The sequence below is a fragment of the Odocoileus virginianus genome, chromosome 10 (genome assembly GCF_023699985.2).
Source record: "Odocoileus virginianus isolate 20LAN1187 ecotype Illinois chromosome 10, Ovbor_1.2, whole genome shotgun sequence".
NCBI classification, from domain to species: domain Eukaryota; kingdom Metazoa; phylum Chordata; class Mammalia; order Artiodactyla; family Cervidae; genus Odocoileus; species Odocoileus virginianus.
In genome coordinates this window covers 45,780,401-45,922,123 of record NC_069683.1, presented here as the reverse complement: position 1 = coordinate 45,922,123, position 141,723 = coordinate 45,780,401, and the positions used below count along the sequence as shown (strand labels likewise).

General features: G+C 53.7%; 1 protein-coding gene across 1 annotated transcript; it reads right to left on the bottom strand.

The window, feature by feature from the left end:
* Positions 1–42,205: 42,205 nt before the first annotated feature.
* Positions 42,206–115,214, bottom strand: NECTIN1 (nectin cell adhesion molecule 1). Its single transcript, XM_020872006.2, has 6 exons — positions 114,162–115,214; positions 59,553–59,903; positions 58,734–59,036; positions 58,215–58,332; positions 56,486–56,637; positions 42,206–46,499 (listed from the first exon to the last, which is right to left on the bottom strand). Exons 1-6 carry the CDS (start codon positions 114,238–114,240, stop codon positions 45,955–45,957), a joined length of 1,548 nt encoding a protein of 515 aa, XP_020727665.1. The 5' UTR covers positions 114,241–115,214; the 3' UTR covers positions 42,206–45,954.
* Positions 115,215–141,723: the final 26,509 nt, after the last annotated feature.

Here is a 141,723-nt window from a genome sequence, read left to right as displayed (position 1 = left end):
TCTCTGTTAAATTTTTTTAATTTCTGTTAAATTTTATTTTTTTGGCTTTGATTTAATTGATCTAACCTTTTATCTTTTACAAACCTTTTTGATTACCAATTTAACAATACAGACTATTCCTAACTCTTTTCAACTCTATCTCTTTTACTCATAAAGTTTCAATAAGCACATTTTCTTCATTCAGAGAAACGATGCGAGCTGAAATAAAACCAAAGAGAGAGTCTATAAAACTATACTTGAACCTCAGGGCACCAATGTGCAGACATTCTGAGCCCACCAGTCAGCCCATATTTCTCTGTCTTGTCCACACTTGGAAAAAATTGCCTTGGTGAAATCAGGATGTAGTAACTATGATATACCGATACACTGACATCCTGGCCCAGTGACCTGGGGACTGGGACTGCCAGGCCCTGCTGCCCCCTCCCAGCTCTCCAGGGCCTGCTAGCCTGTGGGCAGATGTCAGGAGGGAGGGCAAATGGCAGCTCTATAGGGCCCAGCCCAGATGTCTTCAGGGCCCTCTCAGTCAACATACTTCACACTCGAGGTGCATTCCTGCTCTAGGCCTGAGGACTTGAGATTGCTGGAAGGTGGGAACCTCTCAGTGGCTTCCTGGGTTGGCTCTTTCCCAACTGGAGAAGAGCCAGGTTGGAACAGAAACTGCGTAGCTCCTGCAGGAGCAGGATCTTATAATTTGGGAAAGCCCAGACTTCCTGGATCTCTTTCCCTGGAGGTGGGGGAGGGGACCTGGCCAGACAGACATCCTAAACTCTGTGTGGCCAGCAGAACCTGTGGTCTGATCTGGATGAAACTGGGAATTCTGGGAGACATTGATCCTATCCAGGAGAGGGGAGCTTTCCTGAGCTGCCCTGGGGGTGATCCACTCCTGTTCTCTGGCTTGGCATTCTTAGGTGTTGTTGTTCAGTTGCTGCCATGTCTGACTCTTTGCGACCCCATGGATAGCAGTACGCTAGGCTTTCCTGCCCTTCACGGTCTCCTGGAGCTTGCTTAAACTCATGTCCATTGAGTCAATGATGCCATCCAACCATCTCATCCTCTGTTGTCTCCTTCTCTTCCTGCCCTCAATCTTTCCCAGCATCAGGGTTTTTCTAATGAGTCAGCTCTTCATATCAGGTGGCCAAAGTATTAGCATTTCAGCGTCAGCATCAATCCTTCTAATGAATATTCAGGACTGATTTCCTTTAGGATTGACTGGTTTGATCTTGCAGTCCAAGGGACTCTCAAGAGTTTTCTCCAACACCACAGTTCAAAAGCATCAATTCTTTGGCGCTCAGCCTTCTTTATGGTCCAACTCTCACATCCATACATGACTACTGGAAAAACCATAGCTTTGACTAGACGGACCTTTGTTGGCAAAGTAATGTCTCTGTTTTTTAATACTCCGTCTAGGTTGGTCACAGCTTTTTCCAAGGAAAAAGCCTCTTTTAATTTCACTTCTAGGTGACTTGCCTACAATGCCTGAACTGGTGAGGAGTGGGAAGAAGGAACTTGGTATTTGAGTTTGGGGGTAATTTAGTGGGTGCTGGGGAGCTGGGGGAGCCACCTCATGGGGTCAGCTCTGCTGTCCTTTTCCTGTGACCCTAATAGTCAGTTCCCCAGCAGCTGAGGAAGGGTGGCTGCCTTGGGCCTGGCTTCAGGGATGCTGAAGTGGAAGTCAGGGTTCAGGCTCTGTCTGGAAGCATCAGAGAGAAGGTGCAGAGTGTGTAGTGGAGGGGGAGGTACACACTCAGGCATGCCCACTCACCCAGACACCACAGTGCTCACCAACTGTGTGCTGGAGGGAAGAAGAATCTGAGGGCTCTGTAGGTCTGGGTGGTAGGGCCTCGGATGCAGAATGAGGCTCCTCTTCTGGGCTGGCCTAGAGCAGCATCTGGGGGTTGGGGTGAGTACGGGGTGGGGGGTGGCAGTGTCCTCTACATGGATGGTCATTAGAGGTAACAGACTCTGGGGAGGTCAGTGCAAAGAGGCTGGGGGAAGTGGCCTGGGGGTGACAGATTGGCAGTCAGCTCCAGGTAGTGGTCCTCCCAGAGGTAAGGGTAGCTCTGGAGGGCCAGGGGCCTGGCAGGTCTTATCCTGGAGCTCCAGGGAAAGAGAGGAGGGGAAGAGGGAGGGCTGGGAAGAGAACAGGTGGTAATGGGGCCCGCGGCCCACCGGGCACCTCCCAGCCCATCCGCTCCCCCCCTGCAACGGGGGAGGGGGTTGTTATTCTCCCCACAACAGCACTGGAGTGAGTGGAGCTAACCCACTCACCCATGGCCACTGGCAAGTATTGGGTTGGCGAAAAAGTTCATTTGGGATTGTCCATAATATTTTGTGGAAAAATCTGAACAAACTTTTCAGCACGTGGCAGAGCAGGGTTTGAACTCAGGTCTGTCTGTGGCTGACCTCCCCTTGCTGCTGAGAAGAGTCTAGAGGAATGGTGGAGAGGAAGGAGAAGTGGAGGGGTCTCTCTGGGTAGGCAAGTAGCAGTGGGGTGACAGGATCCTGAACTGACCTTCACTCGGCTCCCCATGACCCTGAGCCCTGGCCTGGATGTCTGGGGGTCCCCAGTCACTCCAACCTGTTCCCAGGCGAGCGGAAGCCCTCCCAGGGGCTTCCCTGGGAGGGGCTCACCTTGGGGCAGAGGGCTCCCTGGCTGCAGGGTCTGAAGGCACGGGCGCGTTTCCAGGACTTCCCAGCAGGGGGCGCTCCTCCCCACGTGCCCACGTCCCTGGGTTTTCCTGGGCTGGAGGGGCCAAGGCAGCAGCCTCCACACTGCCCTCTGAAGACCACTGAGGCCAGTGAATGCAGGAGCCCGACCGGCCCTGGCAAGGGCTCCCTGGCCCTCTCCTCCCTGGCCTGCCTGGCTTCCACGACTCCTGACCGCCCGCAAGGTTGGACACAAGACTTGGGCCATTTGCCTCCCAAGCCCCTTCCAGGGGTCCTGCCACCTCCTCCAGGCCTGGAAGGGAGGAAGAACATGTGAGATGGTGAGGGGTCCCAGGAGCAAAAGCCGTCCTCAGGAAGGGAAGGAAAAACTAATTAGGGCTTGGGAGGGTGCTCAGGCTGCACACCCCCTGCAGGGATTTGTGGGGGTGGGGGGTGGTGGGCATCACCCCACTCTCCACCTCCCACCCTGCCCATTCTGGGCGATGGCCACTTGGAGCTCAGCTGAGGAGGCTGGCCTAGCATGGGGAGCCCAGGTGCGGGAACTTCTCTTGGCCAGCTTGCCACCCCAAACATCCCATGAACCCACCTTCACAGTCCCCGCTGCTGAATGTGCCTGCGGAGAAGAGGGGCAGAGGCCAGGCATTTGGGTGGCGCCTCTGCCTGCGCCCTCCAGGATGGCAGCCCCTAGCCATGTGTGTCTGTTTAAATTAAAATGAAAAATAAGAACACACTGCCATCCCAGCGTGTGGCTGGTGGCTGTGCTGGAGAGTGCAAAAGCAGAGCTCTTCCTTCCATGCAACAGTCCCTAAAGGGGCGGGGGGTGGGGGGTGGGGGCGGTGCTGGGGTGTGTGTATGTGGGGGGTACTGAGCCAGGGAGCAGGGAGCAGCAGGTTGCTTTGCTCACAGTGTATTGGGGGCAGTGGGGGATCTGCAGGGTGGGTGGGGTGCTGTTACCCAGAGCCCTGGGGCTAGGGCACCATCCAGGGGCTTTGGAGGAAGGGGGGCAGACATCCGAGGGAGGGTTCATTGGGCCCCTGCGGGGAGGGCGGGGAGGGCAGGCCAGCAGTGTTGAGCCTGGCCTGTATACCTTGGCTCTGAGCTTGTCAACGTGCCCGCTGACAACCTTGGACGGATAAGCCCCATCAGATGGTGTAGAGAGAGGGGCCTGAGAGAGGCTGGGGCTGGCTGTGTGGCCTGGGGGCAGGTCCGGCCACTTCCGGAGCCTCAATCACTCCCGATAAAGCAGGAGCAGCCGAGGCTCCAGTGAGTGGGCGCTCGGGCTGCTGGCTGCTGGAAGCATACAGACTGGAGATCTGGGCCTGGTCTCCCCGTCCGGAGGGGCCTCAGAGGGCCTTGAGTTCTGCCTCCTAGGTTCTTTAAAATTATAATGTATGCGGAGTCTGCTGCCAAAGGAGGATTGGAAGCAGCTAACCCCTTATTTTACAAATGAGAAAACAAGCTTTGGGAGGTTTAGGGACTTACTCAAGTCACGTCTTCCTGAAGTTCCCTGATGTTCGGAGCCAAGAAAAGTTTCATAAATGCAGCCTGGACCTTCCAGCTCCACCTCCCACCCCATCGAGACGCCATCGTCCCCCTGAGGGATGGGGCGCTGGGCTGAGGCTGAGGGTGAGGACTTGGGGGTCAGAGGCACGGTAAGAAAAGGCCGCAGGGGCAGGGGAGCCCAGGCTGGAGAGAGAGCTGAGTGTCTGGTGGGGGCTTTACATCCTGGTGAGGGTCAGGTGCAGAGATCTTGGTTCAGGTGGAGCCTGTGTGCCGAGTGACCCCTTGGGGTGTTAAGACTTCTGTCCTACAGGCAGTTAGGCCATACTCCCTGGACACCTCTGCTCTCGTCTCTACACACTTCCAGCCCTGGGAGTAATATTACAGTAGCAGTAATATTAAGAGCAACTACTTATTGCTCACCAACTATAAGACAGGCATAGTACTAGATATTTCACCCCCACTTTCTCCTTTAATACATCAACAATCCTATAAAGTAGATTATAGTCCCATTTAACACACAATGTGGCTATGGGTCAGAGAGGTTCAGTGACTTGCCCAAGGTCACACAGCCAGTGAAAAGCTGGCTGTATCAGTTTTCCGGCTTGTTCTTTGAATCCCAAGTTCTGGGAGCTTTCCATCAAACAGCGTGGCCCTTCCAGCACCAGGCTCTGGCAGAGAATGTACTTCCCGGGGTGCTGGGATGCGGGACTTTGGCCTGTCAGTGAGAGTTACAGTCTACACGGTGGGGGTGGGAGGGGGTTGTGGGGGGATGCTCCTGGCAGAGTCTGGTCTTTGATGGGGGAGCACAGCTTTGATCTCCTTTTGAAGTTATGGCCTCTGGAACCGGCAACTTCAGTGGGGGAGGGCTCGGGGAAGGGGGGAGATGAAAGGGTAGAGGCAGCCAGGGTGGGAGAGAGAAGGGAGGGCGTGGGGACCCGTGAAGACACAGGAGAGAGAAACAGATGTGAACCGCGAACAGGGGGTGAGGCAGCTGGTGAAAGGGAGAGTGAGAGGCGGGTGGGGAAGACAGACTGGGGGACAGGAAATGCTGCGGGCAGACAGAGGGGCTGGCTGGGGCAGAGAAAGGGGACAGGGCTGCGAGGGGCAGGGAGGGAAGCGTGGGAGAGCGTGGCCTGGGGGCCCAGGCAGTTTCTGGGGCCCCAGCTTCCAGCCTCCTCTGCCGGGGAGTCTGGGCTGTGTGCCATGGGGCCCACGGGTCCCCCCTTACTGCCATCCTCCCCCGTCCTCCCAGGGGAGGCATCTCTCTGGTTAGTTCTGCTGATGGTTGGTGTCTAATGGTCTGGAGGTTCCAACAAGTTTCTGGCCAAGGCTTCACTGAAGGCATCAAATGGCCCAGGGGATGGGGTCAGGGGGAGGCGAGCAGCTCCCATCCTGAAGTTTCTTGGGGTTTATGGCTCAGGCTTGTGCCCAGGCAAGGGGGCGGGGAGTGATGAGGGGAGGGTCTGCCTGCACCCACCCCATGCACCTGCTCCTGTCAGACATCCTCCTTCCTCCTGTGAGGCTGCTGAGAGCCGGGAAGTGAGAGCACGTGGTGGGAAGGGGCCAGTGGCGGGAAGCCAGTTAATTCCCCACTCGGCAGGCAGCCTCCTTCCGCTCCACCAGCTCGGAGCCTCCAGCCCCCAGCCCACCTCCACCCCATCCCCTAGCTATGCTCCCATCCCCCACACTGCCCAGCTTCCCTAGAAGCTGTCAATTCCTTGCAGCCTCTCCTATGTCCTGGGCACCCTAGTCCAGCACCTTTCAGACACTGGACCCAAACAGAGGGCCTCCCTGGGGCCTGGATGGCACCCTTAGCTCTCCTGATGGTGGGAGTGTTGGACCAGGTTGGGGAGGGTGGGAAGGCGCACAGTGAAAGCCTGCAGGAGGAGGTGGCTGAACTCCTCCCTTTCCTGGGTTTCTGCCAGCAGCGCCCAGGATTATACCCACCCCAACTCCTTGCACTTCAGAGAGGCCGGGAGGGCTTCCAAATTAGGATTTATGGGATTAATGGCTTTTTTTCTGCCTTCCCCCAGCCTGTCTCCCTCACTGCAAGCCTCAGGCCATCCTCCCAGGGGGCCCCTCCCCGGGGCCCAGACCTCACAAGAAGGCTCTGCAATATCTGAATTGCTTCCCTTGGTTGGGAGGGTAGGGAGGCCAGAGACCCCACCTGGCGCCCAGCCCCTTCTTCAGGCCCGCAGCACCCCTTCCTTGGTGAGGGAGGAGGGCCCGTCAGAGTAGGAAGACAGCTGATTCCAGTGGCAGGCTCTCCAAGGGTGGCTGTGCAGGGCCTGGGGTCCTTGCATCCCTTTGGGTCTCCACTCCTCCGTATTTGCGGCAGGGGTAGGGGTTGAGGCTCAGCTAAATTCTATCTGCAGAGGCGGCAGGGGGATGGCGGGTTGCAGGAGCACAGGGGTGGAGACCAGTGGGATGTGGGGGAGCAGAGTCCCGGCACTTCTTGGGGCCCAGGATCCGACTGTCTCCTGGTTGGGGGCACAGTCTGCAAAGCCACCCACTCCCTCCTGGGTCCTCCCGCCGCGCCAGCCATCCCGGGTCTTGTCTCACGCTCGGCACTCCCCTGTCTCTCCTGGCTCATTCTTCCCTTCTCCATCCTGCTCCTTTCTCTATTCTCTCCCACCCTGCTCACCCCCAAATCAGCTCAAGTACATGCCCCGAGGTCCAGTTTCCTCATCTGTACCTCGTAGGGGTCGGGGGGAGGGGGGGACCCTTAACCAGAGTCTACAGCCCTATGAGTGTACCTTCTCAGATTGAGGGGGCTTCTGCTTCCCCTAACCCCTCAAGGAGGCTCACACATTTGTCGAAACCCCTCCGACCTCGCCATCTCCCGAGTCAATATCTGAGTTCTCAGCCCTGTGGCTTCCACGTGACTCAGGACCCATCCTGCGGAGAGATCCCTGCTCCCCACCCCCTGCAGCGCCTAGCTGTCCATTTTCAGCCCAGGGACCCTGGGTTGTCACTCTGCTGGGAACCTCTCAAGGGGCAGGAACTTTACCTTGTCCCTCTCTGAACCCTGAGCTTCAGCACAGTGCCTGGCACAGACTAGCTGCTCAGCGAAGTTGGTGGAATCAAACTTTAGCTGAGCCAAGGAAGGTCAAGGTCAGGAGGAAATGTGGGTGTACAGCCTTGACCTACGGTGGGAAAATAAAGTGTGGCGCCCAGGTGCCTGTGAGGGCTCAGGGGCATCAGTGTTGCAGGGAGTGAGGCCCCTCCTGGGGGACACATGTGCCCATCGGAGCCATACAACAATAAGCGGGGGTGGCAGGAGGAGGAAAGAGCCCTAGAGATGATTTCTGACCTCCTTGTTTCACAGGAGGAGAGACTGTGGTTCTGAGAGGTGAAATGAAGGTAACACAGCACGCTGGTGGCCCAGACCTCTGGGCTCCTGTTTCCTTCGGGGTGTACCTGTGGTCCACAGGCAGGCTGGGCCACTAGGGGTCATGCTCTAGGGTGGACTCAGCTGGATGGTGGCATATTCCACAACCTCTTCAGACCCCAACATGGTGCTCCGTGGCCCGGACGTGAGTTCCAGGGCTGATGTGTCCAGCTCTGCGTAATAGATATCGATGTCCTTAGGACCAGAGCTCTAGGAATGAGGCAGAAGAGAGACATGGTAGGAGGTGGTGAGGGAGGGGGAGTAAGGACCAGAGGAAGCATCCCAGGGCCAGGAATTGGGATGAGATGGGGAGGTGTGGGAGTGAGGTGCGTGAGTGAAGGAGAAAAGGGAACCAGGAAGGATTGTGTGGTATGGAGGGAGGGAGAGAGAGAACCAGAAGAAAAAAATCAATCAGTGACAAAAGAGAAGACATGGTTCGGAAAGGTGTTTACCAAATCGGCCACACACATTTGTGTGCTCTGCTAAGCTGTATCCCCTTGGACTGCTGTGGGGACGGGCAGAGGAGTGTGGACCCTGCTCCAGGCCCATTGCACTTGGCTGTCAGAGACCATTTGGGCCAACCCTCTCCTTTTGCAGAGAGAAGAGACTGAGTCCAAGGAAAGAAACGTGATGTGGCCTTCCCAGGTCACATGGAATAGCTGGCAGGGCATAAAGTTGAACTTGGAGTCAGAAGACCTGACTTTGAATTTCAGCCAGGCCACGTGCTGCAATTGGTCAGATTATTCAACCCACCCGAGCCTAGTTTTTCATCTATAAGATGGGGGAATAAAACAATCTGTTACATGAATGATCCCTGTTAGAATGCAGGCTCCAACTCCCGCCCTGAGCTCTTTGGTGGCTCTGTATGACTTGTCTTGACTTGGAAATTACTAGATAAGAGTGCTCCGAGGGCAGGGGCTGCTGTGAAGCTGAAAAGGCAGAGACACTCCCTGGCACATATGGGCATTAGCTCTGCTAATGACCCCTTCTGTGGCTGTGCCCAGCTCCCTCCCCTCAAGCGGCCTCAGTTTCCCTTTCGGCAGAGTGGTCCCTGATCTCTGAGGTGCTGCCAGCTCTTATCCCTGGACCATTCTTCATACGCTTCTCCTCTTCAGCTCGCTGCCCATGATGGACCTGTCCGCAGAGCGGGGGCCGCTCCTTGCCATGGGAGGCATTCCCCTGTCTGCCCCTTGGTGGGGCTGCCCACGCAGTGGGAAGGTCGAATGTTCTGATTTCAGCAGCGTCTATCTGGTGTCCATCAGTGACACTGAAGTCAGTATGAAAATCGAGTCAGACTCTTTGTGACACCATGGACTGTAGCTGGCCAGGCTCCTCTGTCCATGGGATTCTCCAGGCAAGAATACTGGAGTGGGTTGCCATTCCCTTCACCAGGGGATCTTCTCAACCCAGGGAAGAAACCCAGGTCTCCTGCATTGCAGGGAGATTCTTTGCCATCTGAGCCACCAGGGACACGTGGTCCTGGTAAGTTTAGCGCAGTTAGCTCCCGATTTCTCAGACGTAAAAGTCACACCCCGAGGCCTTTCCTTTGTCAGCCCCCTGTGCTTTCTGAGCCTGCCAGGAGAGCGTGGAGGAAGCACTTCCTCTCCAGGTGGAAGGGGCCCAGGGGGGGAGGTTGGAGGTACAGGAGGCCAGTGACAGAAGGAAGGGGAAGGGGGCTGAACAGACAGGTGGGGAGCAGTTCCTGGCTCCCCGGCCATGAACTGGAGGGCCTGTGAAGGTGGCCAAGGGTCAGGTAGGTGGGCACAAGGCCAGCAGGGCAGTGTGCAAGCAGGAGCTGCTGAGGGCAGAGGCCCAGACTCTCTTCATCCCTGTGGGGCCCTGGAGACAGGCAGAGTGTGGATTCCACAAGTCAGGACTCCCATAAGGTGGGAGGGTGGCTGGCACTCTGGGATGGGGTAAAGACCATCCTGTGGAGGCCAGCAAAGAATGTACTGACCATGTCCCCATTCCACACACCCAAGGTGTGGCAGGATGAATGGATTCCACCTCTTGACCTTCCCATCATCACAAGGATGTCTAGAGATAGGTGCGTCAAGTGGATGTGAGGCTGGGGGTGTCCTGGAGCTGCCAGACTCAGGCAGGGACCCCAGTGGAATTCCCACTGAGGCTCTCTGCTAAGAGACCACCAGGGTCCAGTAGGGGCTCTTCCCAACTGAGTGCCCTCTGGATGGAGCAGGCTGGGCTCTGACCCCCACAGAAGGCTGGGAGATTGTGGGCTGATGACAAACTTGGTTTGGAACCATCTCATGCAGTTGGGTGGAGGGGAGTTCTCCAAAACAGGTGGGGCTGCCCTGGAAGCCCTGGCACTTTGCCTTCTGTCTTGATGGAATCCATCACAGAGACAAAGAAGCAATGCTCTGAGACTCCTTGGACTGGGGGAATCCTTGGCTAGAGATCAGGGAGCCAGCACCCCATAGGCCAGATGTGTCCCTGGCTCTGGGCACCAGCCTTACCAGCTGCTCCCCATCTCATCCCAGGAGGCTCACACCTCTTGGCCCAAGTTTGGTGAACAGGTAGAAGTCTCATCCCAGGCAAACCATTAGTTCCATCCCAAGCTCAATTTTGCCCTGGACTTCCCATACTCCTTGCTTTGTCTTTCGCTGGAGCAGCCATGGAAACGCACCACTCAGACCTGCTGTGGGGAGCGTGCCTGAACAACTCAGCTCTTGCCTGCCTGGATCCTCCAGGGCGTTTGCAGAAGCAGCATGTCCCCGGGCTGCTCCTGCCAGGGACTGCGCACCACCAGTGCTAGTAGAGCTCCCTTCCTGGGCGCAGGACTTCTCTAAGGCTGGCCTGAGGACTCCCCGTTGGCCGAGCACAGACTTCCCCAGAGCCACATTGCCATCTGCGGCTCCCGCTTCCTTCCTTCCCCCCTCCTTTCTCAGGCCAGACCTGTGTCTGCCCCGCCTTCTCCTGTCCCCTCCCCTTTATCTGTCAGCGCTGGTTTTCCCCAGTGAAGCTCTTGGACATCAAATCTTGTCTTCCTGTCTCTTCTCGGAGGCCTTGAATGCACACAAGTGGTGCCGGGCAGGTCTGAGAAAACAGGTGTAAAAGGGAAAGTGGACATTTGGGCCTGGCTTACTTACTGCCTGGGGGCGAGGAGGCCCCACCCTGAGCGGAAAGCAGGGCCCAGAGGGTCTCTGGCACAACTTGGCAGCCCAGTGGTGAAGCTTCCACCATCAGGGGCCTGGGAGGGCGTGCTGGTGGACAGGATGCTCTTTCAGGAACAGTGACTCGGGCTTTGAGATGCCCAGGAACTGAGGCGGGAGGGACAGCAGAGTTGGCTAGTTATTATTTTAGTGATGTTGTCACTTATGGAGGGTTCATGAGGAACTGAGGGCCTCCAACAGGTAAAAGCTCAATATAAGAGCCAGAGACCCCTCAGGGAGCTTACACAGGGCTCCATCTCCTCCTGCTGTGGAGCAGTGGACACAGGATTTGAGTGAGAATCATAGGCTTTGGAGAGGCTCAGCCATGCCAGCTTTGTTCTCCTAAGTGTGGGCTCAAGCTGAAAAAATCTGCAACTCTGAAACTGAGTTGGGGATAAATGGATAGAGGTCTGTTAGGGAAATTACAAGGGAGGAAATCTTGTTCAGGCTTCAGAAGCAGGAGGGCAGGCCTCTGACTGACTTCTGACCCTACGTGGGCCACATGACTGCTTGCAAACACACCAATTGTTTCCAGCAAGTGAAGCAGCACCTTAGACAAGAGAGGGAGTGGGTCTTGGAATTTGCTGAGCCCCCGTAGGCCTGGCCAGTTCCCTGGGGTCTGGAAAATCCTGTGACTCACAAGGTGAAAACCAATAGTATTCTAAAAATTAATGGAAAACCAGAACTGTATTTTTTTTTTTGGTCAGAACTGTATTTTTGTGTGCAAACTGATGATGATGTCTGTTTGTGGTCTGAGATTATAAGTGGTAGCCCCCAAAGCTGCAATTTGAAGTCTCACCCATGGGGTGAACACACTGCCTGGGACCTTTTGCCAATCAGGACTGCAGATTGCTGTTACATGGGATTTCCCAGCGATGTTCAAGTCTGGATGTGGGTTTTCAGCCCAATTTGGTGATGTATGTGCTGTTCCTTCTCTCTGTTGTCGCTATGTCTTTGCTTTAATGACTGTATATTGAAATAAAGCTTAAAAATCCCCTATTAAAAATTGAAGTTGTTTATTGTGTGTGTAATAAGAGGTGTCTGTTGTTAATGAATCCTTCGAACCTAAAACGAAAGTAAAACTTTCGGCAAAACAAGGTCTCTGGACTTCCCTGGTGGCTCAGCAGTAAAGAATCTGCCTGCTAGGGCAGGAGACACGGGTTCCAGCCCTGGTCTGGGAGAATCCCATGTGCTGTGGAGCAACTGAGGCTGTGTGCTGCAACTAGGGAGCCTGGCAACTGCAACTACTGAGCCCACACCTGAAGAGCCTTTTGCCCCACGACAAGGGAAGCCCCCCAAAAGCCTCCACCTCGCCACAACTAGAGAACGGCCCACAGGCGGCAATGGAGACCTAGCAGAGCCAAAAGAAATATATCAATAAAAGTATTTTTTAAAACACCCCCAACACAATACAAACAAACAAGGCTCTGAGGACATGTCCCTCAGGGCACACGGAGATGCCCAGCCTAAACCGGTAAGAGCTACCATCATCCCAGGCTCACCCCACAAGCGAGAGGCACACTCTTCGAGAGCTGCCTCCACCCGCGTTCCTGGCTACCAGGCTGATAGCTAGGTTTAAAGCCCAGCATGACCCAGCTGGGGCCAGCTGGACCTGCTGAGGGAGGAGAGATGACGTCCAAGGAGCAAGGAGTGGCAGGAATTCTCTAGGAATTCTTGCAGAAGCTGGGCGCGCATTTGTGGGTGGGATTTGGGGGAATAAGCAAGACCATACTGACCTGGGGGCACTTTCTCAGGATGTGGGATTCAACAGCTTGGCAAGGACCCCAGAGAACAGGGCGAATTCACTGCTGGGGAACATGGGATTTCCCAGTGCGGGACTGGGATGTACATGCTGACGCCACAGTGAGCCCCTGGTCTGCGGGACACGGCTGAGTGGAGCCCTCCGAGACTGCCCCCACCCGCTAAAACAGTAAATCAAAACTGATACCGCACCTGAGGTCAGAGTCATCACAAAGCCCTAAAGGTCACTCGGTGCGGGTTCCCATCTTATCTGCGTTTAATTCCTCAATCTGGCCCCACAGGATGCTAGAGGAGGACTTCCAGCCACCGCAGGCTCCATCAAGCAGCAGGCGACTGCAGCCCCCGATGCCCTCCGTGCCAGCTCCGTGGCAATACTCCTGAAGGCCTCTGTGTGGCGCTGTGCCCCCAACAGGAAGACGACAAGGGATGAAAAGAGGAGTGGCCCCAGTGACCCGTGGGGGGATTTTGTGCTTGCCGTCCAGCCACTCAGGGCTCTGCAGGGCGCATTTGGACTCCTGTGTTCTGGGCCCGCAGGCAAGGAGTGGCATCTTGGAGGGTGTGACTGGCCCTGGCCCGCGGAAGGAGATCAGGCTGCTGCCACACATGTGGCAGGGAGGACGCTCTGGAGGACATGGGTGACTACCTGGGTCTCCTCTGCTCTAGATGCGGCAGCCCTGGCTTGCCAAGGGTGTGATTGTCAAGGGCTCAGAGGCCTCAGGAATGAAGGCGGGGGACAGCTGAGAGAGAGGATTTAGAAGGGTTATGGGAAGGAGAGGATGAGCACGGTTGTGGGTCTAAAATTTACTGGAACGAGGGCTACGCTCTCAGGAAGAGACCCCCGAATCACAGAGGTGCAGTCCTGTGGTGCCAGGGTCACCCGTGGTGGCCTGTGGACACGCGTGGCTTAGATCTCCGCCCTGGGCAGCCCCTCTGGATCTACCGCAGCTTTTGTGCTGTGCCCACCCTTCCCCAGGCTGCTCCCACTCATGGACGGGATGGGGTCCTAGTGCAGTTGGTCCCTGCGGAATGGGAGGCTCCTCTCACGGCAGCTGTGGCTCGAGGTCTGTGGCCCGCTCAGAGCTTCTGCAGAGTGTGTGGTCATTCAAGGCTCTCCCCAGGCCGCCTTCCTTCCTTCCCCATCTGCCCATCCACTCCTCCATTTTTGGTCCTTCACCAGTACCCCTCCTGCCATGACTGTGTCTGATCCCATCTTGGTGTCTCCTTCCAGGGGGGACCCGAACCAACACCAAAGCTTTGGAACTGCATCCCTCCCTGGGTCGTTGCATCCAGTCTTCTGCTTTTAGTCTGGGCTGTCCATCCTCCCAAGACTGAGGAGATGGGAGCCCCTCTCCCTAAAGGCGAGGCAGTGCTTCCTCCTTCCACTTCTTCTAGGCATCTACCTTGGAGCCTCTGGAAGTCCTCCCCAAGATCTGGCCCCAAGCTAGCCAGCCTTTCAAATGATACCCGAGTGGACTCTTAGTCCAGAAACCTCGACGGAAATTGAGAAAAGTGTCACACCTTTGCTTAATGCCCTTGAGTGTGTGGGCAGCATGGGACCTGGCCCACGCAGACTGGGGCCAGTAGGCTTGGAAGGGGGAATCTCTATTTGTTGGTCCCTGGGGCCCCCTGCAGCTTTCCCTCCAGAGCCCCACCTCGGTGAACGGTGCATGCTCTCTTCTTGGCTCCCTCTCACTACTTGTTGGGAAAGAGAATTGATGACAACGTCAATAATGTGACTTGTATACAAGCTGCACCGCCAACAAACCCGAGTGCTGGGAATAAATCCTCTCCTGGCCCCGTAATTGCTCTGTAAGCCGAAAGGAATTACACCGCTCTTGGCAACACCGGCGCCTCCCTGGGATGCTGGAGGTGATCTCCGTGTACCAGCCCACAGGCCCTTCTCACAAGTGTCCAGCCACCCAGGAGCCCTCATCTCACGGCCTCTGGGTTCAAGACTTAGAATGCGCCCATCACCTAACTCCTCCTGCCCATGGCTGGGTGGGAGAAAAGCGGCTCCCTCTGCTCTCCCTCTGCTCTCCCTCTGCTCTCCCTCTCGAGTGGTCTTGAGTCTTGAAGGCTTCAACTCATTTGAGGTTTCTGCCAATCCACCATGAGCAAAGCCTGGGGAGGGAAGGCTGTCGGGGAGGGTACAGTGTCGGAGCCACGTGCTTAGTCTGGGGTTTGTATGAGAGGAGAGACAGAGAGGTGGGGGCCAGGAGGAGGGGGCTGTCCTCAAGCTGGAGCTGTCAGGTCTGGCCCCCCGGGAGGGCTGCGCCTGCCAGGCTGAGGGGGCAGCAGTCAGAGAGCAGGGCCCAGACATTAGCGGGGATTAGGGCCAGATGCAGCTGTCCCATTACATCACGGCCATTTTTACGCGGAGCCTGGGCCCACTCTTCAGGACAGCCCACAGGAGTCTTCCATGACTTTACAAATCGCTCCCTTCCATCATCTTCCCTCGCCCCCAGGCCTCGGGCCCCACTGCTCGCTCCACCCCTGCTTTTTTCTCCTCTCCGCCCCCGTTCTCCTTCCCCTCGGGGCTCAGACAAGGTTACTGACTCCTGACTCGGGGCTATGCTGAGGGAGGAGAAGGCTGATTTGGAGGATCCTGAGCTTTCTCTCTTCTAGAAACATTGGCGTCTCCGCACACCCTCCTTCCTTACCCACGGGCCTGGAGATACTGCGCTTCCTCATTGTCCTGAGGAGAGATGATGTGCTCCAGGTGGGGGATTCCACCCTGCTGGGTGCTGGTTACATGGCTCAAAGTGACATCTGACTCAGGACTCTAAAGCCAAGCTCTTGGGGCTGGCTGCCTTGCAGCTCTTAAGGCCTCTGGAGCCGATGGGCAGCCAGGCGACAGAGCTGGGCATTCCGCTGCATGCTGGAAGCCCAAGGCTGCAGATGCTCTGTATGAGCTGGTGGCCACCCTTCAAACCTCTTCAGGTAAACCCCCACAGGTGTGGTTGTCACCATGACTGCTGTGTGGTAGGACCTGGATTTGGGAGCCAGAGGACCAGGGGCTTGAATAATGCTCTCCCCTGTTACCTGTTGAATGGTCTTGGGCAAGCCCCTTTATTTCACTGAGCCTCAGTTTCTTCATCTATGAAATGGGGGCAAGAATAAGACTTACCACGCTGATTGCTGTAAGGGTGAAACAGAGCTGTGTTTGAAAAGTCTCAGCAAAGTGCCGGGCACACAGTCATGTTCAGCACTGTCCCTAGGCCCCCTTGGAACCGGCAGGGCCAGGCAGTGCAGCCTGGACCCGGGGGTGTGAGCACTCTCATATGGGAAGAGGTTGTCCAGCCACTGTTTAAGGAACGGACTTTGTGTCCACTGTGAGTTTTAGCTCACTTTGAAGCCTCTGGGTTGACTCAGACATGACAGATGGCTGGTGGTCTTCTTACCCCCTGCGTGGAATTGGAAGGTGGGGGCTGGGTTGGTCCTCTGGGCTGAACACCCGGGATAGGAACGCTGCCTCCCAGGGGCAAGATTTGGCATCTTGAGATGGATTCTCTTTGGCCCTTTCAGCCGAGCGGGAGGATGCCAAGGCTGTGGAGACAAAGGCCTGGCTCTCCCCGCAGTGCCAGGAGAGGGTGTGTTATCTTTGGGCCCAGGCGGTCTGGCCTGGGTCTCTGGGCTGGCACTGTGATGGGTACCGCCCCAGCCCCAAGTCTGCTGAAAGGTGTGGGCTCTGGGCAGAGGTGGCAAGCATTCAAGTGGACGCTGGCCCTCGGAGCGGCTGGGAGTGGGGCCAGGAGGAGGGGCTGTGGCTGGCTTTCTGGTGGTCACTGGCAGGTCCAGGGACTGGGGTGAGGGGTACAGAGCTGGGGGGTTGGGCAGGGCTGCAGGAGGGAGAGCTGGGCACCAGGCTTGGGCTCTGTCCTCACTGGAAGTGCCACCATCTCGCCCTGGTCCGCAGTGTCCAGCACCCGCTTTGCCCTGAGGTGCCTGCGGGGGTGTAACTGTGAGGCACCTCCTCTGTTCCCCTTCTGTCTCAGGCAGCTGGGCTCATGGCCAGGCTGAGTGGAGCTGGGCTGGGATCAGGATCCTCAAGGCTCAGGGGTCCTTACCAAGGGGTGGTAGGAGGGGGAGGCCCCCAGATCGTAGTAGGGGCGCTGTGGGGGCAGCTTCTGCAGTTCATCCTCTTCCTGCTGTAGCTGCTGCTTCTCCAGCTCCAGGCAAAGAATCTGGAAGAGAAGCTGGCTGAGTGGCTGCATAGACTCCAGCACAGCCCTGCTCCAGGCGGCCCTCTTGGCCCTTAGTGGGTTGTAGATTCTTCTCCTAGATTCCCACGCACCCCCTGTCCTGCATTCAGCGCTTTGGTAGCATCCAGGAGGCATGTGGGCAGCCTGAGTCTTTTGCTTTGTGGGCTCCCTGTGGCCAGCCATGGGCCAGGCATCAGTTTTTTAAAAAAAAAACTTTAAATTTTATATTGGAGTGTAGCCGATTAACAATGTTGTGATGGTTTCAGGTGGACAGCAAAGGGACTCAGCCATAGCATCAATGGATTTTTATTTAATGAATGATCTGAGAAGTAAAGAAAGAGGTTCCCCTGGAAAGCAGGGGTGTTGGGTAGGAAAAGCCCTAGCTTATGATTTCTCAAGGTGGGAGAGGGAAAGACCCCGACCATGGTCTCTAGCTTGAACCTGGCCTTGTGGGAACTGGCCAGGACTAGTGGCACTCTGGGGACCGTTCAGGGGTTTGGGGAGTTGGGAGAGCTCTGCCTTCAGGTTGGGCCCCCTCCCTGAGGTTAGTCTCCCATTTTTTCTCCCTGTCCCCTCACTCTAGGGACCCAGGCCCACCTGGATGTCCTCAAATGCAAGGTGGCTCTGCCTGCTGGGAGAAGGCTCTGGCTCCTGGGAGAGAGGCAGGGCAGTCCTGGGGGGAACAGAATTAGGCTCACGTGAGGTCTCTGTCCCAGTCAGGCCACTTGACCATTACTGGTCCCTGAGCCCCACTCACAAGGGTGGCCTGGGCTCTGCTCCCAGGTAGCCTCCTGAGTAGCCAGCGCATGGTGGAGTGGAGGCTGAGAGGGACCCTCCCATCCTCCCAGGTGTCTCTGCCTCCAGTCCAGCCCAGTCCAGCCCAGTCCAGCCCAGTCCAGCCCAGGCTAGCCCTCCCTCCAGCCTGGCTCTAGGAACCAAGTAAGTCTCAAGTGCTCTGGCTTGAAGGACAGTGGGAAATTCACATTGGCCCTCAACTGGGAGCCAGGATGCAAGGGGTCTGAAAGCTCGGGTGCAAAGCCTCTGGGGGCATCATAAGTCTTACTCATCACAATAAAGAACATTTCAATGTAACATTTAAAAATCAAAAAGAATGCAAAAATCCATAATGAACAAAAATATCAACATTTTAAGTAAAGACAAGATCAGTAAGAGGGCTATGCCAAACTATATCAGAGCCTGAGGCAAAAAGAAAAATCAGTAATACTGAGCTTGTCTTTAAAGTGTTGATATTTTGTTCACTGTGGATTTTGGGCATTCATTTTGATTTTTTAAGAATGTTGCATTAAAAATTATTTCTCATGATGATGCAGGTTTTTGGCGCCTCATTGAACTTGGTATCAGAGGCAAGGACCCCACTCTGGTCCAGGTCATGAGGTGAATTTGTATGTGGTATTTCGCCTCTATGCCTCAGTTCCCTCACTGTAAATGGTGGATTATAATCATATACGAACTTCTCGGAGTTGCTGAGAGGATAAAGTGCATCTTTGTAACCCAGCGTGAATGTTGGGTGGTGCCTGCCCACAGCCAGCCCTCTAAAGGCTTAGCTCCAGTGCAGGAGGGTTAGGGCCCCCTCCCACCTCACAGGTGACTGTGTGTGCTGACTCTTTGCGTGTCTGACTCTTTGCGACCCCATGGACTGTAGCCCGCCAAGCTCCTCTGTCCATGGGGATTCTCCAGGCAAGAATTCTGGAGTGGGTTGCCATGCCCTCTTCCAGGGGATCTTCCCAACCCAGGTCTCCCAAACTGCAGGCAGATTCTTTACCGTTTGAACCACCAGGGAAGTCAGGAGGAGGGAATGGGGCCTTGTGGGGGGTGGCAGTGAGGTAGCCCTGAGCCCCTTACAAATGCAGGGGCTTCAGCATCAGCCCGTGGGGGTGGGGAGCAGGAGGGGGCAGTGTTGGGTGGGCAGAGGATGGGCTTGTTCACACTCACCCGCCCCCATCCATCTCTAGCTGGTTCGTCTGCTGCCGGTGATACAGAAAGAAGACAGTGACAGCCACACTGAGGATGAGAACCACGGCCACAGCACACCCCAGGAGCCTTGCCATAATTCCTGGGCCCCCCTGGGGGAGGGGCTTTTCTGGAACCAAGAGACCAAAGAGGAGAATGAGAGAGTGGGGCACAGAGAGACAGAGAGAGAAGAGAGGGGGAGACAGAAAACTTCTACAGGCAGAGAGGTAGGCAAGAAGTAACAGCATCAGAGCCGGAGGCAGTGTCCTGCCCTGACCCCTCTCCCCCGCATCTCCTCTCCACCGCCATGCTTGAGTTCCAGGAGGGGCTGTCCCAGTTAGGGTAGGACAGACCTCATGTCTGGCTCTCCAGGGCCCTAGAATCCCAGCCTCTGCTCTGATCTTGGGATTTGAGGCGTGGAGGTGGGGATGGGGGTGGGGAACATAGGGAAGGCCAAGGGGGTGCTCAAAGGTGGGGGTCCTCACCGCTCCTTCCACCTCTGGCCCTGCCGGGAAGACCCCTGTTGAGAAGTTTAATTTCCTTCCCCTTCCTACCCAATTAAACAAGCAAATGAACTAATTGGTGTTCTGCCTTCCCAGCTCTGGAGAAAGCACGAAGATTCGGAGAGGGAAGATGGGAGCTTGAGGTTGATGGGGATCCTTGGGGGAAATCTAGCCTGTCCAGTACTGAGAAGGTGAAAAACCCACAGGGCCGGGGTCAAAGGTGAGGGGGATCAAGCCGCCCACTGTCTGGACCCACCTGGCCATTGCCCAGGGAGCGCTGGTCCCATGGATGGGAAGTAGGGTTGGGGTAGGCTGCAGTCCCTCTCAGCTCACTCAGTGATGACCTGGGCAAGTGACCCAGCCTCTCTGAGTCTCCGAAAGAAAAGGGCCTGGGAGGTGGTGATGGTCTGTTGAAGGATTTCTCAGCCTGAGCAGGGGCCACTGTGGTCCCTAAAGGCAAGGACACCATGAAGCTGTTGGGACTAAGCCCGGGGCCAGGGGCACGTGCTGCTTTCTGGCTGGCCCTGCTGGCCCAGGCTTGGCATGGGAAGCCAAGCACAGCGCCAGGCCTTTCTCTTCCCTCCCTCTGTGGGGCTCCATTTCTCACCTCTGACCCTCCCAATGCCCAGGGAGGAGGGGACTGAGGAGAAAATCACACACACTTCTTTCCTTCCTTCCTCCCCGCACCGTCCTATATGTAATTAAACAGGAGAGCACCTGAATAGAGATGCTAAATTGCAGTTTGCAATAAACATCATGGAGCCAATTTCCTGAAGCGGGATTGACAAGCACCTGCCTCTCTGTCTCTCTGCTCCATCCCAATGCCCTGAAGGAGGAGGTGTCTGGCAGAGCCCTCAGTACCAGATTGGCTCCCAGTGAATCTGTAGCCCCTCTGGCCAGGCTCCTGAAAGTAATTGGAAGGCAGACACTTTGTAAAAGCTCTGGCGCAGCATCCGTCCATCCACAGCTGGTGTGCTGTGGTCCTGTTGGGAGGGCAGTGTCTTCTGTGTGTGTATTACAGGGACTCGGGAGCCCCAGACTCCTCCACGGACCCTTACGCTCCCCCAGCACTGTCTTCCGTCTGCTTTCTCAGACTCTTGGGCTGGGGCATTGCAATCCATTAAACAAACCTTGTCTCTTTTTCTCTTAGCCTTAGCTTCTTAGCACTCACATCATCTCCTCCCTGGCCCCTCTTCTTTATCCTCAAGCCTTCCTGCCTTCACTCTTGCACCTTCTGACTATGCTTCTCTTTTGGTTCAGCAAGCATTTATTGAGCATCTACTGTGTTCCAAAGCACTATTCTGACTCTGGGCAACAGAGATGCCTAAGTGCAGATACCCTGCCTGGCTCACCAAGTTCAGGTTTTTTTCTCCTGCCTCAGTCAGCACAGCTGGGTGGGCCAGGCCTGTGCGGGATCCAGGCTGGAGGGAGAGACAGTTTCATGTCAGCCCTGGCCTTGCTCCCTGCTTCCCAGGGCCTCTCACCCATCATCTTCTCAGTGACTCTGGGGCCACTTCAGCAAGGGAGGCAGCTGTCCTTCTAAGGGGCCTTATAACATGCTGACAGAGCAAACAGTAATATAGGCAAATGAGTTTGTAAAGGCATGAAACCTGGTCATTGCAGAAATTAAGGGCCTAAAAGGGTGGGATGCTGTAGAGAGGGGCCTCAAGGGTAGCAAGGCCAGAGTGGAAAACTGACTTTGTCTCTTCAAATTGCCCTTTGTCCATGTCCCACTCTCTCAAAATATAAGTGCAAGTTCTCTTGGAGCCCCTGGGCCCTGCCTGCTCTACCTGGAGGGCATCACCCTGGAAGGAGAAATAATAGTGGAGGGAAAATGAGATATGGGGATGGGAAAAGGAGTAGGCCAAGAGGAGAATCGACCTGAAGTCTCCAGCATGCCAGGCGCTGCCCGGTGCCTTGGCTGACTTGGGGTTCATTTTTCCTCACATCAGGCCTGCAAAATTAGATCATGCTGTTCCCGGTGAGCAAAATGAGGCTCAGAGAGGTTAAGTGCTTCTCCAAAGGTCACCCAGCCAGTCAGTGGCAGAGTGGGCACCGGAACCCGCATCCGTGTAAAGTTCTCCGATCAGTCCACGGGGTCTTATCAGCCATCCTAGTCCCTCACACACAAGGAGCCGCCATCCCCTCTCCCTCACCAGACGCCCTGTACCCCCTCGTCCCTAGTAGCTTTGCCTCTGGGTCTCCTCCCCTTGACAGCTGGGAGGTGGGGGCCTGGTGCTGGCCCCGGCTGGAGTCTTGGCACTGTGCCCCCAGACACTCTCTGGTTACACTGGGACAAATCCATCCTCCTAGCCCCAGCCCCCAGCTCCACAGGCTTTAGGGCAGGACTGTCACCTGAAAACAACCGGGCTGGCCAGGGCTGGAGCTTTAGGGGTTGGGAGAGTTGGGAATGAGGGTGTGAGAGAGGGAGACGAGAGGCCTCCAGAGAGCATCTCCTGTGAGCCAGGCTGGGTGCTGGGCCAGGGCTGGTTGTATAGGCTTTGTTCTACTGAGAAGGCTCAGAGAGGTTAAGTCAGTTGTCCAGAGTCCCACAGCTAGGAACTGAAGGGCTGAAATTGGATCCAAGTCGACTTCTGAAGTCTTTTTCCTCCTGTGTCAGCACCGCCATTTGAGCCACCATTTTCTTGGGCTCCAAAATCACTGCAGATGGTGATTGCAGCCATGAAATTAAAAGACACTGGCTCCTTGGAAGAAAAACTATGACAAACCCAGACAGCGTATTAAAAACCAGTGATATCATTTTGGTGACTAAGGTCCGAATAATCAAAGCTATGTTTTTTCCAGTAGTCATGTATGGATGTGAGAGTTGGACCATAAAGAAGACTGAGTGCTGAAGAATTGATGCTTTTGAACTGTGGTACTGGAGAAGACTCTTGAGAGTCCCTTGGATAGCAAGGAGATCAAATCAGTCAATCCTAAAGGAAATCAGTCCTGAATATCCATTGGAAGGACTGATATTGAAGTTGAAGCTCTAATACTTGGGCCACCTGATGAGAAGAGCCTGTTCATTGGAAAAGACCCTAATGTTGGGAAAGACTGAGGGTAGGACAAGAAGGAGGCAACAGAAGATGAGATGGTTGGATGACATCACCAACTCAATGGATATGGATTCGCGGACCCTGGAAGATAGTGGAAAACAGGGGAGCCTGGTATGCTGCAGTCCATGGCGTCACAAAGTTGGAACAAATTAGCAACTAAACAACAACAACAACTGTGTCAGAAAGGCCTAGCCACTGTATCCCAGAATCTCCCCTCCCTAGGCAGAGTCAGCATCTATCCCGGCTCATGCCCCAAGAATGACCCCCAACCAGCTCCTCCTTACCTGTCTCTGGGGTTACCCCAGTGACATCCTCCTAAGCCTTAATGTTCTCACCTGTCATTCCTGGTTTTTGGGTCTCAGACTGGGAAACTGAAATCCCCAGCCAGGAGATAAACTCAGACCTAGGTTTAGTCAAGGGGCCTGCAGGCCAAAGACTGTCCGGGACTCGGTTCTTCTTGGAACCAGATCTGCCTGCTGCACTGAGGCCCCACTGTGGGGGGTGGGAGGAGCTTTGCATCCCACCCAAGTGTCCAACAATCTCAGTCTGCTTCTCCCTGCCAACCCCTTCTCAGTCAGGCCTCAGTGGTCCTGAGCCCCAGCCTTTGCTTGGTGGTGGAAAGTGGACCCAGACATCTACTTCACAGGACGCATTTGTTTGCCCATTGCCCTCTGCTCAGTTCCACAAACACATCCTGACACCTTCTCTGTGCCATGGACTGTGTCAGCTGCCAGGGGGCAGGCCCCCTGGCTAATGGGAGAATCAGAACTGTACATAAAAAAACACTCTATTTTATAATTCATTCCTCAAGAGAAGTCTGTCCAAGGTCCAGGACAGGTGTAGGGAAGAGAATGATTAGCTCTGGGAATTCATGGCTTCATAGTTGAGGGGCCTTCTGAATAGGGTTTTGAAAGCACAATAGGAAATCTCCATGAGAATAAAGGTAGAAGAACAAGGTAGGTAGAATACGGAGTGTTGCAGGGACATGTGTATCAGATGTGGGGCATATAAAGGAAATTCCAAACATTGGCTATGGCTTGGAAATGGGGTGCAAGAGGGGATAGACAGGGCAGGAGTCTGGGGAGAGGTACATAGCAGGTGGACCTGGCTCAGACAGAGGTCCACCCTCTCCTGCTGCCCCTGCCTCTGGACAGAGACACTGCTTTCTCAGGAGCTGGACTGACCTGGGCCCTCCTGTGGGCTGCCCTTCCAGGACTCCTTGGAGAGCACTTGGCCACCCTGCCCACGAAGCTGTCCTGGGTCCGGCTGCCTTCTGCTTGCCTCTGTGGCACAGGCAGAACAGGTGTTTCTGGGGGACCAGGAGCTCAGAGGCAGTGGGTGTCTGGAATTGGTGTAGACGCTAGCAGGTAGGAATGCCTGGGGGCAGGGCTGATTACACCACCGAGGGCCCGCCAGAGCTCCGCTGGCCCTTTCTCCAGCCCAGGGCTGCTGGAGTGGCTCCCAGAACTCTGTGTTCAGCTTGCTCTAGCTCTGTCTCCCTGTCTCTCTCTCTCATTTCAATGCTTTTTTCCCAGGACCCCAAGCTGAGGCTGCTCTACCATCACCCTGGGGGGTTGTGGGAATATCCTCTCTCCTTGCAAGGAGGGGGTCACATCTACCCCCTCCCACTCAGTCCACACAGAAGGGAACCCTTTCAGGTGCTTGCCTCTGACCCAGGTGGTGAGTTAGTCCACTCCGAGACCTGGAACTGAGGGAATTACAGAGCTGTCTACTCTTACAGAGCCCCATGCAGCCAGCATGACCACCTGGTCAGCATGACTCGAACTCAGCCAGGCCTCTGCCTTCTCCTTGCCTTGGGCTACAGATCTAGGAGGCTGACCTTAGGAGCCGGAGCTCCTGGGAGACCTGCCTGCCTCTCCCCTGGGGTGGGCTCCTGATCTCTCCCTCTGCCCTGGGCTTGGTTGTACTTCATCTTTGCCTCTGCCCTGGTGTGTTGGTTTTAGAGAAAAAGTCTTTTGTAATTGCCCACAGAATTTGCTGTGGTTCTGCACTCATGTGAAGATCAGTTTTCAGTCACCTTTAGCGCCTCTGGGTGAAGGCTGGGGGCTCTGAGCTCTGCAACCTCATCCTCTTTTATCCCTTGCGTCTGACTTCCATGCTCTTTGTCTGGAGCACACATGAATTATGAAAAGTGTTTAGCACAGTGTCTGGCACATAGTCAATATGTAATAAATGGCTGCTATTTTGTTATTAGCTACTCAATAAATGCATATTGATCATAATGATGTTGGTGACGTTGGTGCTAATGAGGCTGGTGGTGATGATGTTGGTGATGATGACGATGGTGGTGATGATGTTGGTAATTATGATGACGTTGCTTCTCCCCTCCCTGGAGTCCTGGTTTCTTTTTTAAACTAGCATGCTGGGCCAGATTACACTTGTGGCCGCCGCAGTATGTTATCATATGTAATATGAAAGTGAAAGTGTTAGTCACTCAGTTGTATCCAACTCTTTGTGATTCCATGGACTGTAGCCGGCCAGGTTTCTCTGTCCATGGGATTCTCCAGGCAAGAATACTGGAGTGGGTTGCCATTTCCTACTCCAGGGGATCTTCCCGACTCAGGGATTGAACCTGGGTCTCCCACATTGAAGGCAGATTCTTTATCATCTGAGCCACCAGGAAAGCATATATACATACGCTTTTACTTAAATTACCTCACTTGATGCCTTTGCCTCTGTTGACAGATGGCTAACTGGAGGCTCAGAGAAGTTTAATAAAATGCCCAAGTTCACACATCTCACTGACAATGGAAGTGAGATAGGCACCCAGAGGTCCAGGTCCTCAACACAGAGCTCTGAGTGGCCTTGATGAGGGTCTTCTGCAGGGGAAGACAGGCCAGCTCTCTCTTGAGTTTGTCATTTACACAGCTGTAGAATCTTGGGCAAGTCATTCAAATTCTCTGAGCCTCAGTGTTCTCATTTGTAAAATGGGAGTCACATCAGGGTTGTTAGGCAGAGATGAGCTAATTCACGTCAGAGTCCTCAGCAGAGGGCCTGTGCCCACTCAGTACTTAATAAGCATTGGTTCCAGGAAGGCAGGGGATGTGTCTGCTCCTTGGGCAGCTCCCAGGCAGCTGGGCTGGGAACCCTGCTTTAATCCTGCCTGTGGCCTCTCTCTTCCTTACCTTTAACTTTCCTTAGTTGCTTATTGGTCACGATCTGCAAATCCAACTTGTCTAGGTCTGTGAGGACCTTAGGACATTGTGTGTGTGTGTGTGTGTGTGTGTGTGTGTGTGTGTGTGTGTGTGTGTGTATATGTTAGAAACGTGCATGTGTGCATATGTGTATATGTGTGCATATGTGTATATGTGTGCATATGTATGGGTATATGTGTGTATATATATCAACATATGTGTATGTGTGTGAGAGAGACACTGACACTCCTTGGGGAAGGTTGAGGACAGTCACTTCCCACATTGCACACAGGCTTCCAGCCATCTGGAACGATATCGTCAGTGTCTGCAGGCCCCCAACTCCTCCCACCCAGCCCTGCACACCTTGAGTTTTCACTAGGAGGGGAAATGAGCTGGGTGGGGGGGGGGGGGGGGTGCAGCTAACTTTCCCAGGAGCCCACCCCTTGCCACAGGGTTTGCTCTTGAAGCCCCCCTCCAAAGTCAGGCCCAGCTGGAGAGAGTTACTGGGATTTCACACACATTCCTGTGGGGAGAGGGACCATCTCCCTGTTGGGGACCCTGCCAGGCAGGGCGCTGACCCCCAGCCCCCGAAGGGGGAGGAAGATGAGCACGGCTATTGCCCAGCCAGGTGGGGAGGGCTGAGGGGCACAGGGAAGCAGTTTGTCTGTCACACATGCTTTATGTGCCTTCTCCCCTCACCCACCAGCTCCTAACTCCTCCCTCCCTCCCCTTCTCACAAAGGGCTGCTTTGAAGGAGAAAGAAGGGTCACATCTGAGAAGGCGCACCATGCAGGGGGAAAAATAGTGGCCTGGATGCTCCAGTATTTCTAATGCTGTTCTGAGCCTCAGTTTTGTCCTCTGAAATGGGAAAATGGTGGAAACACGTCAGATAGCACACATTGAACTCCTGGCGTGGAGCGACCCATGTGAATCGTAGTGTTGTAGCATCAGTGTTATCCTCAGTCTTCCAGCTCTGAAGCACAGTGTTGGTTCTCTCCTTTGTCTGGATGGCCCTGGAGGAACCAGCTGTCTGAGGTGAGCTCCAGATTCTTCCAGCCCCAGTAGATCCTCACCCATCATCCCCCCACTACTGACCTCTGGAGCCCCGGTCCAGCACCCAGCAGCAGGAGAGCTTGGTAGAATAAAGCCACCCCACCCCAGGCTTTGTTCCCAGGGAAACCAAACCTCACTGGCTTGGGGTTGGGGCCACCTGAGGTCTCAGCCAGGCTCCCCAGCCACCTTCCCACTCTCAGCTACCGGGCACCGCGCAGAGACTTCCTGCACTGATGGAGCCTCTGCCTCAGGTGGGGGGTGATCCAGTGGGTCAGGGTGGCCCCGAGGGAGCCTCCTCTCTCTTCTAGTCTGCTTGCAGCCCTTGCATCTATGGCCTGCCTCCCTGGGGTTGGCGTGAGCTGGCACCAGCGACAGCATTAAAGCAGTCAAGTCTGACCCTGCCCCACTGTGGGGGGTGATATCAGCTCTCTGCATGGAATAGAGAAATGTGAGGTCAAGGGCCGTTGAGACAATCCCTAGGGAACCGGGGGTTGGATTGAAGGCTGCAATAGACTGTGGATTCCAGAGCAGGCTGATCCACAAGCCACGGTTGGGTGTCAGTGGTGGATGGAGCCGCAGCCTGGCTGCCCCTCCCCCACCCTGACACACACACTGCCCCAGGCCTCAGAGACAGCCACTTATCCAGGCCCTTGCTCTCTGTTTTGGGGACCCATCTCTCCTCCCAGTCTTGGTGGGTGCCCAGAGGAGCACTTGCATGTGTGCATGTTATGTCTCTTCAGTCATGGTCAATTCTTTGCCACACCATGGGCTGTAGCCCACCAGGCTCCTCTGTCCATGGGATTCTCCAGGCAAGAATACTGGCATGGGCTGCCATGCCCTTCTCCAGGGAAAAGGATCCTTACCTACCTACAAAGCCCAGGACTTAGCCAGCATGATTTGAGGGTTGGCTGGGGAAGGGCTTGCCCCTCCAGCCCTTTCAGGTTCTTCCCCTCCTGGTCTCCCACTCAACACGCTCTGGCTCTTTTCGGGGTAGGGGTCCTTACAGCCCAAACCCCCTCCCCAAAGCCTAAATTTTCTGCCACAACAGTCACTACCTATGGAGATAGACTCCTTCCACTCTATTTCATCTGGGACAAGATGAGCAATTTCCAAAAGGCGTGCTACTAGGAAAATTAGAAGAACAGGAAATATAAAAACACAGGATGGTTAAGATCGTGGAGGACCTACTTCTTTTCCTAGTGTAATTTACAATCTAGCCACAGACCTGCTAGAAATCTCTGAAGGTCAGCGCTGCTAGCAGGAAACTTGGGCTGCCCAGGGAGGAAGTGAGGTCTGTCACTGGAGGTATTCTAGCAGGGCCTTGATGCCTCCTCCGTGGGGAACGACCTTGAAAGCTTAATACATAATGGTGATCCTTCACTTCAGCCCAGAACTTCATGGTTTACAAAAGGGCTTTCGCTTGCATTTTCGTGTCTTTCATGTAATCTTAGGAAATAGAGCAAGGATGGACATTACAGTTCTATAGATGAGAAACCTGAGAGGCTGGAGAGAAGTGGCTTTTCCCAAAGTCACAGGGAGTTGGTGACTGCATTTGCTAGGATCCACGTTTTGAGCCCCCTGGGCAGAGCTGATCTGCCTGTGGTTCCTTCCCAATTCAGTCTCTCAGAGATGCCTATCCTGCCCACCTGCATCTCCCTCCAGGTTGGACCACATTTGCAGGGTACATAGGAGATAGTTGGAGGTGATTCTGGAGTTCATGGGGACTCAGCAGGGCAAGCAGAAGCATCTTTACAGGGACACCTTAGCCAGATAGACTAGGGGTGCTGGAGGCTGCCAGGTGGGGCTGCAAGGGGAAGGGGACCTGAAAAGGCTAGAATTCTGGAAGCAAAAGAACCAGAAGCTAAGGGGCTATCTCTGTCTCCCTGGGAGTCAGGGCTGTTGATGGTCTAGGTGTCTGTCCATCCTGGGCAGGGGCCCTCTCCTTGTGGCAAATCCCTAAAATCAAGTGTGTGTTGACAGTAATCCCAGCGCTGTCTGCAGTCATTGAAATCAGGGGATTTACATATGGAAATTCTTATGCTAAAATGCCATGAAATTCAATGGTGCTTCTCTGGGTCTCCTCCAAGGTGGAAGGCACAATTGCACCTGCTCAGAAGGAGCTCAGGTTCTCAGAGGGTGTGCACTGGGCAAGGGAGAGGATGAGCTCCAGTGCCCTGGGGTTGGGAGTGGTAGTGCCGAAGACTTCAGAAATATGGAGGGCATCGGGATCTCGACACATCTGCAGAGGGGCGAAGGAGTGCATGGGTGCGTGCAAAGTTGCTTTTCATGTCTGACTCTGTTTGACCCTATAAACTGTAGCCCACCAGGCTCCTCTGTCCATGGGGATTCTCCAGGCAAGAATACTGGAGTGGGTTGCCATGCCCTCCTCCAGGGGATCTACTCAACCCAGAGACTGAACCTCCATTGCTTAGGTCTCCTGCTTTGGCAGGTGGGTTCTTTAGTACTAGCGCCACCTGGGAAGCCAGAGAAGGAGTGGGGTTGCTTAGTTCTGGCAAGTTCTCTGAGTAGCACTATGGGAAGACTTGGAGAGAAGATTTAATTTGTTCACATCTCTCAAGTCGAGGGGAAAACAATCTCGAGAAAAAAAAAGTGGTTACACCTGACCTCTGGGTCCTTCTTGGGAGAAATATTGGAAGAAGTCAGACTTGGATGGGGCGTGGGCATCTGGGTGGGGGCATGGGGGGTGTGGGTTGGGGGCAGTGTGGGATGGGGTTTCCTGTGCATGGGCCACAGGCATCCTAGCACCTGTCCTCGTAGTAGGGCTTATTGTCTCCATTTCATTCCACTTGCCCCAAATCACCAAGCTCTTAAGAGACAGGTTTGGGGACTGAACCCAGGCCTACATGACTCCCAAACTGGGCCCATCCACCTATGTTTGTATGCGCCTAGGCTGGGCTTCAGGAATCCAGAATAACCTCAAAGAGGACCATGTATGTTCCAGCATTTTTTAAGTTATAAGCCATCGTAAAGCATGACCCTGGTGGCATTTTGTCTCCTCTCTCTCTTTATTTATTTATTTGGCTGGGTCAGGTCTTGGTTGTAGCATGTGGAATCTTTCATTGTGGCACATGGACTCTCCACTGTGACTCTAGTGTGGCCTGCAGGCTCAGCAGCTGTGTCTTGGCAGCCCTCTCTCTAGTTGTGCCTCATGGGCTTAGTTGTCCTGAGGCAGGTGGGATCTTGACTCCCTGACCAGGGATGGAACCCAAGTCCCTGCTTTGCAAGACAGATTCTTAACCACTGGACCACCAGGGAAATGCTGATTTTTGTTTTTTTTTAAGGGGAGGTTCAGTATAGAGCAAACAGTACTTGACCTGGAGTCAGAAGGCCTAGGTCCAAGTTATGAGTCTACTACCTACCACCTGTGTGACTGTGGGCCAGACATTTAGCCTCTCTGGGTGTCTGGTTAATCATTAGCTAATTGAAGCCACTTACTTATCTCCCCAGCTGGCTGCAAGGATCCTGGGATGCCGACTTCCCTCCAGCTGCCCAAGGCTCCTGGTCTAGTCCAGCTGATTCTTGCTACAAACGTTTATCTGGAGATCCTCCCTGTGCTGGGTATTCTACGACTTTGCCAGGTCACTTCCATTTTCACAGCATCATCTCTGATACCGTCTTTTCTAGGAAGTCTTTTCGCATGAGCCCTGCCTGCCTCTGATGACAACATCTGCTACCAAGCATGGTTCCTGCAAGCTCAGAGGACCCCACCTGGGACACTTGCTGCTTTGTGTATTGAAATCTGTGTCAGGCCCACAGTCGCCCCAGGAGTTAGGCTGGTGTGACCCCTTCTGCGCTCCGCTGTCAGGACACGGCGCTGCCCTTTAGGAGAGACTGTGGGCAGGATAGTTCAGCGGTTACAGCGTGGCCTCTGAGGCCGGACTGACTGGATGTGAAGCCCAGTTCCCCACCAGCAAGTTCTATGATTTTGGGTAACTCTCTTCATTTCCCTGGTAATAATGGTAATAGTAATTCTAAACCTGAGGTAAGGATTTAATACCATAAAGTAATTTAAACAGTGCCTGGTACTCACTGAGTGATAAGTCTTAGCTATTATTAAAAGATCTCCATTCACTTTGTAATTTCCGAACATTATATAAATGTAAGGAATTCTTACTGTTATTAACTTTCTGGGACTCAGTATAGCCATTTGTGGGTTGGGGCAAATGATCTTGAGGTTGCTCTGGTTCTCAGGGTCTGTAATTCTCAAGTAGGTAGATAGATGTTTTGCTTGGAATCAGCACAAGTTGTGCTATAGGGGCAGTAGGACGGGGGACGTGGCGGGGCACTCTGGGACCCAGGCTCAGGAGGGAGAGGCTGATCCCTGGGACATGATGCCAGAAAACACCCAAGAGGAGGCAGCAAGTGTTGGAGGGTGAGCCTTCCCAGGCAGGGAGGCCCTGTGTGCCATTTTCCCCAGAGCCTGCAGGAGGAACAGTTCCAACCAGCTTTGGACTCCAGTTCCTTTGCAAGCCTGTGATGTCTCCTGAAAGATTTGAATATAAGGGACTCACACTTATCATTGATCAAAACTCCAAAGATCAACTCTTCCTAGGGTGAACTTCATAGGAAAACCCTGGAGATAGAGATAGCTGGTACTCCCTAAGTGGACTGTCAGAGGAGACACGGGGGGCCCACTTCCACCGTGGTATTCCCGGTGGGGCCCCCTTCTCTGCTCAGCTCTTGTAGAGGCTTGGATCTCTGCTCTACTAGCAGAGCAGATCCGTCACTTCTCTGCAGATGAGGGTGGCGGGGGGTATTCTCACCAGTGAGGGGGCTACTGCCTACACTCCTCCATGTTCCCCCTGCCACAGCGAGCCAGACTCCTCTGGAAGCTGCCCCTGCCCACTATCACCCCAGACACCTGGCCTCAGGATCAGTTACAGTGGTTAGAGGCAATGGAACAGGGCACAGTGATTCATCACTGTCGGGGCTGCCAGGGACCTGTCACCCCAGCCTGGCTTTATTTGCAGGGATTGCCCAGGAGAGGCCACCAAGCTCCCATCTCCCTGGCTCCTTGTTCCATGTGTATAAAGTCATGGAATCAGAGAGGTGAAGGGTGTTGTTCAAGGTCACTCTATGAGAAGTGGCAGAAAGAGGAAGCAGAGCTCAGCCTTCTGGCTCCTAGACCAGGAGTCTTTCTAGCAGGTTCCCTGCCTCCTGAGTGTGGTCCAGCCCTGACCACCTGCACTTCCCTGCCAACCCATTATAGTCATCAGTGAAAAGCCCATCTGGGTGTGGCTCACGGTCCCCGCCTCCTTTTTGGTGAAACTCCAGGAAATCTGCACTGCTTATGAATCGATTGTGTGGAGCAAAGGAAGGGCTCTCAACTTATTCCCCCTGGCGTCATCCTCATGACCCTTCAACAGCTCATTTCAGTCACAGGGCGTTGCTGTGTCTTGTGTCCGAATTCCTGATTCCTGGTGCTTTCCCCTGCTGCTCTGGGACTTCTCCTTTCTTCCGCTGATTCTACTCATCCTGTCCTCACTCCCCAATGCCCCCCAGGAACCCAAAACAGGGACCTGACCTCAGAGGACCACAGTGTGGCTGGATGGACACTAACCTCTCCTCCAGAGAATGCATGACAATTTATTAAAACAATTGCTTTTTTAAGTTGAGGATCCTTACAAAACTCCAAATCTCCGATAGTCATATGGAAGTGTCGACATCCTTAGTCTTCAGGGAAATTCAAATTAAAATCACAATGAGATACCACTATGCCCTTGGCAGATGGCTAAATCTAGAAGGACAAGATGATATTAAGTGTGGGCAAGGAGGTGGGGACATCAGAACCCTCTTACACTGGAGCATACATTGGCACAACCACTTTGGAAAGTTGGCTGTATCCGCTAATCCTAGTGGGCTTCCCTGGTGGCTCAAGGGTTAAGAATCTGCCTGCCATGCAGGAGCCTCAGGAGACGCAAATTCAATCCTTGGGTTGGGAAGATCCCCTGGAGGAGGGCATGGCAACCCACTCCAGTATTCTTGCCCGGAGAATCCCATGGACAGAGGAGCCTGGTGGGCTACAGGCTTTTGGGTTGAAAAGAGTCAGACACGACTGATGTGACTTGGCACACATGTCTGCACTGATCCTAATTCCTCTCTTGCATACACACAAAACAGAAATGAGTAAGTGCCCCAAAGTTACATACAAGATTCTTTGTAGTAATTTTACTCATAATTGCCCCAAACTGGAAACCACATATATATCCACTAATATCAGAATAGAGGGCTACCTTGTGGCACATTCACACAAGGGAATATTACACAGCCAGGAAAAACACACCACACAGATACATCTCACAGACACTGGATTGAGTGAAGGAACCCAGGCACACAGTAAGTACACACACTGTATGATTCCATTTATGTGAAGTTCCAGAATGGAGGTGTGGCCTGGGAGGGAGTTAGAGCGAGCCTCTGTGACTTTATCTGGGGCTGATGACAAGGGTGTTTATATATGATATGTGTGCTTAGTCACTCAGTCATGTCTGTCTCTTTGCAACGCCATGGACTGCTGCCTGCCAGCCTCCTCTGTCCATGAGATTCTTCCAGGCAAGAATACTGGAGTGGGTTGCCATGCCCTCCTCCAGGGAATCTTCTCAACACGGGGATCAAACCCAGGCGTCCGGCATTGCAGGCAGATCCTTTACCGTCTGAGCCACAAGGTAAACCCATATGTGACATGAATATATAAATATAGAGCTGTTCCCTTAAGATTTGACACTTTGGGAATTCCCTGGTGGTCCAGTGGTTAGGACTCCATGCTTTCACTGGAGGGTTCTTGTCCAAAAATAAATGAATACATAAAATAATATGAAGAGCTCGAAGAAAATAAGACACACCCCAGGCTCAACCCCAAACACCACCTTGCTGGCAACTTCCAGACCATGGCTTTAAAAAAAAAAAAAGGATTTGACATTATACTATTTGTAATCTTCAATAAACATTTTTTAAAGCTAAGAATTTGTTTAGTCACTAAGTTGTTCCAGCTCTTTTGCGACCCCATCGACTATACCCTGCCAGGCTCCTCTATTCATGGGATTTCCCAGATAAGAACACTGGAGTGGTTTGGTTGCTATGTCCTCCTCCAGGGAGTCTTCCTGACCTAGGGATCAAAGAGCTTGCTCTAGAGAAAATGTGGCCTCATGTTCTCGCAGCTGGCCCCAGTCCCCCACCACCAAGAGATGTCTTAGCGCAGGGATCCCTACCAAGGCCATGGCCATGAGGGACACATCACAGTCCCTCCATGCCTGTGCCCCTCCCACCAGCTAGTCATGTAAGATGATGCAAATCAGGGAGGAAGAAACTCAGGGGATGGGGGTCACCCGATAGCCAGGAAGGCGTAGAGCTGGGATTCCACTTGGACTTGGTGAGAATCCTAAAGCCTGAAGTTTCTACCACAGGTTCTGTTTCCCGGCTGCAGTTTGCTGCTGCTTAGGGAAGATGCACAGTGGTGAAAATAATAGTAAAAGCTAATATTATCCTAGCTTAACTGAGCACTCACTCTGTTCCTGGCATTGTGTTAAGTACTTTACAAAGGATGTGGAAGTGTTAGTTGCTTAGTTGTGTCTGACTCTTTGCGACCCCATGGACCCCCCTACAAGGCTCCTCTCCCCATGGAATTCTCCAGGCAAGAATACTTGTCATGACCTTCTCCAGGGGATCTTCCCGACCCAGGGATCAAACCTGGGTCTCCTGCACTACAGGCAGATACTTTACTCTCTGAGCCAACAGGCAAACCCAAAGGATGATTCTCCTTTAATCTCTACAGCAGCCCTCTGTGGTGGGTGCATCTGCTTTACAAATTTCTCTATATACAGCTATCTTTATTCATCCCAGAATTCTGTTCACCTGGATTGAGAAATTAAGTCCAGGGAAGGCAAGCGACTTGCCCAAGGTCCACACAGCCCACAAATGGTAGAACTAGGGATTGAATTGAAGTCAGCGGACCTTAAAGCCCTGCCTCTTTACTTTCACCAGGTTTTCAATAAATGTCTGCTGTGAACTAAACTGATGATAGAACCAGCATCTGAAAGGATCACAACAGGCTGAAATGCTGCCTCTGTCATTAAGATAAAAACACAGCAGAGATACATGAAAATCACCACATTTAGGGGAAAAAAAAATAGACACCTCAAGTACAGGGTGAGAGAGATCTGCTTAGAGGCAGCACACACGAAAAGACTCCCAGGTTTACTCATCCATCTCTCTGCCATCCATCCAGAGATTTAGCCACCAGAAGGAAGCCCCTCTGTGTTCCATGCCACCACCATGAGGTCAGCTGGGTTGGCTGTGCCCACAGAGTAAGAGAGAGTAGACCAGGTTCAGGGAAGACATGCAAACAACCCCCTACTCCTCCACCCCCACCCCCTGCTGGTCAGATCAGTTCCAGGAAACCGTATTTATTCCCTGGCCCTCAGAATGGGAGGGAGCCTGTAATGGTTTTTTTTTCTTTTTTTTTTTCAGGAACAGCTGGAGTGGCTGGGATTTTTTAAAAAGGCTATTTTTCAGAGCACTTTTAGGTTTCTGGCAAAATTGAGTGAAAGATACAGAAACTTTCCCTATATCCCCCTGCCCCTCAAATAGTCACATCCACTACTACCCAAATCCCACACCAGAGTTGTGTATTTGTTACAATCAATGAACTTTTGTAGATAGATACGCTCAGTTCAGTCCAGTTCAGTTCAGTTGCTCAGTTGTGTCCGACTCTTTGCGACCCCATGAATCTACAGCATGCCAGGCTTCCCTGTCCATCACCAACTCCTGGAGTTTACTCAAACTCATGTCCATCAAGTCAGTGATGCCATCCAGCTGTCTCATCCTCTGTCGTCCCCTTCTCCTCCTGCCCCCAATCCCTCCCAGCATCAGGGTCTTTTCCAATGAGTCAACTCTTCCCATGAGATGGTCAAAGTATTGGAGTTTCAGCTTCAGCATCAGTCCTTCCAATGAACACCCGGGACTGATCTCCTTTAGGATGGACTGGTTGGATCCCCTTGCAGAACAAGGGACTCTCAAGAGTCTTCTCCAACACCACAGTTCAAAAGCATCAATTCTTCGGCATTCAGCTTTCTTCACAGTTCAACTCTCACATCCATACATGACCACTGGAAAAACCATAGCCTTGACTAGATGGACCTTTGCTGGCAAAGTAATGTCTCTGCTTTTTAATATGTTATCTAGGTTGGTCATAACTTTCCTTACAAGGAGTAAGCATCTTTTAATTTTATGGCTGCAATCACCATCTGCAGTGATTTTGGAGCCCCACAAAATAAAGTCTGACACTCTTTCCACTGTTTCCCCACCTATTTCCCATGAAGTGATGGGACCAGATGCCATGATCATAGATATGCTATGATCACCCAAAGTTCAAAGATCGCAGGCATTTTTGATGCAGGTTTGAGACTTTCTCTGTGCTGGGAATTGTGATAATGCTTTCCCACAGCTGTTGGTCACTCAGCCAAGACTTGAACCCAGGTTTCCCCGACTCCTGAGTCCGGGTTCCTAACAGATGTGTTGTGAAGTGGCCTGATGACTAGAGCAGAGGAAGAAACCTACGAAAAAGACATTTGGCCAGGAGTTGTTGTCGTTTAGTGGCTCAGTCGTGTCCAAATCTTTTTGACCCCATGGACTATAGCCCACCAAATTCCTCTGTCCAGGGGATTTCTCTGGCAAGAATACTGGAGTGGGTTGCCATGCCCTCCTCCAGGGGATCTTCCAAATCCAGGGATCGAACCCGGGTATCCTGCATCAGCAGGTGGGTTCTTTACCTCTGAGCCAACTGAGAAGTGAAGGACTGTCTTAGGAAGGCCAGGCTGTGTATCTTCTCCAGGAGATACCTAGACTAATGGGTGAAACTTAGGGGAGGGAAATTTCATCTGAAATTGCCCTCTGATGGTAGGGCTTAGCTCCAGAGGTAGTGAGCTGCCCATCTTTAGAGGCACCAGGGATGCTTCGGGACAGCCCTGCCTTGGAGAGTTTGGGCCTTGCCCCCTGCAAAGTCTCTTGACTCTCACCTGGATGAGTTCAGTTTGTTGAATGTTTATTGACCACCTGCTCTGCCCACCCTGGGATGGGTACTAGGGGTGGATAAGTCAGGATGCCTGGCCCAAGGGCGTGCAGCCTGGTGGGGAGGCAGCTGGTGTGGTTCCATCACTTGCTGACTCTTTTCTCATCCATGGAGGCTCTCTTGTGGCTGAAGGTCCCATGGAGATGAACTGGCCACTAACTGAGGGGACAGTGGGTGCAAGGAGCTCAGGTTGAGGGCACCCCAGCCTGCAGGCCTCTGAGTCAGTCATCCCCCCAAGGTCTGTGTTCCCTATGGAATAGAACACCTTCCTCAGAGAAGGCTCTGTGGGGTCCTCCAGTCAGTCCTTGGGCAGAGAGGAAAGGGCTTCTGGGGTACAGGTGTGCCGCCCCTCACAAACCTCTCTTGGAGGGTCCTCCCTCATCTGCTTTACAAGGCCCTAAGGGGGCTGTCACTTTTCTTCATAAACTTCATTCACTTCTTTTAATGTGGTAACACTACGGAGCAAGGTCTCCATTTGGGATGGGCCTGCAGGACTGCCTGTCTAGGCTTTCAGGATCCCACTTTGCTTTCTGACAGGTGCCCAGAGGCCAAGGGCTCAGAAATGTTCTAAAACCAGAAAATCTGCTTGGTTAGCATTACAAGCACAGCTGCATCCTGGCCCCTCAGTTTCCTCCAGAGACTGGCCTCTATTGCAATCACTGTCACCTGGATCCATCTCAGGCGGGATGAGGATGATGATGATGAAGATGATTGATGGTGATGATGGTACATAGCATATTTGGTACCCAAACTCTTCTGTGCCTTAACACACTGAAGTGCCCAACTCCCCACCCTTCAGTCCCAATTTCTCAAGATTTGCCTCTTCCTAGTGATTGACACCTCAGATGACCTCTGCCTCTACACTAGGGGCTCTGAATCTGGCTGTCCATTGGATCTCCTGAGTGCTTGTTGAAAATATACCTGTCTGGGCTCCACTCCAGAGCTCTGATCCTACTGACCTGGGATGGGGCCTGGATTTTTTAAATCCTTAGGTGATTTGGGTTGTATGTCCAGGGTTGAGTTTTCTGGCTCAATGGAGCCTGTGATATGTGTGTTGATGATGCTCTGGGGCTGATTCCTGAGCCAAGCAAGTCCATTCCTAGATGTTTCCCTGCTCAAGAGGAGCTTGGATGCAGCAGGGCCAGTGGGGCCAGCATAGATGAGGCCCCAGGGAATGAAGGGAGGGCACCCTCCAGCTGGGGAAGGAGTGGCTGGCAGAGAGGAGGGGAGGAGGAGGGTGGTGCCTGCAGTTTCTCATCTGGGAGTTGATGGTGGGGAGTGGAGGGAGTGGGATTTGACCAAGGGTCTGACATCAGGACTGTCAATCAATAGAGAAAGTAAGGTTCGGAGGTCCTTTAAGCCAGGACCAAGGCGGAGCCCAAGAACTGCTCCCCAGAAGCGTCTGGCTATGGGGACAGGGCAGAGGGGGTTGCTGAGGAGTCTGGCTGGGAAAGCTCTCCTCAAACTTTTACAGAGTCCCTTTCTCCTCCACTTTCCCACCCAACTGTGTGCCTCTCTTTCCACAAAACCATTACAGATATCACCTGAGATATTATGACTTATAACAGGGAGTATATATTTGACCTTGATCCTGTTCCTGGTACAGATTCTAAAACTTTTGGAATTTCCTAAAAAATAGGAATTCTGAGATATGGGCATACCAGACCACCTGACCTGCCTCTTGAGAAACCTGTATGCAGGTCAGGAAGCAACAGTTAGAACTAGACATGGAACAACAGACTGGTTCCAAACAGAAAAAGGCTGTATATTGTCACTCTGCTTATTTAACTTATATGCAGAGTACCTCAAGAGAAACGCTGGTCTGGAGGAAGCACAAGCTGGAATCAAGATTGCTGGGAGAAATATCAATAACCTCAGATATGCAGATGACACCACCCTTATGGCAGAAATTGAAGAAAAACTGAAGAGCCTCTTGATGAAAGTGAAAGAGGAGAGTGAAAAAGTTGGCTTAAAGCTCAACATTCAGAAACTAAGATCATGGCATCCAGTCCCATCACTTCATGGCAAATAGATGGGGAAACAGTGGAAACAGTGGCTGACTTTATTTTTCTGGGTTCCAAAATCACTGCAGATGGTGATTGCAGCCATAAAATTAAAAGATGCTTACTCCTTGTACGGAAAGTTATGACTAACCTAGATAGCATATTAAAAAGCAGAGACATTACTTTGCCAGCAAAGGTCCATCTAGTCAAGGCTATGGTTTTTCCAGTGGTCATGTATGAATGTGAGAGTTGGAGTATAAAGAAAACTGAGTGCCGAAGAATTGATGCTTTTGAACTGTGGTGTTGGAGAAGACTCTTGAGAGTCCCTTGTTCTGCAAGGGGATCCAACTAGTCCACCCTAAAGGAGATCAGTCATGGGTGTTCATTGGAAGGACTGATGCTGAAGCTGAAACTCCAATACTTTGACCATCTCATGGGAAGAGTTGACTCATTGGAAAAGACCCTGATGCTGGGAGGGATTGAGGGCAGGAGGAGAAGGGGACGACAGAGGATGAGATGGTTGGATGGCATCACCGACTCAATGGACATGGGTTTGGGTGGACTCCGGGAGTTGGTGATGGACAGGGAGGCCTGGCGAGTTGCGGTTCATGGGGTCACAAAGAGTCAGACACAACTGAGCAACTGAACTGAGCTGAACTGAAGAAATAGTAGTGATAAAATTGTCTTGATTTTCTTGAGACACCCCTTTCAACCACACGAGTCTATGTTAGTGAGCTGACTTTGGGAAAGCACCTAGGATCTGGATTGGTTGCCAGGTGAACCAGTCACGTGATTAGAGGCTGGGAAATTTCAGCCCCATCCCTGACCTCTGGGAAGGGGAGAGGGGCTGGAAATTGATTTCAGTCACCAATGGCCAATAAATTAATTATCATGCCTATGTGATGAAGCCTCCATAAAACCCCCAAAGGACAGGTTTGAAGGGACTTTTTGTGCTGGGAGAGGGTACTTCCTGGAGAAGGCATGGGAGACCCATGCCCCTTCCTGTATACCTTACCCTCTGCATCTCTTCCATCTGGCTGTTCCTGGTTTGGATCCTTTTACACTAAATCTAGCGAGTAAACCGGTTTCCTAAATTCTATGAGCTGCTCTAGCAAATTAATCAAAGGTCCGGGGAGAGTCATGGGAACCTCTGATTTCTTAGCCAGTAGGTCAAAAGCACAGGAAACCATCTGGACTTGTGACTGGCACCTGAAGCAGAAGCAGTCTTCTGAGGCTGAGCCCTCAGCTTGTGAGATCTGATACCACCTCTGGGTTGGTTCTGTTAGAATTGAGTTGCTTGTTCGGTGGTGTGGGAAAAAAAATTACATTAGAATTGGGACCAGAGTCACTTTGCCTCTTCTAGAAAGTCATTCCCATGGGCTCTATCAGGCTTTGACGGCTCCACTCGGCACCAAGCGTGGCTTCTGAAAGCCCTGTTTGTGCCCCGTGGGTGTTCACACTACACTGGCGGCGGGGAAATGAGACACTAGTGCCTGCTACTACCCCTTCCCCTGGACTCCTCCTGCTCCGACTGGACATGGTCTTGCCCTTTAGCATGCTCAGCACATGCTTTCTGATGGTCTGGGTGCCAAACCTTAGTTTCCTTTCTAGGCTTCAGGTCTCCATGTGCCAAATGAGAGTATTGAACTAGAACGATCTCTTTTAGAACAATTAATATAACTATTATTATAAGATGCTAAATTCCAAGTTGGCCTGGAATACTCTTAATACACCTCTGGTCCGGAGAACTCCTACACATCCATCAGGGCCCAGGGGACACGTGACCTCATCTACAAGCCTTTCAGACCTTCCCAGACAAAATTAAACATTCCTGTTCAGTGCAACCATGGCACTTTGCACATAGCTTTGCTTCAGTCCGTGGCTAGCATGGCACTGTTTGGGGGTTTAAGACCCTGGAGGATCTGAATTCTTTGAAACCAGGGATTCTGGGTGGGACTATCACAGTGTGGCACAGTGCCTGGCTCAGGGTGGCCAAATGAATGGATTTCATGCGAGGATAAATGAATCCTTCAATTTGCCAAGTTCATTCCTTTAACCATCTGCAGAGGGTAAGGTAAGGAGGATGGGAGAGAGGCTGCCATGATTTCCAGAGAGGAGCTCTGGCCACCCAGATATCTACGTCCTAGTCCCATAGTTGAGGTAGGGCATACCCCAGGGGAACCTTAGCCTCTCAGATGAATCCTATCTCCAAGCCATCCGGGGTCTGGTCCTCTGCTCTGCTGAGGGTGGGGATGGGGTAGGGGATGGGGGCAAGGGTTGAGGTTTGGGCAGAAGTAGCCTAACTAGCTGGATATTCTTCCAAAGCCTAGCTCGACTTGAAAGCTAGGTATGTCCCCGCCTTCTGGTACCCTGGGGGATGCGGCTGGGTCTGGCTGCTCCAACCTGGAGAGGCTGTGCCTGGCACTAATCGGCTTGCCCTCCTTCCACTGCTGGAGAAAGTCTTGGCTAATTTGCCGGAACGTTCTAGTTAAATGCCAATTAGGACATCCTGTCCATTGCTCTCTTACAATATATTAATAATGTAATTAAGCATTTATTGCCTGCAAAAATTAAAAATTAACTTAAACGGACAGCCTGGAAAACTGAGGAAGTGACCGCTTAAGCGACCAATTTGCATCTCATTCAAGTATCAATATCCAAGCACAGCCTGGGGTGCTGGGTTTGGCCTTTGAGTGAGAGGCCCAACCAGCTGCCAGCAGCTGCTGGCTTCTCCTACTCCCGCCTCCAACTCCTCCAGCCCCATTCCTAGGTGTGGAGGGTGTGGTCTTGCCCCAGAGGAGCTGGAGAGCCGGCTGCTGGGCCTCTGTCTAGGCTTCCAGCGTCCCCACCCGCTTTTCTCAGGGGGGGGGGGTATGGTGTGGATTTCACTGAAAGGAGATGCCGCTGGGGTGGCTGGCAGGGGGGCAGTCACTGAAGCCCCTGCCACTCCCACCCCAGGATCGATTTGTCCTGCATTCCAGCCCAGGAGATGGGAAGCAGATGGTACTGGATGGGGATGGGGTGGGGGAAGGTAACCAAGGAACCAGGAGACCTTCCTCCAACCAGCCTCCTGTGGGGGGTAGGGGGGATGCGGTGGGGTCTCTGAGAACTCACAGGGGATGCAGCCAGCAGGATCTTCCCCAGAAATGAAAGGATAAAGCGCTTGTCTCTGTCCTGTCCCTGGGGAGCCAACACGACAGGTGTGACACTGCTGGTTCTCCTAACAGCCACAGGAGGGGACTCGGCAGGAAGGAGCAGGACAGTGGGGAGATGGGGTGAGGGGGAGTTTTGAAGGAGCCTGAGTAGGAGCTCTGGGGCAGGAGGACAGCGGACCCCAGCCAGCACAGGCCCCTCTCTCTGCACGATTGGTCTCCCCAGTCTCTCAACCTGCAGGTCCTCACTGCTTGTGCCTGATCAGCCAAGCCGTCCGGAGGCTGCGGGCCACTTGCGTGGAAGATGGTTCAGCAGCAGCCTGTGAGCTGTGGTGAGGAACCAGAGGGGACTCGCATGTTCGCTCTTGGGGCTCCTGCCAGAAGGTAGGGGCGGGGGCTCCTCTGGCCTGTGTACGGGGCTGCCTTCCTTGCTCTGGGGCTCCAGCCTCAACCCAGCTGTACCCTGCTCTCCCCCCGCAACAGCCGTGGGGAAGGGCCCAGCTCCCGAGTGATGCGAGGCAACCAGGGTTGTTTTAAAGACTTTATTTATAAAAAAGTACATTTTTTTTTCCTCAGTACATTTTTCAACCCATCATTTTTTTTTTTCTTATACAAGTAAAAGGGGGTGACGCAAACACCCCCTGGGTTAGAACCAGGAGAATCTGCTGGGCGGTCCCTGGACCAAAGACAAAAACAGTGACTAAGAAATTGAAGCGAAGGTAGTGCATCACACTTTGGGGGGAGGGGAGGGGGCAGCTTCTCCTGGATTTTCTTTCCATTTATACAAAAAAAAAAAGAAAACCACTTTTGTTTTCCTGGCCAAGAATCCCATTCCTCACAGGGGGAGTCGGAAGAGCAGCAGCACTGGTGGGATGGGGGCTCCTCTGGCCTCACAATTGGGGGGGCGGCAGCGGCAGCAGCAGCAGCAACGAGGTCCCGGAAATGCCTCTCGGCACAGGGACCCCTGGCACATCTCCCCGTGGGCCTGGGGCCTGGGGGGCCCACCTGCACGCTCCTGGGGGCAGTCGGCCTAGAAGGTCTCTGTGTGGCCCCTGGGAGGCCTGGCAGCCCTCCCCTCCTTCCAGGCAAGCTGCCCACATCACCTCACTCGATCCCCAATTCCTCTGCTCGGGAGGATGGCAGAAAATTTATTGCACCAGTGACTCGGGCACATGGCGGGGGTTGGTGGGGGCGGGAGGCAGGGCGGGGGGCACGTGCCTGGGAGACAGGGCCCGGGTGAGTCTTTCTTATGGCCCGAGCGCTGGGACATCCGTTTTTCCTGAAGGGCTTTCAGCAGGGCCAGGCTAGCCCCCTGGTGTATCTGTGGGGTTGGGGGTGAGCTCCCGTGTGTGTGCCGGGCACCTGTGCAAACTCGTGCATGCGTGGACCAGGCCTGACGTGGCTGCACGTGCATGCCTGCGTTCCTCCCCGATTCTGTGCTGCTGCTCTTCAGATCCTTCTGATCAAAGGGGACTCGGAGGGTTGTTACACATTAGAACAATATCAAAATCTTAAGGAAAGGGGGGGTAATCGGTGGAGTGGGGGAGGGGGCGGGCAAGGACCATGAGGGTCACAAGAGGCAGGATGACAAGTGGGGAGGCCTTGGCACAATGAAGACCAAGTTTATTTCATTTCCAGCAAAAGGCAGAAGCTCAGTTCATGCTGGGGGCGTGGAGGAGAAGCAAGACGTCCTAGTCTCTGCTGGGCCAGACCCCCTCCCCATGTCAGCTGCCTGCAGGCCCAGCAGTAGTACCCACCTCCCCACAAACTTAGGGCACACAAACCGCATCTCTGCAGGCCCCCGTGCTGACCCCATGAGACCCCGGCCTCATGCCTGCTCTCGGCCGCAGGTAGCGGCACCCTGGCTGGGCACGCTGCTGCTGGGCCTCTGGCAAGTCTGGAGCCTCCCACGTGGCCCACACATGTGGCACAGACCCCCAAATTTGTGCTTTGCTGGAGGGGAGGGCTGGGAGGTGCCTTAAGGGGGACTCAGTGCTTTGGCTAGGCCTGGGGGCCTCCTAAGTCCATCACAGAAAGAGGAAGAGAGGGTGGCAGTGCACGGTAAGGGAGACACAAGAGGAGTCCTTTCGGTCTTATGATTTCAAGGGGGTGGGGAATGCCTCTATCAGGCAGGCCCCTGGGATTTCCTCCTGCGAGGGGGCAAGGAGGCCAAGCAGAGGGGCCAGAGTGGCATGAGGCGGGACGGGGCAGTGATGTAACAGGGAAAAGCTCCTCTGCCCTGGGGTGAGGGGACACTAATACTGCTGGGAAATGCAGCCCAGCTCCTCCACCCTCTCTGCCCTGTGACTAGAAAGACCCCAGAATTTTCTCCCAACTCCACCCCATCCAGTACCCCCAATGCCAAGAGAGGGGAGCGCCGCCCCAGGGCTGGCATGGCTTCAGACTTCTGCTACGTGGCTACTGGGTGGACTGGGCTGGGGCTAGGGTAGTGGGGGCTGGGCGAGAAGGGTGACCCAGCTGGTGGGTCCAGGGTTGCCAGGGCAGAGATGGAGCTGGCTAGGGGTTCAATAGCAGCACCAGGGAGGTGAGAAGGAGGACAGGGGGCTGGGGGCTCCCTTGAGAAGCCTATGGCAAGGGTAGGTTGGTGCCCGTGGGGCACAGAGTGGTCTGCCTCCCTCCCCCCAACACTTGCCATCCCACAGAGCCTCTGCACCCTGGGCTGAGTTCACCAGAATCCTTGCGGGCAGACATGAACCTGCCTCTCCCATCCCAGGGTCTCTCCCATCTAGAGTGCTGGGGGGGAAGGGCTGGGCAGATGGAGGAACTGAGGCACTTTGAGCTGGGGGAACAGACAGGGGGGCCGGAAGGGGCCTTCCTCCAGGAAGACCATCGGTCTTGGGTGATTGACAGGAACCCAGAGCCCCATTCAAGAAGGGAATCTACAACTCAAAGGGAAAGCATCTCCAGGGTTCCCCCGCCACCCCACCCAGTGGGGACCAGGGAGAGCTGAGCAGGACAGGGCGGGTGGTGAGCAGGAACGGCTGACTCAGGATCCTTGACCCCTCCTCCCCTCACGCTGTCTGGCAGGTCCAGGGCTGCTACACTGGCCTTCTCATGGGCGAGGAGCTCCCTGCACCCTACAGTCTCATCAGCCCGCGATCGCGGAGCTCCTACAGTGCTCGCTGCCTCCTCTAGTGCCCTCCGCATGGATACGCCTCCACTCTCGGGGATCACTCCTTTCTGGGATCCCAGCTCTGACTCCCAAGAGAATCAAGAGTTGCTTGCACTTGATAGGCAGGGAGAAATTCAAGAAATTTCCATGCGGTTAAGAGCCGGCCTGAGATGCTAGGATGGAGGCACCTGGGGGGCTTGTCTCAGCTCTCCCTGGAAGCTTCTGAAGGCCGCCTGCCCCCACCCTCGCTGGAAGGAAGGGGAGAGGTGGGGCAGAGAGGCGGGCCTTGGGCAGTGTCCAGCCTGGGTAAGGCATGTGACCCCAGGGGGAGCACAGGGGTAGACATGAACAACGTGTGTGTGCATGTAGGTGTGGGTATGTGTTGGTAGAAGTGTATGGGAAGTGTGGGCCAGAGTGACCTGGAGTCCTGCTATGTGGGGTGCAGGCAGGCAAACAGGAACCACCGGAGCTGTGCCAACTTAACTCTCGGGAGGCCGATGAGGGGAAAAAAGTAAAACCAGCCTTCAGGAAAACACTGCCCAAGGCTCCAGGTAGAGACCTCAATTTGATTCAGGTAACGAACAAAGACAGCCCTGCGTGCTTTGGAAAAGCTGCCCCCACCCCCTACCTCTTGCGTGCCATGGCTGCCTAGACCAGGGGTCCAAACACCCACTGTGTCAGCTCGTGGTGGGATGGGGAGGTTGCTGGGTTCCCTCTCCCAGGGAAAAACGAGCAGCATCTGGGGTCCAGGGGAGGGGGCTCTTCCTCTTGGAGCCCCTTCAGCCATCCACCAGCAAGGGGAAGGACACGAACAAATTCCAGTGTTGGGGGCAGGGGAGGGCTGGCTCCCCAAACCCTGGAGGGACGCCCAGGTACACAAGACGAGAACAGGGCTCCCTGAAGAGGGCGGTAGGGGGGTGTTGGGAAGGAAAGGTACAGCAACACCGAAGCCACAGTGAACACGACACCATGGGGCAGGGCCGGGGGCAGGGAGGAAATCAAAACCAAGCCAGGTCGTGTGCCCTGGGCTCCCGGGTTCCCCGGGCAGCTGCGTGAGTCTCTGGCGAGCTCCTGGAGGAGTGGGCGGTGGGGGCGGGCAGGGGGCGTGCGGGTGGGGGCTGGGACGGAGGCTCTGGGCGGGGGTCTACACGTACCACTCCTTCTTGGAAATGAAAGACCCGTCGTTCTGAGAGACCATGTTCTCGGCCAAGTCCAGCTGCTCAGGGTCGTACTGGTAGCCCAGAGTCCGGTCCCCGTAGCCGTCCTGACGGGCCTCGGCCTCGTCCACCGTGAAGTAGGGCCGCTTGGCGTCCTCGTCATACTTGGGGTGGGGGCCGCCCACCTTGCGCTCGCCCCCTCCGCCCTCCTCCTCCTCTTCCTCCTCGTAGCTGCTCCCGCCCAGGGGGCCGGCTTTCTTGTCGTCGTCGGAGTCCTCCGGGTACTGCAGGTTCTGGGCCATGGGCGGGTGGTGCTGGGGGATGCCCGCCTTGCTGTAGCCGTTGCCGTACACGTGCTTCTTGGTGCTGTAGTCGCCCTTGAAGGTGTGCCGGCGCCGGCGCAGGGCCACCACGATCCCGCCGACCACAATCAGCACCAGCAGAATGCTGCCCACCACGCCCCCAATGATGGCCGTGGGCACGGGCCCGGCGCGCCGCCCGTGTTCGGGAGGAGACGGGGTGTAGGGGAACTCTGGGTGAGGAAAAGAGAAGGAGGGGGACAGTGTCAGTGTCTGCTCCGGCGGCGGAGTCGGCAGGGGGGGCAGGGAAGGAAGGAGAGAGGGAGACGGGGAGGCGAAGGCAGGAAGTGAGCCCAAGGCCAGCTCTTGTTCCAGAGGCGCCCCCGGCACCCCCCTCCCCATCCAGGAGACCGGCGAGCTGCGCTGGAGCTGGAGAAGACAGAGAAGAGACAGTCCCGTGGCCCCAGAGCCCCCACACTGACTTTCTCCTTGAACGTGGAGCCAGCCCAGCCACGACCCAGTGTCCAAACCAGTTGCATGACATTCAGTGTTCCTGACACCCTGTAAAGTAGTATGCTATTCATTTCCATCTGGCATACGATGAGACAGGGCTTATAGAGGTTAAGTAATTTTCCCGAGGCCACCAGCCAATGACACTGGTTGGTTCTCTTGCACGGAAAGCCTGTGCGAAGGTCACCACTGCCCCTCTGCCTGACACCTGCTGGTCACTGTGCCCGAGCACCACACCTTGGCTTCTGAGACGCCGAGCCTGAAGCAGACGGGGTGCCCCATGCCTGACTTCATCTGCTCCCAGGGTACAGAGAGGAGGATGGGCGCCCCAGTGCTGGCCCGGTAGATGCCCTGTGTGTGCCAGAAACCTGGGCTGTGGTTCTTGGCTGCGGTCTGGCCCTGCAGGGCAAGGTGGGGGCCGGGGTGTAGCCAACGCGGGAGTGTACGAGCAGGAGACACTCAGCATGACCGTGCAGAAAGGGGGCGTGAGAGCACGTGAGTAGCAAAGATGACAAGTGTACACAGGGGAGCACGTGTGCAGGCACACGCCCTAGCTGTCACACCAGCCCACATACCTGTGCTGCTGTGATGAATGTGTGTGTACAAACATGTGCATGCTAAGGATGGAGGAGAAACTAGAAGGCAGAAAAAGTGAAAAGAGAAAGGAAGAGGGTGGGTGGGAAGGGAAGGCCGGGTGGGTGCCTCTGGGGCCAGGCCAGAGGCCGAAGGGGTCCCCAGGTGAGGCTGAGGGAGGCGGTGCCCAGCACCACCACAGGGTGGCGCTGGAGACCGCAGCTGGCTTTGGATAGGAGGAGCCGGTGGGCAGGCCTGGGGCAGGCCTGGGCGGCTGACCCTGGCTGCTCTCAGCCCTCCTCTCTTCAGGCCAAGGGAGAGGGTCGATGTGGGCCCATGTTTTGGCCTCTGGGAATCGGTTTCTGCCAGCTCACTCCCTGATTCAGCATCACTCACTCCGTGGGAATTCTGTTCCTCCTAGGAGGCCAGTCCCTCCTTCCAGAAGTGGAGCTGGTCTGGGGTGTGAGTGTGGTGTGCTGTCTGCAGCGGGCGGGAGCAGGGCAGGGATTCTAGAAGAGAAGATGAAGGGCTGTCCAGGAGCTCATGCTAGAAGGGCCAGTGAGAACATGGGGACCAAATGAAGGGGTCCGTTTGCCTCAGTAAAGACAAAGCAAAGTGGGTGATTAGTTGATCCCACTAGGGGATCGTAAGTAGAAAAAAATGTGGGAGACCCCTGTAAGCTAATGATTACTCAAGAGAGCAAGTTTGCTTAACCACAAAACCAAGCAGGCTTGCTTAGCAAAAAAACCCCGCGACAGAAGCATAAGACCTGCCCCCAGGCAATAAAACAATGGTGACACGAGACCCACATCCGGACCAGTGAACTCAGTAAATTAATGATCCCTAGGACATGGTCTCTGCACACATGAAAAACAGCAATTGGTGGACCTAGCTTGACCATGTAGGGACAAGGAAACTTCCCTGCTCAACCTGGAGGAGGAGCTGATGATGGAAGCATGACGTCTACTTAAGAATGACAAAGACGTCTTCTCTCCCTTCCCACTTACTTATTTATTTTTTTGGATTATAAAACTGTAGCTCAGTAACTTCTTGGGGTGTGGTACCCCCTCACCCACCTGCTTGTAAGCCTCACAAGCATCCTATTCTAATAAATCACTTATCTATCACTTTGCTTCTTGCTGATTTCTCGCTGCGCTGAGACCTATAGTACCGGGACTCTTCAGAGCCCCCGAAATGCCACTAGATGGTTTCAGAGCCACCCAGAGGCTCCTGCGCCTGGCCTCTCGAAGGGGGGAGTTGGTAGAAAGAGGCGCATCCACCGAAGACTCAGCATCCCACTTGTCACTGTGTCCTCATTGCAGGTCACCGAGTGGCTGCCCAATAAATGTTTACGGAATATCTGTCCTCACCGCCCACTTCCAGAACAATCTCCCTGAAGCTCAAGCGTCTTCTCTGGTTCTCCAGGTCCCATCTGTCTACCGCCTTGAAAAGGGCTGCACACCTGCTCCCTGTGAGGTGGGAGCTGCCGCCACAAGAAATGCCCAAGAGGCAGCTGGCAGGAACCTGACCGTCTCTGTACTTTCAACCTGCCAGCTCCCTCTTCAGTTCTTACCCCATACCTGCGTGCTCTCGCCTTTTGCCACCTGCCTCATCATCGCTCCACCTACCCATCGACTCACCCATCCACTCAGCAAACACGTACCGACCATCTATTTATTTCACTAGTCACAGGATACAAAGAACTCAGGATCCAGCTGAGGAACCAGATGACACTCTTAGGCAAAGCAGCATGCAGACATCAAGGGCGCTAGTGGTTAGGGGCTTCAGGAGTGCAGGGCAAGACAGCATTGTGGCCTGGCACTTGGAAAGGCTTCTTGGAGGAGAGAGGACTGAGGCCAAGCCTTGAAAGACGATGAGGACTTGGAGAGGCCAGCAGAATAAGGAAGGCATCAGGTAGAGAGACCTACCCTTCCTTTCTGACATGTTTCCCTTGCCTTCCAATAAATACAAGGAGTCCTTGACTTTCTGTTTGGAGCATTCTGTGTGCAGACTATACCGTGGGGCCTTCTCTCTGCTCCAGGAGCCTGGCTGGGGGCTCCATCCTCGGACCTTACCCCCTGCTCTCTGTCCTTGGGCAAGACCTGGCCTCAGGGTCATGAGTTACCTCGATCCTGCTGGCTCTCCAAATCATCTTGGGTAGCTAGCTCTCCCCGCAACTCTGAGGCTTTAACTGCAAAGGCCTTGCAGACCACAGTTCCCCAGCCATGGCCATGGAACCTTGAGCCATCGGCTCAGATGGTGGGCAAAAATACTAGGTCAAATGCTTTGGGAGATGTCACTGCAGACAAAGCATCAGAGCCCATCTTCTCACGCACACTGTGAACTGCAAGAGGAACATGCAGTGCTTCCTAGCCTACTGGAACACAAACCCCACCCTTCCTGACTCAAGGACCATTCACGAGACAAGTATTTGGGGACATGCTTTGAACGTTCTTCTGTTTAGCACATCCTCCTTTGGAATCCTCTCCACCCCCATCCTCCCACAACGTGTCCACCATCTTCCCTCAAACCCCCTCTACTCAACACCACAACTCCACCACCATCTGTCTACTCTTCTGGCTTGGAATTTCATTTACCTTTGACTATTCCTTCAGCATCTCTTGGGTCAAAATCTGCCATCAAGTCTTGTTGACTCTTCCTATTGAACAGCTTCTCTCTTGACACCATATTTTACTGTTATAGCAGATCCCTGAATCTCCCACCTTCATTTGGTCTCTGCCCCCCTTTAGTCACTCCATCCATAGTCACCAGGTTAATTTTCACTGTGTAGACACCATCACTCCCTTTCTCAAAGACTCACAATGACTTCCCCATTGCCTGGTGAATCACGCCAGTCTGGTTTTCAACACTTCCATCACACGACTTCATCTTGGGTCTGGCCAACTTGCTGTCCACGTTGATTCTTTACTGCTGATCTTTGTTCTTGCTGATTCCCCTGCCAGGAATTGCCCTGTCTCATCCCCTTCTGCTTATTTTAGTGCTTCTGTCTCTTCTTTGTTTTGTTTTCTCATCTCCAGCTCACACTTCTCTTTTTTCTTCAGAATTTTTATGTACCAGTGGTCTGTAGCTCTCATTCTGGCATAAACAATAGCTCATTCCATTTTGTTAATCATATACTAACATATTACAGTAAAGCCTGATAGAACAACCTGCAATAAATGCAAATTAGGATCTACCATGATTGGCTCTGGTCCTTCTGCCAGTTTTCAAGAGGCTAAAATTCTTCTCTTCTGTAGGAACAGGGAAGGGGGTGGAGGAGGTGGCAACATCATGATAATTGGGGACTGACAATTCAGTGTGTTACAGTTGTGTACAACATTAGTTCCACTGTATTTACTTTTATGCTTTCTATAGAAACAGAAACCCAAGAAAAGCAAATCCCTCCTACTTTTCACTTGACTACATTGAATTTTGGAGGGCCTACTTGTCATGGTATGGTAAAGTTGACTGCATTACCCATTTCATGAGTGGCTGGAGTCCCAAACTAGCTGTAAATCCAAATTCAAAGTAAATCTTGAACCTGACCTCTTCTTACCTTCTCCATCACTACTACCCTGATTCCAGCCACTGTCATCTTTCACCTGGATTACTGCAATAGCTGCCTAACCGGCTTCCCCAATTCCCTTTCCTCTATAGACTGTTCTCAACACGGCAGCCACAGAGAGGCCATTAACTCTAAGAGCTGAAGACACTCTCCAAGATTTGTGCCTCTGCCTTCATCTCTTGCTTTCCTCCCAGGTCACTCCGCTCCCAGCTTCCTCAGGGCCTTTGCACTGGCAGCTCTGTACCCTGGAAAGCTCCTGCTCCAGAGGTCCTAGGCTCACTCCCTTGCCACCTTCTCATCGAGGTCACCTCTCACAGAGACCTTCCTTAACTTACTGCAAATCACAGCCTGCCCCTAGCACTGTGAATGTCTTACCCTGCTTTTTTCTTTTTTCCATATCACCTTCAAAATGACCACATAATTTTTCAAATGTATTTTATCTGTTATTTGTTGTCAGTCCTCCTTAAGCTAAAGCATAAGCTCCACGGGGACGGTGGCTTTGGCTCACCGATATTCCCCGAGGCATATAGGCTACTTGGCACATGGTCAGAGTTCAAGAACATTTGGTGAGTGAATACTACAAAGGCAAGGTCATGTCTTAGAGGTGAGTCTCTAGGTCTCTTTCCCCTCTAGAGCCTTCATATAATTCCCCCTGCCCTAAGTCCTACTCCTTGCCTGGAGAATGCCATGGACAGAGGAGCCTGGCGGGCTAGAGTCCATAGAGTCACAGAAAGTCGGACATGACTGAGGCGACTTAGCATGCATGAGTGCATATATGCAAGCATGCCCTAAGTCCTAAGCCAGCTTATTCTTCCCTGGAGATTTCTGGGACCAAAGGGAACCTTGGCTATTTTGCCGACTTGAGGGTCAGCCTGCCTAGAGGCAGAGGACTGGTTAGGATGCCCTTCTAGTCTTGCAGGCTTCGACGTGAAGATGCTGAGTGAGGGTGTGGAAAGAGTGGATGGGGGGACCTAACTCATTTGTAAGCAGAGGTGGCTGCCTGGCGTGGAATGGAGAGCCCTCCCCTTCCACCCCTCCAGCTGTCACATTCAGCCAGTAGCTCCTGTCTTCGTGCCAGGAGCAGAGCCTCAAAGGCCGCAGCTGGCGTGAGAGAAGAGTTGGGCCGTGGGGGTCTTGTGCGCTTCCTGGTGGGGGCCTGCCGGCTCCCCTCACTTCCGCTAACAAAGGGGCAGCCGGGCCCCATTGCTGAAGGCCGGCAGCCTCCCCTCTGGGATCATAGGCTGGCTGGGACCCCCGGGGCAGTGGGGGATCCACATTTCCTTGGGGCCAGAGGTTTCCTGACTGAGGTGGGTGGGCTGGTATGTGGGGGCCTTGGATGGCTTGGAGGTGGAGTGATGGTTAGGGTTTACTGTCTTGTTCTAGGATCCAGAGGAGGTTTGGGGTCAAACAGAATGTCTGGGCTTCTCAACACCCGCTGCTTCTTCAGGAAGGCAGGCAGGCAGGCAGAGCGCGGGCCCCAGAAGCCTGGGCCGGGGAGGCTGCGAGACTACACCTCCCAGCACGCAGCGCTGCTGGCCCAGGGGCGGGGGTGGGGAGGCCTGAGGTCAAGCTCTGGGAAGCCCTTTTCCTGCAGCTGCAGCAGCTGCGCATGGCTCAGAGCAGCGGGCAGGGCCTCATCGCCGCAGTGCTGGAGGAGAACTGAATCCTCCCAGGGGTGCAGACGCAGCTGCCCACCCCACAGGCTCCCCAGCGGGCTGCCATGTGTGGCCTGGAGCAGGGCACGAAGGACCTCAGCCCTCTGCACACTCAGCACTCAGACAGCGCTTGCCTACTTGCCTGTGCACGTATACACGCTCAGAGGCACACGCCTACTCACAAACTCACACAGCCCTCCCCTTCGGAGGGACCTCCAAGCCCCATCAACCCTTGGTTGGAAGGACTCCCAGCCTAAGGTGCAGACCCTGTTGCCTTCACCCCCTCTCCCAACCCTGATGGTTGAGCGGGCTCTGCATTGGAAATGGAAATTGGGGACCCCTTGCACTCCAGGGGCTTCCCTGCCAGCTCCTGGGAGGGCCCTGGACACTCTTCTCAGGACACCCCTGTCCCATGGACCGGACCGATGCTGCCTCTTTTGGCCTCTTTAGTCTGGTCAAGGCCGTATTCTGGGCTCCTTCTCTGTCCCCAGCATTGCCCCCAGAGGGTGGAGGAAGGAGAATTCACAGCTTTGTTTTATGGCTATGGGGCCAAACCCAAGAAACTGCTCTTGGGAAATGGGCTTCCCTGAGGGCCCCGTGAAGCATACCCGCAAACTCTGCTGTCTCCTCTGCTCTCAGCTGCACGGCCACTGCCTGGCCTGTGGTTTCCCTCTAGAAAAACCCTCATTGTGCACACAACCCCTAACTGGTTCCCAAGTGGCCATCCACACAGCCCTGCAGGTGCTTGGTCTCGGTCACCCTCCTCACCTCACTGCTTCTCTGCTGAGCACCCTTCAGAGGCTCCCCGTGGCCAAGAGAGAGGAAGCCCCGCTCCTCTGTTCCTGCCCACTTGCTCAGCCATTGTCTTTCCACATGCTCCCCCTGCCGGGGAACCCCCACTTTCCCCATCACTGCCCACCACTCATCCTTGGAGGAACAATCCAGAGACGACCTTTTCCAGGATCTGGGACTCCCCCAAGAAGTCAGGGATAAAGTGGGTCTGTACAGGTGATGTGGCGACCCTGCACACACATGTGTCTCTGGCACATACCCTGCTGCACACCTTTCCCTGCCCTGCTCTTCATCTCTCCTTCTCCAGAGGAGCCCAGGGCAGAACTATTACCAGGATGGATGGCCAGAATGAAAAATTAAATTTCCACTTATCTATCTCGTTCATGCGTTCCCTCCAGACCAGAGGGGCTTGGAGCACAGGGCAAGGCTGTGTTCCCCCCAAAGACCAGTCTACAGGGATGAAGGCGGGTGGTGTTAGCGGCTGCACAGATATTGCCCTTGAGTATGAGAACAAACAGCTCTGAAAAGGCTCAGGCCGCCTGGTTGAGTTTTCCTGAGCGGCTGAGAGACCTTACCACAGGGACAGCTAGCCACACAGCTCCTGGGCCCATCAGTGATTCCGCGAGCATCACACCTCCCTGGCTCCTGCTTAACTGGGTTGTCAACAACAGAGTCCCCTTATACAAGGCCCTTCTCACCCTCGATGTGTGAATCTTTGGTGACCACCCCCATCCTTCTCTGTACTCAGGGAGCACGAGGGGACATGCTGCGTGCCCCTCTTAGCTGGAGCCCTGTGTGACCCCTGCCTCGTCCACCTTTCCCTGAAGACCACCTTGGCCTGACCATAGATCCCACAGAGGGTGGCATTGGCGCAATCATGCCCTAGGAGATGGCTCACCTCCACGCTGGTTTCCCTTGCTTCCTTTCTGTTCCCAGTCTGGACCTGGGAAATTGCCCTCTTTTCTTCCCCCTTGCTCCTGGACCTGATGACTCCCTCTGGTGAGCAGCCCTGTCTTCACGGTGGTCCTGCGTCCCCCTGGGCTTTGGGAGAAGGGAGGCCCTGACTTTCCTTTCTGGCCCTGCCTCTGGGATAGGGTACACCATTTGGCCCTGAGGCCTCTGGCCAGTCCGCTCATGCTGGGGAATACGATCAATGAGATGTCATTGCTCTGGGGTTTCTTGGCCTCTTCCCCTGATTTCCCAGTCAGCAATTTCCCCAGAAAGCCTGCCTGCTTGAGGGGGATGCAGCGATGCAGTGATTGTGTCAGTGGTCCTTTGCTGGGGGAAGGTATCCCCATGCAGGGCATCCACACTGTGTGCTGGGACGTGGAAAGTGGGCTTGGTACGAGCACAAGAAGACCAAGATAAATATGCTGATCTCCATATTACAGAACAGGACGCTGAGGCTCAACAAGGTGAAGGCCACGCAGAGCCAGGAAGAGCCCGTATGCAAATATTCAGGCCAAGTCTGTGCTGTCCCTCACACGACCTGCCTCCCCGCAGGGGAGCATGTTCCCTTATGACTAATGTTCACCATTCTGTGACGCATGGCCCCAGGGCCAGAGCTGATGCCCCCAGGAGGCTCTTACTGAGCTTTCCTTTGCTCAGACTTTCTCCAGGGGGTAAGAAGTGTGTGACTCTAGCCTTTCCACCCTTGCCAACTTACGGGAACCCCCCAAATCCTAGATTGTCTCAGCCTTCCTCAGGCTCCACCTCTGACACCTCTTTTTTGCGGGAGGGGGTAAAGTAGAAAAGAATAGCTTTATTACTTTGCCAGGCAAGGAGGGACAGAGTGGGCTCATGCCCTTAAAAACTGTGTGTCCCTCTGGCACTTCTACCACCTTAATCAGTCTGAGAGTCAAAGGCAGGGAGTTGAAGAAAAGAGCAAGTGACAAGTGACCCTCCTTCTGACCCCTGGCTAGAGAGGTGACAGAGCAGCCCCAAAGACAGGTAGGTAGAGCCCCTGGACAGCTTTGGGAGGTTCTATCAGCAGCTGAGCCTTCTACATACCCCTAGATGAGGTCTCCTGCTTCTGAGAAACAGGTTCAGAGCCAATGAATCCTCAGAACTTGCTCAAGCTCTGCGCCTGGAGCCCAGTAACCACCACCCAACTCCCTGTATCCCTGAGCCTGGCTCAGGTCTCCCTGAGGTCACTTCCTGTCCAGCTCTGCAGCAGCATGACACCTTCACAGGTTACTTTCTGTCCTAAGAGTTTTTTCCTGTCATTTTCTCACCCTGCAGCTAGCTCAGGTACAGGTTAAAGACACCCTGGTTGCAAAGTTGTGATGGCAGTTTACCCCTCTATCAGCTTGTTCTGATCCTTCCGTTAATAATGATAATGACAGAGCCAAGATAATAACCACAGAACACGGGCCATTTATTGACAGACTGGTCTGTGCTAGGTGCTTGGCATACATATATAAATTCCAGGCACGTCATATTATGCCCATTTTACAGATGAGGACTTGTGTGCAGCTGTCTGACAATGAAGCCCACACTCCTTTTACGTCCCATGTGATGTCTCCCCCAGAAGATCCCAGCCCCTGTGTCCTCTTTGCCCTAAGAGGTCAGGAGGCTGAATCTCCCTCCCATCTGCCCTGACAAAGAAAAATGCAAGGAAAACAGAAATCCACTCGCAGCACACACAGACCATGACTGTGGGCTCTCTCCTGGCCTTCCCCTCTGTATTCCTGCTTGAGGTAAGCCCCCACCCTCCAGCCCACGAGGATTTTCTGAACTGCAGGAACAGAACTCAGAGGAGATACGGTCCTCCCTCCAGCCCACTCCACCAAGCCAGCATCACAGGTATGTGGTCGCAGATCCAGGAGAAGGCTCTTACCAGCCCCCACCACCCCCAGCACTGCGGTAAACAGCACTTCCTCCCTCCCTCCTGGAAACTCTGTCTCACTCGCTCTGATTGAGGAGGGGTCACCCTGTTTCACACACAGCCTTCATAGAAGAAAGAGAAACGTAAACTGAGGCCAATGGCCTCTCTCAAAGGAGAACCAGAGAAGCAGGAACAGGAGAAGCAAACTTCCTCCGATGACCCAGCCCTAAGGTGGGGGACACTGGCAGCGGAGGAAGCAGTGGGCGGGGAGAGGCAGGGAAGAGTGCAACTTCCTACCTGTGATATTGACCTCCACCTGGCCTGAGCGGGTGCCGATGGGGTTGGTGGCCTCACAGACATAGGTTCCGGCCAGGCTGTAGTTGATGGGTCCCCTGAAGAAGAGAGTTCTGTTCTGGGCCTCCACGCCTTTGGGGAGGGAGCCATTCTGCCTGCAAGGGTTGGGAGACAAGGCAGAGGGTTATGATTCTCCAGCCCCACGAAGCTACCCCTGTGTCATTCTCCTGACTCCAACACCATCAGCCCTTTGGCTGAGTTAATAGGCAGCGTCTGTCTTGGAAGGAGTAAAAACAATAAAAGCAACAGTAATCTCTTGCATGTGGCAGTTTTACATTATTCGGTGTCTCACATTTGCTCATCACAGCACTGAAATGCAGATGGTACAGGTAGATACTGGCCCCACAGTATCTAAGAGATACTACGTAAGAGAAACCAGGTTCAAGGCCAAGGAAACATAGCTAGAAACTGACAACTGGGGATCTCACCAGATCTTTGGACTCTCAGCACAGTGCTCTTTTTACTACACTGGTTCTTGGTAGTTAGTTCTTGGTTCCCTAGGCAGTTGGTTAATAATCTAGAGTCCTAACACTGAATCTGGGTTAGGAAATGGCAACCCACTCCAGTACTTTTGCCTAGGAAATCCCATGGACAGAGGAACCTGGTGGGCTACAGTTCATGGAGTTGTGGGGAGTTGGACATGACTTAGCGACTAAACAACAATAACCTCAAATCTACTAAAGCTGGGGTCCTGGCCTAGAATTGTAACAGGCTACTCGGGTAATGAGATATGACCCGTGTTTAGGAACTGTGTTCCATTTCACCATCTCCTTCCCTTGCTGGGCATGTCACAAGTCTTTTTTATGCTGAGAGAGTTCCAGAAGTTTCCTGGACCCGGAAGACCTTTTTCCTTCCTCTTGATCCTCAGTGCCACAAAACTGTTGGACCCAGAGCTGAAACTGGCAGGGAGGCCCTGTCCATTCACACCTTCAGAGCCACTCCTGGTCCCAGGAAGTGGATGATAATAAACAGCGAGGGTGTGCCAGTGCCCTCCACTTCTTGGAAAAAGAATGCAGACACAGTCTGGGCAGCCATCCTCTCTGGCCACCCAAGTCAACCTACTTCTTGGCTTCCCCATGCCCCTCTCCTTCTGTGTGTTCCATCCAGCTGTTCTCTGGGAAGAACCTTGGCTCAGGCTGTCACAGCTGGCTGGAAGGGGAGACTAGACCCTGAGAGATTTAAGCCCAAAAACCACGAAGCCAAGAATGGGATTGGCCTTGGGGCAAGCACTCCATGAACACAGGCATTCTGGGCTGACTGCTGCCTCTCCCTGAGAATCTGAGGGTGCTGGAGAGAAGGAAAAGGAACAAAGAGAGATCTGAGATGCTCCAGAAAGCCAACCTCCCTGGGGACACCTTGATAAAAATAAATACTGGGGGCTGGGATGGGAGTGACTCAGACTGAATCACCAAAGGAGAATGACAACGTTTTTGATTAGGGAGCAGAAAGGAGGCAGATCACGAGGGAAGCCCCCCTGGCAGAATGGTTTGTTCTGCTGACCCTAATGCAGTCAAACATGGGAGGGTGCCTGTGTGTGTGTCTCTCATGGCCTCTCTTCTCACTGAGAAACCTGAATCTAGACCTTCATTTCCTTCCTGTCCAAGGCTCCTGGAGGTGGAGTGGGTGCAGCAAGGTTCCTTGCAAGGCGACCAGCCAGACCCGCAGCACTTACGTGGTCCAGTGGTACTCAGTGGCTGGGGGGTTGGCATCGGCTTTGCACGTGAGCTTCACATCCATCCGCTGCAGGTACCAGTTGCCATCAAACCCCTCAATGGTCACCTCGGGCTCGTCTGTGAGACAAGGGGCGATGTGTGGAAAGGGTGAGGTCGGGAGAGCAGGACTTAGGGCGTGGAGGGGGGAGCCTCAGAGGGTGATGAGCCTCAGATGGGGAAAAGACAAGGAAAAAGCCAGACGAAGGGGAAGAGTGACAGGGTTGGGAGGTCGCAGGCCCTCAGAGTAGGAGCAGCAGGGAGCAAGGCCGGGCGGGAGACGTGGACAAAAGGAGAAGGGGGGAAGAGAGGACAGAGTGCCCCCAGAAAGGGAGGAGGAAGCGAAAGAGGAAAAAGGAAGCACAAGCTAGCGAGCGAAGAGGCTGCGGAGGGAGGGCTGGTGAGAGTGGGAGTGGTGGGAGGGGACAGTGCGCGCCCCGCCCCGCCCGGAAGCCCCGCCCCCAACGCCCTGCCGCGCTCACACTGCACGTCGAGGGTGAGGCTTTCCCGGAAGCGGTCCATGTGATAGTTGACTATGCAGGCCAGGGACTGCCGGTGGGCTTCCCGGCTGGGCACCAGGCGGTAGCGGCTGATGACGGTCACCGTGCCGTTGGGGTTCCGGATCTCCTGGTACTCCGCCTCGCCCTTCAGCCGCGTTTCCCAGGACACCACACTGGGAGGTTTCCCATTGGCTGACGTGCAGGTGGCCACCAGGACCTTGTCATCCTGCCCCTTCCTGGCTCGAAGCACTGTGTGGGTGCCCTCTATCCAATTGGTGGGTTTGGCTGCCGGAAACAAGAGAGCGCCATGGGTCTGGCTCTCCTGCCTCATCAAGGACACACAGGCCGGGAGGGCAGGCACCTGCCAGGTCTTGCTTCAGGTCGCCCTGGTCATCCTTGCCACTCAGCTGTGCTTCACCAAGGCCCCTCCCAGCACTTCTCACAGGGACCTCCTTGGGTCTCACCCATGGTCTTCCTGCTCTGGTCTTTGTATGAGCTTTTGTCTAGTGCAAGTCTTCCTGGAGTCTTGGCAGGCTCTCTTACCTTGGTGTCTCCCTGATTCCTGGCCACCTGGAAAGTGCCCCACAGTGGGGCTCCAACCTGAATACTGATCCTCAGCTCTGCTCACAGCTAAGGCCAGCCCCCATCCCTAGTGAATGGGGACAGTGTGGCGAGAAGGGACTGAAAGTGCCACATCCAGAGCTTGGGAGCATGCGACCCAAGGAGAACCTCTGCATCCACTGAAGATGGCCCAGCCCCCAGGCTGTGCCCAAGCAGAGAGGAGCGGTTAGGTCAGCTTACCCATCACAGTGAGATTGAGCTGGCTCTCTCGGTTGCCCGCAGGGAAGGTGGCAAACTCGCAGATGTAGACGCCCTCGTCCTTCAGCTCCAGGCGGGAGAGGCGGATGGTACCGTCTGTGAAGGAGGGCCGCAGGAACTCCACGCGCTCGCGGTAGGGGGCCAGCACCGAGACGCCCATGGCTGGGTTGTAGATGGCCACGTTCTGCTTGGAGCCATTGGTGGCCTTTTGCCATGTGACCTGGGTGATCTTCACGCCCGGTAGCGGGTTGGCGAAGCTGCAGTGAAGCACCACGTCCGTGCCGATGAAACCATACATGGAGTCGTTCACCTGGACCATCTGTGTGTAGGCTCCTGGTAGAGAGAGAGGGCAGAGGGTGGTCAGGGTCAGCCAGAACCCCCACCCCGACTCCCTGTGTGCTGGTTTTTATTTTCCAGCAGTCATATTTAAAAAATTCTGACAATAAAAATCATAATTGCCTGTTTTTAGGAGCACTGTGGGGGATATTGAAAAATACTGAGAAGAAAATGACAACCCATGATTCCACCACACAGACGTATCACTGATCACCTGAGGGGAAGTAACCTTTTGTTTGGGCTTTTCAGGTGGCACTAGTGGTAAAAGAACCCACCTGTCAATGCAGGAGACAGAAGACATTCGGGCTAGATCCTGGGTCGGGAAGATCCCCTGAAGAAGAGCATGGCAACCCACTCCAGTATGCTTGCCTGGAGAATCCCATAGACAGAGAAGCCCGGCAGGCTATAGTCCATAGTGTTGCAGAGTCAGATATGACTAAAGTGACTTAGCATGCACGCACAACCTCTTTTACATTCTTCTCCATATATCTTGGTAACCATGTGTTTTTTTTTTTAAGACGAAATCACAGTCATACTGTACACACTATTCCTTAAGCTGTACTTTCACTTAGTGATATTATTATCAATGCTGCTCTGTGGCAGTAAATATCCCTCTGCACCCTTATTTTTGATGAGGGTTGAATGTGCTGCTTTTTGGGCAGAGGCCCAGCTGAGGAGCCACTAGCTTCTTCACCTTTCTGGGCTTTGGCTCCCTCGTCTGATAAATGGGGTGGATAATCCAGTCCTCTCTAGCTCACAGGTTGCTAAGAGAAGCAAATGGTATGATGGATGAGGACGTGTCAGGAGGCGGGAAGCGCTAGGGGATTCCCGGGGACCCCATCAGTAAGGCCACACCCACTGTCTTCTCCCCCCAAAGGGCTGAGTGCCTGGGCTCTGGAGTGCACTGGCTCAGCCCCCCTACCCAACCAGGCTGAGAGATGCAGGCACTGCCTGAGGCTCAGCCTCTCCGGCTCACGTTCGCCTTCACAGTCACGTCTGGCTGTCATAACTTGGCATTTGACGTCCTCATCATCTGGACCCTGCCTTTCTGTCCACATCACTCTGTACACGAGGCCTTCCGACCAAATCTGACTGGACCGTTCCGCGGAATAGGCCACGTTTCTGTGTCTCCTTCCTCCCTCCTCCTGTTTTTGTGCCACTTTTTGAGTCTGTTATCAGCACTGGAGTCACGTCAGTGAGTGATTGAGTCCAAGGAGCACAGAGCTGTAGAAGCTACACATCTAATTTTGGGGGGAGGGGGCCACACAGTGAGACTTGTGAGATCAAACTGGGGCCCTTGGCAGTGAGAACGCAGAGTCCTAACCACTGGGCCCCCAGGGAATGCCTGATGCTACACGTCTAGACTCCTGTTCCTGCGGTTCCCTAAAAGGCCTAGGCCCTTTTCCACCTATGGCTGTCCCACTCAGGCCACCTCCTTTGGGAAGCTTCCCTGATCCTCTCACCCTGTTGCAGCTCTTTTCTGCCTGGGAATGTGGTTGTTCACACCTCTGGCTTCTCCTCTGCCAGATGATGAGCTCCTCAGAGCAGCCTCTGAGTCTTTTCCATCCCTGTATCCCTGGTGCCGGGCCCAGCCTCCGGTCACAGTAGGTGCTCAGTCAATATTTGTGGCCAGACAGATGGCAGTGGAAGACGGAGACGAGAGACTTGCAGGCAGGACGGAGTGATCAGTGGCATGGAGTGATTGGTGGCATCGAGTGAATGAATGAACGCCCTCTAGTCTCCCTGCCGATTTTGCTTTATTCCCTCTCGAATGGCTTTTGTCTGAGCTTTTCCTTAACTGTGAACTTGGCTCAGCCCCCTGATCTACCTGGGCCTGCCATGCCCTCCAGTGGGCTCATTCCTGAGTTCTGTCATCAGCCATCCTTGCTTTCTTATTTCACTCACTTTATTGAGCACCATCAGTTAAGATCAACATCAGGCCCTGGACTGACCCCAAGGCAGGGGATGGCCTAAATGGGCCCCCAAGGGAGTCTGCTTTCCAGAGTGGGAACTCGGGGCGGCACCTGCCTCTCATGATGGAGGCGGGAGCAGAGCATATTCCTCTGAAGGCTCCTAAGACTATGGTCAGTGAAGTATGCTGCCCTTCACACCTCCCCTAAGAAGGTACCAGCCAGGTCTCTCTAGGTCAGAATGGTATCCCCATGTTTGGCACACAGCTGGCACTCAGGACATGCCTGCTGAATAAACGTATCTTTGGCCCTCGAAGCCAGGCCCTTGCCACGTTCTGAAAGCTTCCCTATGCTTGCCTCCTCTGCGTCCGGTCAATCCACACAGCCCTTCAAGGTCCACCTGGGGTACTGCCACCCCATCCCTCCAGCCATCCCCTTGGCCGGTCTCTGGGCTTCTGACTTGTCCCCCACAGAGAACACTGTGGGTGGTGGGGGAACCATGGAGGTGGCACTGAGCAGCGGGTTGGGGGTGCTGGCTTCTAGCCCGGCTCCATCTAGAGCTCGCCTTGGCAACTTGGCAGGTCACTTCCCCTTTCTGAGCCCTATTCTCCTCCCCTGGGAGGGAGCAGACTGGACTTCAGCATCTCTTTGGTCCTTTCTGGCCTCCACTGGCTGATTTCTCTGAACCACAGCCCAGCCCAGCTGTGCCCCACCCCAGACACCGTCCCACAGTGAGGTCAGTGGGCCAGTCAGCCCAGTTCTCCTGCTGACTGGCCAGTTGGCGAGGACCTAAGCCTTAGGCCCTCCCCGCAGAGTAAGTGGGTGCTCCCTCCCCCACCCCCCAGCCTCCACTCCTCGAGTCTGCTGGAGGCTGCCCAGCAGCTGAGATAATGTGGGTATAATTGGGGAACTTTCACCACACAAAGCGGGGAACAGGAAAAGCCAGTTGGGAAGGCTCGGGCCACTGGGGGGTGGGGGCGGGGGTGGGCGGGGTGGGGATGGCAGTGGCAGGACGGGCGTAAACACGAGGAGCCACCTTGGGATTGGTGCCAGGGCACGGTGGCGGGACCTACAGCAGGACACAGCCCACCAAGCCTGCAGCGACCCCATCTCCTTTCACCTACTGGGGTGTGGGAACAGGTGGTGTTCAGTGCCTGGAGCACAGACTGGCATTCATTTTTCACATCTTCAGCAGTGACCTCACCCTGCGGAGTGCCAGGAGGGGAGAAGGCGGACAGAGGCCGGGGCGTGGGGAGGGGAGGCCGCTGCAAGGGGCTCGGGTGCCCCAGGGGCGCTGCCTCTCACCCATTATCGCCTCACTAGGCTGAGGTGGCCCTGCCCGCCTTGCATGTGTTTTGGGATGAGGCTGCTGCCTCCCGTCCAGTCCCGTGTGACTCCCCCAGAAGCAGCCCCACGGCGGGCGGGGCAATGAGGAAGGTGCCTGAGTGCCCGCTCACTGGGCACTAAGTGGGTGGCCTGGGCCCCTGCTCCTCTGCCCGGTGATGAGCAGACAGGCAGGGGGGAGGACTTCCAAGGAGCAGGCAGGGGCATCCTGACCTGGGCCTCTCTGCCCACGGCCCACTGTTAGCTTTGTCTGCTATTTGCACCTTAAGCATCTTTGCCACATTTTTGCTGTGTAACTAATTGTCCTTAAGGCAATTTTGCCGAAAAAGATAAAATAATAACAAAGAAGAGGGACATTAAAAATGACGTAGTGAAACAGGAGAAAGCAGAAACAAAATTGTTGTTGTTTAGTTGCTAAGTTGTGTCTGACTTTTTTGCGCCCTCATGGACAGGCTCTTCTGTCCATGGGATTTCCTAGGCAAGAATACTAGAGTGGGTTGCCATTTCCTTCTCCAGGGATCGAGCCCATGTCTCCTGCATTGGCAGGTGGGTTCTTTACCACTGGGCCATTGGAATAGGTGTGTGTGAGTGCATGGCAATCCTGTGCAGAGAACTGATTTTGTTTTGTAGGTTGTCCTTGTCTAAGCAGTAAGCACTTGCCTACCAAGTCTTTCATTCACAGTATTTTATACTTATTTTTTTTTTTTTGCTTGTTGATTAGTCTCCTCAGCTGGTATTGAACTTTTTCATTTTTGACTGAAGTTTCTTCCTTTATTGAGAGAGGTATCAGTTTCCAAACATTAGGGTGCGTGTTTGTAATTGACCCTGGAGTTGCACTGGGAAAGCCTCCACACTGTAGTGTTCTTAGCACATTGTCTCATGCCTGTTGATAGACTCAAAAAAGTTTTATGGGAAATGTGGGCTCAACTCTGTACCTTGGAGGCCCTCGGCCTCTTTCTCCTCCAATGTAGTGTGTTTAAAAATATAAAACCAACTCTTGGGGAAAACTGTCATCTTTTGTCAGCTTAATAAAGCCATCAGTAATATCACTAGCTGGAAGAAAAGCCAGCTCAACCTCAACCAGATGAAACCAAACTGTCAACCAGTTATTTCACCTTTCATGGCAAAATTGCCTCATAGCCAATTCATCATGTGGCCAAGTGTTTGCAGTAAAAATGCTTTTGGTGAAAGTACCTAGAACTGCTGTTGTTAGCAGGGTCAGGTAGGGCATAAGGGAACCCTTGGAGTTTGGGGTCACTGAGAACAAGGATCCCAGAGGTGAAATTGGGAGGGGGTGGGAAGACTGATAAGGGTTGAAGACCCTCCCTTACCTTCCCCCTACTCCAGGCTCAGGGACTTAGAACCCAATCTCCCCTCACCTCCCATCTGCGGGATCCAGGTGGGGTAGAATGTTCCTCGTTCTTTAGATTGGGTGGATTGGGAGGTTTTCAGAGAGGGGGGCACACCCCACCCCAGTAATGCTGATAGCTGCAGGCACCACCAAAAAGGAGGAGAAAGGGCTAGATGGGGGTGGGGCCCAGGAACAGGGCCCTTCTCTGTGCAGAAGAGGTGGGTCGGAAGCCTTCTCTGGGTTTCATCACCATCACAATCATCATCATCACCATCATCATCATTTCTCATTTATGGAGAAGGAGGCCTCCCTTCCTGGAACTTCACTCAAATGCTTATTGGGCACCTACCAGTACTAGGCATGGTGGGGGTGCTCCTAGTTCCCCGCTTCCAGGAAGCCCTTCTGGACACTCATCACCTCTCACTCAGCTGGCACCTCTATTCTACTGCCCAACTGCGTATTACTTGAGTCTGCACCCTTTTCTGTTTCCTGACATGTGTGTTTAGCATGTTTTCTATTGTATCGCCACTGTCTCTAAACAGACCACAGTCCTTGTGGGAGAGGGAAGGAGCCAGGTTTGGCTTTGGGTTGAGCTGACCGTGTCATGCCTGAGTACCTTACAGACTCTCTCTGGTTCCCTTAACAGCTGGGGCTGTTCCAACAGCTGTCTGGTGGGCAGAAGGCACTATCTCTTCTTCCCCACAGGCTCCCTCTTTTCTTCTATGAACTTTTTATTTTGTGTTGGGATGCAGCCGATTAACAATGTTGTGATAGTTTCTGGTGAATAGTGAAGGGATTCAGCCATACATATACATGTATCCATTCTTCCCCTGATTCCCCTCCCATCCAGGCTGCCACCTAACATTGAACAGTGTTCCCTGTGCTATACAGTAGGTCCTTGTTGGTTATCTGTTTTAAAGATAGTAGTGTGTACATGAGAAGCAGAGGGTGCCCCAGATGTGGTAATCAAGACCACCAAAAAGGTACCACGGTGGAGCTCAAAGGACCAGGGAATGCATCATTTTACAAAGGAGATGAAGGTCCAGAGTGGTTGGGTCACTTGCTTGGGGATACAGAACAGTAGCATCCAGCCCAGTGCTCTTGCCACTCTGCCATAAAAATATACCCAGCTTCTCCCAACTCCCCAGGATCTCATTCTGAGTGGTGTCCCTCCTGGAATGTAACCTCAACGTCTCCATTGGCACAGAAACACCAGTTACAGTACTGCAATCACAGGGCCTGTGGGCTAGCCTACACTGGGCTTGGTGGGCAGGTAGGTCAAGGGACTGGGGGCAGGATGGAGGCCCTGTCGGAGTCCATTGATTGGGTGTCAGGTGCTAGGTCAGGAACAAGAACTTTTAGGAACCCAGGTGGGGGCACCTGCAGGGGGCTGCTATGTGCAGAGCAGGAAAAAGCCAGGGAGGTGGGGAGTGAGGGGGGAGAGTGCCCGTGTCCTTGGTAGAGGGGTTCTTACATCCAGGGGATATCAAAGAATGAGTCCGTTGCTTTTCCTGAAATTGAGCACTGCTTATTTTGTCCCTGGTCATCCTATGAGCTCTAGAGTCTGGGATCCAGGTCTGCACCCATGCCTCAGTTTCCCCACCGGGGCTGAGGTTGGGCAGTTTGGGCCTCCTTCACGGCTTCTCAGAAGTGCTGAGCCAAGAAGGCAGGCGTCGGGCCGGCCTCCGAGACGTCATGGACCTGCAAAAGCCCCAGCTCAGCAACAAAACACAAAGGCTCCTCAGTTGTGGCCGACAAACCTGCTCCCCAAGGCCCTGCCCTGCCTGCCATTGAGCTAATCCAAGGCTGGGGCCACAGGTTCCCACGCAGTTGGGTGTGTCTCAGAGTGTGTGTGTATGTGCATGTTTCTGTGTGCCGGGTTGGGGGGGCGCTCCCCCCGCCCCCACCGGGATCAGTTTCTCCTCCTAACCTTTGAAACCTCAGACCCCTCTTCTCCCTAGCTGAGCAGGTGGGACTGGGCCCACGTGGTGGGTGAAGGCCGGGGATGGGGCATTCAGAGAATTCGGACATGGGCTATGTTTCCTTCTGTGCCCCACTCCTTTCCGGAGACTCTGCCCTGGTGCCCTCAGTTGGGTGGGCAGAAGTGGCAGGCCTGGGTGGGAGACCCTGGGCTTCCCAACAAGGCCTCTCTGAAACTGGCATCCTTTTGGATCCATCTCTAGGGCTTTCCAGGGATGCTCCCTTGCTCCCTGCCCTGGATCTAGCAGAAAGGAACAGGACATCCGGGGAGAAACCAGCTAAGTGGTAAGTGGGGATGACTCATTCACTGTGGCCGCCAGATGAAACCTTGCTGAGTCAGCACAGTGACCTAAAGGTTATAGGTCCCCTCCTCCCAGCCCTGCTACATTCTCCAAATGTCAGCTCCCAGGGCTGGCTGGCTGGCTCTTCTCTTTCTGATGTCATGACCAAGCCTCCTGGGGTCAGGCTGGTGAGGCAGAAGGAGAGATGTGAAAGCAAGCCCCATTCTGGGGTCATCTTCTCTGGGAAAGTCTTGCCAATCAGTGTCACCTGGACCCAGTCGTTTCTGTCAGCAGGAACCCGCATGAGCAAGGCTCTCACTGAAGTCCTTTGAACTTGTCCTATCTTGTATCTACGCCCCGGGCATGTTCCCCTGTTTCGGGAACTTTCCAAGAGCCCAGGCTACACCTCCAGCCTCCAGCCTCCCTGCTACGTCCAGGATGGGGTCCAGGGTGACGAGGGCAGAGGGCTTGGCAAGGAAAACGGAGAAGCAGCAGCTGGCCCAGCTCTTGTACTTGCACCCCCTAGCACCCCTCACCTGGTCCGGGGGCGTGAGGGCCCGAGTCTGCCCCGCGCCCCTGTTAGCTCAGCACGAAGGCGTCCCTTGCCTCCTGCAGCGCACGGCCTTTGCCTGGTGGACTTCTCTCTGGGAGCAGTGCCTCCTGGGGTGGCCCCAGGCTGTCCTGGGTCCTTGAGTCCACTCCACATCCACCTTGCCAGCAGAGGTGATAACTTCCCATGATCCCACAGTCGGCGGCTAATTGCTGCTGTCCGAATCCAGGCGCCTCCGCCCTCATTTGGGGTCACAGAAACTGCCGATGTTTTCCTCTTGGTTGATGCACCCCCACCCCCAGCTCCCCACACGGGGCTGTCTAATGATGGGCTGTGGATGGCGCCCGGCGCCTTGGGCGGATCAGCACAGTGCGTGGGAGAGGAGGGGGCGCGGCAGCCTGGGAAAAGCCCCAGAAGGAGCCGGAGTGGGAGCCCAGGATCTTCCAGGCAGGCCTGGCCAGCTCTGCTCTCTGGCAGTCTGAAAGCCCCGGGGGATTGGTGGTGGTGGGGGCTGCTCCGGCAAGTCCCATCTCTCCCTGAAACCCAGCAGGATGGGTTGGGGGACGGGGATGAACCTGGGAGTGAGCCTTTGCCTTCTCCCACTGAGGAGCAAGTGGCCAGGGACGCCTGGACGACTCTCCTACAGGCCCATTCATGCTGGCTGCCCATCCCCAAAGCCCAGGGCAGGCTGGTCCCGAGTGGCTGCTGACTCCCATCAGCATCCCGGGAACAGGAGCCTCTCTTGGTTCTGTCCCCTCCCTCCATCGCCAGCCTCCAGGGTCCACCTCTCGGTCCTGTCTCTTCTGCTCATCGTGTACCTGCCACCTCTTCTCTGAGCAGGTGGTGGGAAGAGAGGGCTCCTACTGGAGATTGGGAGTGGCGGGCTCTGGTCCCCATTACTTGGCCCTTTTTTTCTGTATGGCCTTAGGTAGGGCAGTTTGCTTTTCTGACTTTAGTTTCCTTTTCTGTAAAATAAGAGTTGGACCCCCTGACCCTGGATGACTCGACTTTGGATGTCACCTGTCCAGCTCTCTCTCTGCCCCAGCTCTGCACTTGGCCTTGGATCAGCCTCTGGAACTTCCCTACCCAGCAGTTGCTCTACCTCTGTATACTGCCCAGCTCCTCCAGGAAGACCTCCCGGATTAAGTGGCAAGCCAGGAACATCCAGGCTGCGAACAGCAGTGCTGGGGTGCACAGGGCTCTTCCAGGGACATGTAATCACTAAGCACAGTTGATACTAGCTCCTAAATGCCCTTGATTTCATCTTTGTTCTCCATCCCCTCTGGCCTCAATTTAGACTTCTAAGTCTCCTCCCCCCAGCTCAGCCCCTTCCCTGCCCCTCCACCTCCAGCAGAGTCTCACTTCCTTATTTTCTCAACATTCCTGGGCTGGGAAACTCCAGTTAAGTAAACCCCAACCCCTTTCCTTTGAACCTAGCACCTGCTATCTCATCCCAGGTGCCTTGACCCCTTCTCCCCAGGCCTTGCCCTTGGGGCAGGCCACAGTCATCTCTCACTGCTGCCTACTGTGCTACTGTGATGAAGATACATACCTGCCTCCAGGCTTGCCCCTTTAAAACATAAAATCATGATTTAAAATCCTTCCATGGCTTCCTGCAGCCCTGAGGATCAAGTTCAAAGTCCTTTTGGGCTTTGGATCTCATCCTGGGCATTCCAGTCTCCAGCAGCCTCCTCCTGCTCTTTCTCTCCCACCACATAGGACAAGACCACCAGTTCCCTGCCATGTTCTTCCCTCTGTTAAACACTTGCCCTAGGGACTTCCCTGGTGGTCCAGTGGCTAAGACTCCCCGCTCCCAAGGCAGGAGGCCTGGGTTTGATCCCTGGCCAGGGAACTAGATCGCACATGCCTCAACTAAGAGTTTTCAAAAGTGAAAGTGGAAGTCACTCAGTCGTGTCTGACTCTTTGTAACCCCATGGACTATAGTCCATGGAATTCTCCAGGCCAGAATACTGGAGTGGGTAGCCTTTCCCCTTCTCCAGGAGATTTTTCCAACCCAGGGATCGAACCCAGGTCTCCTGCATTGCGGGCAGATTCTTTACCAGCTGAGCCACAAGGGAAGTCCAAGAATACTGGAGTGGGTAGTCTATCCCTTCTCCAGTGAATCTTCCTGGAAGTGAGCTGGGGTCTCCAGCATTGCAGAAGGATTCTTTACCAACTGAGCTATCAGGGAAACCCAAGAGTTTTTATACCACAACTAAAGATAATGTAATGTGCAACTAAGACCTGATGCAGTCAAATAAATAAAAAACAAACAAAACACATGCCCTACTACCTGCCCACACCTCTTCATCCTTCCTGAAAGCCCTTAGCCATGACTTTTGGAGAAGCTTTCTCCCCACGAGTGAGGTGTTCCTGCACCCTGAGGGCCCTAGGATCTCAGCTTTCACCAGTCATGGCATTTCCCCTACTGAGTGGAAAGACCAGGACTTCAGCCCTGTGCCTGGGCTCTAGAAAGCATAAGGGGCCTCAAGGGGTTGCTGGAGAAGACTGTGAGCCAGATGGGGTCCCGGGCCAGGCTTCGCTGTTTCTCAGGTCTGACTGCGGCTTCCTGCAAATTCTACTTTAACTGAGGGGCGGGGCCTGTATGGGAGGACACAGTTTGGTGTGGCCAGTTAGGGCCGGAGGACAGAGGCAGAAGGTGAGGCCTCCCATCTGCCCAGAAGGAAAGCAGGCAAGGGTGTGAATCTCCTCCTTCTAGAGGCAACCAGGAAGCCGCACCCTAAAGGGTGCAGGTCTGCCTGACCTCTCATAGGTCTCCCAGCCCCACGTCTTCTGCTTGCTACCTGCTTACCACTTCCAGATTCTTCTCTCTGTCCTCTGCCCCAGTTCCTAGCACCCAGCCCCACTTCCTTCCTCACTCCAGACCATAAGGTGAAAAATATTCTTCTCACCCCAGTGAGCTGTGGCCCTGAGGCCCTGAGGTCCTGCTCCCCAGGTCTCAGCCCTGCTAAGCCGGCACGCTCCCCAGCTTCACACCACCTCCTCCACAGTCTGGATTTGTCCCCAACTGGCCAGGCTTTTTCAGGCTCCAAGGACCTGGAACCACCAGGCTCTCAGGCCGGCATTCGGACAGGTCCCTTCTCTGCGGCTGACACCAGCCCTCTCCACCCCAGTTGCTGCAGGCGACACGTCTCCCAGCAGACACGTGGCAGCCTGGATTCCCCTCGGCAAGTGTGTGTTTTTAACCACACATCTTGGGAAGTGTAGGCAGCAGCCTCCTTGGAAGGCTAGTGTGGGGGTGGGAGAAGCTGGGGGCTGCGAGAAAACACAGGGAGAATCCCCAGGCGTCCCAAGGAGAACCTTCTAAAAGCTCAGGGGTGACAGATACATTGGGTCAGTCCTTGGGCTCCATGCCAATGGTCACCACCTGTATAGAAGTGGAGGTCTCTTGGTCTGCCTGTTACTGGGAGGGGCCTGTCGGACCATCCCAGGGCCCAGCTCTGCCTAGCTCTGCAGAAGCCCCATCCAGCTCCAGGCAGCTGCCTGCTCCAATGGCTGGGGGCTGGGCCTGTGCGGGGTGGGAAGGTAGTCAGGTGGGTTTATAGTGCCAGCTTCAGGGAAGGTTCATTCTAAAAGGTCAGGGTTGGGGAGACTGATAGGGGAGGGGTTAAGAGGATATGGGGGTGGGGTATATAAGTAGTTCACCTAGAGTCAGACATCCTGGAATGTGAAGTCAAGTGGGCCTTAGAAAGCATCACTACGAACAAAGCTAGTGGAGGTGATGGAATTCCAGTTGAGCTATTTCAAATCCTGAAAGATGATGCTGTGAAAGTGCTGCACTCAACATGCCAGCAAATTTGGAAAACTCAGCAGTGGCCACAGGACTGGAAAAGGTCCGTTTTCATTCCAATCCCTAAGAAAGGCAATCCCAAAGAATGCTCAAACTACCACACAATTGCACTCATCTCACACGCTAGTAAAGTAATGCTCAAAATTCTCCAAGCCAGGCTTCAGCAATACGTGAAGGGAGAACTTCCAGATGTTCAAGCTGGTTTTAGAAAAGGCAGAGGGACCAGAGATCAAATTGCCAATATCTGCTAGATCATCGAAAAAGCAAGAGAGTTCCAGAAAAAACATCTATTTCTGCTTTATTGACTACGCCAAAGCCTTCGACTATGTGGATCACAATTAACTGTGGAAAACTCTGAAGGAGATGGGAATACCAGACCACTTGACGTGCCTCTTGAGAAACCTGTATGCAGGTCAGGAAGCAACAATTAGAACTGGACATGGAACAACAGACTGGTTCCAAATAGGAAAAGGAGTACATCAAGGCTGTATATTGTCACCCTGCTTATTTAACTTCTATGCAGAGCACATCATGAGAAACGCTGGTCTGGAAGAAGCACAAGCTGGAATGAGGATTGCTGGGAGATATATCAATAACCTCAGATATGCAGATGACACCACCCTTATGGTAGAAAGTGAAGAGGAACTAAAAAGCCTCTTGATGAAAGTGAAAGAGGAGAGTGAAAAAGTTGGCTTAAAGCTTAACATTCAGAAAACTAAGATCATGGCATCTGGTCCCATCACTTCATGGGAAATAGATGGGGAGACAGTGGAAACAGTGTCAGACTTTATTTTTTTGGGCTCAAAAATCACTGCAGATGGTGACTGCAGTCATGAAATTAAAAGACACTTACTCCTTGGAAGGAAAGTTATGACCAACCTAGATAGCATATTAAAAAGCAGAGACATTACTTTGCCAACAAAGGTCCGTCTAGTCAAGGCTATGGTTTTTCCAGTGGTCATGTATGGATGTGAGAGTTGGACTGTGAAGAAAGCTAAGTGCTGAAAGATTGATGCTTTTGAACTGTGGTGTTGGAGAAGACTCTTGAGAGTCCCTTGGTCTACAAGGAGATCCAACCTATCCATCCTAAAGGAGATCAGTCCTGGGTGTTCATTGGAAGGACTGATGCTGAAGCTGAAACTCCAATACTTTGACCACCTCATGGGAAGAGTTGACTCATTGGAAAAGACCCTGATGCTGGGAGGGATTGGGGGCAGGAGGAGAAGGGGACGACAGAGGATGAGACGGCTGGATGGCATCACCGACTCGATGGGCATGAGTTTGAATAAACTCCGGGAGTTTGTGATGGACAGGGAGGCCTGGAGTGCTGCGATTCATGGGGTTGCAAAGAGTCGGACACGACTGAGCGACTGAACTGAATTGACTGATATAAGTAGTTCATTCATCCATGAGCACTGACTTTGGACTCAGATAGACCCAGGCTTCTATCTGCTCCTTATTTGCTGGGTGACCGAGCAAGTTGCATCAACATCTCTGTGCTTCAGTTTTCTCATGCATAAACTCAGGACTTCCCTGGGGGTCCAGTGGTTAAGAATCTGCCTTCCATTGCAGTGGCTGTAGGTTCGATTCCTGATTGAGGAACTAAGATCCCACACGTCGCAGGGCAACTAAGAAGACCCAGTGCAGCAAAAAAATAAATAAACCGTAAATAAATAAAATAAAAATTAAAAAAAGGGGGGGAAGCATATAGGACTGTCTCATGGGATGTATTTGAAAATTAAATAGTTCACATCAGCCCTTAGCACAGTGCGTGGCATAGTTACACTACATGAATGGTTGTATTATTGTTAGTATTGTGGTCTTGGGGAGAGGAGCATGGAGGAGTCAGGTAGGCTGGTTTGCATCCCAGCCCTACCCGCCCACCCCGTGATCCTGAGTGAGTCCCTGTCATGATAAGACCACTCGCCTTGGCACTGCTGCCACTCGGGGGCTGATAATCCCTGGTGGTGCGGGCTGTCCTGTGCACTGCGAGGGCATTTAGCAGCGTCACTAGCCTCTACCTGCTCCATGCAGTAGCAGCCGCCCTCAGGTGTGACACATTGCCAAGTGCTCCCTGGGGGGCAAACCTGCCTCTAGTTAGGACCACTCGCCTAAGGGAAGGGGCATGGAGCTCAGGCAGGGGTGCTGGAATGTGGGGTGGATGTTCAGGGCAAAGCTACCTGGGCGAGGAGGTGGGGTGGGCACAGGGCTGGGTGCACTCTGGAGGGGATGTGTCCGCATCTGTCCGGGGCAGAGGACTCAGGCTCCAGTCTGGAGAGGAGGTATATATTTGGGGGGCAGGGCATAGGTGGAGAGAACCAGAGGCCCGGGGAGTTTGGATCTGACTGCTGTTTGCTGTCAGAACACAGGTGACGGAGAGGCACGAAGTCCTAAGAGGACAGGAAAGCATGGGGAAAGGAGAGCAGGGGAAAGAGATGCAGACAGGGGGACACATGCTGCAGAGAGGCCACGAAGACGAGAGGGCTGTGTTTCTAAGAGAAGGAACGTGGTCGGCAGCATCCTCCTTCGGCTGGTAAACTGCTATCATTTCGGAAGGATTTTCACCTCATTTGGTTCCTGCTTAAGTGAAATCCACAACATGTGTTCTCTGCATTAGTGGAGTGTTTGTGCTTAATTAGTGGCAAATTCTTTCATATTAAAGTCATTACGTTTTGCTGTTTGCTCTTCTCACCCCAGGCCTGGCTCGCCTCTGTCTTTCCTTTTAACGCAGGCGGCCTGAGGGCTGTCATGCAGGTTGTTTAGCCTTGAGGCCTCAGGAGATGAGCTCGTGTACACACTTATGTACACACACGCGCACACACACACACGTACATACACACACACGCACACACACTCTCACCACCCCTCCCTGTGGCATTTAGACCCTCCAGCACCAGCCCTTGTGCCCGTCCCACCCTGGGCTGGCATTTATGGCTCCCAGCATCTCTGTCCACACCCCAGGCTCTTCCACGTGGGCGGGCAGCTCTGAGTCCTACTCCACCCCCCAGCTCCCGCCCCTGGGGGCTCCTCCTAGGAAAGGCTTTAGGGTCAGAATTCTTCCTGCCGGGAGGGACTCTAGGGCTGGAGTGAGAGGGTTCACCCGTCCAGGCTGCAGGGTGGGGGCTGGGGCACTGCTGCTCACGGGACAGCGAGGAGGCGGTGGCCCTGCGACTCAGGAGGCCATGTCCACTTACTCCAGGGCCACATGCCCAACAAGCGGGCAGGACTGCGCTGGCCTCACCCTGCGCAGCGGTGAGGGTCCTGGGAAGGACGCTGGGGTGGGGGCGGGGGAAGATGGGCTCTTGATCCTGCTCCGCAGGAAGTCCTGGATCTCAGCTGTCTCTAGCGCTGAAATGCAGGAGCCTATAGGAAGACGCTTTGTAGCCAAGACACAGTGGTGACCCTGGACTCTTGGACAAGGCGTGAGGGTCAGAAATTAGGGCCCAGGGCAACCTCTTCCCCTCCACCTGCTTCTGATGAGCCTTAAGGAGGAAAAGGGGCCTGAGAAGGGAAGGGTGGCTGCTGCAGGCACCACCAAACCTGCTATTTCATCTATGGGCAGGAAGTACTGATCCGGACCAAATGAATGATCCTGTGGCCACATTGCAGCCCGAGGTTTAGCTCAGACATAACATTCCCAGGCAGGGCACAGGAGGGGCCGGGTCTCATGATACAAGGACTGAGCCGGGTCTTGGGAGGCGGGGCTCCTGGGACACTTTCTGCAGACCGTGGGGCAGGGGATGGAATAGGGTGTTCAGAGGGGGCCTCCTCTGAACCTGGACTCAGGTTCAGAGAAAGAGTCTTGGGTGCAGCAGGAGGGCCCCTCCCTGGATAATCACTCCTGGATGTCTGGTTGCCACAAACTGGCCCCAGACTCCAGCAGACCAGCCTCTCTCTTCACACCTCTTGGTTTAGGACTGTCTTCACACCCCCAAGAGACTTTCCTGCCCAGCCTATAAGATCTGCTCCCAGGCTTTGGGCAAAGGGAAGGGAGAGTCTTTTAATGGTCCTTCCATTACATTCAGACACCCTCCCTTTTTCATTCCCCTACACTCAACCTGCTCTGGTTCAGCCACCACCCTCAGCACTGCTCCTCTCCCCAGTCCAAGGCTCAAGTGAAAGTGACCATTTCTCCTTCAAACATAAGCTGTCGGTGCTGGATCCTCAGCATCTCTGATAATACCTCTTAGCTGTGAAACCCCAAATTTACCGTACCCACCTCAGGGTTAACCCAGAATAGCATCCTCCTCAACCACCAACGTGAACCCCAATACCAGCCCCAGCCAAGTCTCCACGTCGGTGCCAACCTAGACCACAAGACCTGGGTCACGACCCTAACAGGCGTGCTAACCTCTTCCTGGTTTTAACCACAGAATGAAGCAGAATCCTACATGTGAATCTAACCTCAGGTCTGAACTCAGCCTCAGCTCTGCGGTGTCCGGGAAGGCAGGCAGTCACGGCTCATGGCTTTCTTCCTACCCAATAGTTCCCCCTTGGGGCGGCCAAAGAAAGGGGGCTCTTCTAAGGGTTCTGACAATTGAGTTTCAGGGAGAGGCCAGCTGAGCTTGAAGGCCTCCCTATGGGGTGGGTCTGAGTCTGACTGGTGGCTTATTCTGTTTTCTCCCCATGCCACCCCACAGCCCAGGACCTTGTGGATACACCCAGTCCCTGGGTTGTCCTTTCCCCAGCACTCAGGAGGCTGAAAGGGGTGGTACATGTTAACCAGTTTTTCCCACTACAATTTCAGCATCATCGATCACTAGCATAGGGACCTACAATCGCGTCCCACAACCTTCCTGAAGCCCAGCCTCTCTCACCCATAAAATGGGCTTAAGCACATGTACTCCTTCGGCTGGAGTAAGGATGGAGTGAGGGTCTCTGTGTAAAACGACCTCCGTGGTTCCAGGGTGCTGGGATCCCTCCTGCCTGCCCTGCAGTGCTCCCAGCACCAGGCTGCCATCTGCCTTCCCTTGCCTTTCTCTTTAGCTCCTTTTCCTGGCCGCACTGAAATCATCTCCCCCTTCTTGGCAAAATGCTGAGAGGACAGGTCCCTGCCATTGTCATAGCCTGTCCTCTCTCCACCCTAGCAGACAGGTGGGGTGAGAGGGGACTCGAGAGGTGGGAGGAGAAAGCCCCAAGCCCTGTCATTGCCGCCCCTCCAGCCCTACGCACTCTCCCCTGCCACTGGCAATGCCAGAGTTTCGAGTGTGTGTGGGGGTCTTCTTTCCCATTCTCCCCACCTCTCTTCCCCGCCATCCCTCTGCCCAACATGAATCTATCAGGAACCTCGCCCAGTCCCACTTCCAGCTCAGACTTGTTGGGGTTTCAGGAGTCGCTGGGTAGGGGCTGGCATGCCGGGACCTGCTTCTCGTCCTGCCTGGTGGAGAGAGCGAGCACGTAGGCGGCAGGGCACAGTGCCCGGCTGCGAGGATGCAGCCCAGCCTCTGTGGCCACCTGCCTCCCTTCCCTTTCCCTCCCTCCCTCTCCTTCCCATTCCCATGCCCTCCTCGCCCTGCTCGCCGCTCTGGCAGGCATGGCCCCTGAAAGTCCAGCAGGGGCCCCCGGAGGGAGCACGTATGCGCATGCAGGAGGCGCAGGCCCCTATGTTCCACTAAGTCTGGGAAGTGTGTTGCCCCCTACCTGCTACCTCCCCAAGAGTGAGCCCCTCCCCTTAGCAGCTGAAGCCTGGGGTCCCGTGTGATCCCCACCTCCCGAGGACCGAAAGGACGAAAGTATGACGTTCCCTGCCAGGGTCCTGCCAATGGCAAGAGCAGGTAACACATGTATATTACCTGCCTGTGCCAGGCCCAGGTCTGAATGTTTACAGATATTAACTCACTTAATCCTCACAACAACTCCGGGAGCTCCATACCATTATTCTCTCTTAGAGATGAGGAAACAGAGAGGTCAAGTAACCTGCCCAAGGTCACGTGGTGGGTGAAGCCTGTTTGGTGTGGCAGTCTGGCTCCAGAGGCTCCTCACCACTACACCGGCTGCCCGCGGCCTCCTTCTCTCCGCTGCATGAAGTGACTAGTGGCCAGCACACATATACTGAGGCCCAGAATCATGGGTGAGGATGCATGTGACGCTTGGGACCCTTGCCTGTTGGCAGCCACGGTGATGGGGCTGGGAGGGCAGACGCCATCCCCTGTCCTCCAGGTGTGAGTGAGGCTGAGCCCCCTAATCCCACTGCTATCCAGGCCACAGGGCCGGCTAGGCCCAGGGCAGCTCTGGCCGAAGGGATAATTCTAGGCACCTCAAACTCATTCTTCCCCTGCACTCTTTTCCTCCCAGTCCGGGAGCTAAGAAACTTGACTTCCAGTCTGATCTCTGACTGTGGAGCTTCCTCTTTCTGTCCCTGGGACTCCCTACCTGTGAAAGGCTGGTGGCCACTTCTTCCCCCATTGCCTCTGTGGCTGTGGGGCTGGGAGGACCAGGTCTGCAAAGGGCTAATGCTGGTCACCATTAATTAAGCACCTGTGATGTGTCAGGCATTGACATATATAATCTCAATCTTCACAGCCATCCTGGGGTGGCGGTGGGGTCTCCCCAGCCTCAGGCCCAGAGAGGAGAGTGCTGACTTCTGCTTTTCCCAAGGCCCCAGAAATGTGGAGTTTTTCTTTTCCTTCCCTTTTTTCATCCCTGCTCCTTCCATGTGTCCTGCACCACCCCCCAGCTGAGCCCCACCCACTCTGGGTTATTCTCTGCCTTGAAGCCCAAGAAGTGGGCAGCAGGTGCTAATGAAAAATGGGCAGACTCTTCATGTCCCTTCCCGAGCAGGTGTCTGGAGAGGGTGCTGGGGGGCCCAGCTCAGTCCCCAAGATGAGCAAGAAGCTTGGACACATCTCTCAGCCAGCCCCTCCTGCGGCTTCCCATCAGAGGCTGCTGGGTGGGATGGCAGGTCAAATTAGCTTAATGAGTGAGGCCCCAGTTTTAATTGGGGCCCTCTGCTCTGCTGTGCCGTCTCAGGCTTTCATTTTTAATGCTGGGAAAGGGTGGATTTTCTTTCTCTCTCATTCCCATGCATTTTCACCCTGGCTAATGGCTCCTCACTCAGAAAGGCCCCTACACCAGCTAATTGGGTTTAATTACTGGGGTAATTAATGATGCTATTGGAAAACTGAAATGTTGTGGGTGAGTTTTGTGTATAAATAGATAGGAAAGTCAAAGGGACAGAGAATTCAGACAGACACAGGGAGGAAGGACCAGTCTAAGAATCCTTCAGCTGTGGTGGGTTCCTTTGCTGGGGACCATCTGGCCTAACCTCCCCAGTTATAGGTGAGGAAAGAGAGGTGCAGAGAAGAGCAACTCATCTGAAGTGGCCAAGAAGTTGGTGGGAATGGGGGAAGGAGGAATTGGCAAAGCTGGGTCCTCAAAGAAGAGCAGTGGCAAGGTGTAACTTTAGCAACCCGAGCTCAATACTGTGACAATGAACATGAGAGCACCTGAGGACGGTTATCAGCCAGACACCAGCCCATAGTGATGTACTGTGGGTGTTTCTCTTGTTGTGGTTACAAGGGCCCTGCCTCTGGGTCCTTAGATAAGCAAACAGCTCATCAAGCCAGGAGGCAGTCAGGTGTAGAAAGAGTGGTGGGCGGTAGTGGAAGGCTACCACCCCTACACCTCCTCTAGCTGGGTCCTCTCTCCCCTCTGGTTCATGTGGAAAGGGCTGGATGGCTGTCTCCTGAGCCATCTCTGAAGGCATCTCCTGTGTCTTTCCCACTTGGCTCACACTCACCAGCCTCATCTGGATGTGATGGGAGGATGTTGAGGTGGATAAGACACTTGACCCTGGAACCTCACGGTGACCTAGATGTTTTGTACTACTATGGAGAGGGGAGAAGGCTGAAGGAAGGAGCATGAAGTGAAGAGGGGAGAGGCCAGCTGCCTGGCAGTGGATGTTCAGGCCCACGTGCCTCTGTAGCCTTGGTGATGCCTCTATGTAGAGGGCCCCCAGCATCCACCTGCCATCTGAACTCTTCTCTCCAGCTGCTCCACCCCTTCCAGGCCCCACCACATCAGTCACCTCATTACATCCACTTGACTCTCCTTCCTCTGCATTTCTAGAGTAGAGCCCTTGACCTTCTGATCCTCGAGCTAAGTTGCTTCAGTCGTGTCTGAGTCTTTGTGACCCCATGGACCATAGCCTGCCAGGCTCCTCTGTCCATGGGATTTCCCAGGCAAGAATACTGGAGTGGGTTGCCATGCCCTCCTCCAAGGGATCTTTCTGACTCAGGGATTAAACCTGTCTCTTATGTCTCCTGCAATGGCAGGTGGGTTCTTTACCACCAGTGCCACTTGGGGAGCGCTTCTGATGCTTATTGCAGCTCAGTTGGGAATTTAGGCCTCTGCTATTTCTAATCTGGAGTCCTGGCACAGATTACACTAAAAACAGCCCACCTTTAGTGAGTGCTCACTACCTAAGAGGTAATGTTAGGCGGTGAATCTCATTTCATCCTCACAAAATTCCTCCCAGAGAAGTCTTCCCATTCATGTTGGGAAACTGAGGCTCAGGCTGGTGAAGTGGTCTGTCTAATCCACAAGTGGATTTGAACACAAAGCAGATCTCAGCACCCTGGTGCCCCCCTGCTATCCACTGCCTCAGGGGAAATCTAAAGCAAATCTGAGCTGCTTATCAGCCTTCACAATCTGTCCCTGCCTGTACTCCCAGCTCCTTCTCCAGCTCTCCCATGTCCCCACCCTCCGCAACAGTCAGGTCCCCTGTGCTCCAGGGCCCACGGCACCTGCCCTCCCTGGGGAGGGGGAGGCAGTACTGGTTGTCTCTGAGTCACTCTGAAACCCCCGCATCTGCATAAGGCAGGACCCCCATCCGCATTTGCTTAATGAGCTGTGAGCCCGGCTAGCATCAAATCTCAGACAACAGACTCTGGGACGGGGTGCTCTGCTGACTGCTCCGGTCGCCAAGATCTTTTAATCAAGAATTCTTAGGGAGCTCACGATCAAAGGAGGAGCAGAATCCCTGGAGAATGCCATGATTATGTATAAAAATGAAGAATTCTCTATAAGAGAAAGGCTGAGAGGCCCCGTATGTGAGAGATGCACCAAAATCCAGGCCCCAGTGGGAGGGTGGGAGGCCCCCTGGTAGGGACAGAGTAAAAGGACAAAGTAGGTGATTAAATAGTTAATCCCACTAGGGGACTGTAAATAGAAAAAGTGTGGGAGACCCCTATAAGTTAATGATTACTCAAGAGAGCAGATTTGCTTAACCACAAAACCAAGCAGGCTTGCTTAGCAAAAAACCTGTCCCCCAAACAATAAAACAATGGTGACACGAGACCCACATCCTGCCAGTGAACTCAAGTAAATTCATGATCCGTAGGACATGCTCTCTGCATACATTGTTGTTGTTGTTCAGCTGCTAAGTCATGTCCGACTCTTTGCGACCCCATGGTCTGCAACACACCAGGCTTCCCTGTCCCCTACTATCTCCCAGAGTTTGCTCAAATTCATGTCCTTTGAGTTAGTGATGCTGTGGAACCATCTCATCCTGTCTGCACACATAAACAACAATTTGTGGACCCAGCTTGACCAGGTGAGGACAAGAAAACTCCCCTGCCCAACCTGGAGGAGCCAATGCTGGAAGAATGACATCTACCCAAGAATGACAAAAGTTTTTCTCTCTCTCCACACTTTTCCTTTGATTATAAAGCTGTAGTCCACTAAGTTTGCGAGTGAGGCATCCTCTTGCCTGCCGGCTTATGAGCCTTACAAGCATCCTCTTCTAATGAATCACTCCTTATCTATCACTTTGCCTTTCACCGAATTCTTTCTGTGTGAAGACATAAAGGACTCTGGTATTGGAGCTTCAGAGCCCCTGTAAGCAACACCAAACTGTATAACCAGTTTGCCCCCCACCCTTCCTTTGCAATCCAGTTCAGCCTGCCAGGGCTAATCCTATCACTTTGCTTTCAGACCCATTTACCCTGATGATCCTAGATTCTGGAATGATTCAGAGGAAGGTGCTGCCCATTTGGTAGACTTTGAAATTGAGACCCAGAAGGGTGAGGTGATTACTCAAGGCTATACAATAAATCGGGCTTCCCAGGTGGTGCTAGTGGTAAAGAACCTGCCTGCCAACGCAGGAGATGTAAGAGACTTGAGTTCGATCCTGGGGTCGGGAAGATCCCCTGGAGGAGGGCACGGCAACCCACTCCAGTATTCTTGCCTGGAGAATAACATGGACAGAGGAGCCTGGTGGGCTATAGTCCATAGGGTCGCAGAGTCAGACATGACTGAAGCGACTTAGCATGCACATACATGCATGCATACAATAAATTAACTGAGAGCAGAGAGTGAATCCAAGTCTCTTGTGCTCCTTTTATTATCCTGGTCCCAAAGGGATGAGGAAGAGAAATGGCGTAGACAGCACCTGGCTGAGTGAAGGCGTCTGGGCAGGGGTCCTTGGTGGGCAGGCTGGAGTCCCATGACCTGTTTTCAGAGACCCAGGCTGGCCCAGATCAAGGTGAAGGTGGGCATCTCCCCTATTCCCTTCGGTGGCTCTAGGCTGGGCCCCTTAAGGCTGCAGTCAGGAGGTGTTCTGGAGTTCACCCCCAGCCTGCCCCCTCGGGGTGGGGATGGAGGAGGGAGGAAGCCTGAAGAAGCAGGTCAAAGCAGATCCTCCCCACATGCCCCACCCCCACTGAGAGCAGGCAGAGTCGGAGCCTGTAGGACCAGAATCCAGGTGCCCTGTCCCAACACGTCCCAGAGAACAGCTTGAGTGGGAAGTGAGGCGGTGAGTCAGGGCTAGGGGAAGGGGGAGGAGCCAGGGGAGGAGGGGAGACCCAAAGGGAAAAGAGAGGGACAGGCAGGGGGCTGGGGGGTCTGCCTCATCTCAGGAGACATGGGGACTAGGAACGGGCAGGAACCAGGGGAAGGGTGGGTCTCCAGGGTGGTAGGGAAACAGAGCTGGCTCAGCGGGCTTTGGCCCAATGTGCCTGCTTCCCCGGTTACAGGCTCGGACAGGCCCGGGGAGCAGGACTGCTGGCTGTGTGGCCAGGTAAGAGGCAACATCTAGCCGCCGTTGTCTGGGGAAGAATCTGGCGAGGCCTGACTGTAGTGAGATAGCTGTGCCACTTCACCTTGACAGTGAGCTACCATCAACAGGAGGCTAGCAGGCAGAGGTAGGAAAGCTGCCTTTATCTCCTATCTTCCATCTCCACCACCCCCCACCCCCTGCCCCTTCTCCCATCAGGCCTGACAACTGGGTGCTGCCCTCTGCAGTGGGCAGGGGGTGGCCTGGGGAGGGGCAGTGCCCACGCTGCTCAGGGGAAGGGCCTCCTCACCCACAGTAGTTGTAGGGGGTGGGGAGGTCGGGGTGAGGATTAGGGCGGGGAGACGCTTTGAACCCAAGGCAGACTGGTGGGAACTGGTTCTTGACTCATGGCAGAGAAAGCGGGGGATGGCCAGGGCTTGTGCTTTTTTTTTTTTTCTTTTATGAGATGTGAACTTAAGCAATTAAAAATATGCATTTTATTTTACACAACCTGCCTTGCTGCGTCTCTTCATCTTTGCTTCAGCCCTCGTCCCATCAGAATGGTTGGCATTTCCCAGCAACTTTTCATTTTCCAAGTGATCAGACAGATTGCGTGTGTTCCTAAGTTTTCACGAGGCCCAGCCCCCCGGCTTTGTAGACTCCCTCACCCCTGAAAATAAGTACTGATATTTGCTTCCTGCCTCCCAGAATTCTTGCAAGTTATTTTATTTCCTCCAATGCTGACTGAACCCTTCCTATGTACAGGGAAGTGTTTTCCACCGAGGATCTCATATCATTCTCATTTTCGTTCTTTGGAGCAAGTATTGACATACCCATTTTACAGAGGAGGAAACTGAGGTCCAGTGGTTGAGAAATTGCCAAGTTGCATTGCCAAATAGTGGTGTGTCCAGAACTGAGCTGCTGTCTGCTGGTTTCTGTGCACTTTCAGAATGAGACTGCCCTCTGTTTTTCTGTCTATTCAATCAGAACCTCTCCCAAGACTAGATTCCAGCTTTCTAGGAGGGCAGTGCTCAACTCGCTGGCTGACATTCGGAGGTTTTCTGCAGATTTGCTGAAATGAATACAATGGACTTTCCCAAAGGACAGGGCGGGCATCAGAGGCTGAAGCCCTTGGCAATGTGCCCAGTCCGCGTCTCCTGCCAGCCCGGTTCTGGGAGCAGGAGAGGGAAAAGGATCAGAGATCGGCGCTTTGGAGTGGCTGAGCTCTCCCCATGGAACTAAACGGTGCCTGGACAGATAGCTGAGTGCCACACCTACCCAGGCCCTACCCTGCCCATCCCTGCCTGCCGCCTCAGGCGCCGGTTGGCAAGGGCTCCAAGTGGACTTAGGCAAGAAAGCATGTCCTGGGAAAGGTGACATCCATGCCTGACCCTTTGGGCCAGGTGGCAGTGGCAGAGGGCAGTCAGCAGACAGAGGTGGAAGCCTGAACTTCTGAACTCCCCAACCAGAGGTCAGAGGTCAGCTACCCTCTGCCGCTGACAAACCTTGACCCCCCCAAAACTCTGCCCAGGTGACTCAATAAATTTCTTCCCATTCTTTCAAGGTCTTCATCGGAGGAGGTCCTACATTTTCCCTGGGAAACTGCTAAAATGTACTAGACACTTTGTTGACAGGGAGGTTCTTTGTGAGGTCTGTCCTTAATCCCTCTAACTGCAGAGGAAGTATACTCTGTCCCTCGGTGGCTGGGGCCTGGATCTGGGGCCAGAGCTGGAGATCAGGCAGGTCCTCCTCTTATGGAGAGAACATGAGAGGTAGGGAGGGGATGCAGGAAGCAGACAGACCTGGCTTGAGCTCTTCCACTCACTGGTGGTGAGTCCTCATGAGCCTCAGTTTCCTTATCTATAAAATGAACTTAATATCTTATCACAAAATGGGCTACAAGGATTCAATAAAATAATGTATGTTCATGGATAGTGTGACAAAGAGTAATTGCTCAGGAGGTGGCTGCTGGTCTGTAGGTACTTTAGGGTCACAGACAGAGCCAATAGGCTGAAACAGTCCCCTGGGGTTGCAGCAGGCTCTTTCTAGCACCCCAAAGTAGACTCTAGATCCTCCCCAAAGACCAAGGTTACTCCTGTTTGTCTGGATTCTAGAAGCTGCCCTGTGCCCTTCTGCAGAAAAATGGGTAGTCCTAATGCTGTATGACAGATCTCAGATGACTCAATTATTCACCCCCCTCCAAACTGGCATCTTCAGTCTGGTGGATAGCCTGGCCCTGGAGTCCTAGGGCGACTGGGCTGGGGACCCAGGAAAGCTTGGAGGATGCTCCCACAGAGGGTAAGGGGCCTCTGAGAGGGGGTGCCAGCACAGACCAGTATTCACACTGTGGGCTCTCAAGATCAGAAGAAAGCAGGACCAGAGGGGCCAGAGGCTCAACTTGGGCTCAGGGGCTTCTCTCAAACTCCATGCCGGGAGTCTAAGGAAGTTCTGTGTCCTCACGGGAACTCTGGGACTCCTTCCCAGGTCCGGCAGCTGACGCCAACTCCACCAGCCCCACCCTCTCCCGCGTCCCTCTCCCACCACCCCAGGCAGGCCGCACCCAGCGCTGTCAGGGCCCAGCCCAAGTCCTGGAGAGCAGAGGCCCCTGTCCAGCTGCCCGCCACACCCCTGCACTCTGGCACCTCGGGCCTCAGGGCTGGAGTCACAGGAGGGCTGGGAGGGCCCTTTCTGACATCTCTCTGGGCTCCCTCGCCACTCACACGTGTGTGAGGGACAGTGGCAGGGGCGTGGCGTAGGCCTTTGGAAAGACATTGGTGGACTCACGGGGCCTGGGCACTGCCTTCAAGAGCAGGTGTTGGGAGACAGGCAGGGAAACTGAGGCTCAGAGATGCTCGGACCACCAAGGTTGGTGGGCGGGGGGTGTGGATGAAGCCCCCTCCTCTCAAGGCAGAATGAAGACACTGCGTTTCAGGCTCACGAAGACAGGGAAACCTAGCGCCTCTCCGAATCTCTGTTCCCATCTGTACAGTGGGAATTCCAACCACCACAATGCCGGCACTGTGGGTCAGCTGAGGGCATCAAATGCACAAGCTCTGCAGAGACCGGTGCTGCTGCAAGAGAGGCTGGCTCCTGTGGGGCCATGCTCTAAGGGCAGGGAGCAGGGCCTTGTGCCCTGCAGGGTTGAGGCTGCTCCTGAGAGTTCTGCTAGGAGGCCTGGAGGGCGTAGAGGTAGTGACCTTGCCCCTGGACCTGGGCCTTGTGGTCTGGCCCACAGGGCAGATGTCCCCTCACCCCCCAACCTCAGGCACGCTGCCCTGTCTTGCTGCCATCAGTCCTCAGCCTGTTCTTGGCTCTGAGGGTCCCTGATGTAATATATTCATCCTTTTGTGATGCCATTTACCAAGCACTAACACCTAGCTCCTGAAAGGGCCGGGGCTGGGGGTCAGGAGAAACCCAGGTGCAGACCCCGGTGCTGCCATGAGCCCATGAAACTTGTGACTTTCTCTCCGAGGTCTCAGTTTCCTCACTTCAAACACAGGAGCTGGGCATTCTATGCTTCCTTCAGGTATGCACCCCCCTGCCACGCCCCCACGCCGGCCCTGACCCTGGCCCGGGCAGTCAGGGAGTCTCTGCTTCCAGCCAGCCCCCACCCTGTTCCATGTGCAGAGGGCATCAAGCTCCGGGACCGCAGGGGAGATGCTGCGGGTGGGAGGCTTTCACTTCACATGTTCCCAGGCCCCAGGGAGCTGTCGATTGGCAGAAACGGAACGTCTAGGACACGACCACAGCATGGCAGGCGAGAGAACAGACTGGGTTTTGCAACCCAGGCGTGGCTGGTACTCAAGGGCTTCTCCTCTGCCTGGTTGTGGAGAGGCGTTTCTCAGAGCTGGTTATTCTCTGAAATGGAGGGGCTGGGCCTGGTTCTGGGATGGGGGCGGGAGGCGAGGGAAGGCACCAAACTCTGCCAGACAAATGCCAGCTCTCACCCAAGCCGAGGGCCAGTCTGAAGGAGCTCCCTGGCAGGAGTGGGGGGCTCCTGGGCTGAAGACCTTGAGCTCAAACCCAGGAAGTGAGGCAGCGATTAGTAAGTGAGACTCCGGCAGTGAGTCAGGTCTCTGCAGAGCCCAGGGGTGGGGGTGGGGGGTGAGACAGGTCGGGGAGCAGAGCAGGTGCCCAGCTGAGTTCTAGTCCTGTCTCCGCAGCAATTCACTGTGTGGTTTCCATAAAGTTTTTAACCACTCTGTGCTCCCTTTTGGACATCTGTGACATGGGAACACCAATTAACTGTTTCTTAACACCTCTTGAGGTTACTGTTAGGGTCAAACTAAAAATTACCTTGTGAAAATGAAGGAACTCGGAGACTCTTCCAGTACTGTACTTAAGTTCCGTCTCCCAGAGTAACATGGAGAGCTGACTTTGCACCAGGAAGATACTGGCTGCTTCATACCCTTCCAAGAGCCCTGAGGCACTGACTCAGTTTCTCTGATGAACTGGCAGAAGCTCAGAGAGGTGGAGTAGCTGAGACCTGGTGCTGGGGGTTTTCTGGGGCTCCACCCCCCAAGCTGTATCACCCACAGTGGGACTCAGGACCCCAGGTAAGGGGACCAGAGAACTTAGTGGGGTGCCTTTCAGCCTTCAGCCCCAGAATAGGACCCCAAAGCCTAGATCTGGCCTCTCCCAGACTCCTCCCTCCCTCCTGCTCGGGGGGCAGCTGGAGAGGAGATGAATCTGGGGGAGATGTTAATTAGTTCTGACAAATTAATAAAGAAAGCCTCATTTATTCTCCAGATCTAATTTCCTTCCCCGTGCTTTATTTTCCTGCCCAACAAGCTGCTGCTAGGGAAATGGAGGGGACATGTGCTGGCTGGTGGGGTCAGCCTGAATGGACGCAGCCCCATCACCTTACCGCCTCCTCGGGGAGGGCTGCCAGCGCCCACCCCACCCCGCCCCTTCAATGCTCCAGGAAGCCAACCCCAGACCTTAAGCTGTCAAACCACTCCCAATTATCTCCCTCCGTGCCCGCCGGCTCCAGGGGCGACAGTTGTAGCAAGCTGGCGTTGACTCATTCTGTCACTGGCCTGCCCTGCTCTGGGAAAATGCAATTTAATGAAGTCCGATGGCAGGCCTGGGGCAGACAGGGTCCCCGGAAAGAGGGTGGCACCAGCTTGGGGACGACGCAGAGCCTCTTTCTGTGGGACAGCGCCTGTGACCTGTCTGACATCATCTCACCTTCCAGCTGAGCGGAGACCCAGCGGGAGGGGTCATCCCATACCTCCCCTGCCTCCACTCCCCTCTTCTGCAGCTCTGAGTGACCAAGACACTGACCTTCTCCACCAGGGGCCTCCACCTCCCTTGGCTGCCTGTTTTCATAGTGTATGCTCATGACAGCTGGGAAATTCTTCCTGCTGTTTCCTCTTGATCCCTTTCACTAAAGAGCAAGGGCATTTCCCCACGCCTTCTGATACAGAGCCTGGGAGAAGGTCAGCCCCTGCCAGACCTCATCCAGGCCAGTCCTGGGTCGGGGAAAGAGGCTGTCTGTAGACTGCCGAGCCAGCTCTGAGCTGCGAGAAAACATGTCTTCCCTTTTGATTCTGGCTGGGCTGGGCCTACCACTGGCCCCCGTCCTTGTCCTACCTCATCAGGAGCATCTGCTGGGGACCCCAGGTTCTCTTGAGTTGAATAGCAGAGAGGCTCTGGCTTCAGGCTCCTGGGTTCAAATCTCAGCCCTGCTACTGGCTAGCTGTGTGATTACATGCTTTCTGTATTGTACTTGTATCCATCTATGAAGATGGAGCTGCTGCTGCTCAATCGCGAAGTCATGTCCGACTATCTGCGACCAGATGACCTGTAGCCCACTAGGCTCCTTGGTCCATGGGATTTTCCAGTCAAGAATGCTGGAGAGAGAGGATTGCCATTTCCTCCTCCAGGGGATCTTCCCCACCCAGGAATTGATCTCACATCTCCTGCGTTGGTAGGTGGGTTTTTTTTTTTTTTTTTTACCACTGAGCCACCTAAGCCCCAAAGACAGAACACTTGCAGTTAAATGCTGGGGAGGGGGAACTCAGCAACTGACATGGGGAATTGGCTACTGTGAGGTCAAAAAACACGGTAATGCGTCCTCAGGGAGGTCATCCTCTGTATGGGTGTTTAACAAATCAGAAGACATTCGTGTGTGATCACACAAGGAGCAAATGCCACTGACTTCCTCACAGGCTGTTGGGAAGCTGAAATGGATTTCTGTAAGCAGAGCCCTGAGAGCAGAGCCTGGCGCAATGCTGCTGCCCATCACGCCGACTGGCCCCAGAGGGCACCACGCCTGCTCTAGATGCGGGGCCCCCACATGCGCTCTTCCCTCCTCTTTTTCCTCTCTCTCTGGTGCTCGTCCTTCAGGTCCCCTCAGACTGGGGTAAGCCCCCTTTCTGTGTGCAGCCAGGCCATCCCATCTGGCCACTTCCCCATCCACAGTGACCTGTTCGCTGTATGTTTTCCACTAGACCATACGCTCCATGAGAACACAGATGGCGCCCGACTGCTCAAGGCTGGACCTGCCAAGACCTGCCTGTGTGCCTTAGTGACTGGTCATCGAGAGTTGACCAATGCCTGACATGACCCAAGGGAGCCAAGGCGCTGAGCTTCCCCCATCCCAGTGGAAAGAGTCTGGGACCCAGCAAGTTTGAGAAATTCTGGCAGAGACAGAGGGGGCCTGGTCCTGCCTGGCTCCATTCTGAGGCCCAGCAGTAGTCAGGAAGGGCCTTCACGCCAGCTGCCAAAGGGACAGAGAGACGTCTGATAGAAAGGGCATTTGGACATCTCCAGGGCTCAGGGACCAGCTGACCTATGGGAAGCCCCAGCGCCACACTCTCCTATGCCCTTCTCGGTCTCTGAGGGCCATGGACTTCCTCAAGTGGTGAAGTCCGGTCACTGGTCCCACATACTGGATCACTGGCCACGGAGTATGGACCAGCAGGGACCCACAGGGACACCTGGTCTAACCCTCTCACTGTGGTGGTCATGGGTTAGTCGTTAAGTCATCTCAGGCTCTTTGTGACCCCATGGACTGTAGCCTACCAGGCTCCTCTGTGATGAAATTCTCCAGGCAAGAATACTGGAGTGGGTCACTATTTCCTTCTCTGGGGATCTTCTGAACCCAGGGATTGGAGCTGCATTTCCTGCATTAGCAGATGGGCTCTTCACCACTGAACCATTAGGGAAACTCATCCCTCTTGCACAGATGGGGAAACTGAGGTCGTAGAGTGCCCTGGGTGACCCAGCCAGCAAGTGGCTGAGCAGGTCCCTTACACCAGAGGCTAGTGCTCTTTCCCTGAAAGCTCACAGCCCACGTCAGCAAAGCCACTTCCAGTGAGACGTCCATATTTGATTCCTGTCACCCTGCATTATTGCCAAAGTAACTCCCGCCTTTAACACTCCAAGTAAGATTCCCAATGGATCAATTACATATGATGCAAGGTAGCCTGCTGCCAGGTTAATCTAATGCATGCTTGGTACTTCCAGACTGTCCACTCTACCTCATCGTGCCTCTTCTCCAGGACCAGTCACCACTCTTTTCAACCCTCTTGGCTCAGATACATCAGGAACCTGCTCCCATGAGGCCCTCAAGCTCCCAGCTCAGGGACCCACCTTAGCACCAGGGACATGGATCTGTGGTGGGAGGAGTACCCAAGGCTACACAGCGGGTGTCCCTGTGTCCCTGCTGGTGCAGGGCTGGCTGTCTCCCTCCCTCCTCCTGGGTCTTTCCCAGGGCTCCCCCACTGTTTCTTGAGATGCAGAGAGCCCAGAGCTGCGAGAGAAGGGCTTCCGGAGGCAGAGAGCTGACCTGAGCCCAGGAAGAGGTCCTCCTGGGGCCCTCCCTGTGTCCACTTCTCCGTCCATAACTTCGAGTACTAAGTGCCGTGAGAGCTCAGAGGGTGCCTGATTCTCCTCCCTGGGGTAGAGACAGGCCACCCTGCCCCCTCCCAGGAAGGTCTCTCCAGCCAGGCAGATAGGTGCAGAAAAATGGCTGAAAGACCATTTGGGCCTGTGCTCATGCCAGAGAGTAAGGGGAGGAGGCAGGAGGGAACCCAGATGAGCTGGGCCCTGGGGTAGCAGGCACTGAGCCACTCCCAGGACAGACGGCCTGCCTCCTATGCCACTTGTCAGGCCTGAGGCTGGGGGAGTGCTCGGACCTTCATCCACTCAGCCCAGCAGAAGCTTCTATGAAGAATGTGCACGGCTCTGGCTAAGAGCCTGCCACTCACAAGTGGGGTTCTCCAGCGAGCCCTGGGCCTCTCAGAGCCCTCCTCAAGGATACAGCGGGGTGCCCACCTTGACCCGCAGAGGATGCTGGGAGAATGAGGCGTGCGCACTCTGTAGATGCTATAAAATCCTGCAGGAAGTGGGGCACTCTCAGAGGGGCGGGGACGCACAGGTCAGGGACAGCTCCTGGAGCAGGTTGTGGTGACAGGACTTTCAAGGTGACTGTGTGGCCGGCTGGGAGAGGAGCATTTCAGATGGGAGGAGAGTTGCAAAGGCCCTGAGGTGGGTGTGGGTCTGGTAAGCTTGGCGGGTGAGTCTGGAGAGGAGAGGTGCAGGGGTCGGATGGTGGAGGGTCCAGGCCTCCCCTCCAAGTGAGATGGGGGCCGCTGGGGCGTATGAGCGGGAGGGGCTGGGGAGACACATGAGTTAGGGTAAGGTTGCTGACAGTAGGGCATGCAGGCCGAGGCACTGGTTAGGAGGCTCCTGCAATCATCTGAGACATCTTAGCGGCCTCTGCAAAGATGGGGAGGGAGAGCTGAGGCCAGAGGCAATGTGGGGCGGGCGAGGGGTGCACTCAGGTGTTGGGAGTCCCCCTCCCACCTCTCCAGGTGAGACAGCTGGCAGCCCACTCCCTCTCCTTGCAGACAAGCTGTCTTCCCCTTCCTGGGCCTGAAATGGAGGCCGGGAGGGGCAGGGGTGAGGAAGAAGCCTGCACCAAACAATGGCCTTGAGCCAAGACAAGAGCGATGCTTGTTTCCCTTTATTTATGATTGTTATGGGGAGAAATAAAGCCTCAGGTCGGCCAGGAGCCAGGCCCTCGCTCCTCTCTCTCTTCACCTTCCCTTCTGTCCCACCTCTTTTCTGGGCACAGGCCTTCCTCTGACGCAGAGATCAAATAACTTCTCACTCAAAGGGAAAGATACTATCTCCCCTTACAATTCAGCACCGACACCAGCAGACCAACACCAGCAGACTGACATCCCCAGATTAAAAGGCAATTAGGCAGCTTTGTTTTTGCAGGGGCAGAAGGTCTGCCTAGCACCCTCCTTGGGAACTGGATCCCACCGTGGGGAGGGCCAGCGGCTCTGCTGACTCCCCGTGGAGAAGGCTGTGAGCCTCGCTAGGTCCCAGCCCACCCTGGCTGCCAGCCCCTCATTGTTCCCCCAGCAGCAGGAAGGACCGTCTTCCCTCAGTTGCTAGTGTCCAAGAAGACGGAGGGACCCGGGACCACCCCCCGCCCAGTCCAGCCCATTCTCTTTTTCCTACAAACCCAACTCTTGGAGTAGGGGTGGAGGCTTAATTTGTCTCTCTCACCACCCTCCCTTCAAGAAAATCCAATTCTGATTGCTTTCCAGCCTATTTCAAATAATAATAAACAGCATGGAACTGCTCCATCAAGGTTTCTAATCTCTTGGAAAGGACATAAAAGACAAGCAAAGAGAAGCAGCCTTAGTGATTCCTTCAAACCAGAGACCCTGGGCCTCCACTTTCTTCTCTCAGTTAATCTGTGCTGATAACACCCTTGAGAATAAATAAATGTGCTCCCCCACCCCAGACCTTTCAGAGCATTTGTTTGCCCCCTCTCATTTCATTTCAAAGATCCATATTATTATCATCCTGCTTTTATACTCACTTGACCAATATCTATAGGAGGAGAGAAGGTCAGAGAGGCCCCTCAAGGGACTTCCCTGGTGGTCCAGTGGTTAGGACTCTGTGCATCCACTGCAGCGGGCAAAGGTTCAGTCCCTGGCTGGGGAACTATAGACTCCCCATGCCCTGTGGTTTGGCAGAAAAAAAAAAAAAAGAGAGAGGACTTTCAATTCTTTCCCATGACACTGGTAAGGAGCAAGAGGGTTTAGAATCCATCATTTGCCTTCCAGTAGTTTCCATCTACTATAACAAACCTAGACAGCATATTAGAAAGCAGAGACATTCCTTAACTGACAAAGGTCCCCATGATCAGAGCTATGGTTTTTCCAGTAGTCATGGTTTTTCTCACATCCAGTATGGATGTGAGAGTTGGACCATAAAGAAAGCTGATCACTGAAGAATTGATGCTTTTGAACTGCGGTGTTGGAGAAGACTCTTGAGTCCCTTGGATTGAAAGGAGATCCAACCAGTCCATCCTAAATGAAATCAGTCCTAAATATTCATTGGAAGGACTGATGTTAAAGCTGAAACTCCAATACTTTGGCCACCTGATGTGAAGAACTGACTCTTTGGAAAAGACCCTGATGCTGAGAAAGACTGAAGCCAGGAGGAGAAGGGGATAACAAAGGATAAGATGGTTGGATGGCATCACCAACTCAATGGACATGAGTTTGAGCAAGTTCCAGGAGTTGGTGAAGGACAGGGAAGCATGGCACGCTGCAATCCATGGGGTCACAAAGAGTTGGACATAACTGATTGACTGAACTGAGTTTCTGTCTAGTAGTTTCTGTCTGACCAGGACCGTAGGACCACTGATACCCCTGCAGGCTGAGGTAGTCAGGGAGAGTTCCTCCATCCTGAAGGGACCCTTGAAGGATGGGGAGGTTTTCATCAGACATAGGTGTAAAGGCTACCATCCTTACCTTGTCATAAATATCCCTGGACAATGGGGTTCCTGCTCACCCCACCAGCCTAATCCTCATGCTGCCCTCCCTCTTCCTGCACTGGGTTCTCTCCTCTAGGATACTTTAGGCACTGGCCCTTATGTGCCTGTGAAGTGTTACGGAGCACATCGTGTGTGCCAAGCACTGTGTTAGTTGATTGGGTAGAGGCCATGGTGATAGCGGCAAGAGGCAGGAAGGTAGAGGGTAAGAGAGGAGAATAAGGCACTTTCTTTTTCTGTGCAAGTTCAGTCTGGCAGCAGAACAGTTCAGTTCAGTTCAGTCACTCAGTTGTGTCCGACTCTTTGTGACCCCATGGACTGCAGCACTCCAGGCTTTCCTGTCCATCACCAACTCCTGGAGCTTACCCAAACTTATGCCTATTGAGTCAGTGATGCCATTCAACCATCTCATCCTCTGCCATCCCCTTCTCCTCCTGGCTTCAATCTTTCCCAGAATCAGGGTCTTTACCAAGGAGACAGTTCTTCACATCAAGTGGCCAAAGTATTGGATGTTCAGCTTCAACATCAGTCCTTCCAATGAGTATTTAGGACTGACTTCCTTTAGGATGGACTAGTTGGATCTCCTTGCAGCCCAAGGGACTGTCAAGAGTCTTCTGCAGCCCCACAGTTCAAACGTATCAATTCCTTGGTGCTCAGCTGTCTTTATAATCCAGCTGTCACATCCACACGTGACTACTGGAGAAACCATAGCTTTGAGTAGACTGACCTTTGTTGGCAAAGTAATGTCCCTGTTTTTCAATATGCTGTCTAGGTTGGTCATAACTTTCCTTCCAAGGAGCAAGCATCTTTTAATTTCATGGCTGCAGTCGCCATCTGCAGTGATTTTGGAGCCCCAAAATATAGTCTCTCACTGTTTCCATTGTTTGCCCATCTATTTGCCATGAAGTGATGGGACCAGATGCCATGATCTTAGTTTCCTGAATGTTGAGTTTTAAGCCAACTTTTTCACTCTCCTCTTTCACTTTCATCAAGTGGCTCTTTAGTTCTCCTTCGCTTTCTGCCAAGCAGGAGACCAGACATGAAAACAAATAATTACTGAGTGATAAGCGCTATGTTTTGTTTGTTTGTTTTTTAAAGTATGAACCAAAATCCACAGGAGCTCATACAAGGAGCGATTCTGAGGATGGTGGAGGATCAAGGAAGCAGTGAGATTGTTTAGCTGGGTCTTACAGTATAAGCAGGAGCCCCTCAGAGAGAGAAGAGGGAATGGGATGAGGGAAGATGATCTTTAAAAGCCTGGCTGTGGGTGCTGGCTGTGTGCTGCAGAGGTGACAGGAAAGGGAAGTGAGCACCAGTTTATAGACGGCTCTGTTCCAGACAAGGGTCTGCCCTTCAGTCGGCCGGCACCTGAGAGCCGCTGGTGCTGCTGAAGCAGAGGGGTGACATGGAAAGAGGCATGTAGGATGCTCAGTGCAGGGCACCACCACAAAGGCCACCCCGCGTGTGCTCCCACTGATGCTAACTGTGGCGAACAGGTGAATCCAGACACAGAAGTAGACAGTGATCGCCACGGGTTGGGGCTGGCTGGGATCATGGGGAATGGCACAGGGGCACAGGGCTTCTTTTTGGGGTGACAAAATTGTTCTGTATTAGGGAGTGGTGATGGCTGCACAACTTTGTGAATATACTAACCCCACCGCATCATACACTTTAAGAGGGTGAACTTTATGGTAGGTGAATTACATCTCAATAATAAAAGAAGAGGCACATGAAGAATGATGCATGGCAGGGAGCTAGACCCCACCCGGATAGAGGAAGGCTGGCCACTAGGAGACCTCTGCAGGACGGCAGCATCCCCCAAACGTGGGGGTCCCTGGCTCAGCCCTGCTTCTCTAAGCATCGACTTGCTGAGGTCTCTCTTCCTTCCCGGCCCTGGGCTGATTCTGCTGGGGTTGGGGGGCACTAGAGATCCTGGGACCCCACCTCTGGACAGGCTCCCCACCCCGTCTCCCCGCCCCGCATCCAGGAGGTGTGGTGGCTCAGCACGTTACACCTGGGACCAGAGTGACAGACAGGTCACCTGACAAGCCACACCACTTATTTTTGAAGACAGGCGGGTCCCCTGGTAATACAGCAGGCACGGAAGCAGCTTTGCCGTAGACGGGGAAATTAGGGCAGAAAATAACACCGTGAAAACAGAACTGTCTGTCCAGAAATAGGAGAGAAAAAAGCCTCACCCCCAATCCCAGTGTGTCAGAGCTGGTCTGAGCTCCTGGGAACCCTGGGGCCATCCCCCCAGCCCCATCCCCACTAGGCTCAGAGATTTTCCATCCGAAATGCACTTGCTGGGGCCACCCTACTCATCAGGGTTGGGGGGTAGGGGACAGGAGCGGCCTGGGCCCAGGGGCTCTAACAGAGTCCTTTGTGTGGGGGCCCAGAGTGTTTCTAAGGTGGCTGAGGAAGCACTCATCCCCTTGGGAGGGGAGTTCTGTCATCTGGAAGGTTCGTGGGGACTGAGGTTCCCTGGACACAGGCTGGGGAGGGGAAATGTACTGGCCATCAAAGTGGGTTGAAAGTTCTGATGCTTGTAAATTGCGGGGGGGGGGGGGGGGGGCAGGGTGTGCCTGTGTTTGATCCCTGGTTGTAGGACATTTTAAGATGCCTGGATGGGGTAAGGCAGCGGTTTGGAGGCAGGGGTGGCTGAGACTAAAAAGCACAGGCAGAAGCTGCAGGCCTTCAAGCCCCCAGATTTCCCTCCCAGCCCCATATGTGGGTAAAAGGGCAGGGCTATCTCCCCAGCCCAAGCTTATGAATGGAGGCGGGAGGGAGCCGTGTGTGGGGGGAGAGAGCAGGGCCGGCAGCGCTGGCAGAGGGTTGCTGGGGGACTTCACGCCCTGGCAGGCAATCGCTTTATTTTTACTCTGGGCTTGGGGGCGAGGGCAGGGCAGAGAGGAAAAGGCGAGGTGGAGCCGGTCTGAGGGGGAGGACCTCGCTGATTTTTCCCAGCATCCCCCAGGCCACTTCTCTAACCACAAACCTCAGTCTCAAGCCACTTGGTTGTCATGGAAACAGGACGGAATAGAACAGATGGTCTCCACTAGCCAAATTCCAATTAAACAGGGCAGAGATGGATCAGAAAGGGGGTGTGATGTGACTGGGCCATAGAAGGCTCTGCCCTCCAACCCCACCTGCCCACGCTGGTCTGCCACAGGCTGGACAGGAAGTCCCGGGTCACTTCCAGCAGGCCAGGGGTGGGGTCAGAAGGGAATTCTGGAAGGAGCTCTCAGAACGGGTGGAGAAACCTGCCTGGAGGGAGTCATCCCCAGTCTCCTGCACCCTCACTCTCTCAGTTCCCAAATGTGAGCGGCTTGGAGAAGGGCTGCACTGGGGGGGAACACACATTTAAACCTACAGAAACACTGAAACAAAACACATGCCTGCCTGCATATATGACCAAGTACACATGTGTAATTAAACGGTGCTGTATACATACACACGTGTGTTTGTGCACATTTGCAGGCACAGAAACACATAAGGGCGCATGCAAAAAGGTTAAGCAAAGTCATTAATCAAAGACACATTCTTACAACAGTACAAAGAAAATGCTTTAGGAGACGAAATAAGCAATTGATTTCAATTTACTTAATAAACATGTATTAAGAATCTATCAAGTGCCTGAAAGAAGGAATTATATACACACACTCTTTCACACACACACACACACAAACACACATGAGTAAAAGAGTGATATGGTCCTGGACTCAAGGGACAACGGACTAAATTGCGATCAGGTGCCATGGTAGAAATGTTTACAAGTGCCATGACAGTAACAGGGAGGAAATGATGAACTTGGGAGGGGTGTTTAGAAAAGAAAGGGCCTTGAAGGATGAGTGGGACTTTGCCAGGCAGTGAAGTAGGACCCCTAAGTAGAGAAGACAGTGCGGTCCAAGTCCTGGAGGAATGAAAGGTGAGGGATGGGGAGTAGAGGGGGTGAGCCCAGGGTGCAGCAGCTAGTGGAGGAGCAGACCCCCTACAAACTTGCACTCAAACACAAAGGTGCCTAGTGATGCACCAGCTCACACACTGGGAAACCACATATCCATGAACACCTTCACACACACATGAAAATCAGAGCCTCCTGCTCCCCAGGGCTCCATGCATGGCAGGTACTTAGTAAATGTTGACTAAGTGGGAAAAAGATGCTTTTGTTTGCTGCAAACAGCACGAGGGGAGTATGGGAAGTGTCAGGAGAGAGGGAAACATCAGAAGTTTTAGCATCTTGGTTATGTTCTTGTTGTTCATTCGCCAAGTCATGTCCAACTCTTTGCAACTCCATTGACTGCAGCATGCCAGCCCTCCCTGTCTCTCACTATCTCCCAAAGTTTGCTTAAGTTCATGTCCATTGAATCAGTGATTCTATCTAACCATCTCATCCTCTGTTGCCCTCTTCTCCTGCCTTGGTTATAGGGTTAGACAAAGGGCCAGGAAAACAGAGAGGTATGCAGAGGAAGGAAATCTCTGAGCTTACTGGGCTTGAGAAGGAAGGCAAGCCAGGAGCTCCCATTGGCGTACTGCACGTTTATGGAACACCTACTGTGTCCAAAGCACTGAGCTGGGGCCTGAACACATTGTCAGGTTCAGTCCTCCCCTTCAAAGACCTCAGGGTCTAGGGTGAGGGTTGGAGAGAAAGTTTCAGACAACACAGTCCCAGAGGCTGGCGAAGAACTCAGGGGGTGGTGCCCTTTGGCAACCAAGCATTTCACAGCAGTTTTCACATGGGGGGCTTTGGACTGACCCAGCAGCAGGAGCCAAGGCCCAGGGGCAGGAGTGGAGGAGCTGAGAGGGAGCAGTTAATTCCTGCTGGAACCTTGAATGGGCTTCCTGGTGGCTCAGAGGGTAAAGCATCTGCCTGCAATGCAGGAGACTTGGGTTCAATCCCTGGGTTAGGAAGATGGAAGACATGGAACCTTGAATGTGCCAATGGCAGGCCGGGGGAGATGGCTTTGGAAAAGTAGCTTCTGGCTACAGCAAGAGTCTAGGCCAGTGGTTCCTAACTGGGGGTATCTTTGTTCCAGGGAACATTTAGCAATGTCTGAAGACATTTTTTATTGTCTCATGGAGGGGGGTGGTGGGAGGACGCCACTGGCATCTACCTGGATGGAAGCCAGAGATGGTGCTGAACATTCTACTATGCGTGGAATTACCCGGCCCAGGATGTCAGCAGTGCCAACTGTGGGTGAGAGCCCCAGCCTCGGTCACAGAGTCTGTGCTTAAGAAGGGTGGGTGTGGTGGTGGTGGGGGGGGCACGAGGGCTTCCGGCAGAGCAGGAGTGTGATGTGCCCCAACATCTCCTTGCTCTGTGTGTGCAGGCCACACGGGAACAGGGAGAGCCCCCCATACTCGCAAGTTTCAGAGGGTGGCAGCGTTGAGACGGGTGGGGATGGGGGTCCTGTAGAAATGGGGCCAGTAAGAGCTGACAACAAACCAGATGCAGAGGACAGAGGAGAAAGGGCCCAGCTCCAGCGAAGGCAGAATTGGGGTTCCGAGCACAGAAGTGGGGAGAGCCCAGCGAGGGCTGTGTCCTGGGAAGAGAAGGCCTGCATGTAGGGCCTGAAGTGGGACTGTCCAGCCGGCAGCCCGAGGAGCTGACCCAGGGCACAGGGCAGGCTGACATTGGACACAGCAGGTAGAAGAGACGGTTCTCTGAGGCCCCAAATCCTCCACCTAGCCTTCCCAGCTCCTTCTGCGGCACCCCCATCCTGAAGACACGCCAGAAGACTCCAGACTTCTTTCATGTGTGTCCACGGGCGGCTTCTCAGGCGGCCCTGGTCACCCTCCTGGTGCTTCCTCCACCCACTCCAGGTCTGAGCATCAAGGTCATGTCCCCAGGGAAGCCTCCCCTAGGTTAGGGCCTGGGTGTCTTCCTCACAACCCTGTGTGGACTTTAATCACTTAAGTAGTGCTCAGAGCGGGTGAACACCTGTTTTCAGACAGTACCTCATGACTTGGCTCAGCCCCAGCTCTCGCCAAAGACTGAAACAGGCAGGAAAGGCTCCGAGGTCCCAGGCATCAGCCCATTGCCTCCTTTCCCTTTCTCATATTCTGCCCTTCCCTCACGGCCTCCTGCTCCCCTGGCCACACAGCTTACAAAAGAAATGTTCTGATAGCCACCAGGATGGGCTGGCACCAAGGATCCAGGAAAAGGCTTGGAAATCTGGACAAATTGCCAATGGGAAGTTTTCCAGCAACTACAAATCAAAAATGCCACCCAAAGGCCAAACCACAAGGACATGTGCCTCCTCTTCTCCCCATCCTATTCTGCCCCCTTTGAATAAAGCCTTTAACCTCAATTTAAATGGCTAAAATTACTTTTTCTTGCCAAGAGGTACCTGGTACTTAAAAGATGCTCAAAGAGCATCTGTTGACTAACTGACCTCACCTAAAGGAATAGGGAAGAGCTACCCACAGGATCACCCTAGGACCCCATCTGGCCAGCAGAACGGGCCCAACCAAGTGAGTCAGCGGGCACCAAGGAGAGTGATTAGTGATTACAGGGATGCTCTGGGGTGATCTAAGGCCCTACCCTCCCAGGAGGAAATATCTAGGTGCATCCAAAGAGCCTGTGGGGCAGGCCTGCAGTCAGTCCCTAATCTCTCTTGGAGATTAAACACCATGCTGGCGGAAGAGACCAGAAACCAGGCATAGGGGTGGGGGAGGTGGGGCTTCTTTTCAGAGGCCCAGGGAAGAGGCCAGAAAGAGCTCCAGGTTGGAGGTGGGGGAACTGAAAGCGGGAAGAAAACACTAATGATTTATTAACCCAAGTTACTAATTATTAACCAGCTAGATTCTTGGACTGGAAGGCCCAATTTCTGGCTTTCCCCCTGCGCCAGGGTTGAATTCCAAGCACCTCTGGGACTCCCCACCCCCACCCTGCCTGCTGCCCCACTCCATGTAGGCTATCTCCAGCCCAGCCTTGCTTTTTATCTCTCCCTGTCCTTCCTGGTGGCCACTACCATTGAGTATCAACTCCTACTCCCTGCTCTGGTGGAGTATCTGGAGAGAGAGGGATGACAGTGATTGAAACTATTATTTGAGGACATGACTGGGAGACCTAGGGGGCAGTCGGGGGGAGAAGCCATCCCCTCTTCACTTCCCACCTCCTCACTCCCACCCTTCAAGGGTAGCTAAATGCCTTATCTTCCCCTGCTGAGCTGTAGGGTTTGGTGAGGGGACAAGGGTCTCATGCAGGAGGGATGGGGGCAATTGGCAAGGAGCAGTAAGCCTGTGAAATGGGGAAGAAGGGACTCCAAGCAATGCCTCTTGTGTTCCAGGGGCGGGGTACTGGAGATGAATAGGGTGGAGACCTGGGGGAGTGCATCCTGACTAACCTCCTCTAGGGGTTCAGGAAGGAGATTTCTGGCTTACTGTTAGGATAAAGGGAAGCTCAGACTCTCCAGTGGCCAAAGACTCATCTCACCACTGGCCCTGGGAATTCACCACCAAGAAACCCACAAGGGTCTGTCGGGTGGGTCGGTAGGGTATAAATAATGCCTGGTCGGTACTGATGGACTGCCTGTTGGGGGTGGTGGTGGTAGACTTGTGGCTGTAGAATCTGTATTGCAGACTGTAGATCACAAGGTCAGACGGTGAGGTGCCACACCCTGCCACATGCTGTGGCTTGCTCTCCCAGCCCCGGGACATGACACAGAGCGGCTGCACCATGGCAGGAAGCGCCAGGCGACAGGAGAGGCTGTGGGGCGATCATCCCACTGGTGGCATCCTTGTGTGCACCAGTGACTACACCCATTCCAACTGGTCCCCACCCATGCCCACTAGGACACAGGCTGCTGGGAGAATTTGGGGGGTGCCTGCACCGCCTCCCGGTGAAGTAACTGCAGGCAGAGGGTCCCCTGCCCTCCCCACTGTCCTCCTTATGCCCTGAATCTCTGCAATATGGTCCCTCTTGCAGGCCCCTCACCAGCTTAATTCCTTAATTCCCACAGGAGATAAACAGATCTCTCACTGCAATTTATTATTAATCCAAAGGAAAATAGGGGTTGGGAAGGGGTGAAGTGGAGGTGGGGAAGGGGTGAGATGGAGATAGGGAAGGGATGAGGTGGAGGTGGGGCAGGGGTGAGATGGAGGTGGGGAAGGGGTGGGGTGGAGGTGGGGAAGGGTGAAGGCAGTCAATCCACTCTTCCTTCTCTTGGCCCTGGGACAGTGGCTGTGACTAGGGACTCCTAGGCTGAAATCCCTGGGTCAGGAAGCCTGTGTTTGGAGCATCACACCTGTTACTGGGGATCTAGACAACTTGCTTCCCAGGAAAGCATCTGAGATGGAGTGGGTGTCAGACTTGGCTGGATGAACTCATGGGAAAGAAGACCCTGCATGCCAGAGGCTGTCTTTAAATGCCTGAAAGACCCCCTGTGCAGAATCAGGTGTGTTCCACACAATTCCAATGGGGTAGAAACAGGAGTAACTGGTAAGAGCTTCAGGGAAACAGATTTCTGCTCAGTACAAGGAAGAATTTGGGGTAGTCACAGCTGTATCGGCTTCCATGTGGGGTGGTGAGCTCCCCGTCACTGCAGGTATCCATGCTGAAGCTGGATGATCAGCCAACAGGTAGGATGTGGTTGAAGGGTTTTAAGAAGTGACTGGGTGTTACATTATTTGACTCCCCTTCCAACGCCAAGACTCTGGGTGATCCGTGACCTACCCTTCTGGTCTTTCCTTCCCCTGCAGGGTAGAGAGTACCCTCAGCTGAGAGTGCGGCTGGAAGGCTCTTTCCAGACCTGGGGCTGGGAGGGAACAATTGGGCTCAGATGTGCAACCTGGCTTGAAGGGTGAAGGAGCACTCAACCTCCTGCCAGTCACTTCTGTCCCTTCATGTCCCAGGAGGGAGAGCTTAGGGAGAGGACAGGCTTCGGTAATAACCTTGTGAGGCCCCAGCTCCTCCGCCATCTCCCGGTCAGGCCCCTGCCCCATGGGCACGAAGAGGTGGCACCCTGGGGTGTCACCTGCTGTGTTGGGAGGTCAGAGGGCGGGTGCTGTCCCGTGCTGGACTAGGAGCTCCAGGAGGCACAAGAGCACGCGAGGTCGAGTGGGTGGTCGACGGGCCCACCACCCCTCTCCCCTTGCACACCAGGGCAGTGGGAGCCCCATAAGTGCTGGCACTGGGCTCTCAGGGCAGCTAGACTCCTGCACCTGGGGTAGCTTGGTCAAGAGCATAGAACTCTTGCTTCTAACTACCATCTAACAAGAGCTTCCCCGGTGGCTCAGTGGTAAAGAATCTGACTGCCAATGCAGGAGAAGTGGGTTCACTTCAGGTTGAGAAGATCCCCTGGAGAAGGCAATGGCAACCTGCTCCAGTATTCTTGCCTGGGAGATCCCATGGACAGAGGAGCCTGGCGGGAGACAGTCCACCGGGTCACTAAGAGTCAGACATGACTTAGCAACTTAAACAACACCAACCCTTTGAGAAGGGTGTACAGGATGGCATGGGTCACCACATACCTTCCCAGGTGACCATGTGGGTGGTTTTCCAGGAGCCCAGGGGTCTGAGTACTTGACCCATCCTGAGTTGATCACCCTAGAAAGGTCATGGAACCCTGCAAGGGATCCCCACCCCCTGCCAGTGTGCTGGCTCATGAACTGCTGGGAGGCTCCTGGGCCTGGCTTCCAGCCCTGGGGAAGGGACCTCCCTCTAGACCCAGGGTCCTTGGACAGGCAGCAGCTAATAATAGCTAAGTGGTGTAAAGACTCGCTCTGTACCAGGCACTGTGCTAATCATGTTACAGGCATTGTTTAGCTCTTCTAAACCTCCCAGTATTGCATCCCCGTTTTCCAGTGAAGAAAACTCAAGTTTAGAGAAGACAAGACACAGATATAGACTTGGCCACATGTGAGCAATAAAAGGCAGAGACCACTTGGCTCCAAAACAACCAGTGGGTTCAGTCAATTTGCTGGGAAAAAAATAGTCAAACCAGTTGTTTGTGATCCTATAGACAAAACAATTATCTAAGATTGACCTTCTGCATTCTCCAACTGGCGGCTGGGGGGCAGTGCAAAACCCTGCCTCAACAGTCATCATCTTTGATTGCCCGCCCTTTCCCCCTTCTTCCCCTCACCCCCAGGATCCAGATTCTGCCCCTCTCCCAACAGGGAGCTGGGTGAGAGCCCCCCCACCTCCACGGGGGAGAAGATGGCTATCAGAGGCTGATCAGGAGCAGACACACACACACACACACACACACACACACACACAGAGCACGTGACCTCATGTGCGGACACACGCATACACACACAAGCCATAAACCTCTCTCATACACACACAGAGGACATAAAAACACTTGTAAAGAAACACATAAACCAGCACAAATTATCATTACAGTGCAAACTGTGTACACAAGTGCCGAGGGGGTAGGAGTAATGGAGTGATGGAGACAGGAGAGGATAATGGAGCTCTTTCCTGTTAAGGGTGTTTTTACGCAGAGCTGGGGTCTGTGTGTGTGTGTAGGGGGTGACCTGCAGAGAAGCTCCCCAGTGGCACTGTCTGTGCCCTATCCCGAGCTCCCAGGAGGGAAAGGGGAGCCACCAACACCCTTCCCAGTTATCGCACAAGCAGTGCTGAGAGGGGGGGGTTAAAGAGTGCTGCCTTCCCTCCTCCCACGACTCCCCCGCCCCCGCCCCCTGCTTCAGATTCAACCTGGAGGCCCATTATCTGACTCCTGGGAGGTAGGAGTGTTGGGAAGGGTGCTGAGGCCTAGGCAGGGGCGGGCACAGCGAAGCAGGGGCCGGGGGCTCTCATCCAAGTTCCCCAAAGGCTCATCCATCAACCGAGCGGAGATAATCAGAGTGTGCAGCCGGCCCAGGATGCTGATTACTCTGTGGGCACCGCAAACACAGGGAATAAATCTGGGAAGGGGCTGGGGAGGAGGTGTCTCGGTAGCAGGGCCGACCACCCTGCCTGAGAAGCGAGAGGTGGCCCATCCATCATTCTGAGAGATGCAGCAATCTAGGCCAATGAGATCAGGTTGTTTGGGGGCGGGGGAGGTGGGCAATCATCATAAAATAATCTACAGTGCAGTGTGGCTGCTCCGCTCTGGTCTCATTTATACTTGAGGAGAATCCTGTCCCTGCCCCTGCTCCAATTTTTCACTTGGGAGCCACTGCAGAAGCTTCTGCCACTGACTTAAAGCCCTTGAAGGAGGCCTGGCCCAGAGGGGACACAAGAGGAGCATCCAAGTGGCTTGACTCAAAAGCACCCATGGGCATCGCAGGCCCTAGGGCAGGCAGGTGCGGGGCAGAGCTGGCCCCTCTGTGCTGACAAGGCAAGCCTTAGGTCTGCATGGAGGTCATACAGGTCTTAAGGCCTTCTTCCCCCTATGGCTTCTAAGTCCTTCCCAGGGAGGGTGGGGGGGGGGGGGCAGATCCCAGCCCCAGGAACGATCTCGCAGCTCTGGCCTGGGTCTGGGCCACAGAGGCCACTCTGTAATTCAAGCTAACGGAGCATGGATAATCTAGAACAGCAGAGAATCTGGGAGGAATTTCTCTTTGGCGTCGAAACGTATCAGATGACTGTTTGCAGCTGAGTTACCTTCCTAATTAAGCAAGGGAGTTTGTGAGGCCTGAGTGCACGTGGTGACCTGCAGGGTCAGGGTGTGGGGCAGGGTGTGGCCCCAGGTGACCCTCGGGAGGACAATCCACAGGTGGGCCATCTGGACTCCACTCTTGGTCCTCGGCCACAACACTGGGAAAGGGTGTTGATTTTTTCTGCTCCCACGATCATCCTTCCCTGGAAGTTCACTACCCCAGCTGTGAGGTGGCCAATGCCACTGTCCCCTGGTTCCCCATCCTGAACCTGCCTGGGGCATAGGAAGCACCAGGCCCTTTCATCCCAGGAGGTCAAAGCATCTGGCACAGGCAAACACCCTAAATCCTCTCCCTGCCCCACTCCCCAGGTAGGGGCCCCTCCCTTGCCATCTTTTTGGATCTTGGGGTGAGGGCAAGAGAGTGGAACCTTCCAGAAGTTTAGGATAGGCCCTGGCATAGGATCAGTTTGCTGAGCTGTGGACCCATCCAGGATGTGGACCCAGCCAGGGAACACCTGCTGGGGGCAATTCCAGGCAGATTCTCCAAGGGGCGCTATTATACCTGCCGCTGGTCTTAGAGGGAAACGTGGTGGGAGGCCCTCAGATGGTATCAGTGATGTGCAAAGGCTCAGGGGATGAAAGAGCAATAATGTCAAGACATCTCCCTTCAGCAGAGGCACATTAACACTCCCAAGACACAACAGAGACAGTGGCAGGACACACCAGGATATAACAACTCTACTTCTAGTACTCACAAGGTATCCAAGAGATAAAGTGGTAACAACCGCTGAAAATTTCTGATGATAAGCATTAATAAGCCCCCAAAGCTCCAGGAAGGCCCCAGGTCATTCCTGCATCATCAAAGGGAGCAGGTGGGTAGGCTCTACGATGCTACACAGGGGTGATAGGCATTCTGGAGGCAAGGTCCTATGTTACCCCAGGCTCAGTAAGGATGACGGACACTGGGCCTGATTTCCTAGATCCGAATCCTGGCTCTGCCACTAAATAGCTTTGTGACCGGAGGCCAGTTATCTAACCTCTGCTCGGGCCTCCCTCATTCGTTCATATGTTAAAAATGAGAAGAATCTTCCACAAGAAGTAAGTATTATTATGGAGATTGAATAAGTTATTACTGGTAAGATGTTCATAATAGTGTCTGAGTGTCTAAAAACTCTTGATAACAGTTTGCTGTTTTTATTATCATCACTGTCCAAACAAACAAAGAAGTATCCACCTAGTAGGCACTATGCAAAGATGTATCCACCTAACATTGGACTATGTGACAATGTATCCCCCTACCATGTTATCAGCCCACAGAGTGGCCAACCCTATGCAATGCCCTGGGGAGTCCAAGCCCCCTCAGCAATGGACCCTGTCCTTTTGGAGCTCTGAGTCTTATGAAGATAAACCCCAGGCCCAAATAACTAATAGTAAGATGTAGAGTGGCTATTGCCATGGGTGGATGAGGTGCTGCAACAAGGGGGTGGATCTCTGAGTGAAAGAGCTCATCTCTGGCTGGGGGCTTCCTGATAGAAATACTCTCAGCTTCAGTTTTTGGATATGGGAAATAGGGGAGGGGTTGGTGGGAATGGCACATGCAAAGGCCCTGAGGTGGGAAAATGCACAGGGTGTGTGGCTGGCCGGGAGGGGTGGTTGGAGCTGAGCCAGGGGGGGAGCAGTCATGGAATGCTACTGTGCTTGTGAGCATCCTTTTCAAGTGCGGATTAAGTATATTCATCCAAGAGGCAGTGCAGGCAGTTTGGAGCTGGAGAGCCAGGAGTCGGGGACAGAGGTGAGCCAGGGACTGCTGCAGTGGTCCCCTGAGTAAGGATACCACTGCCAGCTTCTCCTGCAGTGGGACCCTCATCAAGCGACAGCAAGGCCGGCTTGGCTCTAAGGCACCTTGTCTGCTTGCTTTGTCCCAGCAGCTGACAGCATTTGCCCAAGAGAGACCAGGACAAGGGAGGGGATACCTGGGGTGCTGCGCAGGGGCCAGAGAACGGACCCCATGGGGACAGCTGACCATCCCCACTCAGGGCTCAAATTCCAAACAAGCTGCAGGGTCTTACAGGGGAGTATCCATCATGGGCTGGTACAGGTCTCCAGCCCCCTTTTCTCTAGAGCAGGGCTGACTTGCCAACATCTGCCCAAACAGATCAGCGCTCCCATCTCCGCTGACTCATTTGGCGGGTGCTCCTGATCTGAAGTGTGGGCGGGCCTGCGTGACCCCTGCATGGAGCACTAAGAACCAGTTACTCCGGCCCGGACTCTCTTTCCTCTAGAAGACTGAGGCACTAAGACGGGGCAAGGTTTTCTTTGCCCTCATCTTGTTTTTCATGGCTACATCCACTGAGCCCTGGTGATGTTTTGGTGATGGGCTGGTCTGCAGGTGGGAAGAGAGATAAAGCAGAAGGGGAGGGGAGGGCAGAGAAGCTGACTGTCAACAGGCACCAGAATTTGCTAAGAATGGAATAATCCTGTCTTTGGTGGGAAGAACCCCAAGATGCAACCAGTGCTCCATCACAGCCATTGTGGGCAAGTTAATCTACCTCAGGGAGAAGAGTGGGGCCAGGAAGCTCCCCTCTCCCAGCCCCCACCACCCCAAGGCCAACAGATGGTGAAACTGCATCTATAGGGGATGAAAAATGCTTCTGACATGGGGCCCCCAGGTCCCCACCTTTTGGACAGAAAGGTGGGCTGCGATTCAGACGTGTCTCTTAAGAGTGTCCCCAGACCTGTGGCTGTGAGTAGGCTTGCTGTCCTTGTCCCCAAAGGCTCTCCTCCATGGAATGACAGTGTTTGGCTGAGCTTCTCAGAAGGTGGACTCCCCTGCCCAGTTCTGGAAGGAGCTGTGTCCTTATCTCCTGAAGGGAGGGGGCAGTGGTGGGGGGTGGTGGGTAGAACTGAGGGTCCAAGTGGGCAGGAGGGACCTCATGTTTCCAGCTTTGGGGAACATGCATTTCAAGAATGCATGGATGGGGGTGGGGAGGGAGGACCCTACTCAAGCTCGTAGATCAAACTCAACTCCCAGTGGGACATTCCTGTGCCCGTGGCCACTGGCCTGTTTTGCTGCCTGGGCCACGCCTGCAGCTGTGTCCCAATGGGGCCACCAAGCCAGCGGAACTAATGTCCTCTAATGAGATCCGGGCCAGAGTGGCCGGGCGGGTTTTATTGTCTGTGGCTTGGTAATGAGACTCCTCATAAACTGGGAATGAAACTGGGATCTGTGTGGACCAGAGAGGGGTGGGGGTAGCCCAGGAGAGGTACTCAACTCTGCCTACCAAATCTCAGCCCCTCCCACTCTCCATTGCTCCGTTCAAGTCCACAAAGCTTTCTGAGCATTGCCAGCACATTGGCTGTGTGCCTGCCTGTGTCCTGGAGCTCTGTGCTCACACCTTGGGGCCATGCCCACATTTCAGGTCAGATCCTGGGAGTGATGCTTTAGCATTTGGAAGGACATGCTCCCCTTCACCCATTCTGTTATTGGGCATCTGTGCTTTGTGTCAACCTGAACTGTGGTCAGCTCTAGCAGGGCCACCCTCTAACCTATATCTCCATGTATACCTCACTTCACCAGGTGGGGGACATTATAAGCTGGTGGTTGCCAGCAAAGCAAATGACTGCCCCACTGGACACATTCTATTGTGGTCTGGCTCAGCCTCTTCTGCGTCTGTCCATCCCAGTCCATCTCATCTTTCCTCATCTACTGGATTTGGAGCAGAAAGCCTGGCGTCTAATCTGGTTTCACTGGCATGAGATGGGCAGCAAGGTACTAGACCTACATCTCACTTTTCCCATCTGTAAAATGGAAGAACTACCGATACCCTTTACTTGATGTTATTGAGAGGATCAGCTGAAAGTAAGAGCTGAAAAGAGGATCACAAACATCTTTATTATTATTGGTGAAAGCATCAATGTGCAGCAGGAGAAACTGAAGGACTTTCTGCCAGTGAGAAGGGCATGACCCTGGGAGGGATCTCTACCTCTCTGGCTGTACCATCTTGCCTGAAGAGCTGGTGCATGGACTGCTGGGAGAGGGGCCTGTGGCCCGCCTCTGTGCCAAATGTAGAAGTTTGCAGAGGCTGAGTCCTGGGTTCTCCACGCCAGCCTCAGGCTGCCACCCCAGCCAGTGTTCCAGATGAGCCGCAGTGCCCAGCTGGGTTGCAGCCAAGGAGCGAGGTGGGTGCTGGGGAGAGCCCTTGGCAACAGGCTGCAGAACAAAGGCCACACAGCACCTGCTGCTCGGGCAGCACACGACCACCAGGCCTGGGCTCAGGCAGGTGTAGTGCCTGCAGCCAACCAGGCCACCTGAGTCCCCACGGCCACTGCAGCCCTTGCCATCATTTCCAGGTGGGGAAGTGAGGTCAGCAGTGGGCAGGCAACTGAGTGGCTCTTTCTCAAGAGAATGTGCAGTTGGCAGTGTCCAGCTGGTAGATACAGAGGCAGTCAGGACCACTCAGAGGAAAGGCATAGAACACAGGAGTAGCTGCCACTACTGCACATTTATCACGAGCTGGGCAATGCACTGAGCACTTTTCATACATTACTGTTGCTCTAATCTTCACAAACCTTTGAAAGTATAGTAGCAGAAACCCGTTTTACAGATGGGAAAACTGAGGCCTACAAAGCAGTTTAGCCAGGCCCACCCAGCTAGCAATTGGTAGAGCTGGGATTCAAATACAGTCCAGCTGGCCTTGCTCTGCTGTCTCACTCTGCTGGGCAGTCAAAATGGGGTGATCTCCAGGTTGAAGGGAGAGGGACTGAGCTCTCTGCTGTTCCCCCTGGACTGGGCCCTGGCACCATAGTTGCTTTGCCCCCAGAAGACGGTGAAAGGCACAGATCTCATGAGCCTCTGAGAATACATACCTACTGCCCCTCCCCCACTTCAGGATAACTCTTGGGATTACCCCTTGCTCTGAACAGCCTACATACAGTCTGTGATCAGGAAGGCTTTCTTTGTGTCCTTAGGTTTCTCCTGTGGTGTTGAGTTAATCTCTCCTTGTCAAGGTTCAGATATTAGGTCCAACGTGTTTTCTCCTCTTTCCCCTCTCCCTATTTCCCAGTTCCAAACAGCACAGGAGAATCCAGAGCTTAAAGGGTTAACTGGGCTAAGGAGTGTTATCTCCAGCTCAGGGCTTTCCCTGTGCAAGGTGATCCCTGCTCAGATCTTAAGTTACCTCTAGCCCCAGCCAGCACATCTGCTGCTGGCTCACAGACGAGGTCTCTATGGAGAGGGGCGGACACCACGGGGCAGAAACACTTGCCAGCCTGACTTGGGCATCGGGACCTGGGCTCCCAGGACTGCCCTCTTCGCCACTGCTTGCCCTTCATTCCCACTTGCCTTTCCAACAAGGGGGCTACTGTTTTCTGCTCTGTGAACTGGGGTGGTCCAGGCACATGTGTGCTGCTGAACTGGGCACACATATGGTTCGACAGGGTTTGTCACAGCCTATGACTCAGAGCTCCTTTTAAATGCCCAGAGTACATCACCTTTCCCCAGATGACCCTTTTCCTCAAGTATTCATGCAGGAAGCACAGATGCCAAAGTAGTAGCTGAAAACCTATTTCCCGTGGCCCCTCCCGGCTGCTCAGGAGTCCTGAGAAGCAGAGGAAAATCTCTCCAGGTGAGCATCTCCCTGTGAGGATGCAGAGGCCCAGCCTGAGGTCAAGGACAGAGCAGAAAAAGAAAGGGGTGTCCAGGCTTCCTACCCCCAAAGGATGTGGCAGCTCAGTCTTAGAAGGAGCTGGCTAAGGGCAAATCCTGGGTCTCCTCCAAAGTTACCCTCACTGACACTCTGATCTAAACACAGGCTTCTCACAAAATCCCAGTCGGAAAGCCATAAGAAATCAATCGCATGTGATTATGCATTTGATGTATACTATGCCCCTGTCCCACGGTGACCCACAATCCCAGTGCACATACTTCCTTGTCCTACTCCCGGTGGGTCTGTATGTGCACAGCGAATTGTAGATGGCCAACACAAGCACACAGTCTTGCACACATGTGTGTGCACCCACTCTACACTGATGGTGAGGCTGTAAGCAAATTATCAGAAATGTTATAGCCTAAGTCCCATAGCTGGCTATTACCCCTTCTAGCCTGGCCCACAGGCTGACATTCAATGTTAGGGAAAAAAAAAATCAGCAAAACAGGTAAATATGTATAAACACCCTTTCTGCCCCCACAGCAGGTAGAAGACATTCGATTTACCAGGTTAACCAGGAAAGATACAATCAGGAAAATTGAAGGTAAATTTATACCTCCCTTGGGTATTTTCTGTTTGTGCTGAACAATGAACATTAGTCAGCTGCTAAACAATGGCAGTTATCAAGGCACAGCAACTGGGGCTGCCTCCTGGTCCCCCACCCTCCCCAGCCTGGCCCACTTGCTCAGTTGTCAGCACTAGGGTTCTGGCCCGAGACCATCCTGGCAGCGTACAACTGGGTCCTGGATCAGGCCAATGAGGTGGATTCATTGTGCAAAATTGAGCAGCTGAGAAGGGAATGGACATCATAGCCTCAGCCAGCATCAGGCAACCAGGGGTTGCCTGTCCCATAAACACAGAGGGTCAGGCTCAGAGACACCTTCTAGACCACTCAGCCCCAGGTGCTGGGCCCAGGCACTGCAATATCTCCTCCTCCCTTCCAGCCTTGACTATTTGGCCTTGAATCTGATTCGCAGACACTCCTCTGACATGGGCACTGGGATTCTTGCTTATATTCGCTTGCAAACCTCAGGCCAGCAGAATCGGTTTTGCCATAATGTCCTGCCCAGCAAGCCTGGACACACCACTGTCTGTGAGTGATGGGGAGACAGGAAGATAACTCAACAGTCCTGACTCCCTGGGTTTCAAAGGAAACCATCATGACAGTGAGTTCTGCATAGGCTGCAAAGAGGGTGCTGCTGTGGCCCGACAGGTCTTCCTAGGGTGTGCATGACACCTGGGGTGTGTGTTCTCTTCCCAGACAAAAGGTTTGGGGAAGCCAATTAGGGAGGGTGTGGTGTAGTTGGGACACTAGCTCAGCGCACCTGCTTCTAAGGCAGTTTCTCTGCTTCCTTTCCAGGGCTTCCCCTGTTCCTCTGGGATGCAGCCCCCGGGTCCCACTGGCTCTCTCCTCTGAGTGATCAGGCAGAAACCCCAGACTCATCTCAGAGGCTGATGGGGCTTCACCACCCTGCCTGGTAAAGTCTGTGTTGTTGAAAACACACTTCTGTGTTTACACACTAAGCCGGATTTGGAGTGTTTTGAAGTCAGGAGGCCACCACACTCACCCGGGGTGGGGGGGTCCCCTCTCCCACCTCATCAGGCTCCTCTCCTCATCCCTCTATACTCCCTGCCACAGGGAACCCAGAAAAGAGCATCAGGCTGGCAGGTCCCCAGGGAGAAGGAGATTGCCTGAGGATGACAGTAGATGGGGTTTGGAAGGCGACTTGCTCCAGCCTGTGACCAAGTGTCATGTGGGCACCACCTCATCCACCTGTCTGTTCACAGAGGCACCAAGGGTGCGGGCACCAGGTTGAAGAGCTTGGCTGGTCAGGGAACTCCGGCTGCCTCTCTGATGCTACCCAGCCATGACAATTAGTATCAATCAAGGAGTGCTTAAGTGCCCATCTGAGCTGTGATTCCTTATCTGCACCCCACTCCCTCAATCTGGAGTTTTGGTTGGGGGGGGCAGGTGTCTACACTTGAACCAGGTGAGAGCATCACCTCCCTGCCCCCACTCCCCGAGTGGGATGGAGCAGCGCAGGCCTCCAGCCCCTCCAAAGACGGAATTAACTACCAGGGACAGCACCACAAAGCTGGGAGAGAGAGTAACAAAAGGAGGGGGGTGAGTTCACTCCCCCTCCTCAAACCTTCCGCTCTTTGTCTGACCCAGGATTAGATTAACCCCTAGTACGCTGGACTAGTCAGGCCCCAGGAAAGCTGGTCTTTTGCTGGGTTCTGAGTGTGGGCAATATGGAATTGAAGGGTTCCAGAACCCCGGTGGTCAGACTGGAGCTTCCAGCATCTCCCGTTGGCTTCCCAGGAGGTCCAGTGTAAGGTGAAGACCTTTCATTCTTACCGGAACCACCCTTGTTTTGAGGGACTCAATCATGCACCTTTGAAATGGGCAGTGACCCCTGTGTGCCCTGGAATTTACCCCCACCGACCTAGCAGGGCAGCACCCCCACACCCCCACCGGAGGCTGCAGGTCTGGGGGCACCCTGGTGCGCCTTTCACAAACCACTTCGGAGCCATGGGCCACTCTAAGACATTTGCGGAGCCCTGGCCGGGAGCAGGCGGCAGACGGGGTATAGAAGTGAATGAGGCCAGGCTCCCGCCTTCCAGGAGCGCACCCCAGCCCCACGTCTAGGCAACATACTGCCGTTTGTGTCTGCGGCATCGAACATATCTCCTCCACATCTCCTCCGCTAGCAGCGAGCGGAGCCCAGACCCAACATTCTTGCCCCACGCAGAGCTGGTCTCTGCACTTGCACCTCTTCTTTTACCACCTAAGGCCAGGGCCACGTGCTTCAACCGAGCCCCCACCATACCCCGCCTTCCCAAACCCCCCACCTAGCTAGGGCGGGAGGTCGTCTCAGGTTTCTTCCATGAAGGCTGGAGGAACTCCCCCAATCTCCGCCCCACCCGCGCCGGTGTCCCCAGCCACCGTGGGAGCCGGGCAGCTTCCCCAGGGACACAAAGGGTTAAATTCAGCCGCGGGTACTCGCTCGGATTTGCCTCCTAAACGCATTTTCCAGTTCATTCCCCAGCACAATAAGCCCGGACCGGTCCCAGCCTCCGCCCCTACCCCGTCCGTCAGAGGGGCCACCGGGGGCCACCCCGGGGGTCGGGCGTCGGGTTAACCCCTCGGCCGCCAGCATCTCGAGAAAGGACACGCGGGGCATCCTCGGGAAAGTGGGTCACGCAGCCACTTGGCTGGCACGAAGCTCGCGGCGCCTCCTGCGGGAGAGCCCCCCAAACTGGGACCGGAGTTCCAAGCAAAGCCTAGCTCCGCGCTAGGCGGAGAGGTTCCGATAGCGCGCCGCCGGGCCTCACCCTCCCGGAAAAGAACCGCAGGTGAGCGAGAAGCCGCCTCTGCCGCAGGAGCCTGCTCCCCGCGCGGGTGGTGGGGCGACGTGGTGCGGGAGGGGGCCCGAGCGCCCGAAACCTCTTGGCAAAGGGGCTGGAGGAAAAAAACCCGAAGCCCCCCTTCCATCCGCCAAGCCCACAGCCCACCAGTTCCGAGACTGACGCCCTCCTCCTGGGGCTGTTGTCTCCTACCCTGAGACGGTGATTACGGTGATTATTTTGCGTTTATGTAACATGCAGTGTTTCCAAACTGCTTCCCGAGCTGAGAGCTGGTTATTAAATAAATAGAACGCTATTATATATTATTATTTTTTGTGTGTGAAAAACTGCGCGGAGAAAGTGCTTTCTTGCTACATAGAAACGTGCATCCGATTGCTTTCCTGCAGGGCAGGCTGTTGGGCTCCTCAGCCTCTCTCTCCGCCGAACCACCGCACCCCCCTTACCTAAGCCGTGACCCAACTTTTCTGGCTCTTTTCACTCCTTACAACCCAGACGTGCCCGCCATCCAGCTCCCAGCTCCGGGGAGACATTGGATGGGGGGGGGGGGTTGGGGTGGGCGGGGGGTGGGGGGGGGGGGGAGGCAGGGGGCGGAACGCGCTCACCTGGGAGGAAGAAGGCGGTCAAGCCGAGAGCGAGTCCCCACCAGCGTCCAGCGGCGCCCGCAAGCCCCATCCGAGCCATCGGGGGCCGGGGGTCCAGCGAGAGGAGCCGCGAGGAGAGCGCTCCTCGCGCTCCAGAAAGCAGCCCGGAAGACGAAGGCGATCCCTGCCGGCCGGCGGGCGCTCCGAGGATCCAGGTCAGCTTCAGCCGTCGGCCGGGGCGGGGTGGGCTGGGTGGGATCGGCGCGGCCGCAATCCGGGCCCCGGGCCGCCGCCGACTCAGAGGCTCGGCAGATGCCCGCCGCAAGTTGCACGAGTCATGCCCCTTCTCCTCCTCCGCTCTCCTCCCGGTGCCGGTCCCCGCCCTCTTCTTCCACGCAGAGTCGGGCAGGGGAGACGGACCCACCCCCGGCGCGCCCGGCTGCCCGGCGCAGCTCCCGGCCCCCGGCGCGCTCACACCCTCCCGCTCGCCTCCAACTTGCAGGCGTCCATGGCCGGCCGTCCTCCGAGGGCGGCGGGACGATCGAGGGCGGCGGGCGGGCGGGCGGCGCGGCGGGCTCGGGGCCCAGGCGGCGGGGCGCGCGACTCGGCAAGCCGGGGCGATCGGGCGGCGCGGCTCCGCGCCAGGCGAGCGATCGTGGGGGGGGGGGGGGGGGGCGCCGCGTCCCCCGCCGCGCCGCGGCCGCTCGCTCTGCCGGGTCCCGGCGATCCGCAACAATGTGGAGCTGCCCGGGCGCCGAGTCGAGCCGCGCTCGCTCCTCTCCCTCTCTTTCTCTCACTCGCCGAGCTCCAGCCTCTCAGCCGCTCTCCCCGTGATGTCAACCCGAGGGGGAGGGGTTAGCGTTAACCCCCTCCTGGCTGCCCACGCGCGGCCCTCGCCCGGCCCCGGCCTCCGCCCCGCCCCGCCCCGTACACCCTCCCGCCCCGGGCAGAGGCGGGATCCCCGGCGAGGGCCGTGGGGGTCGCGCTCAGACCCACTGGCTCGGGAGATGCCCCTCGGTCGCCTTTCCGCCGGGGAGAGGGCCGGAGGGCTAGCCGCCCTCCTCCGTCGCTGACAAAGGGAGGCAGTGACCCCTAGCGGCCGGCGTCGGGGGAGAAGCCTCTCGGTGGGGGTGGAGTTAAGACGGGGTGGATGGGCGGAGTGGGGGGCGGGGGGGAGGCTGTGAAGGAGCGGGCTTGCAGTATGGAGAATCCGGGATCCCGCAGTGCCCGAGCCAAATAGGGCTTCTCCAGGCCCTCTCCTCCAGCCCAAGTCCCGTTTTACAGATGAGGAAACAAAGACCCGGGGTGGTGGTGGTGGGGGGGGGGGGGCGATTTCCCCAGGGGCACGAGCAGAAAACTGGCAGGCCTCGGACTCGAACTCAGTAACCAGAGCTCTCACGCCTCTGCATCATGTGAACACTCAACGGGGAGGCAGCTATGCGAGGACCTTCCGGAATCGGTGGTGGGCATTCGCGGGTGAGATGGGGCCCTTGAGGATTCTGATCTTTTCTAACCTGCTCTCCCTTCAGGAGTTCCTTTTCCGAACACTGAGGCCCCTCTCCCCTCCCTAAATATAGCAAGAAGTAGAACTGTGCCCCCTCGGGGGGAACCTCTGTTTTGAACGATTTGCAGGGTACCCGAGAAAGGGACCAGTCCGTGTCCACGCGAAGCAGGGACTCTCCGCCAGATCCCGTTGGCCACCCACCACATCCGGGTGCGGTTGGCTTCCAGCCAAGGCAGCTGAGCCCTCCGGTCCTTGTCAGCCCCAGGCCTGCCCTCTGCTCCTTCCCTCTGGACCCCTTCCTCACCCCCGGAGGAAACAGTGTCCCACTAAGGAGAAGCAGTTTCTCCCCAGATGCCTGACCAGACAATGCACCCTTTGCCCATTGCTGCCCAGCAGGCAGAAGCAGAGGGGATGTGGCTCAATCCTGATAAAATGTAAATTCTAGTTCCTGGGAATAGGAGGAGCAGGAGGATGGGCAATAAGGGCACCACTTTCCCGCTATTTGGAATCTGGCCCTGGAGTGTCTCTGGGTTTCTTGCTGAGGTCCGTAGACTAAAGCACTCCTATGAGCATTCACACTCCTCAACACATCTTTTACACTGAATGAATGTAATTGGGCTTTCTTGTATCAAACATCACATTAGGCTTGGGGGTACAGAGACTTGGTCATTGCCCTAAGAGCACTCAATCTAGTTAGGGGACAGAGGGGGAAGACAGGCAGAAACAGATGTTATAAACAAGCTTTTAATGTGTGTGGTGTGTCCCAGAGATGTGCACACATGATTTAATGGGTCTCAGAGAAAGTGCCCTATTCAGCCTGGGGTGGGGATCAGGGAGGGCTTCTCTGTGGAAGGGACACAGGGACTGAGTGAGTCATCTATCAGACAGAGCCATGTGATGGAGGAGAGTGGCATTAAGCTGTAGCCTGAGACCAAGACTTGGGGAAAAGAGAGACCTGCAGTGAGCCCTCAGTAGCCACCAGGAGGGTTTTAGCTGAGGAATGTCATATCAACTTGGCTTGTTGTAGTCCAGTCTGGCCCTAAGTACTTTGAGGAACAGGGCTGGATTGAGTTCGTTGCAATGGTTTCAGGCTCTGCCTCGGAATACTTGATTCACTCACCATTGGACTGCCAGCTCCTCCAGGACAGGACCACGTTATAGGAGCTGGACCCCATAGGTTAAAGGGGCAATTCCAGATGGACCAATGCCCACTAGTTTCCTGCTTGTATTCTTCCATCTCTCCATTCTTGGGTGAGGCTCCTTTTTATTTTCTGCACTTAAATGGGCTTCCAGAGAGTGTGTGTGTGTGTGGGGGGGGTTGGCATGGCTGCCTAGGGATGGGTTGGGTGAAGAAGATGGAGGTGGATTAAACCAGCCCCTGAAACATTCAAAGCACCAATATGAAATAGTCAAAGCACCAACAGCAGGATGCGTGTGTGTGTGTGTGTGTGTGTGTGTGTGTGTGTGTGGTAGGTTGCAGTAGATCGAAAATGGAGTCAGGAAGGGGTGAAGGGAAATAAGATAGAACTTGTTTACTCAGATAGATGATTCACTGAACAGATATCTTTTTGAGCACCTACTATACTGTGAAGTGAGGATACCAAAGTGAGCAAGAGCCAAGACCCTACCCAAATAACTATATTATAGGATGGAGGTTGCATGCTGCCAAAGAGAACCAAAGGAAAAAAATGTCGGCATCCAGAGGAGAGTCTGAATGCTTCTCATTGTGGAGAGCAGGGAAGAGGTGGCCCTGAAGGGTGGATCAGATTTGGACCCAGGGAGATGGAGGAGAGAATTTTGGTGGAGGAAACAGCTTGTACAAGCACATGGAGGTGGGAGAGGTCAGGGCCTGTTTGGGAGCAGCAGGTGGTCCAGTTCGCTTTGTATTTTGAAGATAAAAAGAGAAAGCGACAGGTAGGTTGTCCCTACACACAAGACTGTGAAAGGTCTGGAGTGTATCCCTCAGTGGTGGAAAGAAACACAGAACCAAGTTTCTGGTCCTTACTGTTAAACTGGAAGGAAGCCCAGGAGCCATTCTTGCTTCTTCCATTTTCCCCAACCGTGAGTGCCGGCATGTGTGTGTGCTAAGTCACTTTACTCTGTGTCCAGCTCACCAGGCTCCTCAGTCCATGGGATTCTCCAGGCAAGAATACTGGAGTGGGTTGCCATGCCCTCCTCCAGGGGATCTTCCTGACCCAGGGATCGAACCCGTGTCTCTTACATCTCCTACACTGGCAGGCAGGTTCTTTACCACTAGCGCCATGTGGGAAGCCCCTCTTCAACTACCATATTCCAATTCAAAAGCAGAAGCTGAGTGTGCCTCCAATATATGTCTTAAGTCTGGTTACGTGGCTCCATTTCTCCTGTTATCACCATAGTCGTCATGCTCATGGTTTCTCCCTGCTCCTTGCAGTGTCCTCGGCAGTACAGCCGGGGCACCCTGAGGGATGGGGTACAAGGTAATGGTCAAGCAGATGGGGCTCTGCAGCTAGGCTGCCTGGATTTGAATCCTTAAACTCCCAGCTCTGCCACTCAGTGGCTCTGTGTCCTTGGGCCACTGACTTAACCTGTCTGTTCTCAGCTTCCTCATGTGTAAAATGAAGGGAAATAAAGTACTTACCTCATGGAGTTGGGAGGATTAAATGAGTTAAACACATTAAGTGCTGGGAAAAATGCCTAGTGAACAAGAAGGACTGTTTTAGTGTTAGTCATCATTAGCACTATAACCTCTCTCCCTACATCCAGTTTTGCTGCTCTCTGCCATGGTGCCAGAGGGATATATGTATTTTTAAGGCTTTTTTAAAAGATAGTTTTGGATTTACAGAAGAGTTGCAAAAATGGTATGGAGCTCTCATATGTCCTTCATCCAGCTTCCTCTAATATGAACATTTCACATAACCATGGTACATTTGTCAAAACTAAGGAATAAGCTTTGGTACAATACTACTAATTCAACTGCAGATGTCTTGTTCCTCCACTAATGTCTGTCTTACGTTCCAGGATCCAATCAGCAACACCATGTTGCATTTAGCATTGGATTGTCTTCTAATACAGATTATTGGGTCCCAATGCCTGAGAATACTTCCTTGGCCAGTCAGCCTCTGAGATTAGTGTCAAGTCCCCAGGAGGCTGGAGGGGCTGCACTCTCACCCACTGTCATTCTGCTCCAGGGTGTTGAGTCAGAGCTGCTGGGCTTGCCTGAGATTCTGGCCACCTAACTGGCTTCCCCAGCCTTCACCTGCGCTGTTCCATCTGCTCCAAGGCTCTTCCACTTCTTCTGAGCAGCTACTTATATGTCCTTTAGGGCTCAGTTTACATGTGCCCCATCCCCAGGTTGGTCTTCTCTGCCCTTCAGACCAGGCGGGTCCCTTCCTAAATGCTCCCTCAGTTTCCTTTGCATACTTGCGCCCACTTCAGTAGTTCATAATATACGGTTCACACCCCTCTGGGCTGTCAGCCCCTCCAGGGCAGGACTACTTGGGTCTTGTCCCAGCTTAATTGTTGGCACCTAGAATGTACCTGGCACTCAGGAGGCACCTAGTGAAAATGTGTTGATTGACTAACATACTGTGCCACCTTCTACCAATCACTTCTCCTCTCTGGGCCTGTTTTGTCAGCTGCAGACTGAGGAACTTAATTTTCTCAGTGGCTTTCCAACTGTGGCTTGAAAGCCCTAGAATTTCCTGGAATCCCCATTCCCTGCTTCAATGGGAACCATGTTTAAAGAGCATACTGTTTCATTTCATTCTTTCTTTCTATACATCATGACATTTATTTATTTATTATGGGGTATTAGTTGTGGCATGCAGGCTTCTTTGGTTGCAGCTTGCAAGCTTCTCTCTAGTTGTGACACTCAGGCTTAGTTGCCACATAGCACATGAGGTCTTAGTTCCCTGACCAGGGATTGAGCTCATGTCCCCTGCATTGGAAGGAAGATTCTTAACCACTGGACCACCAGGGAAGTCCCAGCATACTGTTATCATGCTCTTCAAATATTAGGCTTCTGAGAAAGCTTCTTCTTAATGGATTCTGCTGCTTAAAAAGTTTGAGCCCTAGACATATTATTACCTTGTATATTATGTGTTGCATAGAGCTGTCGGAACTGTGCTTCCAGGAGATGAATCTGGCAATAACGTGGGTAGGACAGACAGATGAGGATTGGTCAGTGAGGGAGGAGGGGAGCAAGGAGAGAGGGTTGTCATGGAAGCCAAGTGAGGAAAGAATCTAACAGAGGAGGTTGCCAACAGCGTCTGTCGCTGCAGAGAGCAGGTGGGAATCAGAGGAGGTCATTGGATACAGTGGCAAAAAGACCAGTGACCTTTGGGAGAGTGGTGTTGGGGGCAGAGCAGAACCCAGATCTAAGTGGGAGGAGAAGGGGGTGGAAGGTGAAAAAGCAGAAGCTGCTGGTGTCCACCCTGCTCTTGACAAGTTTGGTGGTGAACGGAATGAGCGAAATGGATCAGAAGCTTGGAGAGGATTGGCACAGCAGAGACCAAGGGGCTTGTTTCCTCCTTGGTGATGGGAAATCAGAAGTTCCTGAGCATCTTGAGGCAGGAGGAAGAGAGCTAGTGGATGGCGAGGATCGGCAAAACAAATGTGAGAAGCAAAAGGAGGTGTGCTTCCGTGGGCAGGTCCTGCAAGAGGCGTGTGTGGTGGGACTAAGGTGGAGAAGGGTCAGCCTTGCAGAGGAGAGGACTCATCTTTCTCTGACCCTGGAGGCAAGGTGAAGAGAGCAGGGAAGATGGAAGTTTTGAGAGTAGAAAGCAGGGAAGTTAATAATAAGGTCATGGCAGTAAAGTAGGCGTTGGACTTCACCACAGAGAGAGGCTGCAAGGTGGCCTCGGATCTCATAAAGGAGAAGGAGGTGGAAGGGAGGTGTGACTAGCAAGCTTCCAAAATACCGGAGGGGAAGGGAGCAACCTATCCTGTGTGCTTTCACTGAGAAGAATCATGGCCAGTGGGCGCGTGTGGTCAGGGAGGTAGATTTCAACTCAGTCTAAGGAAGACTGTTTAAGGAACCCCATCAATGGAACATGGAACCAACACCCCATCCCTTTTCAGACTGAAGCCCCAGGTCCCTTTATCAGGGGTGCCCTGGATGGGACTGTTGCCCTGGGTGGGGAGGGATTGGATGAATTTCACCTTCTGACCTGACTCTGAGACTCAGTGACTACTGGAATGACAACCCCTGAAAGAACTGGCCCTCGGGCTCACCTTTCTCACCTCCTCCACAGCTGAAGGCAATGACTAGACAGAGACAAGAGGAAGTCGCTCTCCCCAGGAAACTGTCCCTTCTGCTCTCCCTCGGCTTCCATGGGCTCTTGCAGAGAGACAGCTGTGGGGCTTGGGAGAGGCCCAAAGTCAATACAATAAAGACTTGCCCTCCTATTCATCTCCCAGGCCCCTGTCTATCTTTCAGTAATTGACTAATAAAGCTCACTTTGATGTGAGGGGAGTCCCATTAAGAAGTCCCCAAGATGCCCCGAACACCTGAAATCTGTTGATATGACAAGATGAACCTACACTAGAGTGATATGCTGAATGGGAGTACCCCACTCCTGTGACCCAGCTCCCCAATCTGGGGTCATTTGAGGCTGAGGGCAGGGGGAGAGAAGAGGAGGAGGAATCTCATGGAGGAAGTGTGTGGCCCAAGCCCCAGCCAGCTCCAGAGAGGAGCCTCTGGCATGGGTGCCCCCTTCCCTAACCTGACAGGCCAGCCTCACCCCAGGCAGTGCTCCCGGGGGGGTGGTTGGTAAAACCACAGCATTTAATTACTGTTATCATCACCCTGGTAGCTGTGGTGATTATGATGGTGCCTCTGTATCCCACAGTGCTTAGCAACATCTAATTATTGTTATTCTTACAGAGATCCCCGCAGAGCCGCTCTATTGCCACGGCCGCCATTGCTCTGGGAGACGACAGATCAGCTGAACGCAGCTGCCCCCCGCCCCGGGTTCGATGATCTACTGTGTCAAAGTGGTACCTCGATGGCTAACAGGTAGCTGGCCTCTTGGACTATGGTTTCCTGAGGATTTCCATGGCTCTGGGACCTGGAGCTCTGAGTGATGACTGAAATACCCCAGTTCCCTCTTGAACCACCCAATTCTCTAGAAAGACGGAGGTCACAAAGGCAAATCCAGGCGTTCCTGTGAATCAGTACATCCAAAATCCTAAGGAATTCTGGGCGTGACAGCAGGATCATTCCTGATTTGGGGTGGGAATACTTCAAACTCAATTGCAGTGCTGAGAAGAGAGCTTCAGTGAGGATCTGCATGGACTAACAGATGGGAAGAGGATGTGTGAACTCCAGCCTTGCATTCTTGATGCAGCCTGCATTCTTGATGCAGAAAGAGGTGAAAGGGAAAAAGACTTATGGAAAGGAAGAAGGCACTCAACCTCCCACCCACAGTCTTTTCCCTTTTGACAGTGCCTTTAGATCTGAAAAAAGAAAGTTTTAGCTGCTCAGTTGGAGAAGGCAATGGCAACCCACTCCAGCCTGGAAAATCCCATGGACGGAGGAGCCTGATAGGTTGCAGTCCATGGGGTCGCGAAGAGTCAGACACGACTGAGCAACTTCACTTTTACTTTTCACTTTCATGCACTGGAGAAGGAAATGGTAACCCACTCCCGTGTTCTTGCCTGGAGAATCCCAGGGACGGCGGAGCCTGGTGGGCTGCTGTCTATGGGATCGCACAGAGTCGGACACGACTGAAGCGGCTTAGCAGCAGCAGCGGCAGTTGCTCATTCATGTCCAACTTTTTTGTGACCTCATGGGCTGTAGCCTGCCAGGCTCGTCTGTTCATAGTATTCTCCAGGCCCCTTTAGATCTGGGGTCAGGATAATTATCAGGATGGGCTACTCATTGAGAGGAACCTGTTTTTATTTTTTTCTTGAGAGCCATATGGAAGCCAAGAAATGGAACAGAGGGAGGAGCAGAGTTCCTGGGTCAGTCTAAGCCCTGCAGAGAAAGTGCATGGTGGATGCTTGCCCTGGGAGTGGATGTGAGTCTGAGTTTTCTCAAGGGTGCTGATCTTTTCAGGATCAGATGAAAGCTGTGTTCCTCTGCCCTGCAAACAGCACACATGCACAAAGACGGTGTTTACATGGCAACCTGCAGAAGCCCAGCTGGGGCCCTGAGTTAGCAAGCCCTGCTGAGAAAGAGGTTTTTCAGGAAGGAGGCAGCCCTGAGCCCAGACTCCCTGTGATCTAGGCTAATGGGTGTTGGTGACACGGAAGACTCAGAATGAAGCAAATCTAAACGAGAGTTCTGTAATGTGAAGTGAAAAAAGGAACAAACATGATGCTTGCACTTCATTTCAGTTCTCTAAAAAATACACACTGAGAAAGAGAAAAATGCAAAGGCAATATGGAGAAATGAAAACTTTTTGAGTGAAGTTTTTTTTATTCTAAAAACTTGCTTTAATATCATTATGAAGTTATTTTAATAATAGATTTAATTTTTTCTATGTTACATAAAGTGCTTTTCCTCCAGAAATGAGCCTCTGTCTCAATTGTATTTGATTTAGGTTAATATTAATGCCCTGCACTCCTTGAGCACCTGCTTCTGAGAAGAGGTGCTCTAGGACAGTGCCAAGTGGCTTGGAGGGGACATCCAAAGGGCAGGTCATTGAATTCTAAGGACCCTCAGGAGGCAGTCAGGGAACAGTCATGTGATTTGGAGTCAGGAGTCCTAGGTTTACATCCTAGACAAGAAGTGTGACCAGCTGTCGTGTTCTGTCTATGACTGAGGGGATCCCCAGGACACTGTCAGTGCTAAAACTAGGAAAGTTCTGGGCAAACCAGAGTGAGCTGGTCCCCTGTGAATGAGACACTTTAATCTCTCTGCACCGTTTCTTCATATGTAAAAGGATGCTGATGACTACTAAGACCTTTGTAAAAACACTTTGTGAACTCTACCATCTTCAACCCAACTGGGGATGATGGTGATGACGCTGATTGGTGGGGTGGGATGGGGGGAGGCCACAGGGGAAGGGATGATTCTCCCCAGCCTTGAGATCTGAAAGCCCAGGAGCATGTTTATACACACATTATATACACATTGTGATGTATATACATGGAGCGCTTGAGGCAAGCACTCTCTCTCAACAGGCTTTTAACAATAATCCATTCACTAAGTATTTATGCACCACCTATGACCAGGTATCATGCTAGGCATTGGAATAAAGCCATGTACATGTTCACACCCCTGTTGAGGCTGGGGCCAAAGTCTAATGCAGAAGAAAGGCTCTACTAGGAAGTGGGATGATAAGGAAATCTAGGGGCCCAGGGGAGTGTCCGGTAAATGGGAACCCTTCCCTAATCTAAGGGCTCAGGGAGAGTCAGGGAAGCTTTCCTGTGGAGGTGAGCTGAGCCCCGAGGGGTGAGGACAGGCTAGCCAGAGATACCCTGTGGAGAAATCAGACAGAAGGAAAGGCAGGCAGATGGCCCAGGAGGCTGGGTGCATTCAGGACTGAGAGTTCAGTCCGGTGGGTGCAGTGCAAGGGGAGGAGGGCCAGGGGGTGGTGGTGTGGCTGGGAGGTGTGTGCCCAGGTGGTGTGGGCCTTGAACACTGAAGTTTGGACTTAATCCTGAGGTCAGTGAGGAGCCACGGTGGGTGCAACAGAGAAAGCAAGGATGTTTCACACCTGGTCACCTAGCTGTGCTTAGACACACGGTCGTGTCTGACTCTTTGCAACCCCATGGACTGTAGCCCACCAGGCTCCTCTGTCCATGGGGATTCTCCAGGCAAGAATACTGGAGTGGATTGCCATACCCTCCTCCAGGGGATCTTCCCAACCCAGGGATCGAACCCAGGTCTCTTGCAGTGGGCGGATTCTTTACTGCCTGAGCCACCAGGGAACCCAAGAATACTGGAGTGGGGAGCTAGTTCCTTCCCCAGGGATCTTCCTGACCCAGGAATCGAACCAGGGTCTCCTGCATTGCAAGCAGATTCTTTACCAGCTGAGCTACCAGGGAACCCCATTCACCAGGGAACCCCATTCAGCATCCCACCCCTATTATGGTAAGATGTTGTTTTGGGCCAGGCACTGGGTCTGGCCTGTTATAGCCATGTCCTCTGGACCTACGATCTCAGCTGTCTTATGCTCCCACGCCCCCCCAAGTCTGGTCCATCTGCTGAGTGCTCCTGTGGCTTCAAGCCTGGTATAGTCAATCTGTACCTTCTGCTGGCAGGGGCCCTCCTGCCTGGCATGGACCTGGGCTCCAGAGAGTAGCATGGTGGCCCCCTCCCAGGCACAGCGGGAGTGTGTGGGTTTGATGTCTGCACGTCAATGAGCTCAGGGTGTGTGGGGGGCTCCCGCAGCCCAGGCGCCTGATAAATCACGAACAGTTAACACCACTGACCCAGGTACAGGGAGGTGTACCTGGGTGTGCAAGCATGGCTGTGCACCCATAAGCATGTATGTGCACACCCATACTTGTGTGCACACACTGATTCACTGAAACTCACCCAAGCACACAGAGAGATTCCCCGCTATGTGCATGAGACGAATAGGTACACATTACATGACACTCGCCCAGCACTGACGCGCCGACGTCACAGTTGCTCCATACCCAGCCTCACATCGATGCCTGTACACCTACCTACATGGGCCCAACCCCCATATCACGTGTTCAGCGAGATGCCTGGCACATAGGATTGTTACATTTCTACATTTGATGTGATATTACACTAAGACACTTGAATGTGTGCCTGTGTACCAATACACTTACAGCCACATACTTTGCCCGTAGGCATCTTTAAAGGCAGATGCTGACACAAGAACTCCATCTTTCCACGAACCTGGTACATAATACTCCTATGCCCACAAACAAGCTCCCTCTCAGAGACACACAAGTTGCCATAATTGACTTTCCCAGCTGCACCTACTCACAATCACAACAGCAATAATAATAATAGCCAAACCAGGCTGGGTGATTGCTTTATATTTTTCAAAGGCCTTTCAGGACTATAATCTCATATCATCCTCACAGCGGCCCAGTGAGGTAGGTGGGTGGAACAGGTATTATTACCCCAGGTTTACAGCTGAAGAAGCAGAAGCCAGAGAGGTTAAATACACCATCTGGGAGGCAGCCTGGAACCCAACTCTGACTTCTCCGTCGAGGTGAGCTTCCCATGGCCCCCGAGGCCTGTTTGACAGCTTCTAGCTGTGGCTGTGGAAAGCAGTACTCAGGGTGGGGGGTTGGGGGGACGTGGGGGGCCTGGTGCTAGATGCTGGATTCCTGGTTGGAACACTTCCCGGAGTTGACCCAGGCTGAGGAGTGGGAATTGGAGGCTGATAAAGGGAAACCGTCTTCATTAGAAGTCCCATAAAATGTCGTTTACAACTCCTGTCAGATGAAAGGAGCATCTGTAAGAGCTGTGTTGGAGGGAAAAGCAAATGCCGATTTCCTGTAGGATTGTCCCACTATGGACAGCTGATCCCGGAGGGCCCAGAGGTCCTGGGTGGGGTGGGGGGGCTGTCCCATCTGGGCTGTCCCCAGCTCCATGCATTTCCTCTCATCTCTGTCTGAGCTGGCCCTTGGGTCCTTGAGCTCTGGTTCTATGAGAAAGGGAGAGAAAAAGGGCAAAGAAGCCACCTCGGCCTCCCTCAGACCCCTCTCTCCTGCCATGCTGCAGCCCAAGCCTGTCTCTTTTGCCCTGTCCTAAGCCTTTAGGACCCGTTCAGCATCCTCCCCAACCTGGCTGGGACAGGAATGCAGAACAGACTGCCAGCCCGACACCTGGCCTGTCGAGTCCATGGAAGCCAGGCCCTGAGGCCTCGGATCCAAGGACTTTGAAAGTGATGAGGCAGGTTTCTTCAAAGGCCCGTGCTCCACAGGGGAGGTGGCCTCCTGGTGAAGGAACAGGAAGTGTGATCCTCCCTTCTTGTGCTTCCAATGGTGCTGTTGCTTCACTTCGGCTTCATCATTTTAGTTTCTGCTTTAGTTTTTGCATCTGTAAAATGGGTACCATAAGACCACCTGTAAGGTGCTGCCGTGAGGATGAGATGAGATGAGGTGCGTGAGCCCCTGGCACCATGCCCCACTGTGGAAGGAGGTCCTCCCTTGCCGGGGCTGGAGGGGTGGCATGGCAAGAGGTGTTCCCCAGCCTCCTGGGTGTGCTGGCTCTGGCTGGGAGGGAGGGAGGGAGGGACAGGGCGGGGACATCTGTTTGACACTCTTGTCAGCATCCATTACCTGGTGTGTATTTTCCCAGGAGCTGATTACATTACAGCATGTGTTGATAAACATTTGGAATCGGAACGGAATGGAGACTGAGCGGAATGTTAAGCGGGTGGTGGTTTGGTCAGGATGCTGAAAAAGGGCTGGCTATGTGAACAGGAGGTGGTGACAGGAGCCCTGATCTGGTGACTTCCTAGCCTGCCAGGCTCCTTTTTCTTTCTCTCTCTCTCCCCTCCCCGGTACTCTTTTTGTTGGCCCCCAGCAGGGCATCCAGACATGGCCCCAAGGCAGCGTGTTACAGCAGCAGAGAGTGGGATTAGGACCCAGGTAGTTATGGATTTCAATCCTAGCTCCTCAGACTGGCTTTTGGCAAATTGGGCCAGTTCCTTAACCTTCCTGAGCCTCAGTTTCTTTTTCTGTAAAGTGGGCTTAACATCCACTCCACAGAGTGAAGTGAAGACTAAACGAGAAGACATCAAGTGGGCTGGTGCCTGGAACTAAGCCCTCAGTAACATTGGTTCTCTTCCCCGTTTACCCAGAGGGGAAGTGTTTTAGCCTCGATTGTGCTTTGGATGTTAGGCAACTGTTTCCCCTGTCTGCTAAGAGGTAGTGGCCTCATGTTCTTTATAATGTTAACTTTCTGCTTCCAACCCTGGTTGGGACTGGAGCAGGCAACCCAGGGTGAGAGTGGAATCTTCCCCCCCTAAATCTCTATACACTTGTGTGCATGCCAAGTCCCTTCCGTTGTTTCTGAGTCTGTGCGACCCTAAGGACTGGAGCCCACCAAGCTCCTCTGTCCATGGGGATTCTCCAGGCAAGAGTACTGGGGTGGGTTACCCTGCCCTTCTCCAGGGGATCTTCCCCACGCAGGGATCAAACCCACATCTCTTATATCTCCTGCATTGGCAGGCAAGTTCTTTCCCACTAGCACCACCGGGAAGTGTGCACCTGATCATGTATGACAGTTAAATTATTTGTGTGGTTATCTTTCTGGTGTTTCTTTCCCTCACACATCTGCACACTTTCTGGGGACAGGGACTGTGTTACCCAGTCACAATCAAATGCTCAGGGTCTAGTGCCATGCTTGGCCCTGGAAGGGATGTATAACTCTCACCCATCTGATTGGTCCAGAGTAGAATGGTCAAGATAACCCCTACCAGAGCTCCGTTCTGTCTCATTCCACAGCTGTTTCTGAACTCAGAGCACTGGCTGTACTTCCATTTGGCCTTTGGCATAGATTACCTCGGATTCACATTTCCTGGATCTCTTGTCTCTCTGACGTTGTGGGCTTCTGGAGGAGTGGGGCATTTAGAACTTCAAGAGCAGGACATGCACCATTGACAGATGAATGGACAAAGATGCTGGAATACATACATATATATATATAATATATAATATTCCATTGTATGTGTGCATATATATATATGCACACATACAATGGAATATTATTCAGCCATAAAATAATGAAATTATATTATTTTAATTAAATTATATTATTTTCAGCAACATGGATGGACCTAGAGATTATCATACTAAGTCTGAAATAAATCAAAGACAAATATCACATATCACAAATATCACTTATATGTGGAATCTTAAAAAAATGATACAGTGGAAACTTATTTACAAAACAGAAGCTCACTCACGGACATAGAGGACAAACTTATAGTTACCAAAAGGGAAAGGGTGGGGAGGGATAAATTTGGAACTGGGGGTTAACAGATACACATTACTATGTATAAACTTGATAAATAACAAGGACTTACTGTATAGCACAGGGAACTATATTCAATACCTTGTAATAACCTATTTCAAGAATCTGAAAAAGAATATATATATATATTCTTCCCAGGTGGTGCAGTGGTAAAGAATCTGCCTGCCAAAGCCCAAGAGACTTGAGTTTGATCCCTGTGTCAGAAAGTCCCCTGGGGTAGGAAATGGCAACCCACTACAGTATTCTCTCCTGGGAAACCCCATGGACAGAGGAGCCTGGTAGGCTACAGTCGACGGAGTCACAAAGTCAGACATGACTGAGCCACTGAGCAGGCAGACATATATATGTGTATAACTGAATCACTTGTTTGTATACCTGAAACTAGCACCATATTGTAAATCAGCTATGCTTCAATTTAAAAAAGAGAGAAGGGCATCCTCAGTTCCTGAGTACTGAGGCCTTATAAATTCCTTGGACATGAATAAATGAGAGAGGGAATGGGGCCCCTCTCTCCCTGACCCACCTCGATGCACCAGCCACCCCTGCTCACCTCCAGGCGTCCTGGGGCCTCCAAAGTTGCTGGGGCGGCTGGGGGGATGGGAGGAGCACGACCCCCCAGCGCCACCTAGCGGGCGTGGGCTCAGGGAGAGCTCGTCTTCCCGGGACTGTGGGACAGACGACTGCGTCCAGAAGTCAGGGAAACTCTAGCCACTGGCCCTGGCTGCCCTGTCTTGTAAGTCCAGAGGTGTGGAGACCCTTCTTGGGAGCCCTGGACCCGAGCGTAGCAAGCTAGCGACGTGTGCTCCCAGGTGCATATAATGTGGCTTCCCCCCACCCCCACCCTCCCCATACCTTCTCAGCCACAAAGAGGCCATTGATTGGGAAGGGTAGCTGGGTTGTGGCAGAGAAGCTGGAGGGGATGTGCACCAGACACACACACACACACACACACACACACACACACACACACACACACCCTGCCTCCTGCAGAGTGGAGAATGCTGCACTGGTCCTCAGGGAAAGCTCTCTGCATCCTTGGGAGGCTCCTTGTCCCCCTCCTGTTCTGCCTTCTCCTCCCTCCCTTCCCCCACCCAATTTTTGCATCCGCCTTTGGACCAGTGCAGGAGCAAAAGGTTCATCCCAGGCTGACCCAGTTCCCCATTCCCCCCAGTGTGTGGTCTCCTCTCCTAGCAAAGTGTTCCTGGCACTTAGGGGCCCTTTTTAATACCAAGCACAGCCAGTATTGTTTGGAAGGAAGAACTGCTGTTGCAGCGGCTGCAGACAAATAATATACAGCAGTGCATCCCGGGCTGATAGGAAGGTTTGAATGTGCTGCTGCGCTGATTTATCTGTACTTGGCCCTGTGCACAGAATGGCTAATGGATGGCACATAGTACCCAGGGGAAGTGTTGGGGAACTGTGTGAGGTGGGGTGCTAGTCAGAACAAGTCAGGAGTAGGAATAGGTTTGGCTGGAAGGGGGGTTGCTAATCTGTTGTTGTTTAGTCACTCCGTCGTGTCTGACTCTCTGCGACCCATGGACTGCAGCACGCCAGTCTTTCCTCTCCTTCACTGTCTCCTGGAGTTTGCTCAAGCTCGTGTCCACTGATGCCATCCAACCATCTCATCCTCTGTTGCCCTCTTCTCCTCCTGCCCTTAAACTTTCCTAGCATCAGGGTCTTCTCCAATTCTAATCTGACCCTCCTACAAATTCTTTCTTCATTCCTTCTGCAATAGGGAAGTCCTTGCATCTTGTAGCATCTGAATTTTGTGGTGTTGGAGAAGACTTGAGAGTCCCTTGGACTGCAAGGAGATCCAACCAGTGCATCCTAAAGGAAGTCAGTCCTGAATATTCATTGGAAGGACAGATGTTGAAGCTGAAACTCCAATACTTTGGCCACCTGATGCGAAGAACTGACTCATTTGAAAAGACCCTGATGCTGGGAAAGATTGAAGGTGGGAGGAAAAGGGGACAACGGAGGATGAGATGGTTGGATGGTATCACCGACTCAGTGGATATGAGTTTGAGTAAACTCCAGGAGTTGGTGATGGACAGAGAGGCCTGGCGTGCTGCAGTCCATGGGGTCACAAAGAGTTGGACACAACTGAGTGACTGAACTGAACTGAATTAACCTCTTGTAGCATCCGAATTCTGTACACTCTGGTGCTTTAGAGGCCAGAGTTCCCAGGACTGCCCTAGGTTCCGAATCAGTCCACCTACATCAGAGGTAAAACCAACACCCAGTTACCTTGTCCCATGCCTGGTCACCTGCTCCCACACGCTGTCTTGGAGCTGGCCTGCTGTGGGGGCGGGGAGCTTGGCAGTGGGTGCCTGTAAAAAGATAACTGGGAGTGGTAGAAAACAGGTTTGTTGAAATCCCACTCAGCACCTCCCTGAAAGGACCTGCCTGCCACCTGGCTGTTGTGTGTACACAGGAATAGGTCAGGTGCCAGGGGAGGGGCTGGCTGGAGACGCTGGCTTGCCTGGTGTGAAATACTTCCTTCTGGTCCCCAAAGTCAGTGTGGAGAGTGCACCCTTGAATGTATGCCCTCATTTGTAGGCAAGGCTGTGCCCATGTGGGTGACAGGAGATTCACATTTGTTCATATATTCATAGTCTACTGGGCTTGGAAGGGACTGTGGAAGAGACCCCTCCACCCCCACCCTACTTCTGCCACATCCATGCCAAATATTCATCTAGATTCCACTTGATTTTTCCTGGTGACAGGGAGCTCACTACTTCTTAAGGAAGTCCATCTCTGCTTAGACGATTGGAATACTGAGTTGCGAGTTGTTCCAGGCAGCCTGAACAATCCCCTCCCACTCCTGCCCACCTCACACTGTAGGAAATCAGGGCCAAGACAAGGTGTTAAGAAGCAGCACCCCAATATAGATGTTCCAGGCAGTGTTTACTGCATACCTGCTGTCAATGAGGCACTCATTAACTGTTGCCCATCAATTCACCCTTACAATCTTCAGAAAATTCTTTGAGGTCAGGTTTGTCATTAGCCCATTTTACCGAGGAAGAAACTGACATACAGAAAAATTAAGTCCTCTGCCTGAAATTTCACAGCTGGGTAGTGGCAAAGCCAGGACTCAGAACCAGGAAGGCTGGCTCCACCTGAGGTCAATCACCACATTATACTGCAGGGAGCAGCCAGAGAATGAGAGCAAGAGAGAGCATGCTCTGCACACACACAGGTGTGTATCTTCACCACCATTTCCCTGAAGCACAGCTCAGTCATATTACAGGCAACTGGGATCCCAGGGCAGGGCACTAATGCATTAGGGACTGCTCTTCATCTTTTTCTTTCTCTTCTTCTCCAAACCCTCTTCCTCCTTTCCTTCTCCATCACCACTGCCTTCACCTTGGTCTAAATTAAAAGTCATCTTCTGAGCCCTTGTATGTGTATAGGAGTTCTCCGGAAGCAAGGAATTAATCTGGGAGTTCCCATGCCAAGACAGATGTACTAGCCTAGACAGACATTCGGGGACATCCGGACAGTGAGGTAGCCTGGGATAGATGAGGTTCTAGACAGGGAATAACTGGAGAAGAGCTATATTCACGTTGCACACCAGCCAAGGGTTAGGTGGTACACGGTTCAGAGAGTTTTATGTTCAATTTTATGTCTAGACAGAGCTTGGGATGAGGTTATCACTTCTCCTCTAATTAGTGCAGGAAGGCTTCCCCAGGCGCTGCCTTCAGGAGCTCTCCTGCTGTCTCGGCGCTGCCATCTGTCCCCAAGAGTGAGAACTGGATAGAGTAGGGGGAGAGAGAAGCCCCAGATTGGGAGTTGGGATGCCTGGATCTTTGCTCTTGGGTCTGCCTCCAGCCTGGTGTGTGACCTTGGCTATATGACCCTTCCTTCCTGGGTCTGTACTTCCTCACTTGTGAAATGAGGGGTTGAGACTTGTCTATTAGGCTCCTTCAGTGGGTGTACTCCCTGAAGTCTAATAGCTCTGTGCGGGTGGGCAGGTTGTACACTGTGCAAGGATACTCAGTTAAGAGGTGGACAGGGGCTGAAATCCAGCTTATGCTCTTCTCACGGGTCATAGACCAGGGAGGGGCCTGCGTCCATTCGGAGAAAGAGACATCTTTTTTTCACATTTGTGCAGAGGCATCATACAGATCAGCAGGAACCCAGCAAGAGTGGGCTCAGGTGAAGGACTGGGTTGTCCTGCACCCCGAAGGACTCTGCTGTACTGGCCCAGAGCCCCTGGGAGCCAGCTCACCAGGCCGACTATTCCTGCCATCCATCACGGTGGGGAATGGGCCCTTGGTGAGCCTGGGACCTGCAAATCATGGAAATTAAGATCAATTAGAGGGGAACCAGCAGCCCCTCGGCAGGGCTTGGGGCCTCAGGGGCGGCTTGGGTACTTTATGGATGTTTCCTCCTGTTTTGTGGTCCAGCTGGGAGGTAGAAACATGCCAGCTCAGCGCAAGGCTTCATCTAGATGTTTCTAAGCCACTTGGAGGAGGGATGCATGCCCTCAGCAGGATCTGCAGCTCCCACCCCAACCCACACAGGCCCTGCTTTCCTGTCCACGGGGACCACTCAGGTCAGCAGCTAGTCCATGGGGTCCTCTCTGCCTCACGCAGCGGCTCCTTCCTCTTCATCTCTGCTCTGTCCTCCACACAAGACCTCTGGAGACTCAAGCCCGGGGGCCAGAGGAGGGAGAAACAACAGCGAGTCACTTTGCAGGGCCGTGGCAGCTCGCCGCCCTGCCCCTGCTCCTCTCCCTCTGTGCTCCCACATCACCCGGCCCTCCTGCTGACAGGGCTCCCCTTTTCCCACTGGGGTAACCCCTGATCGAACCCTTCCATCTTCAGGAGGCTGAGCTCTCAGAAGCCATGCAGAGCCAAGTAGGAGGGCCCCACGGCCCTGGTGGTGTTGGCAGGATGGTGCCACAGGTGCAAGGACAAAAGTAAAATGAATTCTCCAGCTCTCCAGGTCCTTGGCACCTTTAATCCATGCCCTGGCTCATCACCCCATGCTCTTCCTGTGATGAGATGGAGGAGAGCCTGTTCCCCGGGGGAGGGCTGGACCTGAAGGGCCTGAGAAGGACAGAGACTTAGCTGGAATGGGAGGGAGGGATACCCAGGAACAGGAAAGCTGGTTGTCTGAAATTCCTCAGGCTGGGAGCTATGACATTGCAGGGGGCACCCTTTGCAACTGCTCTGCCTGGAGTTTGGTTTCTTAGGATAGGCCCACTGCACTGCGTTGAGGTCACCTTCTGGAGGAAGAGACCAGAGTGGTGTGGAGGGGCTGTCCTGCCCTGAGGCCTCTGAGCCAGCCATCAGCTGATCCGCTCTGCTTCTTCCATCACTGTGGGTGGAGCAGCCCTGGACTCTCAGCCTCACTGGACTCAGCTGCTGATAGAGCTCTGTGACGGGGGCCCGGGGCCAGGTGGTGTGTCCCGTGCACAGAAGGGAGATAGAGTTGGATGGGGTGGTGACCATGCCCTGGGTCACATGGGTGAACCAAGGAGAGGGGAGGAGACAGCCGGGTCCCAAGGGAAGCCTAGACAGGCATCCCTGGAGGCAGGTGGGTGAGAGAGGCTGCAGGGTGCAGAGACGCAGGCTTTGCCCGGGTACCAGCGGTTCCACCACAGCCGTGAGCTCATCCCTTCCTCCCTCAGGCTCCACGTAAGGCTGCTAAGCTTGTTACAATCCACCATTCTGCGACCATCATCATGATTGACTTGACCTTATGACTCATCTAAATGGACCTGGGCACACAGCTTAACCTATTTTGCCTTGGTTTCCTCGCCTGTAAAATGAGAATAACCATAGCATCTTTCTCGTAGGGTTATTGTGAGGGTTAAGTGATTTAATGACATTAAGTGTATAAAAGGGTACCTACCACATAGGAAGTGTTATATAAGTGTTAGCTGTTGTATTATTACTCATGCTGTTGAAAAGATCATACTATGCTTTTTTAAGACTTCAGATCTGGAGTCAAGCAGACTTAGGTCAGGGTCCTCGCTGTTCCAGTGAATAAGCTGTGTGACCTTGGGAAAGTGATTTAACCTTTCAGAGCCTCAGTTTCCTTTTCTGTAAAATAGATCTAATAATAATAATACCAACTTCATGGAGGTGTTGTGATGATTAAAAGAGACAACTGAAATACATTTGCTAAATGAACTGTAATGTACCTAGCACAATACTTTGCTTCATCTTCCTGACTAGATATTAGATTTAGGACAGTTTCTAAGGGAGCAGGTGTTGTTTTCAGTGGCTAAGTCATGTCTGACTCTTTGCAACCCCCATGGACCGCAGCACGCCAGACCTTCCTGTCCCTCACTATCTCCCGGAGTTTGCCCAAGTTCATGGCCATTAAATCGGTGATGCTATCCAACCATCTCATCCTCTGCCACCCTCTTCTCCTTTTGTCTTCAATCTTTCCCAGCATCAGGGTCTTTTCCAATGAGTTGGCTCTTCACATCAGGTGACCAAAATACTGGAGCTTCAGCTTCAGCATCAGTCCTTCCAATAAATATTCAGGGTTTATTTCCTTTAGAATTGACTGGTTTGATCTCCTTGCTGTCCAAGGGACTCTCAAGAGTCTTCTCCAGCAGGTAGGACCCCTGACTGATAGTCATGACCTTCTGAGCAATTGCTCTTGATTGGACACTGTGAGCACCCAGAGCAGGACTTTGGCTCTGTTCAGAAGCAGGTCCAGAAATGGGGTGGTGGTAGTGGCAGGCAAGGTGATGGGGACTCAACCTACCTGGGCTTCTCATGCGGAGAATGAGTGGTGGGCATGGTTGTGGCCAGAAATGTGAAGGGCACAGATGAGCTTTGTCTTTAATGGGGGCCTGCCGATGGCAATGGCAGCCCCACAGGATGGTCAGAATGAGCAGGGAAGAATGAGAGAAACATCAGACCCCAAATAGCAAATTTGTTAGGTCCCATGTTATATGCTTTCATAGCGCTCTACCTTTGTCTTTAACATCTCTTATTGCAATTTGTAAATATGTAAAGTTTATTAGTGATTATTGAATGTTTGTCTTTACCACTAAAATGTAACCTCCTGAGGGTAGGGACCACATCTGGATGGCTCATCATGGGATTCTAGAGTTTGGCCAGCATCTAGTACACAGTCAGTGCTCAATGACTTTTTGATGCTTGGATAAATAATACTTTGTACTAAATACACTTGTACTAAATAAGTACAGTTAGTACTTATTTAGTTTTTCTTATGTATTGGCCCTTATCCTAAGCTCTTGACATTTGTTGACCTGTTTAAACCTCACAGTGTTCCTATGAGGTAGTTATTAATATCCTCACTTTGCAGGTGAGGAAACAAAGGTACAAAGAGGTTGAGTTACTTGCCCAAGATCACACAGCCATCAACTGATCAAGCCAGGCAGTTTGGCTCCAGAGTCCTTGCTTTCAAGGACTACTACTTTCTTCTCTAAAGAAATGAATGAATGAAACATGTTAGATGTTTTTCTCATGTATTATACTTGGACAAATGAGTTTTGGAGAAGGGAGTGAATGGTGTGACCCTGAAGATTAGGCTGCATGGTCCTGATGAGTAGGATACAAATGGCCTGTAAAGATTCCTTGGAGGAAGTCTCCTTTCCATTGCTCAACCTCTCCCCAGCCCACTGCTGAAGGGTAGGCGGCGACTGTGCACTCAGAAGTCTCTCACTTGCCCTGGTTCCTGGCTGCCTCTCTCTAGGATTAAGGAAGTGCAAGAACAGACCTGGGCTCAGGAACCTGAATTTCCTGTCCTGACCTCCACCTCCTCCCAGGGAGGAGGTGTCTCTCCTGCTGTTGAGTAGGGGTGGGGGTCTGCTTTGTCACTGCAGGAGGGGGTGAGGAAGGTGAATCTGGCAATGCTTCTACTTTTTGGTTCCAAGTTCCTGCCACATGGGTTCCCCAGCTGTACCCCTTTCCTGGTTCCTGCCACATCCGTCCCCCACCCTGCACCTCCTTCAGCATTTCTCTCCCCCCTTGCTAAGTTTCCGGCATGCCCTGCTCTTTCTGTGCACAGAACTCACCTTGCTGCACTCACCTCCTGCCCATGTACTAGCCTCTCCCAGGAACCTTCCTGTCCTGGGTGATGAGCAAACACAAGGAGCATGACTGCTGCTGTCCTCTTGGGAACCAGCCTTCAGCTCCTCCCCTGGGACTCCTGTCCTCCAGGGAGGGGGCGTGTTTCAGCGTAATCCTGTCTCCTCAGCTCTGGGGGTCCTTATCGTGAGAAGGACACAGAGCCAGATAAAGAGACAGATGTTGGGCTATTTTGTGGAAAGTTTCCCTTTTGCTTCAGGTTCAAAGGATTCATTAACAAAAGAAACCACCCGTCACAGACAATAAACAGTTTCAATATTTAATAGAGGATTAATTGACCTAACTTCAATATACAGTCATTAAAAGAAGAAAAGTATAGAAACAATAGTGAAAAGTAACAGCACATACATTACCAAATTGGGCCAACCAACATCCAGACTTTAACAGTGTCCTGGGAAGTCCCTCATTAACAGCAATCTGGAGTCCCAATTGGGACAAGGGCCCAGGCGGTGTGTCCACCCCACGGATGAGACTTCAAATTGCAGTTCTGGGGGCTCCCTGCATATAATCTCAGGCTACAAAGTGATAACATCATCAGTTTGTGTGCAAAAATGTAACTCTGTTTTACTTTAACCTTCTTACAGTGATGCTATGTGTTTCATCTTATGAATCATAGGATTTCATTAGACCCCAGGGGCTTGGTCAGACCCTCAGTGGCTCAAGAGTTCTAAGATCCACTCCCACCTGTCAATGCAGGAGACATAAGAGACACAGCTTTGATCCCTGGGCCGGGAAGATCCCCTGGAGAAAGGCATGGCAACGCACTGCAGTATTCTTGCCTGGAGAATCCCATGGACAGAGGAGCCTGGTGGGCTACTGTCCATGTGGTCGAACAGAGATGGACACAACTGAAGCGACTTAGCATATACGCATTCCCTTTCTTATCTGAAGTGTTGCCTAACTTGCTGCACTTGCCCGCAGGCATGGAATCCAGATAGTGTCCGGGCAGGTCAGAATCAGGTCAGGGGCCTGCTCTCTGACAAGTCTTCCTCCACTTTAAGTTTCCTAACAGGGGTCTGGAGAGATAGGCAGCTGCCTGGCATTGTGGTCTGTGCTACAGGAATATTAAGAAGTGGAGCAGACTCCCATGACCTTTCAAGGAGGTGTAGATGGAAGAAATCCTTCGATTACTTACAATGGATGGGGGCAGTTAACCCCTCAAGGGAACACATGAGACAGATCACGAAAGCTTCTTCTAAGTGGCAGTGAGGGAAGTGCTGAGGGGATCCAATTCTTTCTAAAGCTTTGGCTTTGCTACTGGGGATTGCAACTTTGGGGCCAGAGCTGTATTGCTCAGGACTCGAGGGGGACATGGCCCTGTCCTGCAGAGCTGTCTCTCTCCACACTCTGCCCCAACTAACACCTCAGGGCTCAGGCTCACCTCCAAAACAAGGGGGTGGAAACCTTCCAAGAACATCACTGTGAATTTCCTCTGCTCTGGCTGAAGGGAGAAAGCTGAAAGTTGGTGGTTGTCAAGCAGAGGAGTTGTATTCTGGTCTCAGTTCCATTATTAATGTAAGTTACATGTCTTCAAGCCTCGTGTTTTCACTTACAACAAGGGAGGAGGTGCTTAGCCCACAAGACTTCTAAGGTCACTTCCAGCTTTAGGGTTTCAAGGCGTTGGGGCTGCTTGGGAAGGCCCTGTGGCTTTGAAACAAAACCCTTGACCCTGGGAGCATGCATTAAGAAGCTAGAAAGGGAAGGTAATTTGTGGTTGGCACAAGGCAAGGGGCTTCACACGCATTATCTCATGTAATCCTCACAAGAGCATGATTCTTTTTTTCCCCTCTTCTAAACAGAAGAAACTAGAACATAGAAAGGCCTAAGTGTTGCTCCAGGTCACACAGTATAAGAGGCAGAGATAAGATCTGAAGTCGAGGCTGTGTAACTGGAGCTCTGTGCTGGTTGCCCTGCTGGGAGACAGAAGTGGGTGGGGGTGGGGGGTGGCTTGGGTGTGGGCAGGGATTTCATGGCTGCTGGCAGAGAGCAGAGACTTGTCCCAGACTGGAGACTATCATTTTCCGGGGACATTAACTCCTGGGCCGGAAGGAGGAAACTCCCCAGCCGAGGGGTGGGGTGCAAGCAAGGGAGGAAAGGCGGGAGAGGACATTTACAGCAGCTGAGGGGGGCCATCAGCAGGGTCCCGGGGAAGGGGACCCGGTGCGGGGGCTGCCTGGCCCCCAGAAGTATGAGCGCACGTGTGTGCAGGGCGTTGGGTGCTGTGGGCTGCCCGCCCTCCCGTGCAGGGCGTTGGGTGCTGTGGGCTGCCCGCCCTCCCCTCTCCCTCTCCGGGTCCCTGGGGCGGGCTCCACCCTGTTCACATGTACAGACGTGCCCTGACATCCTGTGTCACACACTCCATCGCAGACACAAATGGCCTGCATGCTGCCTTGCTCCAACAGCCCTTCACCTCCTGGCCTCACCTCAGCTCTCCTGTTCCCAGCTCCACCGACATCCAGTCTGTGTGTATGTGTGTGTGTGTGTGTGTGTGTGTGTGTGCATGAGCGCGCACACATATGTGTTCCTCCTCAGCCTGCAGAACACTCTGCTGTCTGTTGATTTCTCTTGGGTTTGCACAAACACATATGCACAGTCTGATAATCTGTTGTGTGTCTTCTTTACACGCGTGCACACAGACACACACTTCCACACCCTCTTTCTGTCCCTCTGCTTCTCAGCTGCTTGTCTGCTGATCTTTAATGTCTCTCCAATCCACACACAACTCTGAATCCCAGAGAACCCCATGAATCTTTAAAAGGCCTGGGTGGTTTCTTCTCGTGTTTTCCTCCTCTGTGCTCTCCTCGAAGGCTCTCCCAGCCCAGCGGCAGGGTTGGGCAGTCGCCCCCTGGAAATGGCATCTTCGGGAGCAGCTGGCCGGGGACGGCAATGTGGGTGGGGGCAGGCAGGGCTGGGAAGGGATTTGTTTGCCTTGGAATCCTTTCGGTGAACATTTTTGTCCATTTGCCATGAAGTTTCATTGGTTTCGGCTGACATCATCCTGGTGCCTGAGAGAGGCTTGACATCCTTGCAGACCATGTAGGTGGGGGTGGGGGGGTGCAGAGCGCTGACCCAGGAGCCAGGAAACCCTGGTTCTAGCTCCAGAAGAACCTCAGTTTCCTTATCGGGTACACAAGGGGTTTGGAGCTGATGGTCTCCAGTGAAGTTCTGGAAGGCTGAGATTCTAGGAGACCTCTGCTTTATTTAAAATCTGTCCACACCCTGATCATTCCCCATCTCTCTCTCTGTAGCTCATTTGTATGCACGGGCATCATCCATGCAAACACGCAGATACAGGCATGCACCCCATCCGAAAAGCAGCTCCACTATGTTTTCCAGGAACTGGCCCCAGGCTCCTTTTCAGGGTGGGGGTTGTAAGCAGAGGAGCCTGTGTGTGCGTGTGTGTGGGCTTGTGAATATGCATATAAATGTATGCACATGCATGCACACACTTGCACACATGTGCACACACACTCACATCACTTTGAGGTGCATCTCTGTGTTGAAATGTTCCCCCTCCCCAAGACAATGACCTCGAGATCACAGCCTCGCTACCCGTCCCCACATCCCCCGCAAGAGTAAAGACCTGAATCTATAGTCTTGTTCCTACTGTGCTCCCCAACCCCCTTTGACTGTAAACAAGAGAAAAAGGTGAGAGAAGCCCAGGAGAGGTGTGGAATGAACACAGGAGCCTGGAACATCACAGCTGGAAGGGGCCACATTGACCACTAGTCTAGTTCGCAGGTTCAAAACATTTCACTTAAAGCATGAAAACTTGCATCTGGCTAAACCTTACCTGTATGTACAAACAAACAACACTGGTTAGAGTCGAACTTCTGGGGCTGGGGGCTGGGGGCCAGCCTACTCAGCATCCCCCACCCCCAATTCCTACTCCTACTGTCTCTTGAGCGAGTGAGCTTCCTGAAGCTCCATGGAGCTTTGACAAATATAACTTAAAACCCATCCATCCAGCCCACTGCTTCTCCAGTATGGGCCTTGGACCAGAAGCAGCAGCAACAGCTGGAGACTTAATAGCAATGCAGGTTCTCAGGAGCCCCCGCCCCCCCAATTCTGCTGAGTCAGAGATCTAGGGTGGGCCCAGTGATCTATGTGTAAACCCTCCAATGATTCTATGGCAGCTGTAGTTTGAGAAGCACTGGGCTAGTACAACCCCCTTGTTATTCACGACGAACAGAGGCCCAGAGAGGAGCCTATCTTATCCAAAGTCTTGGAGAGTACCATGAGGTCAGGTTGACTCTTGGCCAGATGACCTGTCTGTGGACATCTGTGTGGGGAAGCCCTGAAGGTGCTTTCCTTGTGGCCTCTCTTCCCCCTGGGGTGGGTTGGAGCTCTTTCCTGCAGGGGCGCTGTGCTGAGTGGTAGGCAGCGAGCGAAGCCTGGCCTGCTCCCATGAAGAAGGGTAAATGTAATGCCCCGCTGAGGGTGAAAACTCAGGGCGTGGCTGGTCATCATGTGTGCGGTATATTTCGGGAGGCTTCTTGGAAGAGGCAGATTCCAGAAGATAAGACTTCAAGAAACAGAGGTCGTGTTTGACACAGGCCAATGCAAAGGAGTGGGGAGGGTGAGCCCAGCCACAGAGGAGACCCCCAGAGGACCCAGGCTGGCAGGGATGGGGACTGCCTGGGGGAGAGAGTAGGGGGAGTGGAAGTACTCAGCTCGCCAGCCCAGCTATGAGTTCTCTGGAAGCCTGGGGACTTCTCTAGTGAATTAGGGAGCATTTAACATCTCCAGCTAATTAGCCACTGCCTGCTACCAAGGAAGGAGAGAGGAGTTTGGAGCCAGGCAGCTTTGAAAGGCAAAGCCGCTCCTTGACAAAGCCGGCCTAGGGAGGTTTCAAAGGCAACTTCTGAGCGGCCTGCACGTTTCATGTTCATTAGATCCTTGCTTCCCAGGCTCCAAAGACAAACAGTGGGATTTAAGGGTTTTCTTTCCTTTTTGGAGACATTGCATTCTGAGCTGTGAGCTTTCAGCTGGGGAGGAGGCAGAGCCGGCTGAGATTCTTGCTCCTCCAGATCCAGAGCCTAAGCAGAGCCTGGATCCATCTTCTCTGCACACTGGCAGCTTCCCAGGGGTTCCAGAAAC

Coding starts and splice junctions, on each gene's coding strand:
- NECTIN1 (XM_020872006.2), bottom strand. CDS start 114,240: ATGGCTCGGATGGGGCTTGCGGGCGCCGCTGGACGCTGGTGGGGACTC. Junction 59,904..114,161: donor GACCGCCTTCTTCCTCCCAG/GTGAGCGCGTTC, acceptor TCTCTCTACCAG/GAGCCTACACACAGATGGTC. Junction 56,638..58,214: donor ACTGAGTACCACTGGACCAC/GTAAGTGCTGCG, acceptor CAACCCTTGCAG/GCAGAATGGCTCCCTCCCCA.